Source organism: Heloderma suspectum, chromosome 2, assembly GCF_057233095.1.
Source record: "Heloderma suspectum isolate Gila_16-S chromosome 2, 16-S_ref, whole genome shotgun sequence".
Taxonomy (NCBI): domain Eukaryota; kingdom Metazoa; phylum Chordata; class Lepidosauria; order Squamata; family Helodermatidae; genus Heloderma; species Heloderma suspectum.
This window is the reverse complement of record NC_139459.1, coordinates 996,737-1,135,187: the sequence shown is the minus strand read 5'-3', so window position 1 is coordinate 1,135,187 and position 138,451 is coordinate 996,737. Positions and strand designations below refer to the sequence as shown.

At 56.2% G+C, this 138,451-nt stretch overlaps 2 protein-coding genes across 7 annotated transcripts; one reads left to right on the top strand and one right to left on the bottom strand.

The window, feature by feature from the left end:
- Positions 1–40,196: 40,196 nt before the first annotated feature.
- Positions 40,197–48,164, bottom strand: CREB3 (cAMP responsive element binding protein 3). The gene is made up of 10 exons (XM_084832747.1): positions 48,135–48,164; positions 47,078–47,218; positions 46,662–46,977; positions 45,593–45,702; positions 45,318–45,410; positions 44,702–44,808; positions 44,351–44,419; positions 43,895–43,979; positions 43,506–43,590; positions 40,197–42,271 (listed from the first exon to the last, which is right to left on the bottom strand). The coding sequence occupies exons 2-10, from the start codon at positions 47,216–47,218 to the stop codon at positions 41,889–41,891; spliced, it is 1,389 nt and encodes a 462-aa protein (XP_084688873.1). The 5' UTR covers positions 48,135–48,164; the 3' UTR covers positions 40,197–41,888.
- Positions 48,165–53,345: 5,181 nt separating this feature from the next.
- TLN1 (talin 1) lies at positions 53,346–123,277 on the top strand. 6 transcript variants are annotated; one of them, XM_084832720.1, is made up of 56 exons: positions 53,346–53,444; positions 82,084–82,247; positions 86,329–86,426; positions 86,786–86,915; positions 87,138–87,290; positions 87,403–87,545; positions 87,776–87,903; positions 88,167–88,227; positions 88,541–88,645; positions 88,838–88,993; positions 89,205–89,306; positions 89,695–89,771; positions 89,973–90,153; positions 90,665–90,778; positions 90,858–91,175; positions 91,482–91,580; positions 92,805–92,972; positions 93,227–93,521; positions 93,763–93,929; positions 94,380–94,508; positions 94,615–94,728; positions 95,248–95,361; positions 95,444–95,578; positions 95,992–96,120; positions 97,082–97,184; positions 97,416–97,624; positions 97,786–97,905; positions 98,767–98,964; positions 101,332–101,471; positions 101,687–101,780; positions 101,902–101,991; positions 102,439–102,561; positions 102,736–102,879; positions 103,248–103,409; positions 107,126–107,266; positions 107,499–107,680; positions 109,637–109,769; positions 110,244–110,345; positions 111,835–112,005; positions 112,213–112,362; positions 113,385–113,486; positions 113,674–113,793; positions 114,121–114,267; positions 114,440–114,606; positions 114,710–114,893; positions 114,995–115,120; positions 115,294–115,410; positions 115,498–115,683; positions 116,274–116,381; positions 117,691–117,796; positions 118,042–118,166; positions 119,378–119,503; positions 119,597–119,659; positions 120,257–120,439; positions 122,000–122,128; positions 122,335–123,277. In XM_084832720.1, the coding sequence occupies exons 2-56, from the start codon at positions 82,118–82,120 to the stop codon at positions 122,464–122,466; spliced, it is 7,629 nt and encodes a 2,542-aa protein (XP_084688846.1). In that variant the 5' UTR covers positions 53,346–53,444; positions 82,084–82,117; the 3' UTR covers positions 122,467–123,277. The 6 variants fall into 6 exon arrangements, with proteins under 6 accessions (XP_084688846.1, XP_084688849.1, XP_084688848.1 ...); XM_084832723.1 differs by lacking the exon at positions 53,346–53,444 and adding an exon at positions 54,340–54,364; XM_084832722.1 differs by lacking the exon at positions 53,346–53,444 and adding an exon at positions 55,699–55,784.
- Positions 123,278–138,451: the final 15,174 nt, after the last annotated feature.

Here is a 138,451-nt window from a genome sequence, read left to right as displayed (position 1 = left end):
TCACTCCTCATGGGGGTGGGGAGACACTGCAGTGACTGACTGAGTGTGCGCCCCCTCCCCCCTAGGACTTTGCAGGGGGAAACTGCTCTGTGCCCCTGGGCTGTGGAGTAGGCCAAAAAGACAACTTATGAGCTGGGAGCCCAAAAGCACAGCGAGGGCTCCTGATGGATGGTGCCACAGGAGACCGAAGCCTCCAAAGCTGGTCTCATGGCCTGCAGGCCTCCATCATCAGCCTTTGAGCCTTTGTGCGAGGAGGGGAGGGAGTGACGATTTCCAAAATGCAGGGGCTGCTCTGGCAGTCTGCGGACATGGCGGAAAACTGGAGTCTCCGACAGGGTGCCTCTCGGCACCAGTGTGCCTGCAGACGCCTCCCTTGGGGCCCACTGAGCTCCCTGCCCCCCCCCAACTCCCATTTTGTCTCTTGGGGTTTGTTGTACGTCGGCGGGGAGGCTGCCCTGCCACAGAGCAAAGGGTCGCCCTCCAGCACCATCTGTATTTGCATTCAAAAAGTGGTTTTGAGTTTTGAAGCTCAGACACCACCTCTGCCTTGTACTTGGGGTTCTTGAACAAGGTACTCTTCTTCCAGTCTTGTTGCAGAACCCAGAGTCAGAGAGACCACGGAGTGAAGGAAAAAGAGATTCTTTACTTAACGCGCGGGCTTAAGGCTGGAATCATTTCCAAAGAGCCAGAAGCCCCGAAATACATCAGCACATTGTTTTTATAGACATTGTGACACATAGGAAATGGCTCCTCCTCCCCCTCCCGCGTGGGGTTGCAGTCCTCAACATTTCTTCTCCCAGCACCATTGTTTATAATACAAGAACTGGGTTATAGGGTAGCCGTGATAAGGAGAGAACAGAAGAGAACAGCCGAGAACAAGATATACAATTGTATGACCTTTGACAAGATAAGGAATTCCTGTGTCTCGTCAGCTTACAACAATATATTCAAGGGAGAAAGAGCTCAGCAAGAACATGAAGCATGAGGCTACTTAGTCTGACCCCCGATGTGGCTGCTACATTCCCCCCTTAAATGCATAATTTCATTACAATAATAGCATTTCTGATAACCATACAAAGCTTTTTGTGACATACATATTACTTAGCCTCTTGTTGGGCTATTAGAGCGTAGAGGGCAGCAGTTTTATTAGCTGAGACATAAAACAGATAGGTTAAACAGCGCATAAGACAAGGAACGCAGAGACATAACAGAACTTTTATGAACAACACTGGTAGAATTAGGATGAACAATGCTTCAAGCGAGCTAAGATCTGGAAGCCAAGGGGTCAACTAATTTAGCTAACTGTTTTGTCTTATTGTTTTGTTAGCTACTATATTGTGCAGCTTGTTGATCTGTTCATCTACAGCATCGCCATTATCAGTTAAGTTAAAACAACAGAGCTTGGTGTGTCTCACAACTTAAATGATGAAGAAGGAAGAGGTAATCTATACCAGCTCTATTTTCTAGAACTGCACCTCTTAGATCACGCAACTACACTGGTGAGAGCCAGTGTAGTGTAGTGGTGAGAGTGACGGACTGGGAGCCGGGAGATCCGGGTTCTAGTCCCCACTTGGCCATGGAAGCTCACTGGGTGACTTTGGGCCAGTCACAGACTCTCAGCCCAACCTACCTCACAGGGTTGTTGTTGTGAGGATACAACGGTGAGGAGGAGGATAATGTAAGCCGCCTTGAGTTCCTTGCGAGAGGGAGAAAGGCGGGGTATAAATGCAATAAATAAATAAATAAATAAATTTAACAATAACAATGCTCGTGAGGTGGCATTTATGCTTTTGGCTAAGCTGCAAGCTAACCGGTTGATTTCCAGACCATCAGCCAAGGCTAAACCTGGAACTCCAACCAGTGACATTGCTAAGGCCAATTTTTCTGAGTCAGAATATAACTGCACATGACTATTACAATTTTTAGTTAGTTGGAGTGCTCAAGGCTGCCGTCGACGGATTTTCTCGGGCCACAGGGGAAGAATTGGCACCAGTTCAATTGGCAGCTGAGGCAACATGGGTGGTTATTAGACAAGTTGGCAGGAATGAATGACCAAGTGCGGGAACTACATGTCTAAAACCATCCATGAGGCAAAAGCATGTGGGCATCATTAAAAGATATGTTTTGAATTTTATTACAGTGGAAGGGGGCCAGGGATAGCTTTGTATTTTTTTGTAAAATTTTTGACAATTAAGCATTCGTGCACACATAGTATTTGTTTCAGCAACGATGGGGGTGCGTAGAGTGAACTCTGTAGGGGGTAGGATCTTTGCAACCACGCCCCAATTAGCATTTTGGGAATAAGTTAAACTTACACCATAAACTCTTAACATGGTATCTTTTTGAATTTTCCCAGGATGTCTACAGACAAGTATTAGGCAAGAGCTAATAAGCCTGTTTGCAGGTATATCTCTTGGCAAACAAAAATGTTTTACTCTCGTGATGTTAGCCAGGTGAAGCCAGGAATTATCAGCAAATCACTGGGACAAACTTCTCCTTCCAGGGGCAGACCCCCCCTTTTGCACCTTATTAAGGAAACACAATGCAACACTACTAACACTACAACACACATGTTTGATCTTCTTTGGGATCTGACCGTACGCCGGGCAGCTATTCACCTGGCAAGCTGCAGTAGGGTCTAGTCCCCTTCAATTCTCCAGTTGCAGGTCTGACCGTACGCAGGGGGACAGTCTCCTGGTGTGTCCACAGTAAGGTCTAGCCTGAGTCTTCTTACTGCTTTTTCAGAATGATTTTTAAAGGATTTTCAGGATTTCTGTTTACAGTCTACTCTCCCCCTCGCGCTCTCTTGACTCATGTCCAATGTATCCAGGGTTTAACTCCAGCTGCTTTCATAGCTGCGGGGGTGGAAAGTATGACAGTTCTCAGTCCTCTCCATCTGGGAGTCAAAGGGTTATTTTTCTCTCTTTAACTCATACTTTAACTCTTGGTTGGAAAGGATGAGCTTCTGTGATGGGAATTGGGGGCTTATTTTCTAAGACAAAGCGACGCTGGGCTTGAAGAACTTCGCCCAGTGTTTGGACTTCTTGTTTAAGGCTAACGTTTGCTTGCTCTTGATGCCGCTCCAGTGTCAATCATGAAGTCAATGTCACGGCCCCTTTCAAGCTGTCTCCCTCTTCGCTCATTCTGGCCCCTTTGGTTTTCTCTTTTGTATTTGAGTTATTTTATTTGGGCCACTAATGTCCATCTTGTCCACACTGGGCACACTGGTTCTTTTTTAAGAATCTTCTGCCTCTACCGGGTCTTCTTCTTTTCTTCTTTCATCCACGCCTTCTTGGGCCTCTGGGTTGAGGGTGGGGGGTGTACTGGTGATAGGCATTTGAAAGATGCTCCAAGTACACTCTGGGGCCTCGGTGGCACCTTGCAGCACTTTAGACACTTTGGTCATATTAACTGACTTCTTCATACCTGCCTTTACGGCTTTTAACAGCAGGGTTTGATACTGGGTGAGGCGCTCTAGCCCCACTTGTGTTTTGGGATTCCAGCGGGGGGGGGGGGTTACTTACAAGGAGACTTTATTGGGTAACTTACAGCACACAGGCGTACCTAATGGTTGGATCAGACAGCTTCTCTGAACCACGAGCTATTGGGCTAAATGGGTTTTATACCATACATGTTACCCATGAGGCAGCACAACACTAGCAAGCATTTTCAGCATAGGCTAGAAGTGTTTGGTTCTCAGGCACAGCTTCCTGTAAACAACTTCGCTTCCCAAAGTGCTTGATAACACTTTTATTCATTAGTATGGGAAGACAATTTTTTTCTCTTTCTTTTGCTTTCTTTTTCTTTGCTGATCTGCCTGTATTGCAGATCATGTTTCAAACTTTTTACATAAAACTTTCTGCTCCATGCACCAGCCTTGTCTCTTTATTTGTCTTTTTCAAGTTAAACTCACTTACTTAAACCTTTCTGCCTTACACTAGTCCCAATGACACACATTTGGGATAGGCTCTTCTTCTCCTTCTAGTTCCATTTTCTTCATCTTAAAGAACTATTACATTATTGTGGCTACTTTACCCCAGGTAATAAGCTCCAGGCACAATCAGCTGCTTTTAATTTACCCTGGGGGCAACTATGGCCATGCTTCTTTTCTACAAATGTTTTTTTTCTTTGCCTCTTGCCTTTTCTTTCTTCTTTTTTTTTTCTTCTCTATCTGTCGGCTACTTTCTCTATTCCTTCTTTTCTACTTGCTTCTGTCTTTTCTCCTTGTCATCCATCGGGAACCACACTTAGTATTATTTGGAGTTGCAACTAACACTAATCTGCAAATATCACATATATTTTATGATATCTAAGAAATCATAAAATATACACAACAAACTTTTTCTGCAATTTAACACAATGAATGGAAAACACTTTTTGCATGGTAAGGCATGATGGAGCAGGTCCAGCAATCATACTGCTCTTCTGGCTGAAAGCTCAGGGCCCATCAAAATCAAGGGACGGGCATACTCACACACGCAAAGAGTTCTAGGTCACCATTTTTGCATCGGCAACTCTATGCTGCATGAGTTCTAGCAGAAGGAAATCTAAAAGTCATAGATCAAACTCAGCCTGCTGTACACTGAGCTAACTACAAACACAGACACATGGTCCACAGCGATGAGAGTCCAAGTTTATCAAAAGCTTCACAGCACTGTCCATGGCAAGTCTTTGACAATTTAAAATTTTAGTTCATGTGCAGAGTGTCTCTAAAAAGCCGAGACAATGATGGAGGCAAACAGAGAAGGCTCTGGGCAATGAAGATGAGATGTTTCCAGCAAAGGCTCTCCACTTTTGCATCAGTTTAAAAAGGGGAAGTGTGGTCCTACACCCCTTCTGACAGACAAGGGCCTTTAACTTTTTAGCAAGGCCTCTGTCTAAACCGAGCGGCACAGCTCAGCTCTCTAGCCGTGACACTTTAACCTGGGCAACTCCTCTGTAAATTTTATTTTACTTTTGTCAGGTTCTCACAGACATTTTAAAAACTTACTCTTTTTTTTCTCTTCTAACCTGGTACACGAAAGCACTGAAATACTGAGTGCCGAAACTCAGGATGCTAGGGGGTGATGGGCATCGCCTTATACTTGCATTTTTCAGGCAGCCATTAATTTTTGGGGAGGCGGTGGAGTGATTTGCAGGACTTCAAAGGCAAGCTTCTCAGTTTGTATTTGTAAATTCCAAGCTCAAAACAGGACATGATGAGGGCAACAAATAACTCGGGTCAGCTTTCTTCGCTGGGGTCTCAAACAGGAAAACAGTCTTAATTTAAAGTTGTAACATCACTGACAGCATCAGCCAGCTAGCTACACAGATTTCACTGTTTTTTAAGACAGTTTACTCCAATAACTTCTTTTCTTCTCAATCAGGTTGGGTCTCCCAGCTTACACAGTTTATTGCATCTTCCAGGAGCATGGTAGTAGCGTGATTTTGGCTTGGCCAGGAACATGCTGTTTCACAAGTTTGTTGTGTATATTTTATGATTTCTTAAATATCATAAAATATATGTGATATTTGCAGATTAGTGTTAGTTGCAACTCCAAATAATACTAAGTGTGGTTCCCGATGGATGACAAGGAGAAAAGACAAAGACAAGTAGAGAAAGACAGAAGCAAGTAGAAAAGAAGGAATAGAGAAAGTAGAAGACAGATAGAGAAGGGAGAAAAAAAAGAAAAAAGAAAAGGCAAGAGGCAAAGAAAAAAAACATTTGTAGAAAAGAAGCATGGCCATAGTTGCCCCCAGGGTAAATTAAAAGCAGCTGATTGTGCCTGGAGCTTATTACCTGGGGTAAAGTAGCCACAATAATGTAATAGTTCTTTAAGATGAAGAAAATGTAACTAGAAGGAGAAGAAGAGCCTATCCCAAATGTGTGTCATTGGGACTAGTGTAAGGCAGAAAGGTTTAAGTAAGTGAGTTTAACTTGAAAAAGACAAATAAAGAGACAAGGCTGGTGCATGGAGCAGAAAGTTTTATGTAAAAAGTTTGAAACATGATCTGCAATACAGGCAGATCAGCAAAGAAAAAGAAAGAAAAAGAAAAAAATTGTCTTCCCATACTAATGAATAAAAGTGTTATCAAGCACTTTGGGAAGCGAAGTTGTTTACAGGAAGCTGTGCCTGAGAACCAAACACTTCTAGCCTATGCTGAAAATGCTTGCTAGTGTTGTGTTGCCTCATGGGTAACATGTATGGTATAAAACCCTTTTAGCCCAATAGCTCGTGGTTCAGAGAAACTGTCTGATCCAACCATTAGGTACGCCTGTGTGCTGTAAGTTACCCAATAAAATCTCCTTGTAAGTAACCCCCCCCCCTGCTGAAATCCCAAAACACAAGTGGGGCTAGAGCGCCTCACCCAGTATCAAACCCTGCTGTTAAAAGCCGTAAAGGCAGGTATGAAGAAGTCAGTTAATATGACCAAAGTGTCTAAAGTGCTGCAAGGTGCCACCGAGGCCCCAGAGCGTACTTGGAGAGTCTTTCAAATGCCTATCGCCAGTATACCCCCCTCCCTCAACCCAGAGGCCCAAGAAGACGTGGATGAAAGAAGAAAAGAAGAAGACCCGGTAGAGGCAGAAGATTCTTAAAAAAGAACCAGTGTGCCCAGTGTGGACAAGATGGACATTAGTGGCATGAATGCCCAAATAAAATAACTCAAATACAAAAGAGAAAAACAAAGGGGCCAGAATGGGCGAAGAGGGAGACAGCTTGAGAGCGGCCGTGACATTGACTTTGAGGGGCCATGAGATTGACTTCATAACTGACACTGGAGCAGCATCAAGAGCAAGCAAACGTTAGCCTTAAACAAGAAGTCCAAACACTGAGCAAAGTTCTTCAAGCCCAGCGTACGGTCAGATCCCAAAGAAGATCAAACATGCGTGTTGTAGTGTTAGTAGTGTTGCATTGTGTTTCCTTAATAAGGTGCAAAAGGGGGGGTCTGCCCCTGGAAGGAGAAGTTTGTCCCAGTGATTTGCTGATAATTCCTGGCTTCACTTGGCTAACATCACGAGAGTAAAACATTTTTGTTTGCCAAGAGATATACCTGCAAACAGGCTTATTAGCTCTTGCCTAATACCTGTCTGTAGACATCCTGGGAACATTCAAAAAGATACCATGTTAAGAGTTTATGGGGTAAGTTTAACTTATTCCCAAAATGCTAATTGGGGCGTGGTTGCAAAGATCCTACCCCCTACAGAGTTCACTCTATGCACCCCCATCGTTGCTGAAACAAATACTATGTGTGCACGAATGCTTAATTGTCAAAAATTTTCCAGAAAATATAAAGCTATCCCTGGGCCCCCCTTCCACTGTAATGAAATTCAAAACATATCTTTTAATGATGCCCACATACTTTTGCCTCATAAATGGTTTTAGACATGTGGTTCCCGCACTTGGTCATTCATTCCTGCCAACTTGTCTGATAACCACCCATGTTGCCTCAGCCGCCTGGTGCCAATTCTTCCCCCGTGGCCCGAGAAAATCCGTCGACGGCAGCCTCGAGCACTCCAACTAACTAAAAATTGTAATAGTCATGTGCAGTTATATTCTGACTCAGAAAAATTGGCCTTAGCAATGTCACTGGTTGGAGTTCCAGGTTTAGCCTTAGCTGATGGTCTGGAGATCAACCGGTTAGCTTGCAGCTTAGCCAAAAGCATAAATGCCACCTCACGAGCATTGTCATTGTTAAATAAAGAGTTGCGTGATCTAAGAGGTGCAGTTCTAGAAAATAGAGCTGGTATAGATTACCTCTTCCTTCTTCATCATTTAAGTTGTGAGACACACCAAAAGCTCTGTTGTTTTAACTTAACTGATAATGGCAATGCTGTAGATGAACAGATCAACAAGCTGCACAATATAGTAGCTAACAAAACAATAAGACAAAACAGTTAGCTAAATTAGTTGACCCCTTGGCTTCCAGATCTTAGCTGGCTTGAAGCATTGTTCATCCTAATTCTACCAGTGTTGTTCATAAAAGTTCTGTTATGTCTCTGCGTTCCTTGTCTTATGCGCTGTTTAACCAATCTGGTTTATGTCTCAGCTAGTAAAACTGCTGCCCTCTACGCTCTAATAGCCCAACAAGAGGCTAAGTAATATGTATGTCACAAAAAGCTTTGTATGGTTATCAGAAATGCTATTATTGTAATGAAATTATGCATTTAAGGGGGGAATGTAGCAGCCATATCGGGGGTCAGACTAAGTAGCCTCATGCAGTCTCATGCTTCATGTTCTTGCTGAGCTCTTTCTCCCTTGAATATATTGTTGTAAGCTGATGAGACACAGGAATTACTTATCTTGTCAAAGGTCATACAATGGTATATCTTGTTCTCTGCTGTTCTCTTCTGTTCTCTCCTTATCATGGCTACCCTATAACCCTGTTCTTGTATTGTGAACAATGGTGCTGGGAGAAGAAATGTTGAGGACTGCAACCCCACGCGGGAGGGGGAGGAGGAGCTGTTTCCTATGTGTGACAATATCTATAAAAACAATGTGCTGATGTAAATCGGGGCTTCGGGCTCTTTGGAAATGATTCCAGCCTTAAGCCCGCGCGTTAAGTAAAGAATCTCTTTTTCCTTCACTCCGTGGTCTCTCTGACTCTGGGTTCTGCAACATTCCCTGCTGATTGTTGTTTTTATTGTGTACTGTTCTTATTCTTTTATCATGGAATCTACCCAGATAACTTTTTGTTATTGGGAGGACTAAAACTAAAATAAAATAAGCCATCACCACTAGTAACCGTTAATAGCTTCATCTTCCATGAATTTGTCTAATCTCCTTTTAAAGCCAGCCAAACTGGTGATCATCATTACATTGATGGCCTTGTAGGCCCCTTCCAACCCTACTATTCTATTCTATGAAATTCCATAGCTGAACTCTGCGCTCTGTGAAGAAGCCCTTCCTTTTATCTGCCCTGAATCTCCCACCGGTCACCTTCATGGGATGACCTCACTGGGTTCTAGAATTATGAGAGAGGGAGAAAAAGGAATGAGGTCTGCAGATGTTTTGCAGAAATCACCTGTCAGACTATGTAGCCCTCCTCTTCCCCAGCTTTGTTTCTTTTTCAGTTTTGTTATTATCTCCTTTATCTTTTTTTGAGAAGCTTTTTTGGTTAAGCAACTCATGATGACTATCATGAATCCATCCAGCCACCCCACCCCCAATATACATAAATATCTCTCTGTGCATTATCTGAGAATAAAAGTGTTCAAACTGCTTGTGTTTGTTTCATATACTTTTTCACCTCTTTAGGTCACTAATTTCATTCCCAGACCCCTTGTTCATTACGCTGAGACAAGTCTGCTCCAAGCTCATAGAAACTTGTATTTGTACAGACCATGTCAGTGTTTATTTTTGATAGATCTAACAATTCCAGTTCCTTTTGTTTGCCAGTTAATTTTCCATAAATCCTTCAGCTACCCTTTAGCTTATGCACTGCTTCTAGTGTGGTGGAGCCTCCTAGCAATTTTGCACTGGCAACCTTGTTCATTGTTTAAATTGTGCTCAGTTTGTTACTCCAAAGCTGCCTCCTACCAGCTCTCTCTACTTCCCCAGAGCCCTTGGTCCTAAAGTAGAATTTCATTTTACCTGGGGAGGTGGTGGGCTCTCCCACACTGGAGGCGTTCAAGACGAGGCTGGACAGCCATCTGTCGGGGATGCTCTGACTTGGATTCCTGCACTGAGCAGGGGGTTGGACTGGATGGCCTTGTAGGCCCCTTCCAACCCCACTATTCTATGATTCCATGATCTCATGACATAAAGTTTTCTGTCAGCACCACGATTTGCTGCCTGATGTTGTTGTGGCCTCAACACATGGGCTGTGTGTCAATGCACTGTGTGGCTACAAAGGTGGTGCCGACGAGAGAGATTTGGATTCTGGGACCACGGGCTATACTTCCTGGAAGATGGGCTGTTGGCAAGGGACGGGTTGCACCTCACAAAGGATGGGAAGAATGTGTTTGGCCACAGCATGAAGAACTTCATCAGGAGGGCTTTAAACTGAATCCTTCGGGGAAAGGAGATGTAATGTTGGGGGTAACAATGGACATAGGTGCATGCACTGAAACGGAGAGAACAGCTCTGATAGCGCCCAATAATACTCTTCAGAAACATGTAGGAAGAAAGCCAGATTATGAAGCACATGGTCTTCGATGTCTATATACTAATGCCCAGAGTATGGGAAACAAACAGAACGAACTTGAACTCTTAATACAGGAGGGAAATTATGACTTGATAGGTATAACTGAGACTTGGTGGGATGACTCTCATGACTGGAATACAGCAATTGAAGGATATAACTTGTTCCAAAAGAACAGGAGGAACAGAAAGGGAGGTGGGGTTGCACTGTATGTGAAAAATACATATCTCTGCACAGAAATACAGGAGGAGGAGCTTGGGAGCCCCATCAAGAGCATCTGGGTTGAAATAAATGGAGCAAAGAATAAAAGGAACCTGGTGGTCGGAGTCTACTACCGGCCACCCAATCAAGGAGAAGACAAGGACGAAACTTTTGAAAAGCAAATAGCCAATGTTTCGAGGAAGCATGATGTAGTAGTAATGGGGGACTTCAATTTCCCCGATATTGGTTGGGAGACAAATTCTGCAAAACATGGCCCCTCCAGGAAATTCCTGACGTGTGGCGGATAACTTCCTCCTACAGAAAGTAGAGGAAGGAACTAGAGGATCGGCTATCCTTGACTTGATCCTAACCAACAGAGATGATTTAGTGGATAAAGTAGCAGTTACAGGAACTCTGGGGGAAAGTGACCATGTTGCACTTGAGTTCTTGGTTCTAAGGGAAGCAAAAGCCAAGTGTAGTCAAACGCGTACCCTGGAATTTAGGAAAGCTGATTTTCATAAACTCAGAACAATGATCAGTAAGGTCCCATGGCAAGCGACGCTAATGAGAAAAGGAGTCCAAGATGGGTGGGAGCTTTTAAAAAAGGAAATTCTCAAGGCACAATCACAAACAATTCCAACAAGAAGAAAAGATGGAAGACAACAGAAGAAGCTGATGTGGCTTCACAAAAAGCTTAGGGATGACCTGAAAACAAAAAAGGACACATTTAGGCAGTGGAAAGAAGGCCAAACAACAAAGGAAGCATACAGGCAGGTAGCACAGAATTGCAGGGATGGCGTCAGGAAGGCTAAAGCTGAGAATGAGCTGAGGTTAGCAAGGGATGCTAAAAACAACAAAAAGGCTTTCTTCAGCTACGTGCATAGTAAAAGGCAGAGGAAAGAAATGGTGGTTCAGCTGTTAAATAAGGATGGCAAAAGGATAACAGATGACAAAGAAAAGGCAGAGATGCTCAATTCCTACTTTGGCTCAGTCTTCTCCCAAAAGAGGGTCTATGACTCCCCTGGCAAAGGCGAAGTACAGGCTGAAGGGGCAGGATTGCAGCTTGAGATCGATAGGCATATGGTCAAGGAACACCTAATGACTTTGAATGAGTTCAAATCTCCAGGGCCAGATGAACTGCATCCTAGAGTCATAAAGGAACTGGCAGAAGAACTCTCAGAACCGCTGTCTATTCTCTTTGAGAAATCATGGAGGACGGGGGAAGTGCCAGATGACTGGAGGAGGGCTCATGTTGTCCCTCTCTTCAAAAAGGGTAAAAAGGAGGAACCTGGGAACTACAGGCCAGTCAGTCTGACATCAATCCCTGGGAAAATTCTGGAGCAGATGATAAAGCAATCCATCTGGAAGCACCTTGAAAACAATGCCATGATTACTAGAAGCCAACATGGATTTGTCAAAAACAAGTCCTGCCAGACAAATCTGATCTCATTTTTTGATCAAGTCACCTCCCTTGTGGACCGTGGGAATGCTGTAGACATCATATACCTCGACTTCAGCAAAGCTTTCGACAAAGTGCCCCATGATATCCTGATGAGCAAACGAGCTCAAAGTGGGCTAGATGAAAGAACGATCCGGTGATCCACAGTTGGCTACAGAATCGGACTCAAAGAGTGCTTATCAATGGGACCTTCTCAAGCTGGGGAGAGGTAACGAGTGGGGTACCGCAGGGCTCAGTCCTGGGCCCAGTGCTCTTCAACATTTGTATTAATGACTTGGAGGAGGTGGTGCAGGGAATGCTGATCAAATTTGCAGATGACACAAAATTGGGAGGGATAGCTAATACTTTGGAAGACAAAAACAAAATTCAAAGTCATCTTGATAGACTGGAGCACTGGGCAAAAAATAACAGAATGACATTTCATAGGGATAAATGCCAAGTTCTGCATCTCGGAAAAAGAAACCAAAGCCACAGTTACAAGATGGGGGATACGTGGCTCAACCACACTACAAGCGATAAGGGTCTTGGAATTGTTGTCGATCACAAGCTGAATATGAGCCAACAATATGATGTGGCTCCAAAAAAGGCCAATGCTCTTTTGGGCTGCATTCATAGAAGCATCACTTCCAAATCCCGGGAAGTACTAGTTCCCCTCTCCTAAGCACTGGCTAGGCCTCATCTGGAGTACTGTGTCCAGTTCTGGGCACCACACTTGAAAAAGGATGCAGACAAACTGGAGAGGGTTCAGAGGAGGGCAACAAAGATGATCAGGGGACTGGAAACAAAGCCCTATGAAGAGAGACTGAAAGAACTGGGCATGTTTAGCCTTGAGAAGAGAAGACTGAGGGGAGATATGATAGCACTCTTCAAGTACTTGAAAGGTTGTCACAGAGAAGAAGGCCAGGATCTCTTCTTGATCATCCCAGAGTGCAGGACACGGAATAATGGGCTCAAGTGACAGGAAGCCAGATTCCGACTGAACATCAGGAAAAACTTCCTGAGTGTCAGAGCAATATGGCAATGGAACCAATTACCTGGGGAGGTGGTGGGCTCTCCCACACTGGAGGCCTTCAAGACGAGGCTGGACAGCCATTTGTCAGGGATGCTCTGACTTGGATTCCTGCATTGAGCAGGGGGTTGGACTCGATGGCCTTGTAGGCCCCTTCCAACCCTACTACTATTCTATGATTCTATAACTGGGCATGTTTAGCCTTGAGAAGAGAAGACTGAGGGGATATATGATAGCGCTCTTCAAGTCCTTGAAAGGTTGTCCCAGAGAGAAAGGCCAGGATCTCCTCTCGATCATCCCAGAGTGCAGGACACGGAATCATGGGCTCAAGTTATAGGAAGCCAGATTCCGGCTGAACATCAGGAAAAACCTCCTGATTGTTAGAGCAATACGACAATGGAACCAATTGCCTAGGGAGGTGGTGGGCTCCCCCACACTGGAGGCATTCAAGACGAGGCCAGACAGCCATCTGTCAGGGATGCTCTGACTTGGATTCCTGCATTGAGCAGGAGGTTGGACTCGATGGCCTTGTAGGCCCCTTCCCATCCTACTATTCTATGGTTCTACGATTCTATGAACTCACCCTGGAAATGTATTGTCTGATTTGTCGTTCCTGACAGGAAAGAGACCACTTGTTCCCAGAAGGATTTCAGTATTGGGCACTCTTGCCACATATGTTTAAGTGACCCTCTTTCACCACACCCCCTCCAACAAGTCATAGATATGTTTCTACAGAAACGTGAGAGTTGGACAGGGCATAAATGCCATCTTTGTGTCACCTTCAGCAGATTTTCCTTTGTTGAAGCTGATATGGATCTATATGGAACAGAGGTCCAGATCTTTTTCCATTTCTCCTCTGGAATTTCTGCATCTAAATCTGATTCCCCTGCAAGTTTAGAACCACGTGGTATCCCGAATTTAGCAAAGGATGTGTTGTACAGGCATACATTCTCCCCGCCCTGGAACACCCCCCAGCCACGCCCCTTTCCCGCTGCTCCATGCTCCTCTTGCATGTGCAGTGAACAGGGCTGTTCCATACTGCCTCTGAGGCAGCGCGGAAGTGGGGGAGGTCGGTTCTCTGGGAACTAACCTCAGCGTGGGCTCCAAGGTCAGTTCCCGGGATACAAAATTCAAAGTGATCTTGATAGGCTGGAGCGCTGGGCAAAAAACAACAGAATGACCTTTAATAGGGATAAATGCCCAGTTCTGCACCTAGGAAAAAGAAACCAAATGCACAGTTACAAAATGCGCAATACTTGGCTCAACAACACTACAAGCGAGAAAGATCTTGGAACTGTTGTCGATCACAAGCTGAAGATGAGCCAACAATGTGATGTGGCTGCAAAAAAGGCCAATGCTCTTTTGGGCTGCATTCATAGAAGCATAGCTTCCAAATCCTGGGAAGTACTAGTTCCCCTCTCCTCAGCACTGGTTAGGCCTCATCTGGAGTCCTGTGTCCAGTTCTGGGCACCACTCTTGAAGAAGGATGCAGACAAACTGGAGAGGGTTCAGAGGAGGGCAACAAAGATGATCAGGGGACTGGAAACAAAGCACTTTGAAGAGAGACTGAAAGAACTGGGCATGCTTAGCCTTGAGAAGAGAAGACTGAGGGGAGATTAGTATTCTTCAAGTACTTGAAAGGTTCTCACAGAGAGGAAGGCCAGGATCTCTTCTTGATCATCCCAGAATGCAGGACATGGAATCATGGGCTCAAGTGACAGGAAGCCAGATTCCGGCTGAACATCAGGAAAAATCTCCTGACTGTTAGAGCAATATGACAATGGAGCCAATGACCTAGGGAGGCGGTGGGCTCTCCCACACTGGAGGCCTTCAAGACGAGGCCGGACAGCCACCTGCCAGGGATGCTCTGACTTAGATTCCTGCACTGAGCAGGGGGTTGGACTCGATGGCCTTGTAGGCCCTTCCAACCCTACTTTTTTATGATTCTATACTGGTGTATGTGGACGATCTGGTCCTGTGCTATGAGTGGGAAAGCGATGGCATGGAAAGTATGCTCAGACTGAAGCAGAACTTTGAAATCAAGGAGCTGGGTCCAGTAGTGCACTGAATATATGGGTCGAGAAGGGGGTGACGGGAGCTTCCTCCTTAGTCAAAGACAGAGGAACGAGGAGATGCTGCTGGAGCTCGGAATGGTGGAGGCGAAGGGGGCCAAGACTCCCGTGACCACGGATCGCCTGAAGGGGCAAGATGAAGACATCCCACCGCCACATGATCAGCAGCATCGGAGGGCCATTGGTGAGCTGCTCTTCATCACAACAGTGACCAGATGCTCCTGAGCAGGAGCGTGGCCCAGCCATCTCAGCGTGACTGGAATGCGGTGAAGTGTGTGATGCGCTACTTGAAAGGCGCCATGCATGCCAGCTCGAACTCAAAGGCGCCATGTGCCAGCTCAAACTCAAAGGCGCCATGCGCCAGCTCAAACTCAAAGGCGCCATGCATGCCAGCTCGAACTCAAAGGCGCCATGCGCCAGCTCAAACTCAAAGGCGCCATGCATGCCAGCTCAAACTCAAAGGCGCCATGCATGCCAGCTCAAACTCAAAGGCGCCATGCGCCAGCTCAAACTCAAAGGTGCCATGCGCCAGCTCGAACTCAAAGGCGCCATGCGCCAGCTCAAACTCAAAGGCGCCATGCATGCCAGCTCAAACTCAAAGGCGCCATGCATGCCAGCTCGAACTCAAAGGCGCCATGCACCAGCTCGAACTCAAAGGCGCCATGCATGCCAGCTCAAACTCAAAGGCGCCATGCATGCCAGCTCAAACTCAAAGGCGCCATGCATGCCAGCTCAAACTCAAAGGCGCCATGCGCCAGCTCGAACTCAAAGGCGCCATGCGCCAGCTCGAACTCAAAGGCGCCATGCATGCCAGCTCAAACTCAAAGGCGCCATGCATGCCAGCTCGAACTCAAAGGCGCCATGCGCCAGCTCGAACTCAAAGGCGCCATGCATGCCAGCTCAAACTCAAAGGCGCCATGCATGCCAGCTCAAACTCAAAGGCGCCATGCATGCCAGCTCGAACTCAAAGGCGCCATGCGCCAGCTCAAACTCAAAGGCGCCATGCGCCAGCTCAAACTCAAAGGCGCCATGCGCCAGCTCAAACTCAAAGGCGCCATGCGCCAGCTCAAACTCAAAGGCGCCATGCGCCAGCTCAAACTCAAAGGCGCCATGCATGCCAGCTCAAACTCAAAGGCGCCATGCACCAGCTCAAACTCAAAGGCGCCATGCATGCCAGCTCAAACTCAAAGGCGCCATGCATGCCAGCTCAAACTCAAAGGCGCCATGCATGCCAGCTCGAACTCAAAGGCGCCATGCGCCAGCTCAAACTCAAAGGCGCCATGCATGCCAGCTCGAACTCAAAGGCGCCATGCGCCAGCTCAAACTCAAAGGCGCCATGCATGCCAGCTCGAACTCAAAGGCGCCATGCGCCAGCTCGAACTCAAAGGCGCCATGCGCCAGCTCAAGCTGCCCAGCAGCACGCAGGGCTGATCGGGTTTGTGGCCACAGACTGGGGGGGCAACGAGCCAGGCTGCAAGTCCACATCAGCAAACTTGTTCATATTCATCGGTGGGCTCTCAGTGGAGCCAGTAAGCGGCAGGCAGCTGTGGCCATGTCAGGAGAAGCAGAGTACCTGGCAGCAGCCAGTGCATGTCAGGAAGTGGTTTGACTCAGGCGGTTATTCACTGACACGGGACACGCAAGCCACAGTGCCACATGAGGGCAATCGGGTGCCTGAAGCCGGCATCGAGCGAGGAACTGGGGCCACGGATGAAGCATGTTGATGTGAGGCATCACCACGTAAGCGACTTAGTAGAGCGAGAAGTGACTGAACTGAAGTATTGCCCGACTGAAGAAATGGTGGCAGATGTGCTGACAAAGCCTCTGCTGGGGGAGCTGCCCCGGCGCCACCTGAGGGGCATGGGATTAGTGCAGTGACCCATTGGCCTCGAGAAGAGGTGTTGGGGGGACTCGGGCCATGAGTCACTTAAACTGCGTGAGGTGGGAGGGGATCTCTGGGAGGTCATTCTAACTTTCCCTGTCTCCTCCCTCTACTCATCTTTCTTCTTCCTCCTGCAAGAGATGCTGACCAAGAGAGTGACCTCAGCCATCTTACCTTGAGATGCAAGTTTGTTATGTGTCCAGTAAAAGTCTGTTCTCAACCCACCAGTCGAGTGCATTTTGTCTACATCTGTGGCTACTCACTGGGGGCTGATTCAGATTTCAGGACTCACTCTGCCTGACATTGATCAATGACATGGATTATTGAAGAAGAGCAGGGGAAACGAAAAGGGTATGCTACTGGATTCCTGTGCAGGCTTACTCAGAAATAAGCTCTTTCTGAACAAAGAGGGGCATACAGTCAAGGCCAGAAATATTGGAACAAGGATAACTGTTTTGGCTGTTGGCCTCTGTACACCACCACATTGAAGTTGAAAGGAAACACACCCAGATGGGAGCAAAGTCGGGACTTTCAGCTGTAATTCAGGGGGTTTGACAAAAGTGGGGCAGTAACCATCCAGGAAGTACAGCCAGTGGCATACACACACACACCCATCGTAGGTGGCTCATAAGTAATGGAACAAACCAACATCCTTTCAACCTTAAGCATCGCCTTCAATACCTGGATGAAAATCCTTTGCAGTCAATGACTGCCTGAGGTCTGGAACCCATGGACATGACCCAATGCTGCGTTTCCTCCCTCGAGATGCTTTGTTGTTGTTCAGTCGTTCAGTCGTGTCCAGCTCTTCGTGACCCCACGGACCATAGCACACCAGGCCTTCCTGTCCTCCACTCTCTCCCAGAGTGTGCTCAAGTTCATGTTCATTGCATCGGTGATGCTATCTAGCCATCTCATCCTCTGCTGTCCCCTTCTCTTTTTGCCTTCAGTCTTTCCCAGCATCAGGCTGCTGCTTGTTTGTGGGTCTTTCTGCCTTCAGTCTTGTTTTCAGTAAGTGAGAAGCATGCTCTATTGGGTTGAGATCAGGTGACTGACTTGGCCATTGAAGAACATCCCACTTCTTTGCCTTGATAACCTCTTGGGTAGCTTCTGCTGTATCTTTTGGGTCACTATCCATCTGCAATATGAAGCGGTGTCCTATCAGTTTGGCAGCATTTTCTGAGCAGAAAGTATAGCCCTATACACCTCAGAATTCATCCTGCTGCTTTTACCAGCAGTCAAGTCATCAATAAACACCAGTGACCCAGTTCCATTGGCAGCCATACATGCCCATGCCTTAACACTGCCTCCACCATGTTTGACAGATGATGTGGTATGCTTTGGATCATGAGCTGTTCCTTTCCTTCTCCATACTTTTCTCTTCCCATCATTCTGGTACAAGTTAAGCTTGGTTTCATCAGTCCAAAGAATCTTATTCCAGAACTGGGCAGGCTTTTTTAGGTGTTTGCTGGCAAAGGCTAATCTGGCCTTTCTGTTCTTGAGCATTACCAGTGGTTTGCACCTTGTTGTGAGACCTCTGTATTTACATTCATAAAGCCGTCTCTTGAGTGTAGATGTTGACAATGACATGTCTACCTCCGCAAGAGCATTCTTGACCTGGCTAGATGTTGTGAAAGGGTTCCTCTTCACCATGAGCAGCATTCTGCGGTCATCCACTTTAGTTGTCTTCCGTGGTCTTCCAGGCCTTTTGCTGTTGCTGAGCTTGCCAGTTATTTCCTTCTTTTTCAGGATGTTCCAGATTGTTGTGTTGGCCACTCCCATTGTTTTCGCTCTCTGATGGGTTTATGTTGTTTCCTCGGCCTAATGATGGCCTCCTTCACTCGCATGGACACCTCTTTGGACCTCATGTTGGGAGTTCCAGTGAACAGCTACCAAATGCAAATGTAACACTCAGAACCACCTCCAGGCCTTTCATCTGCTTGATTGGTCATGGGGTACCCAGGAAACAGGCCACACCTGGCCATGCAGCTGCTTGTCAGCCTTTCGTTCCATTACTTCTGAGCCACCAACAATGGGTGTGTGTGTATGCCACTGGCTGTACTTCCTGGATGGTTACTGCCCCACTTTTGTCAAACCCCCTGAATTACAGCTGAAAGTCCTGACTTTGCTCCCATCTGGGTGTGTTTCCTTTCAACTTCAATGTGGTGGTCTACAGAGGCCAACTGCCAAAACAGTTATCCTTGTTCCAGTATTTCTGGCCCTGACTGTACCTATTCATTCACACATATGCACCCAGCTAATGACATGTGTGTTTCAGAATCTTCCCATCAGATGAAAATACTGCAGGGCTATTGCATCACTGTTTTGCCAGATCTAAGACTTGCAAGGAGCTATAGTAAAGTTCTGCAATGTTAAATGAAAAGCAGGGGGGGGGGTATTCTAACTTTGATATAATCAAAAAGGTTTCACCAATCTTCCTGAAAATCACATGGGCCAGACACAAATGTCTATTTTACATAACCTGAAATTTCAGGAAGATTGGTTAAAGACTGAGGGAGAAAGAGCAGTTAACAGAAAAAATAAAATAAATTCCCAGTCACATACTGTTGGCACTGAAAGCATGTGTTGGCAACTGTTTGTGCCTATCATTTGCCCAAAAGCTTGAGGCCTTATATGAAAACCGTATACGTTTTCCTATCCTCTTTCTATTGTAGTTGGTGGAATGGAATTTCTTTTTTTAAATTCAACTTACTTATTTTTAAAAGAATTTTTATTGGTATAATGAATCCCTATGAGATTTCATAACGCAGCACACTGAATGTTGAGGGCACAGGGAGGGGAATAGCTACCATGTAGAGAAAAAGCAGCAGCAGTGCATTGCCAAAGTGATTTAGTTCTTGATTTTACCCAACATAAGGCAGATCAAGGCAGGCAGCTGTCCTAAGGCTTTATTGGCCAAAGAGACGTAAAGTTGGGGGTAACAACGGACGAAGGCTCATGCACTGCAGTGGAGAGAACATCTCTAATAGCACCCAATAATAGCCTTCAGACACACGGAGGAAGAAAGCCAGACTAAGAAGCACATGGTCTTCAATGTCTACAAACTAATGCCAAGAGTATGGGAAACAAACAGAACGAACTTGAACTCTTAATACAGGAGGGAAATTATGACTTGATAGGTATAACTGAGACTTGGTGGGATGACTCTCATGACTGGAATACAGCAATTGAAGGATATAACTTGTTCAAAAAGAACAGGAGGAACAGAAAGGGAGGTGGGGTTGCACTGTATGTGAAAAATACATATCTCTGTACAGAAATGAGCTTGGTAGCCCCATCGAGAACATCATGATCAAAATAAATAGAGCAAAGAATAAAAGGAACCTGGTGGTCAGAGTCTACTACCAGCTACCCAGTTAAGGCGAAGATGAGGATGAAACTTTTGAAAAGCAAATTGCCAAGGTTTCAAGGAAGTATGATGTAGTAGTAATGGGGGACTTCAATTTCCCCGATATTTGTTGGGAGACGAAATCTGCAAAACATGGCCCCTCCAGGAAATTCCTGTCTAGTGTGGCGGATAACTTCCTCCTACAGAAAATAGAGGAAGGAACTAGAGGATTGGCTATCCTTGACTTGACCCTAACCAATAGAGATGACTGAGTGGGTAAAGTAGCAGTTACAGGAACTCTGGGGGAAAGCAACCATGTTATACTTGACTTCTTGGTTCTAAAGGAAGCAAAAGCTGAGTGTACTCAAACGCGTACCCTGGATTTTAGGAAAGCTGATTTTAATAAACTCGGCACAATGATCAGTAAGGTCCCATGGCAAGCGACGCTAACAAGAAAAGGAGTCCAAGATGGGTGGGAGCTTTTAAAAAAGGAAATTCTCAAGGCACAATTACAAACAATTCCAACAAGAAGAAAAGGTGGCAGACAACAGAAGAAGCCAATGTGGCTTCACAAAAAGCTTAGGGATGACCTGAAAACAAAAAAGGACACATATAGGAAGTGGAGAGAAGGCCAAGCAACAAAGGAAGAGTACAGGCAGGTAGCACAGAATTGCAGGGATGGCATCAGGAAGGCTAAAGCTGAGAATGAGCTGAAGTTTACGAGGGAGGCTAAAAGCAACAAAAAGGCTTTCTTCAGCTACATGCATAGTAAAAGTCTCAGTTGATCTGGCTGAGATGTTTGGGATCTTATGAGGTGGATAAGAACATGCACACCACCAATGTAGATGAAAGAAAAGGAGATTTATTGAGATAAAAGAAATAAGCAAAAGTAGAACCTCCCCAGAGAGTTGCACACTCTCTGAGGCTTAAGAGGTTGCACGCCTCCTAGGTACAAACTTAGTTACAAAGAAATCTTAAAGAGTTTCAGGCTCTCCTAAGCTAAAGAGGTTGCACGCCTCTTAGATAAGAGCCCCAAACCAACAATCCTCAAGACGTTGCACCCTTCTCTGAGGCTTAAGAGGTTGTACCCCTCTTAGGTAGGAGCTTAGTTACCCAAATGTGGTGCATTAAATGACTAAGTATACAGTTAGCCCCTATTTGTTGCTCAGCTCCAGATTGGTCCACGCCAGAAATGGCCCACTGAGGCAACGGTGATACAATGTCAGCCAGGCCCAAGCCTATTGTCATATATACTAAACCCAAATGGTTAAGTATGACAGAACAAAGATAACTGCTCCTTATCTAAGCCCCAGACAGTAAAATCCTTTCCCTGAATTTTACCCAACACATACCACAACGCTATCAAATACTTGGCCAGAGCACTTAATACGTGCCCCGCGGATCGAGGGTGCTGTTGGTATGTGCACATACAAATGATCCAGATGCAACCATGCCCCTCGCAGATTCACGAGTTTTATACCCTTTTCCCTCATTGGGGCTCATGAGACCAAAGAGGGGTTCAGTATGTTCTTTGCTGATAATACATCATGTTCCCAATTCCAGGATTGACATTTGTTGAAGACAGACTATCTCCTTCTGACTCCCCAACATTTAGAACCATAGAATAGTAGGGTTGGAAGGGGCCTACAAGGCCATCGAGTCCAGCCCCCTGCTCGATGCAGGAATCCAAGTCAGAGCATCCCTGACAGGTGGCTGTCCGGCCTCGTCTTCAACGCCTCCAGTGTGGGAGAGCCCACCACCTCCCTGGGGAATTGGTTCCATTGTCGTATTGCTCTATCAGTCAGGATTTTTTTCCTGATGTTCAGCCTGAATCTGGCTTCCTGTAACTTGAGCTTTCAAGTTACAGGAGGTAACCTTTCTCAAGGTTGTTTCTGTGGTCATAACATGCGGTCCTCCTCTTTCATTGGCCCATTTCCATCTTCTGTAACCGATACTTTGGCAATCTTCAGCACATACCAGAGCATCCTCAGCTGCCCTCCTGCAATAAAACCATTCATTCTCCATTCACACCTTGCCTTCCTGATCTGGGCTATTCACATGACATGGACTGGTTTAGAATATTGATCTTTTTACATTTCGTGGTGTTCTCAATGGACACTTAAATGTCTTGGGTTACAAAATACATTTCAGTATGTTTACAATTCAGGCTTGTATTCAGGGTCAAACTTTTCACACATTTGTTACATTGCAAAGAAAGCAAGAGTACACTGTGGTGCCTGAAGTCTACAAGGTTATCTACTAGGAGCATGTAGAGAAGTTATAGAGAGAAGCAATCTTTATTGACAAAAATCAAGTAAAGGTGGATTTAAGAAATAAGAGAAATTAATTAAAGCAATAATATAAGATATATACTTAAATATTGAAGGGAGGTAGATATAAGTAGATATTAGAAAGACAACTTGAAGAAAAATAGGAAAAATAAAATCACTGTGTCACCGCCCCCAGCCCCAACCCAAATCCAGCCTCGTTAAAGGCCCCCAGGCCTCCCTCCCCCACTACAAAGCCACACTGCACAGACTCTTGGAAGTACTTGGAAGGTTGTCCCAGAGAGGAAGCCCAGGATCTCTTCTTGATCATCCCACAGTGCAGGACACGGAATCATGGGCTCAAGTGCCAGGAAGCCAGATTCCGGCTGAACATCAGGAAAAACTTCCTGACTGTAAGAGCAATACGACAATGGAACCAATTACCTGGGGAGGTGGTGGGCTCTCCCACACTGGAGGCACTCGAGACGAGGCTGGACAGCCACCTGTCGGGGATGCTCTGACCTGGATTCCTGCATTGAGCAGGGGGTGGGACTTGATGGCCTTGTAGGCCCCTCCCAACCCTACTGTTCTATGATTCTATGACCACCACTGCTGGCCCCTGTGCCTGCTCCCTTCTGTCAGAGCCTCAGTGCAGGACACTGGCTCGCCCTCCTCCACACTCTCCCCTGCACTCACCCCCTCGGAGCCCAGCCCCCCAAGCTGTTCACACTTGCCCGTTGGTACCATGACTGCACACCACCCCCACTGCCTGCACATGAAGCCCCTCATCTGCCTGCCTCCACTGCATCAAGCTCCTCCTCTCAGGCAATCCCAAGCTGCCTGGGGCACAGCAGCTCCCTGAGTTTGAGGGGGGGCATCTGGCCTGAGCTCAGCCTCCACCAAGGCCTGGGCCACTCCACCTGCAATGGCGTCCCGCACAGTGTCCCACACGGCACATTCACAATGCTACAGGCCCTCGGACCTCCAGAGCACCAAGGGGACAAAGTGAGGCGGCAGGCAGGTCTTCAGCACCGCCACAATGGACAGCTCCCATGCACACCGCCTGGGACTAGCAGCCTCCTCATCCCAAAGCCACACACCCCACCGCCAGCCAGCCGGGGACAGTCAGGCATGGGACACACCCCGTGAGCGAGCTGGATGGGCACACAGCCTTGGAAGATGGGCTGCCACTGGCCAACACCCCAGCATACCTTCTGGGTTCACACAGACCCAGGAGAAAACCCATTTTGGCTATAGGCACATCTGAATGCTATCTTAGAACAGCAGAAGGGTCCTGATGCTGCATCAGGCCCAGGGTCCATCTAGCCTCCTACAGCGGCTCCTACAGTGGCCAACCAGCTGCCCACAAGCAGAACACAAGAGCAACAGCACCCTCCTGCCCATGTTCACCAGCAACTGGTGTACACAGGTATACTGCCTCTGATACTGGAGGTAGCATATAGCCATCAGGACTTGAACCATCAATGGTCTTCCCCTTGTGGAATTTGTCTAACCCCCTTTTAAAGCCATCCAAACAGGTGGCCATCACTACGTCTCCTGGAAGTGAATTCCACAGTTTAACTAGGTGTTGTGTGAATGACTTTTAGCTGTCCTGAATCGCCCACCGAGCAGCTTCATAGAATGATCCCTTTAGATTCTAGTATTATGAGAGAGGGAAAAAATGTCTCCCTAACCACTTTCTCCACACCAGGCATAATTTGGTACACTTTTCCATGTAGGGAGTTGCTGCAGCCCCTCGATAATTTTAGGGCGCTACAATTTCAGAGGTTGCCGACTGGAGCACGGAGAGGATCCTCCCCACTGTGCTATGCAGCATGGCGGGAGCACAGAGAGGATCCTCCCCTCTGTGCTATGCAGCGTGGCTGGAGCACGGAGAGGAACCTCCCCTCTGTGCTATGCAGCGTGGCTGGAGCACGGAGAGGATCCTCCCCTCTGTGCTATGCAGCGTGGCTGGAGCACAGAGAGGATCCTCCCCTCTGTGCTATGCAGAGTGGCTGGAGCACGGAGAGGAACCTCCCCTCTGTACTATGCAGCATAGCTGGAGCACGGAGAGGATACTCCCCTCTGTGATGCGCAGCGTGGCTGGAGCACGGAGAGGATCCTCCCCTCTGTGCTGCGCAGCGTGGCTGGAGCACGGAGAGGATCCTCCCCTCTGTGCTGCGCAGCGTGGCTGGAGCACGGAGGGGATCCTCCCCTCTCTGCTGCGCAGCGTGGCTGGAGCACGGAGGGGATCCTCCCCTCTGTGCAGCGCAGCGTGGCTGGAGCACGGAGGGGATCCTCCCCTCTGTGCAGCGCAGCGTGGCTGGAGCACAGAGGGGGTCCCGCCCTCGGTGCTCTGCAGGGTGGCTGGAGCATGGAGGGGGTCCCCCCTCAGTGCTGTGCAGGGTGGCTGGAGCACGGAGAGGGTCCCGCCCTCGGTGCTGTGCAGGGTGGCTGGAGCACGGAGGGGGTCCCCCCCTCGGTGCTGTGCAGGGTGGCTGGAGCACGGAGGGGGTCCCCCCCCTCGGTGCTGTGCAGGGTGGCTGGAGCACGGAGGGCGTCCCCCCCTCGGTGCTGTGCAGGGTGGCTGGAGCACGGAGGGCGTCCCCCCCTCGGTGCTGTGCAGGGTGGCTGGAGCACGGAGGGGGTCCCCCCCTCGGTGCTGTGCAGGGTGGCTGGAGCACGGAGGGGGTCCCCCCCTCGGTGCTGTGCAGGGTGGCTGGAGCACGGAGGGGGTCCCCCCCTCGGTGCTGTGCAGGGTGGCTGGAGCACGGAGGGGGTCCACCCCTCGGTGCTGGGCAGCATGGCTGGAACGCAGAGGGCATCCCCCCCTCGGTGCTCTGTAGCGCAGCTGGAACATGGAGGGCATCCCCCCTCGGTGCTCTGCAGCATGGCTGGAGCGCGGAGGGCATCCCCCCCTCGGTGCTCTGCAGGGTGGCTGGAGGACGGAGAGGATCCTCCCCTCTGTGCGATGCAGGGTGGCTGGAGCACGGAGAGGATCCTCTGCTCTGTGCTGTGCTATGCAGAGAGGCTGGAGCACGGAGAGGATCCTCCCCCCTGTGGTATGCAGAGTGGCTGGAGCACAGAGAGGATCCTCCCCTCTGTGCTCGGCAGTGTGGCTGGAGGATGGAGAGGGTCCTCCCCTCTGTGCTGTGCAGGGTGGCTGGAGCACGGAGAGGATCCTCCCCTCTGTGCTCTGCAGCGTGGCTGGAGCACGGAGAGGATCCTCCCCTCTGTGCTCTGCAGCGTTGCTGGAGCACGGAGAGGATCCTCCCCTCTGTACTCTGCAGCGTGGCTGGAGCACGGAGAGGATCCTCCCCTCTGTGCAGCGCAGCGTGGCTGGAGCACGGAGGGGATCCTCCCCTCTGTGCAGCGCAGCGTGGCTGGAGCACAGAGGGGGTCCCGCCCTCGGTGCTGTACAGGGTGGCTGGAGCATGGAGGGGGTCCCCCCTCAGTGCTGTGCAGGGTGGCTGGAGCACGGAGGGGGTCCTGCCCTCGGTGCTGTGCAGGGTGGCTGGAGCACGGAGGGGGTCCCGCCCTCGGTGCTGTACAGGGTGGCTGGAGCACGGAGGGGGTCCCCCCCTCGGTGCTGTGCAGGGTGGCTGGAGCACGGAGGGGGTCCCCCCCTCGGTGCTGTGCAGGGTGGCTGGAGCACGGAGGGGGTCCCCCCCTCGGTGCTGTGCAGGGTGGCTGGAGCACGGAGGGGGTCCCCCCCTCGGTGCTGTGCAGGGTGGCTGGAGCACGGAGGGGGTCCCCCCCTCGGTGCTGTGCAGGGTGGCTGGAGCACGGAGGGGGTCCCCCCCTCGGTGCTGTGCAGGGTGGCTGGAGCACGGAGGGGGTCCCCTCCTCAGTGCTCTGCAGGGTGGCTGGAGGACGGAGAGGATCCTCCCCTGTGTGCTATGCAGAGTGGCTGGAGCCCGGAGAGGATCCTCCCCTCTGTGCGATGCAGGGTGGCTGGAGCACGGAGAGGATCCTCCCCTCTGTGCTGTGCTATGCAGAGAGGCTGGAGCACGGAGAGGATCCTCCCCCCTGTGGTATGCAGAGTGGCTGGAGCACAGAGAGGATCCTCCCCTCTGTGCTCGGCAGAGTGGGTGGAGGATGGAGAGGGTCCTCCCCTCTGTGCTGTGCAGGGTGGCTGGAGCACGGAGAGGATCGTCCCCTCTGTGCTCTGTAGCGTGGCTGGAGCACGGAGAGGATCCTCCCCTCTGTGCTATGCAGAGTGGCTGGAGCATGGAGAGGATCCTCCCCTCTGTGCTGTGCAGGGTGGCTGGAGCACGGAGAGGATCCCCCCTCTGTGCCAAGCAGGGTGGCTGGAGGACGGAGAGGATCCTAGCCTCTGTGCTGTGCAGAGTTGCTGGAGTACGGAGAGGATCCTCCCCTATGTGCTATGCAGGGTTGCTGGGGCACAGATGGGATCCTCCCCTCTGTGCTATGCAGAGTGGCTGGAGTACGGAGAGGATCCTCTGCTCTATGCTGTGCTATGCAGAGTGGCTGGAGCACGGAGAGGATCCTCCCCCCTGCGGTATGCAGAGTGGCTGGAGCACGGAGAGGATCCTCTCCTCTGTACTGTGCTGGACAGGGTGGCTGGAGCAGGGAGAGGAACCTCCCCTCTGTGCTGTGCAGGGTGGCTGGAGCACGGAGAGGATCCTCCCCTCTGTGCTATGCAGAGTGGCTGGAGCACGGAGAGGATCCTCCCCTCTGTGCTATGCAGGGTGGCTGGAGCACGGAGAGGATCCCCCCTCTGTGCTATGCAGGGTGGCTGGAGGACAGAGAGGATCCCCCCTCTGTGCTATGCAGGGTGGCTGGAGGACAGAGAGGATCCCCCTCTGTGCTATGCAGGGTGGCTGGAGGACGGAGAGGATCCTCCCCTGTGTGCTATGCAGAGTGGCTGGAGCCCGGAGAGGATCCTCCCCTCTGTGCTATGCAGGGTGGCTTGGGCACGGAGGGGATCCTCCCCTCTGTGCTATGCAGGGTGGCTGGGGCACGGAGAGGATCCTCCCCTCTGTGCTATGCAGGGTGGCTGGAGCACGGAGAGGATCCTCCCCTCTGTGCTATGCAGAGTGGCTAGAGCACGGAGAGGATCCTCCCCTCTGTGCTATGCAGCGTGGCTGGAGCACGGAGAGGATCCTCCCCTCTGTGCTGTGCAGGGTGGCTGGAGCACGGAGAGGGTCCTCCCCTCTGTGCTGTGCAGGGTGGCTGGAGCACGGAGAGGATCCTCCCCTTTGTGCTGTGCAGGGTGGCTGGAGCCCGGAGAGGATCCTCCCCTCTGTGCTATGCAGAGTGGCTGGAGCACGGAGAGGATCCTCTGCTCTGTGCTGTGCTATGCAGAGTGGCTGGAGCACGGAGAGGATCCTCCCCCCTGTGGTATGCATGGTGGCTGGAGGACGGAGAGGATCCTCCCCTGTGTGCTATGCAGAGTGGCTGGAGCACGGAGAGGATCCTCCCCTCTGTGCTATGCAGGGTGGCTTGGGCATGGAGGGGATCCTCCCCTCTGTGCTATGCAGGGTGGCTGGGGCACGGAGAGGATCCTCCCCTCTGTGCTATGCAGGGTGGCTGGAGCACGGAGAGGATCCTCCCCTCTGTGCTATGCAGAGTGGCTAGAGCACGGAGAGGATCCTCCCCTCTGTGCTATACAGCGTGGCTGGAGCACGGAGAGGATCCTCCCCTCTGTGCTGTGCAGGGTGGCTGGAGCACGGAGAGGGTCCTCCCCTCTGTGCTGTGCAGGGTGGCTGGAGCACGGAGAGGATCCTCCCCTCTGTGCGATGCAGGGTGGCTGGAGCACGGAGAGGATCCTCTGCTCTGTGCTGTGCTATGCAGAGAGGCTGGAGCACGGAGAGGATCCTCCCCCCTGTGGTATGCAGAGTGGCTGGAGCACAGAGAGGATCCTCCCCTCTTTGCTCGGCAGAGTGGCTGGAGCACGGAGAGGATCCTCCCCTCTGTGCTGTGCAGGGTGGCTGGAGGACGGAGAGGATCCTCCCCTGTGTGCTATGCAGAGTGGCTAGAGCCCGGAGAGGATCCTCCCCTCTGTGCTATGCAGGGTGGCTTGGGCACGGAGGGGATCCTCCCCTCTGTGCTATGCAGGGTGGCTGGGGCACGGAGAGGATCCTCCCCTCTGTGCTATGCAGGGTGGCTGGAGCACGGAGAGGATCCTCCCCTCTGTGCTATGCAGAGTGGCTAGAGCACGGAGAGGATCCTCCCCTCTGTGCTATACAGCGTGGCTGGAGCACGGAGAGGATCCTCCCCTCTGTGCTGTGCAGGGTGGCTGGAGCACGGAGAGGGTCCTCCCCTCTGTGCTGTGCAGGGCGGCTGGAGCACGGAGAGGATCCTCCCCTCTGTGCTGTGCAGGGTGGCTGGAGCCCGGAGAGGATCCTCCCCTCTGTGCTATGCAGGGTGGCTGGAGCACGGAGGGGGTCCCCCCCTCGGTGCTGTGCAGGGTGGCTGGAGCACGGAGGGGGTCCCCCCCTCGGTGCTGTGCAGGGTGGCTGGAGCACGGAGGGGGTCCCCCCCCTCGGTGCTGGGCAGCGTGGCTGGAACGCAGAGGGCATCCCCCCCTCGGTGCTCTGCAGCATGGCTGGAGCGCGGAGGGCATCCCCCCCTCGGTGCTCTGCAGGGTGGCTGGAGGACGGAGAGGATCCTCCCCTCTGTGCGATGCAGGGTGGCTGGAGCACGGAGAGGATCCTCTGCTCTGTGCTGTGCTATGCAGAGAGGCTGGAGCACGGAGAGGATCCTCCCCCCTGTGGTATGCAGAGTGGCTGGAGCACAGAGAGGATCCTCCCCTCTGTGCTCGGCAGAGTGGCTGGAGCACGGAGAGGATCCTCCCCTCTGTGCTGTGCAGGGTGGCTGGAGGACGGAGAGGATCCTCCCCTCTGTGCTCGGCAGCGTGGCTGGAGGATGGAGAGGGTCCTCCCCTCTGTGCTGTGCAGGGTGGCTGGAGCACGGAGAGGATCGTCCCCTCTGTGCTCTGTAGCGTGGCTGGAGCACGGAGAGGATCCTCCCCTCTGTGCTATGCAGAGTGGCTGGAGCACGGAGAGGATCCTCCCCTCTGTGCTGTGCAGGGTGGCTGGAGCACGGAGAGGATCCCCCCTCTGTGCCAAGCAGGGTGGCTGGAGGACGGAGAGGATCCTAGCCTCTGTGCTGTGCAGAGTTGCTGGAGTACGGAGAGGATCCTCACCTATGTGCTATGCAGGGTTGCTGGGGCACAGATGGGATCCTCCCCTCTGTGCTATGCAGAGTGGCTGGAGTACGGAGAGGATCCTCTGCTCTATGCTGTGCTATGCAGAGTGGCTGGAGCACGGAGAGGATCCTCCCCCCTGCGGTATGCAGAGTGGCTGGAGCACGGAGAGGATCCTCTCCTCTGTACTGTGCTGTACAGGGTGGCTGGAGCAGGGAGAGGAACCTCCCCTCTGTGCTGTGCAGGGTGGCTGGAGCACGGAGAGGATCCTCTGCTCTGTGCTGTGCTATGCAGAGTGGCTGGAGCACGGAGAGGATCCTCCCCCCTGTGGTATGCAGGGTGGCTGGAGGACGGAGAGGATCTTCCCCTGTGTGCTATGCAGAGTGGCTGGAGCCTGGAGAGGATCCTCCCCTCTGTGCTATGCAGGGTGGCTTGGGCACGGAGGGGATCCTCCCCTCTGTGCTATGCAGGGTGGCTGGGGCACGGAGAGGATCCTCCCCTCTGTGCTATGCAGGGTGGCTGGAGCACGGAGAGGATCCTCCCCTCTGTGCTATGCAGAGTGGCTAGAGCACGGAGAGGATCCTCCCCTCTGTGCTATACAGCGTGGCTGGAGCACGGAGAGGATCCTCCCCTCTGTGCTGTGCAGGGTGGCTGGAGCACGGAGAGGGTCCTCCCCTCTGTGCTGTGCAGGGTGGCTGGAGCCCGGAGAGGATCCTCCCCTCTGTGCTGTGCAGGGTGGCTGGAGCACGGAGAGGATCCTCTGCTCTGTGCTGTGCTATGCAGAGTGGCTGGAGCACGGAGAGGATCCTCCCCCCTGTGGTATGCAGAGTGGCTGGAGCACGGAGAGGATCCTCCCCTCTGTGCTGTGCAGGGTGGCTGGAGCACGGAGAGGGTCCTCCCCTCTGTGCTGTGCAGCGTGGCTGGAGCACGGAGAGGGTCCTCCCCTTTGTGCTTTGCAGGGTGGCTGGAGCACGGAGAGGATCCTCTGCTCTGTGCTGTGCTATGCAGAGTGGCTGGAGCACGGAGAGGATTCTCCCCTCTGTGCTGTGCAGGGTGGCTGGAGCACGGAGAGGATCCTCTGCTCTATGCTGTGCTATGCAGAGTGGCTGGAGCACGGAGAGGATACTTCCCCCTGCGGTATGCAGAGTGGCTGGAGCACGGAGAGGATCCTCTCCTCTGTGGTGTGCTGTGCAGGGTGGCTGGAGCAGGGAGAGGAACCTCCCCTCTGTGCTGTGCAGGGTGGCTGTAGCACGGAGAGGATCCTCCCCTCTGTGCTATGCAGAGTGGCTGGAGCACGGAGAGGATCCTCCCCTCTGTGCTATGCAGAGTGGCTGGAGCACGGAGTGGATCCTCCCCTCTGTGCTATGCAGGGTGGCTGGAGCACGGAGAGGATCCCCCCTCTGTGCTATGCAGGGTGGCTGGAGGACGGAGAGGATCCTCCCCTGTGTGCTATGCAGAGTGGCTGGAGCCCGGAGAGGATCCTCCCCTCTGTGCTATGCAGGGTGGCTGGGGCACGGAGAGGATCCTCCCCTCTGTGCTATGCAGGGTGGCTGGAGCACGGAGAGGATCCTCCCCTCTGTGCTATGCAGAGTGGCTGGAGCACGGAGAGGATCCTCCCCTCTGTGCTATACAGGGTGGCTGGAGCACCGAGAGGATCCTCCCCTCTGTGCTATGCAGGGTGGCTGGAGGACGGAGAGGATCCTCTCCTCTGTGCTCTGCTGCTTGGCTGGAGCACGGAGAGGATCCTCTCCTCTGTGCTCTGCTGCTTGGCTGGAGCACGGAGAGGATCCTCTCCTCTGTGCTGTGCTGTGCAGGGTGGCTGGAGCATGGAGAGGATCCTCCCCTCTATGCTGTGCAGGGTGGCTGGAGCACGGAGAGGATCCTCTCCTCTGTGCTATGCAGCGTGGCTGGAGCACGGAGAGGATCCTCCCCTCTGTGCTGTGCAGAGTGGCTGGAGCACGGAGAGGATCCTCCCCTCTGTGCTGTGCTGTGCAGGGTGGCTGGAGCACGGAGAGGATCCTCCTCTCTGTGCTGTGCAGGGTGGCTGGAGCCCGGAGAGTATCCTCCCCTCTGTGCTGTGCAGGGTGGCTGGAGCACGGAGATGATCCCCCCTCTGTGCTATGCAGGGTGGCTGGAGGACGGAGAGGATCCTCCCCTCTGTGCTGTGCTATGCAGAGTGGCTGGAGCACGGAGAGGATCCTCTCCCCTGTGTTATGCAGAGTGGCTGGAGCACGGAGAGGATCCTCCCCCCTGTGGTATGCAGAGTGGCTGGAGCATGGAGAGGATCCTCTCCTCTGTGCAATGCAGGGTGGCTGGAGCACGGAGAGGATCCTCTGCTCTATGCTGTGCTATGCAGAGTGGCTGGAGCATGGAGAGGATCCTCTCCTCTGTGCTGTGCTGTGCAGGGTGGCTGGAGCATGGAGAGGAACCTCCCCTCTGTGCTGTGCAGGGTGGCTGGAGCACGGAGAGGATCCTCCCCTCTGTGTTGTGCAGAGTGGCTGGAGCACAGAGAGGAACCTCCCCTCTGTGCTATGCAAGGTGGCTGGAGCACGGAGAGGATCCCCCCTCTGTGCTATGCAGGGTGGCTGGAGGACGGAGAGGATCCCCCCTCTGTGCTATGCAGTGTGGCTGGAGGACGGAGAGGATCCTCCCCTGTGTGCTATGCAGAGTGGCTGGAGCACGGAGAGGATCCTCCCCTCTGTGCTATGCAGTGTGGCTGGAGGACGGAGAGGATCCTCCCCTGTGTGCTATGCAGAGTGGCTGGAGCACGGAGAGGATCCTCTCCTCTGTGCTGTGCTGTGCAGGGTGGCTGGAGGATGGAGAGGATCCTCCCCTCTGTTCTGTGCAGGGTGGCTGGAGCATGGAGAGGATCCTCCACTCTGTGCTGTGCCGGGTGGCTGGAGAACGGAGGGTATCCTCCCCTCTGTGCTCTGCAGCGTGGCTGGAGCACGGAGGGGATCCTCCCCTCTGTGGTCTGCAGCGTGGCCGGAGCACGGAGGGGATCCTCCCCTCTGTGGTCTGCAGCGTGCCTGGAGCACGGAGGGGATCCTCCCCTCTGTGCTCTGCAGCGTGGCTGGAGCACGGAGGGGATCCTCCCCTGTGTGCTATGCAGAGTGGCTGGAGCACGGAGAGGATCCTCCCCTCTGTGCTATGCAGGGTGGCTGTGGCACGGAGAGGATCCTCCCCTCTGTGCTCTGCAGCGTGGCTGGAGCAGGGAGGGGATCCTCCCCTCTGTGCTCTGCAGCGTGGCTGGAGCACGGAGAGGATCCTCCCCTCTGTGCTGTGCAGGGTGGCTGGAGCACGGAGAGGATCCTCCCCTCTGTGCTGTGCCGGGTGGCTGGAGAACGGAGAGGATCCTCCCCTCTGTGCTATGCAGGGTGGCTAGAGCACGGAGGGGATCCTCTCCTCTGTGCTGTGCTGTGCAGGGTGGCTGGAGTATGGAGAGGATCCTCCCCCCTGTGCTGTGCAGGGTGGCTGGAGCACGGAGAGGATCCTCCACTCTGTCCTGTGCCGGGTGGCTGGAGAACGGAGGGGATCCTCCCCTCTGTGCTCTGCAGCGTGGCTGGAGCACGGAGAGGATCCTCTGCTCTGTGCTGTGCTATGCAGAGTGGCTGGAGCACGGAGAGGATCCTCCCCCCTGTGGTATGCAGAGTGGCTGGAGCACGGAGAGGATCCTCCCCTCTGTGCTGTGCAGGGTGGCTGGAGCACGGAGAGGGTCCTCCCCTCTGTGCTGTGCAGCGTGGCTGGAGCACGGAGAGGGTCCTCCCCTCTGTGCTTTGCAGGGTGGCTGGAGCACGGAGAGGATCCTCTGCTCTGTGCTGTGCTATGCAGAGTGGCTGGAGCACGGAGAGGATTCTCCCCTCTGTGCTGTGCAGGGTGGCTGGAGCACGGAGAGGATCCTCTGCTCTATGCTGTGCTATGCAGAGTGGCTGGAGCACGGAGAGGATACTTCCCCCTGCGGTATGCAGAGTGGCTGGAGCACGGAGAGGATCCTCTCCTCTGTGGTGTGCTGTGCAGGGTGGCTGGAGCAGGGAGAGGAACCTCCCCTCTGTGCTGTGCAGGGTGGCTGTAGCACGGAGAGGATCCTCCCCTCTGTGCTATGCAGAGTGGCTGGAGCACGGAGAGGATCCTCCCCTCTGTGCTATGCAGAGTGGCTGGAGCACGGAGTGGATCCTCCCCTCTGTGCTATGCAGGGTGGCTGGAGCACGGAGAGGATCCCCCCTCTGTGCTATGCAGGGTGGCTGGAGGACGGAGAGGATCCTCCCCTGTGTGCTATGCAGAGTGGCTGGAGCCCGGAGAGGATCCTCCCCTCTGTGCTATGCAGGGTGGCTGGGGCACGGAGAGGATCCTCCCCTCTGTGCTATGCAGGGTGGCTGGAGCACGGAGAGGATCCTCCCCTCTGTGCTATGCAGAGTGGCTGGAGCACGGAGAGGATCCTCCCCTCTGTGCTATACAGGGTGGCTGGAGCACCGAGAGGATCCTCCCCTCTGTGCTATGCAGGGTGGCTGGAGGACGGAGAGGATCCTCTCCTCTGTGCTCTGCTGCTTGGCTGGAGCACGGAGAGGATCCTCTCCTCTGTGCTCTGCTGCTTGGCTGGAGCACGGAGAGGATCCTCTCCTCTGTGCTGTGCTGTGCAGGGTGGCTGGAGCATGGAGAGGATCCTCCCCTCTATGCTGTGCAGGGTGGCTGGAGCACGGAGAGGATCCTCTCCTCTGTGCTATGCAGCGTGGCTGGAGCACGGAGAGGATCCTCCCCTCTGTGCTGTGCAGAGTGGCTGGAGCACGGAGAGGATCCTCCCCTCTGTGCTGTGCTGTGCAGGGTGGCTGGAGCACGGAGAGGATCCTCCTCTCTGTGCTGTGCAGGGTGGCTGGAGCCCGGAGAGTATCCTCCCCTCTGTGCTGTGCAGGGTGGCTGGAGCACGGAGATGATCCCCCCTCTGTGCTATGCAGGGTGGCTGGAGGACGGAGAGGATCCTCCCCTCTGTGCTGTGCTATGCAGAGTGGCTGGAGCACGGAGAGGATCCTCTCCCCTGTGTTATGCAGAGTGGCTGGAGCACGGAGAGGATCCTCCCCCCTGTGGTATGCAGAGTGGCTGGAGCATGGAGAGGATCCTCTCCTCTGTGCAATGCAGGGTGGCTGGAGCACGGAGAGGATCCTCTGCTCTATGCTGTGCTATGCAGAGTGGCTGGAGCATGGAGAGGATCCTCTCCTCTGTGCTGTGCTGTGCAGGGTGGCTGGAGCATGGAGAGGAACCTCCCCTCTGTGCTGTGCAGGGTGGCTGGAGCACGGAGAGGATCCTCCCCTCTGTGTTGTGCAGAGTGGCTGGAGTACAGAGAGGAACCTCCCCTCTGTGCTATGCAAGGTGGCTGGAGCACGGAGAGGATCCCCCCTCTGTGCTATGCAGGGTGGCTGGAGGACGGAGAGGATCCCCCCTCTGTGCTATGCAGGGTGGCTGGAGGACGGAGAGGATCCCCCCTCTGTGCTATGCAGTGTGGCTGGAGGACGGAGAGGATCCTCCCCTCTGTGCTATGCAGTGTGGCTGGAGGACGGAGAGGATCCTCCCCTGTGTGCTATGCAGAGTGGCTGGAGCACGGAGAGGATCCTCTCCTCTGTGCTGTGCTGTGCAGGGTGGCTGGAGGATGGAGAGGATCCTCCCCTCTGTTCTGTGCAGGGTGGCTGGAGCACGGAGAGGATCCTCCACTCTGTGCTGTGCCGGGTGGCTGGAGAACGGAGGGTATCCTCCCCTCTGTGCTCTGCAGCGTGGCTGGAGCACGGAGGGGATCCTCCCCTCTGTGGTCTGCAGCGTGGCTGGAGCACGGAGGGGATCCTCCCCTCTGTGGTCTGCAGCGTGCCTGGAGCACGGAGGGGATCCTCCCCTCTGTGCTCTGCAGCGTGGCTGGAGCACGGAGGGGATCCTCCCCTGTGTGCTATGCAGAGTGGCTGGAGCACGGAGAGGATCCTCCCCTCTGTGCTATGCAGGGTGGCTGTGGCACGGAGAGGATCCTCCCCTCTGTGCTCTGCAGCGTGGCTGGAGCAGGGAGGGGATCCTCCCCTCTGTGCTCTGCAGCGTGGCTGGAGCACGGAGAGGATCCTCCCCTCTGTGCTGTGCAGGGTGGCTGGAGCACGGAGAGGATCCTCCCCTCTGTGCTGTGCCGGGTGGCTGGAGAACGGAGAGGATCCTCCCCTCTGTGCTATGCAGGGTGGCTAGAGCACGGAGGGGATCCTCTCCTCTGTGCTGTGCTGTGCAGGGTGGCTGGAGTATGGAGAGGATCCTCCCCCCTGTGCTGTGCAGGGTGGCTGGAGCACGGAGAGGATCCTCCACTCTGTCCTGTGCCGGGTGGCTGGAGAACGGAGGGGATCCTCCCCTCTGTGCTCTGCAGCGTGGCTGGAGCACGGAGGGGATCCTCCCCTCTGTGGTCTGCAGCGTGGCTGGAGCACGGAGGGGATCCTCCCCTCTGTGGTCTGCAGCGTGCCTGGAGCACGGAGGGGATCCTCCCCTCTGTGCTCTGCAGCGTGGCTGGAGCACGGAGGGGATCCTCCCCTCTGTGCTCTGCAGCGTGGCTGGAGCACGGAGCGGATCCTCCCCTCTGTGCTCTGCAGCGTGGCTGGAGCACGGATCGGATCCCCCCTCTGTGCTCTGCAGCGTGGCTGGAGCAGGGAGAGGATCCTCCCCTCTGTGCTCTGCAGCGTGGCTGGAGCAGGGAGGGGATCCTCCCCTCTGTGCTCTGCAGCGTGGCTGGAGCACGGAGAGGATCCTCCAGTCTGTGCTGTGCCGGGTGGCTGGAGAACGGAGGGTATCCTCCCCTCTGTGCTCTGCAGCGTGGCTGGAGCAGGGAGGGGATCCTCCCCTCTGTGGTCTGCAGCGTGGCTGGAGCAGGGAGGGGATCCTCCCCTCTGTGGTCTGCAGCGTGGCTGGAGCAGGGAGGGGATCCTCCCCTCTGTGGTCTGCAGCGTGGCTGGAGCACGGAGGGGATCCTCCCCTCTGTGGTCTGCAGCGTGGCTGGAGCACGGAGCGGATCCTCCCCTCTGTGGTCTGCAGCGTGGCTGGAGCATGGAGCGGATCCTCCCCTCTGTGCTCTGCAGCGTGGCTGGAGCACGGAGAGGATCCTCCCCTCTGTGCTCTGCAGCGTGGCTGGAGCAGGGAGAGGATCCTCCCCTCTGTGTTCTGCAGCATGGCTGGAGCAGGGAGAGGATCCTCCCCTCTGTGCTCTGCAGCGTGGCTGGAGCACAGAGAGGATCCTCCCCTCTGTGCTCTGCAGCGTGGCTGGATCAAGGAGAGGATCCTCCCCTCTGTGGTCTGCAGCGTGGCTGGAGCAGGGAGGGGATCCTCCCCTCTGTGGTCTGCAGCGTGGCTGGAGCAGGGAGGGGATCCTCCCCTCTGTGGTCTGCAGCGTGGCTGGAGCAGGGAGGGGATCCTCCCCTCTGTGGTCTGCAGCGTGGCTGGAGCACGGAGGGGATCCTCCCCTCTGTGGTCTGCAGCGTGGCTGGAGCACGGAGCGGATCCTCCCCTCTGTGCTCTGCAGCGTGGCTGGAGCAGGGAGAGGATCCTCCCCTCTGTGCTCTGCAGCGTGGCTGGAGCAGGGAGAGGATCCTCCCCTCTGTGCTCTGCAGCGTGGCTGGAGCAGGGAGAGGATCCTCCCCTCTGTGCTCTGCAGCGTGGCTGGAGCACAGAGAGGATCCTCCCCTCTGTGCTCTGCAGCGTGGCTGGATCAAGGAGAGGATCCTCCCCTCTGTGCTCTGCAGGGTGGCTGGAGCACAGAGAGGATCCTCCCCCCTGTGCTATGCAGGGTGGCTGGAGCACGGAGAGGACCCTCCCCTCTGTGCTGTGCAGGGTGGCTGGAGCACGGAGAGGACCCTCCCCTCTGTGCTATGCAGGGTGGCTGGAGCACGGAGAGGATCCTCCCCTCTGTGCTCTGCAGCGTGGCTGGAGCACGGAGAGGATCCTCCCCTCTGTGCTCTGCAGCGTGGCTGGAGCACGGAGAGGATCCTCTCCTCTGTGCTCCAGCTGCTGTGCATTTTGGCTAGATGGGCGATTTCGCCAGTCTAGCTGCAGCCTCGAGGAGGGGGAGGGAAGCCTGGAGAACAGATAGGAAGCTGTGTGAAGCAGCTTCCGTGATCTCCTCTCCTCCAGGGACTGCTCCCTTTCCCCCATCTCCATGCTTTGTTTCTGAGAGCAGAGATGCAGCCCGCACCGAGAGAACTGCGCGGGCTATGAGGGGAGGGGGAGGGGACGGGGAGCTGGTTCCAGGGCTGTGAGGTCAGCGCTGTTTCCGACTGTGTTTCCCAGAAGCTGAACAACTGCATGTCACCTCATACACTGTCTAGGAGGCATAGGATTGCTCTCTTAGTTGCTCTTTTCTGCACTTTTTCCAACTCTTCAATATCCTTTTTTATGTGCAGTGACAAGAAATATGCACATTATTCTAATTCTGGTTGCACCATAGATCTGTATAAAGGCAATATGAGATCAGCCATTTTATTTTCAATTCCTATTTCTATCCCATGCTGCAAAGTGTCTCCCACTACCACCACTCTTCTCTTCTTGTTGTAGGCCTGGGTTTCATCGCCTCTGTTTGACTGACCTTCAGCCTCTTGCTCGCTCTCATGTGGGGTCCCTTGTAATTCTTCCTCTGCAGGCTGTCCTCCAGTCTCATCCTCAAGGACCTGGAAACGGATGAATAGCTCCACTGGAGCAGAGTGGCTTCATCTGCTCCTGTCACCCTTTTCCAAGGAGTATCCTCTACTGCATTTTTCCTCCCCGCAGCAGTTCCCTTTTCTGCCTCAGCCTGCTGTTGTTCTTTTAGCTTCTGTACTTCGCGTTGCTGTATTTCCACCATTCTAAGAACTCTTTGTCTGCTCTTATTCCCTGGAGGGTTGACACTTGCCGCTCCAGTCCTCTTATCTTTTCTTCCAACAGTGGAATCGACTTGCACTTGTTGCACGTGTAGGCCATGTTGACCTCAGGCAAGAAAACAAACATTGCACACACCCTGCAGGTCACCACCACTGGAGAGTCTTGTCCTTCCGTAGTCTCTATTCTCTTTATGTTTCTAGCTTTCTGTTGGTCCTGGGATAGCCTGTGCTTTGTTCTCTATTCATTGGAGGTTACAATGGAGTCCCACTGATATGGAAGTGTGTGTTCCAAGAAAAAAAAATGAAAACAAAATTTGCTAGGGTCCTCCCCTGCCAAAATCCTGTTTGCTCCCCCCCCCCCTCATTCGCTCACTCTGATCACTCGCTCTCTGGGAGCTTGCTTCCTTGTATATCCCCTAGACCAGCTGGAGCAGCTTCCTCTGCTCTGCTCAGCTAGGAGGCAGGAAACAGACTTGAGCTCCCTGCCCTTTAGAAAAGGCTGTTTTGCCACAGATCATGGTTTTATTCTATCACATTTGGAAGAAAAATATTTTGTTTGTAGGCACAGTGGGTGCTGGCAAAAGGCCAGGGAGAGATCAGTCTACCCCCCCCATCACATCGCGGGTGGGGATGGAAGACACCACCCCTACTCAAAGGCAGGCCCAGAGAGTGGAGCCACTGCAGCACAGGGACAGCAGGGACCCCAAGCGGCAGCTGTCCTGGGAAGGCCCAGAGAGAAAAAAGACCCATGATGGAAACAGCCCACAGAGCACCACTCCACTTGGCAGGACAGACCCTGTGGACACCTGTGGGTGGACACCTGTGGGTGGACACCTGTGGGTGGACACCTGTGGGTGGGCCCCAGTGCAGCCAGCAGAGGCCACCTGTGTCCCTGACGGGCCCCCCAGCAGCTGCTCTGGTGCCTCCCCCAGAAGAGCTGAATTTCCTCCCCCACATCTCCATTTGCCCCCCCCCACATGCCCTTTGGCGGCTGGAGGGCCCCCCTCACCTCCAGGGGCCCCTTCACCACCCTCCCTCCTGCGCCTCCTTGGGCCCTCCCTCCGCTGCTGTGTGGGACTCTGCTGCCCTTTCCTCTCAGGTGCAAGGGGAGCCAACAGAGTGGCCCCAAGCGCAGATCCAGCCTGGCCCAAGGAGCCACAGAGGTGCTCTTCAGGCAGCCCGTGTGCCCCACCCCCGCCACCAGCAGCCGGCCCAAGCCGCATCAGACGACAACGGGTGGCCCCGGGCGGAGGCCCTGCAGTGCTGAACCACGTGGAGGAGGCCCTCTCTCCCAGAGCACCAGGCCAGAGGGGCTCTCTGCAAACCCCCCAGGCAGGCTTGAGGGAGAGGAGGAGAAAGGTGACCAGGAGCTGAATAAGGGGGAGAGGCCCTCAAGAGGCAGGCTCTCTGCCCACCCCATCCCCCATGTCAAAGACTGTGGGCTACACAGAGAACAGGCCAGCCCTTCCTCTGGGGAGAAATCGGTGCTCATGGGATATGACCCCTGCCCCACCACTCTCCCTGGGCTCTCTCCCTTCCCTGAGGAGAGGGAAACAAAGCAGAATGCCGGCTTGGTGAGAGACTCCAGATGCCCCTTCTGGGCAGGCCGAACGGAGGATGTGGCTGCCCCCAGAGGCCTCGGCAGACCTGCAAGGGGATGGGAAACTCGCCTCCGCCCATCACTGAGACAGCTCACCAGCAAGGACCCCCAGTGTGAGCAGCAAGGAGCCTTGGAGACTGATGGGGAGAAAGACCACGGAAGGGAAGGGATGGCAGAGATGGCCTGGTGCCCAGGACATGACAGGACAGGGCCAGGGAGGGGAAATTCCATCAAGCCCTTTATTATTTACATTGACATTGCAGTGAAAGGAATAAAAAGCCCATGGCTGACAGTAGCCAGATCAGAGGCTCCCTGCTGCCACACGCAATGGCCATGCAGGAGCTCCCCGCATGTGCCTTGTCCCAGAGCAGCCACTGCCGGTGAAGAGGTGCCTCGCCCAGCTCTGGGCCACAGGAGAGCACTACCCAGGGCTGTGCTGGTCACCTCTGAAGCGCAGGTGCTCATCCTGGCAATGCCTGCAGCCACACCCCCCAGGAGAGGCCCAAAGTGCCAGCAGCAGCAGTCAGTCCATGTTGAGAAGCCGGGTCTGGCAGGTTTTTATCTCTACCAGGACAACTTTTATAAAGCAAACAGATCTTAATTGTCTGTTCAACAGCTGGCCGCCCCCAAATACTTTGCATTACCACAGGGATGGCTTAAAATTATATGTTACCACTGAGAAAATTCACCGTACAAATTGCAGCTAGGTTTGGAGGGAATGTGCAAATCGGGTGGGGGGGCAGATGACATCAGCGTCCCTGCTTGCTACACCTCTGGCACTGCCCTGCTCAGTTCCTCAGGTGAAAGAGCCCCGCAGCCATCCTTGGGAGATCATGGAAGCCCATCCCTTGGCCAGCAGACCAGCAGCATCAACTCCTGCCCCAGGGAAGGAGAACCCCCTCTTCCATTGCCCCTCCCCCACAGTCCTCAGGCCCTGGGCACCATGACCAAGACGCGAAGTGACACGAGACCCCTCCAAGACCCAAAGGCAGGAATGGGGAACGCGTGGCCCTCCACGTGTCACTGGACTGCACCTCCCATGGGCCCCCGTCAGCACAGCCAAGTGTGCCCCCCCAGACAAGCTATGGAATGTAGTGTCTGACAGGAGGAGGGCTGGGAGACAGCTGTGGGAGGAACTGGCCAAGGAGGAAAGCCTCCTCTGCGGACCTCGCACCTCTCCTCTGCCCACGCGAGGCATCCAGAGCAGGCAGGCACAGAGGAAGCCAGGCAGACTCAGGGCCTTTTACAGGTGGAGGAAGAGGAGATTCGGGAAAGGTGGACGGGGCCGCCTGCACCAGATGGAAATGAAGACCCCGGATGGGGCCTTAGACCCGGCCTGCAGCTCACGGTGCTTGCCCCTGCGCAGAGATCCCATCAGAGCTCAGCTGGGGGCAGCACAGGAGCGAGCAAGCAAGCCATGCCGCTGACGTGGGGCCACCACACAGGCCCACACCTGACCACGGAGGCTGACGCATGACGGCATGGCAGGCCCCACCACTGTCCCACAGCCACCCCCCACAGGAAGCCAGGGGAGCCTTTTCAAACAGAGCACCAGCCCCGGCTCAGTTTGGGTCTGAGCGGAACCCGAGAGGTGTCGCAGCCCTCTGCCCGGGGTGCTGCTGATGGGGCAGAGGTGTCTGATGGGGCAGGGGTTTGAAACAACCTCCAAGCTTCCCAATGGGTCTCGGGCAGCCTTCCCAACCTGATGTGTTGGACTACAACTCCCGCCATGCCCAGCCAGCACGACCCAAGGCAATGCTTTGGGTTCCCCGCCAGAGACGGCTCCTGCTGCCCCAGCGGAGCCCAGCAAGCAGAGTACTTCCATGTCTTTGTGTGCCAAAGAAAGTGTCTGTCATCTGCCCAGCCACCCACGTGCTGCTGGCAAACTGCTCCGGAGGCCTCGGAGCTCACATCTCATCAGAGTGGCGAGGCTGGATGACCACACTGGTGGTATGGTCCACCCAGCCACGCTTCTGGTCAACAGAGACAGGGGTGAGAGCCATCTCCTGCCCTGGGGGCCGCTGCCGTAGCCCCTCCAGCTGGGGAGAAGAGAAGTTGCTGCTGCGGCGGCTGCTGCTGGCAGAGGGTGGCTGGGCCTGTGGGCGGCTCCCGTGGCCCTCCAGAGACTGGTTGAGGCTTCCCATCGGCAGCAGAGCTTCCCTGGGCACCGTCTTCTCCGAGAGCAGCAGGGGCCCTGCAGGGATGCTCCCTGTTGCTTCTGTAGGCTGGGGCATGTTGGCCAGGACCTGGGCACCGCTGCTCTGGTACTCCCGTAGCCTCCGGGACAGCACTAGGAGGCAAAGGTCAATTGAGAGATCGCAGGAGGACCTCGGCATCCCCCAGCCCCATACTGGCGGGGAAAACGGTCCCTCCACTCGGCTGCTCAACCATGCTGGCCTCCTCTTGGGCTCTCTCTCCCCCTTGTTTGCAGAAAAGAGTTTTCCAAGCCTCAGTCCCAGGGGTTTGAAACAACATCCAAGCTTCCCAATGGGTCTGCCCCACCCGATTGCCCCCTTCAGCTTCCTCAGCGTTCCCCCGTTCGCAGGTAAATGCAATGAGGTTGGATGGTTTTCTAGGACATTTTCCACTCATGCTTCTGTTCAGTTTGACAGTGCTGCTGTTGACACTGTTCCAGAGCAGTTCAGCACCACATTTGTCTCCATGCTGTGTGCTGCTTGTTATTAGGATCAGGGCTCCGGCTCTTTTCTCTACATGATCTTACAGGAGATGTGGGAAACCTCGGGGGAGGGGGAGATCCAGCCTGCCAAGCTTCTTCTCCAGGTTCTGTCCCCTCTCACTGCCCCGAGGAGAGAAAGGGCTCCTCTCTGGCCAGCAGCAGATCCAAGAGAAGCCCTTTTCCTTGCTCAGGGCTAAGCAAGGGGGCCTCTCTCAGTGCCAGGCTGGGAAAATCTCCCCCCTCCCCCTGATCTGCATGGATAAGCTGTGGAGGTGTGAATGCATGGGGAGAATGTGCAGAGCGTGAGAGAAAATGTGCGTGTGGGGGGGGCATGCCTGCTGTTGCCCCACCTACACTCGGTGGTGGCCCTGCCCGCTGCTGTCACATGGCCACTGACATGGAGGCCCTTGGGCCCCAAACAGTTTCCTGCACCTACCCTGGAAGTGAGGAACCCCCATTTCCTCACACAAATGTGCCATACCAGTGGACCCCATGGCCGTGGCCCACAGGGTCTTATTTATTTTTAAATTTTATGTATTTATTACATTTACAGCCCGCCATTTTTCCTCTTTAAGAAACCCAAGGCGGCATACATAATCCTCCTGCTCTCCGTTTTATCCTCGCAACGCCAACCCTGTGAGGTGGGCTGGGCTGAGAGTCTGTGACTGGCCCAAAGTCACCCAGTGAGCTTCCGTGGCCGAGTGGGGACTAGAACCCAGATCTCCTGGCTCCCAGTCCAACACTCTAGCCGCTACACCACACTGGCTCCCTATTCATCTTCCCCCTCTGCAGAATCTGCAGGTGGCACCCATCCCACTCCTACAGACAAGCGGATCTCAGGACTCACCTCTCTGGAGCTCCAGCTGTCGCTCACGGCCTCCAAAGGGATACAAACTGGGCGAGAGGATCAGGCAGCACGACAAGAGCAGGACCTGGGGGGACAAGAGGTGACCAACCTCACCAAAGCCCCAGGCAAGTGGGCTGCGGTCCCAGGGCAGCCCAGGCCCCAGCAGCGGGGAGGCCCGGCTCAAGGGCCCACAGCAGCCTCCCATCCAGCATCTGGAGATCAGAGCCAGCCAGCCAGCCAGCGGCAGACCGTTCCCTCAGCCTGCCCCAAAGAGGCAAAGTGCTGGGCCTGGGCAGCTGGCATCAGTGGCATTCTCTGGAGGACGCAGCGGCCAGAAGACACGCGCATGCAGACCCCCTACCGCGGGGCTGCCGGTGTGGGGCACTCACCATGACGCAGGTGCTGGCCGTGGCGGTCTTGGTGGACGACTGCTGGACCAGGGCTTGCAGCTTCCGCAGCTGCTCCAGCAATGACCTGCAGGAGATGGGACTGGTGGTGAGTGCCACAGAACCCCAAAGCCCACTGCCTGTGCCCATGGCCAGCGTTGCCCCTCCCTGCAAGGCCCCTGCAGGAGGCCTCCGGCCCCAGGTGGAGTGGGGGGATCAGAGTTCCAGCGAGACGCTGCGGGCGTCTTCAGCCAGGTGCTCTGCAAGGGGGATTCCCAGCCCAGGCTGTGTGACCTTCCGGTCCTGGGGCACGTTGCCCGCGTGGCTCCAGAGGCACACACAAGCATTTAGCATCCCTAGAGCGCTCGGCCAAGTGGCTGGAGCCGCTGTTGGGCCGCCCTGAGCCTCTGGGGATGCTTCCAAGGGTCAGAGCCCCTCCCATGCCCCCCCCCGACTCACAGGTTCTGCTTCTGCAGCAGCTGCACTTTCCTCTGAAGCTGGCTGTTCTGGGCCGTGCAGGCCACCACTCTGCGGGAGCCAGAGAAGAGGGCAGGACTCAGGAGGGGAGCTGCAGCCAGGCTGGGCCAGAGGCAGCCAGGCTGATGCAACACGCCCCTCGAGCATTCAGGGGGCAGGCGAGGGGGCAGCAGGGGCAGCAGTGCGAGGGCCGCTGTGCGGGCCTTGGGCAGAAGACGGGGACGCCTCGGGCGCTCTGAGGGGAGGCACAGCAGCACCGGGCTCCCCATCCCGCCCCCTGCAGGGCCAACAACAGGCACACCCACTGGCACCAGCCTCTGGGGCCCTCCCCACCTGCTCTCCAGGCTGTCCACGTAGACCTTCTTCCTCCGGCGACTGTCCTGGGCAGACTGCTTGTTGCGGATCTTCCGGCGGACTCTCTTCAGGACCCGCTCCTCAGCCTGTGGCAGAAATCCCTGGACTGAGGCTTCTGGGGTTGCGGCAGTTCAGCCGAGAGCTGGACCTGCTTGCCGAGCCTGCAGCGAGGTCAGCCATGGCCCCCCAGCCCAGCCAAATGAAGAGGAAGTCTGTCCCCCCCAGCTCAGCACAGGAGCCTAACACCTGCCCTGCGGCAGTTACACTGTGAGGAGCAGGATCTAGCTGGAAAAGCTCACTCTAAATGGCTGCTTCTTCTGGAATCAGGCATCTAGTCCTCAGCATTGCAGAGGAAAACGGAGGGCCACATCCGGAAAGGCTCCTCACCTGGCAGGAGCTGCCTCATGGAGGCCTTTCTCTAGCAGCGGGGGCTGAGCAGCAGAGGCTGAGCAACAGAGTCCAGGTCAGGGCCCGCCTAGCGTCCAGTGGACCCCTCCCCTTCCCTCTTGCCTCTGTCCACCCTGCACAGGAGCACCAGGAAGCAGGGGTGGGGGGAGGAAGGGCAGGGAGAGACAGGAAAGCAAGGAGAACTCACCTTGGTCAGGGGCAGGTGGGAGGGAACTGAAACCCCCTCTTTCTCCAGAAGCCTCTTCTCTTCATCAGTCAGGATCAAGGGAGGCAAATCAAACTGGACAAGCCAGAGAAGGGCCCATGTGAGTTGATGAGGTTGGATTGGGGTGCAGGGCTGCACCCCAAAAGGCTGAGTGAGAGGCGAACAAAGGGGCCCACATGGCAGGCCCCGCAGAGTCAGAGCTACCCAAGGGCCCCGGACGGGGAGTGGTGGAAGAGGGAGAGGCCCCCGCCCCATACCTGTAGGCCCACTCCTGCCAGGGCATCGTCAATGGACACTGCGACAGGGAGGCCAGAACCGTGAGTGCTGCAGCTGGACCCCTCCGAGGTCTCCGAATCCCCCCACACCTCTGGAAGAGAGGAGGTCATGGCGTCAGGGCCGGACGGGCCAAGGGCCCTCCCCCGCTGCCCGGGAAAAGCCTCCCAGGCTCCACATGCTGCGCCCCGGCCATAGGCAGACGCAGGCACAGTGCGCAAGTTCGGCCAAGCTGCTGGCCCTGCCTCCGTGACGCACCTCAGTCATGCTGCAACGAGCACATCCCCTGGCCCAAACCAAGCAGCACCCCTCCGAGGCACCCCGGGGAGCAGACTCCAAGCACACCGACCTCTGCCGCCCTGCGGCAACCCCACACAGAGGGGTGGTGCCACCTCACAGGGAAGAGAAGCCTCGCCAAGCCCACCCAGAGCAGCACGCAAATGTCCCAGGGGGCCACCCCACGGAGTTGTGCAAGGCTGTTGCCGTTCTGGCAGCACCATTTTCAGGGCCTTTCCCCAACAACCCTGAGCCCGAAATGCCCCCTTCGCCCAGCTGCCGCGCACCGGGGTCAGTGCCTGGATGGAACACTGCGCCACGATGCTGTGGCCCGGGTGCGCGTCAGCACTTCACACTTGCTGTTTTGTTGCTCGTTCCCCCACTTGGAAAAGGCGGTTTTGGAACTCCCTGCAGTCCGCCGGGGTTTTCACAGCCCTGAATAACTTGGCCCCTTCACTGCTCAGCCCAAGCTCTGGTCCTGGTACAGATCCTTGGGGGCCGCTTTCTTCTTTCCCTCCACAGTGAGAACGGGGCAATTATCCCCTTTAGACAGTTATTGATCCTTAATAGACCTCTCTGCTCATCCCGTGACGGCCAAGCTTGCTCAGGGGGCTTTGGTGAGGGGTGAACGAACGCATGCACACCCTACTCCCCTGCCCCCCATGGCCACCAGCACAGCAAAATCTCAGCCAAATGGCTGCTGCTTGGCCTGGCCCAGCTCAGCCCCCATCAGGACAGCTTCAGACACCCCCCACCCGACCAATGCCCAGCACTCACCCAGATCAATGGCAACCTCCCCCTCGCACATCTCAGAGCAGCACCTGCTCTTCTCCAGCAGGGGAGCTTCAGGGCCTGGCAGCTCCGGGTGCAAGGAGTGCAAGGAGTAGTTGTGATCTGTCTGGATGCTTTCAGAACTGGGGGGGCTGCATGTGGGGGGCACGCCCCAGCTGTGGGGGCTGCAGGAGAGGTTCGGATCTTCGGCAAGACTGCAGTTGCTGGGTGGAGGGGAGGGGTCCCGCGAGCTGCTCGACTCCTCCAGGAAGGGGCTCAGGAGGCACCGGAGGAAGTCGTCCACCTCCTCCTCGCCCAAGGCCTGCAAGGACAGCGGGCTAGGGAGCCAGGCAGAGGGCCGCCCACCCACAACCCCCCTTCTCCGCACAGCTCTGTCCTGCGCAAGGCCGGCCAGGACTCACCTCTGTCTCCGGCAGGCCCCAGCCCTCCTCCAGCAGGGAGGCCCCTTTCCCGGGGAGGCCCGCCGCGGGAGCATCGTCCCTCAGGAGGAAGTCGAGGAGGTCCTCCTCCGCCAGGGCAGCCATTTCCTCCGGGCACAGCATCTGCGGGGGAGCGGGGGGTCACCACGGGGTGCCGCCAGGCCATCCCCGCAGGCGCCCCCAACCGCCCCCGCGCCCCGGGCGCTCCGCCGGGGGGGGGAGGGGGAGAGGGCGCGCCTGCTGGAGAGCGGCGTGCCGGCGGGGCGGGCAGCGCTTCTGCGGGCGGGGCGGGGCGGGGCGGGGGCGCCGCGCCTTCGCGGTCGCCGGAAGGGCGAGCGACGCGCAGGGAAGCCTGCTTCCTCGGCCGGGGAACGCCCCCGACGGAGACGCCCCCGGGCTGCCCGGGAGGGCGGGCTTGCTCCCGGCCGAGGAGCCCCTAGGCCAGCGGCCGACGAATGCGGGGCTGCCCCCGACGGGGACGCCTCGGCGCCGCTCCTGCCCGCGGGGCCGGGGAAGGAGGGCGTCCCGCGGCTCCGGGGAACGCGGAGCCCGCGGGCGGGTGGCTCGGGAGGGGCGCGTGGGCGGTGGCGGCCTCCTGCTCTCCTCGCGGCGTTCCGGGCGGGCAGGGCTGCACCAGCTGCTTGGCGAGGGCGGCGAAGAGCCGGTCCCGCGGAAAGCCCGAGGCAGAGGGCCGTCTTCCGCCTGCACGGCTCCGGCGGGGCCCGGCCATCAGCGCGCGGCGCTCCGAGGGGCGTTGCGCCGGCCAGGGAGGCGCCGCCCCTCCCGCCCTCGGAGGATGCTCCGCGCCTCCGCAGCCCCGGTCCCGCCGGAGCCGCCTCCTTTCTTCCCCGACGCCCGCCGTCGGCCAGGCCGAGCGACACGCGCCGTGCCCGCGTCCACACAACGGACTTCTGGCCGGCGCGCCCGGCACAACCCGCACAGAGGGAAGGAGGCAGCCAGCCAGAAGCGTGGGGGCGCAGGACGCCTGGGTCCCCGGGCGAGGAGGGCGTCGGACGGCTGGGGCCCCCGAGCGGCTTACCTGCTCTCTGCTTTGGGCACCTCCGTCTCCTTCCAACGCAGCAAAGGTGACGTCACTCAAACCCCGGAACCCCTTAACCCCGCCCCACCTGTCCGCTGATTGGTGCATCCGGCAGAGTCTGCCACCGTATTGGCTAGTGCGCGTGTCACTTGCAGCCGGGAAATCCCCTCCGTTGAGCCTGGAAGGCGGGGCTTGCACCATTTTTGACGTCAAGGGAGCGGTCCAGGGCGGCGGTGGGGGCTCCTCTTCCTCGTTCGCGCTCTGCGTTTGGAGAGTCGCCGCCACCGCCGCCAGGGCGGCCCAAGGAGTAGCTGCTGCCCCAGGCCAGCTACAGGGTCCCCGAGCGAGGACGGTGCCTTGCTTTCTCCCAGCCCGGCTTGCCTAGGCGTGCGGACGGGGCGCATCTCTCGCTGGAACAGTAGGAAGCCGGAGAAGGACCCTTGGGGAAGTTCCCCTGGCCTGGCCAGGGCCCCACTGTCAGTGGCAGGTGCCCCCTGAAAGCACCAACGCGGACTCAGGAGGCTAGTATCCACCCCCTCCCCCATCTACCTGACATCCCTGTCCTGCTCTTCCTGGGTGTTCAGATACATGGTCTGCATAGTTCTTACAAGAACCTTGTGAGGCTGGCCGCTGTTATTTCATCTGGATAGAGAAGACATTTCTCTGTCATTTCATCCAGTCCCAGGGCATGGTCAGAAGGCACATGAGGCAGCCGCTTTCCTGAAGCTAAGCCGGTTTGGGTTTGGTCAGTTTCCATGATGGAAGAAAGGTGGGATATAAATGTAATTTTTTTAAAAAACAGCCTGCTGTAATTATCCATGCTCTGGTAACCTTCAGGTTGGATGCTTGCAGTGCATCATAGTCTCCCCTTGAAGATTTCTCCATTCCAGCAAAGCACCATTGCAAAGTTGGGATCTTTCCAGTCCTCCAGACTCCTTAGGCCCTTCCTCCCCAAGTGCCAGCGCTTGCCTTGAAAGCCCTGCATGGCTTGCTTCCTGGGCACCTTCTTCTGCGTGGGCCTACCCAAACACTGAGGCTATCTTCAGAGACCTTAACCAAGTGCCGCCCGCACACCCATACCCACACTGGTAGCTACAGAGGAAGGGGGCCTGCAGCTCAGTGGCAGAGCCCTCCTTTCCATGCAGCAGCTCCCGGGTTCAAGTCCGTGGCAGCATCCCCAGGGAGGGCTGGGAAATTCCTGCCTGAAACCCTGGGAGGAGCGCTGCTGCTGCCAGCCTGCACAGCAGACCCACCTTCCCAACCCAGCACCCCCCACCACAGTCAAAGACATCTCAGGCATAGACAGTCCTGAGCGCTCCATGCCAGTGGTCTGCCTCACAGAGGGCAGCTATGCTTCCCACGCTCTCTGTGGTCAGAGCAGGGTGAGGCTTGGGGGTCATGGAGCCCTGTCCGCGGAATGCTCTTCCCAGGGAAGCTGCCTGGTGCCGAACCTCCAGTGCCTTTAGCACCAGGGGAAGAAGCCATTTCCATTTCTCCAGGCCTTCCAACATACCATCTAAACTGGTTCTAATGTTGGAGAACATGGATAGGGAGACATTTTTCTCCCTCTCTTGTAATACTAGAGCCCAAAGGGGTCAATCCCATGAAGCTGATGGGTGGGAGATTCAGGACAGAGAAAAGGAAGTCCTTCTACACACAGCGCATGATTAAACTATGGAATTCGCTAGCACAGGATGTAGTGATGGCCACCAACTTGGATAGCTTTAAAAGGGGGTTGGGCAAATTCCTGGAGGAGAAGGATATCCATGGTTACTAGTCCTGATGGTTATGTGGGTGCCTCTGGACACCAGTTGCTGGGAAGATAGGGAGGAGGGTGCTGTTGCACTCATGTCCTGCTTCTGAGTTTCCCATGGGCAGCTGGATGAGATGGACCCTTCGTGTGATCCAGCGTCGCTCTTCTTATGTTCCTAAGCAAAAGGTCCGGCCAGGCCGTAAGGAGCCAACAGTCCAAATCCCCAGAGTGGAAGGGAAGATGGAGGCAGCGGGGGAAAAACAGGTGGTAGTGGAGGGGGTTTATATGGCTTGGCACTTGCTGGTTGGTTCCCGGATAACAGCATATCCTATGGCCATGTAGCCACTGTCTAGTAGCCATAGGATTGCTTCCTCCGTGTGGTCACACTATAGATTTGTATAAGGGCAGTATGATATTGGCAGTTTTATTTTCAATTCCTTTTCTAATTATGCCTAACATGGAGTTTGCCTTTTTTACAGTGGCTGCGCGCTGGGTCGACATTTTCATCGAGCCGTCCACCCAATCCCAAGATTGCCTTCTTGGTCACCACCACTAGCTCAGATCCCATCAGATTTTTTGTCTCAACATACATCACTTTACATTTGCTTACACTGAATCTCATTTGCCATTTGGATGCCCATTCTCCCAATGTGGAGAGATCCTTTTGGAGCACCTTACAATCCCTTTTTGTTTTATCCACCTGAAATGATTTGGTGTCACTGGCAAATTTGGCCACTTCAGTGCTCACTCCTAATTTGACATCATTTGTGAACTCGTCTAGACATACCATAGTCCAGACATACCCAGGAGACCTTTTGGAGTGGTGATTAGAGCATGACAATGGCACAGAAAAGCCTTTCATGAAACCGAGCACGGCCTTGACACGTAACTGTGTCATGGTGGCCTGCTTTGGCTGACCAGTTGTGCTATGTATCTCAGAGATGGAGGAAGTGAGATACTAGAGGAAAGCAGAAGGGAAACTGAGCTTAGCTGGCCACAGCTTTCTGCCTGATGCATGGTTTGTACATGTCCCTTTGAAGTATGTGGCTCACGGTTTGTTTAGGTCTTAAGTGAGTGCAGCAGATTTGTATGTTTTGAGCAGTATTGTTGTTATTGTAACATTTGTATGATGTGTCTGTTTGCAATCAACTGCTGCGTATGCTGAATAGACCAGTTTCTAGTGCAGTGCCTGTGGTTCATAATTGCACGTGTATAGAGGAACACGCCATGGGATGCAGCTGTATTATTATGGCATATGCTTAGTGGAAACCATTTGCACAGGTCTTTTCCTGGAGAAAAAGCAACAGAGTCTTGTGGCGTGTTAAAGGCTAACACAATTATACTAGCATAAGCTTTCGTGGGCATTGCACATTTCATCAGGGAAGACTTCCTGGAGGGGACAAGACTAGTTCATTCATGGACCCTTAGAATCATAGAATCATAGAATAGTAGGGTTGGAAGGGGCCTACAAGGCCATCGAGTCCAACCCCCTGCTCAATGCAGGAATCCAAGTCAGAGCATCCCTGACAAATGGCTGTCCAGCCTCGTCTTGAAGGCCTCCAGTGTGGGAGAGCCCACCACCTCCCCAGGTAATTGGTTCCATTGCCGTATTGCTCTGACACTCAGGAAGTTTTTCCTGATGTTCAGTCGGAATCTGGCTTCCTGTAACTTGAGCCCATTATTCCGTGTCCTGCACTCTGGGATGATCAAGAAGAGATCCTGGCCTTCTTCTCTGTGACAACCTTTCAAGTACTTGAAGAGCGCTATCATATCTCCCCTCAGTCTTCTCTTCTCAAGGCTAAACATGCCCAGTTCTTTCAGTCTCTCTTCATAGGGCTTTGTTTCCAGTCCCCTGATCATCTTTGTTGCCCTCCTTTGAACCCTCTCCAGCTTGTCTGCATCCTTCTTAAAGTGTGGTGCCCAGAACTGGACACAGTACTCCAGATGAGGCCTAACCAGTGCTGAGTAGAGGGGAACTAGTACTTCCCGGGATTTGGAAGCGATGCTTCTATGAATGCAGCCCAAAATAGCATTTGCCTTTTTTGCAGCCACATCACATTGTTGGCTCATATTCAGCTTGTGATCGACGACAATTCCAAGATCCTTCTCGCTCGTAGTGTGGTTGAGCCACGTATCCCCCATCTTGTAACTGTGCATTTGGTTTCTTTTTCCTAGGTGCAGAACTTGGCATTTGTCCCTATTAAATGCCATTCCTTGGTCTGATCCAGCATGGCTCTTCTTATGCCTTAATCACTTCTAGAGTGGATTACTGTAATGCACTGTGGGTGGGAGTCCCCTGGACTGCAAAGAGGTCAAATCAGTCCATCCTAAAGGAAATCAACCCTGCCTGCTCATTGGAAGGACAGATACCGAAGCTGAAGCTCAAATATTTTGGCCACCTAATGCGAAGAGAAAACTCTCTGGAAAAGACCTTGATGCTGGGAAAAATTGAGGACAAAAGGAGAAGGGGACGGCAGAGGATGAGATGGCTAGATAGCATCACCGATGCAATGAACATGAACTTGAGCACACTCCGGGAGAGAGCGCAGGACAGGAAGGCCTGGCGTGCTATGGTCCGTGGGGTCACGAAGAGTCGGACACGACTTAACGACTGAACAAGTGTGGGTGGGGCTGCCCTTGAAGGCTGTGGAGACCTCAACTGCTTCCAGATATTTATTTATTACATTTATATCCCACCTTTTTTCCTCCAAGGAACTCGAGGTGGCATACATAATCCTCCTCCTCCATTTTATCCTCACAACAACAACCCTGTGAGGTGGGTTGGGCTGAGAGTCTGTGACTGGCCCAAAGTCACCCAGTGAGCTTCCATGGCCAAGTGGGGAGTAGAACCCGGATCTCCCGACTCCCAGTCCAGCACTCTAGCCACTACACCACACTGGCTCCCGACTCCCAGTCCATGCTGTCTAGCCACAGACAGATGCGACTGCCTGACTTGTGCCTGGGTTTGGCCGGTTCTGTTCCAACTTCCGGTACATCTTTCTGTGCAAGGAGCAGCCCGAGGTCCCGGTGTACTTGGCGAGAGCCTGCCTGGCTTGGCGCAGGGCACTGCAGCGAGGGAGCCCCTCCTCGCTGGCTCCCGTCACGCTTGGCTACCCCAGGGCCTTTGGGATGCACTTTGATCTTGGGAGACCTCATTGACCCGCGGCTCCTTGGCGTGGGAAAAAATTCCCGTCCCCGCACATACTTCTCTGCTCAAACGTATCCCCGCCCCTCCCCCCCCGGGGGTCGGGATACAGCCGAGATGCCTGCGTGCCCAAAAGCAAGATGGCGCCTCCGGCCTCCCCTTCCGCCACTGAATCCGGCATCACGGCAGGGGAAGGGTTGGCGCCCCTACCTAATATGGCCGCCACGGAAAGTGGCTCCGTCGATGGGGAGAAGAGCCGGACGCCCACACCCAACATGGCCGGCGGAGCGCCCCGCACCTTCCGGGCATGCGCGGAGAATTCCCCTCTAGGGCGCGGGAGGAGGTCGCGTCGCCCCTCCCCGCCCCTCCGAATCGAGTTCCGTCCCGGAGCTGGAGCCGCCGCGTCCCCCAGGTAGGACGCCCCGCGCCTGCCGCCGCGGCCCCCTCCCCTCCCCGGGGGCCCGTCCGGAGCTGCCCGGGCCGCGCCTCTGGGGGCGCCGCAGCCTGCCCGGGCCGGGCGACGGTGCCCCCGCGGCCTCCGCGCGGGCGGCGGCGAGGCCAGCAGCGGCATGCGCGCCCGCCGCCTGCCCGCGCTGCGCTGCGCTGCGCTGCCCCGCCCCTCGGGACGCGGCGGGCGGCGCGGAGCGTGTCCCGCGCGGACGGCTGGCCCCGCCGCGCCGCGCCCGGGGCGCGGTGCCTTGCTGGCGCCGCCGCGCAGCCTCGGGGCGGGCGGGCGGCGTGGCCGGGGCGCGCGTCCGCTCCGGGCGGGACGGAGGGGCCGCGGCGGCGCCCCTGCCCCTGCCCGCGGGAGGGGCTGCGCGCGGGAGGCGTCTCCCCGCCGCGGGCCGCCGGCTGGGCGCCTCCGCCGCCGGACGGGCTGCCGCGGCTGCGCCCGCCGCTCCCCGCACGCGCGGGCCGCGTGCGCAGGAGCAGGCGCGCCCCGCGGCGGGGCTCTCCGTGCTCGGCCGCGGGCGCGCCGGGCCCGCCCTCGACGGCCTGCCACGAGCCGCGTCTGCCCGCTGCGGGCGGCGCTGGCGGAGGGCGCGCGGCGGCTCGCGGGGCCCTTGGCAGGAAGCGAGGCGCTCGCTGCTGCTTCCCCCGCAGCCTCCGGCGCGCCTCCTGCCGCCCAGCAGCCCCCGAGGCTCGGCCCCAGCCCTGCTTCCGGGGGACCTCCGAGGCGGCGGCCGCGCCTGGCACCTTGGCTGCCCCTGAGCACCAGGCATTTCGCGGCCTGAGGCAAAGGGTGGAGTGGGCCCCGCAGTTGGGCCCTGCTTCAAGCCTGGCAGGGGGGCACGAGTGCCCTCCTCCATCGCCGCGCTTGAGCACAGCAAGGTAGTCCTCGGGGCGGCGTGCGGGGGGGCTAGGCAGGCTCTTTCCTCCAACACCTCGGTGCTCCCCCCTGCCCCCAGCATTGGCAGCCTGAGACAGCAGCCTGTCTAGCCAGCCAGCCCTGTTGCCCCAACTCCATTGGCATCACTTTCTGCCTTACCCACCTTGCAGACTTTCAGGGTCACCAGCAGACTGGCTGTCCTGCAGTTGGAGTCCTGTGGAAGTGATGTGGATTTTGCGGAAAAGTGCTTGCCTTTGATGGGCTTAGCGCAAAAAGGGCACGTGGGGGCCGACCCAGTTTCCCTGTGAATTCTCCCAAGTTCTGCTCAGCTGGAAACTTGGAAGAAAATCTGCTACCTTTCAGGTCAAGTTTGGAGGCTGGATTTCCAGGTCATGTTGTGCTTGTGCTTGCTTGGCACCTTTGCATTGCAGGCTCAGATTTTAGAGCAAGGCTGTCGCGCATGCCAGGTTCTGTAAAATGCTGGGCTTTGGAGCCCTCCTGCACCTCCAGATTTACTGCTGGATTTGGGGTGCTTCAGAGCTTACATTTGAATGCAGGAAATCACTCAGCTTACCTGCCTGTTAAGTGAAATGATTTTAGAACTGGCTGGCTTGCGTGCCTGACTTACTGTCCCTGCAGATGACACTTTATGGCACTGTGGGGAGGAGGAAGGAGGGAGCTGCTACCGTAAGAAGAACTGCGAACTGAATGTTTGCATTTGTGAGAGGGAGAAAGAAGAGGGTCTTCATTATTTATTGAGCTTTGAATGCAGAGATACAGGCTGAGTTTCTGGAACCATTTCTTTTTTAAAGGTCTTGATATTTGCTAACCCCGAATTGGGTGTTCCTTGTGTAAGAAACACTCTAAAATTACCAAGGCAAGTAGAGCTAAACTTTCCACCCCCACAACCCCAAACCTGGCATGAATGGCAAATGAAACAGAACAGCAGACAGTTTGCGATATTTGCTTTTCCAGGCATCCTGATTGTGGGGCGTATATTTTGCTTGTTTTTTTAATCCAGTAATTGAGTTTCAGTAAATTTGATTATTGGTGTATTGAAGTGATTTTCCTTTCCTGCTTTGTTCTCTGCCTGGGGCAGCGGAATTAAACCCCCACCTCCTCTGCCTCCTCCTTGCGCCCTCCAGCCAGAGTCTGCTGCTCCTCTAAGGGGGACCCTCCTGGGTGCCGTAATGCAGTGGCTGGCTGGGGCTGATCCCAGGACAAGGAGGGTGGTTGTGCCCACCAGGAGGCCTCTGGGGCTAGAGGAGGTGGCCAGGCCTCTCCCACTCCCTGGGACGATCCTCCCACTCCCTGCTGATGGGCTTATGCCGTGAAGGAGCAGCCTGGTTCCAGAGGATGCAGCACGCATGTCTGGCTCACCCATAGTCTTGCTGCATGGAGCAGTGGACCTGCCACACCTTGGTGAGCACGCTGAACTCGGACTACGGTCGCGGTGAGGTCGGCGTCGCTGTGCCATGGACTCCGTGTGCACGTTCAGCCACTGTGCAGGAGGAGCGTCAGCGGCCTCCCTGCGATGTGCTGTGGAGCCCTCTGTGCTCTCAGTGGGACAAGAGTGTTGGCACAGGGGCATGCGGGGCACCCGTGTTTCCTGGGCCTCCAGTCAAGGGGCCCTGGCCACCCTCACGCCAGCCCAGGAAACACAGGAATGCAGGGCACCCCGCTTGGCAAGGGCAAGGAGCTGTCTGTGTCTGTGAGAGTGTGTGGAGGGGCTGGCTGGGAAGAGGCGCTGTGGAGCACCTCAGGGGCTGCGCCCTTGAGGGAGCAAAGCACTTCTCCCTGACAGGACAAGGGGCGCTTCGGGCTTGGTCTTAGACCTGCTTTAGGGTGTTAATGTGTGTGGGGGTCGTGCTGTACTCGCCTAACGTCCACATTTCCTGTAGAAAGACGACTTGTGTCTGTAAAATACCCTTGATAAGGATGGTTTTCCTCTGTTTGGGTCCTGGTCTTACAGCTTAGTCAGTTCCCAGTGTCAAATGTTGCATTTCAGTTTCAGCTTCTCCCATCTGCAGCCTCTTCCGTTTCCTTGGTCCTCTGCTGGCTGGAGGAGGCTTAGAGGCCTGGACGGTGGCTGGCTGCAAAGTCCATATTTGGTAGCAGTCATTGTTTACTCCTCAGCTGGGAGGGAGGGAGGTGGGGCACACTTTCGGCTGCACAGTTCCCTCTTGTTGCTGGAATGTGTTGCTTGCTTGCAAGAGCTGGGATGGGTCTGGGAAGCACAGAAAACCAAGGTCAGCCATCCTGCAGGAATCAGGCTGGAGCCCTGGGGCAGGAGACCTCCTGCATCCTGTGGGCATATGTCTGTGGGAGCTGCCCCACTTCTTTTGTGGTGGAGGGGGCAAGGGAAGGCCAGCATTAAGCCTTCTCCTCTCCCCATCTCCCGCTCCTCCTGTCGAACTTAAAAACGGATGGATGTTACAGGCCCATGGCAAATAATATGCGAGGGCCAAGTATACAATGGGTTGATCACTTCTAGAATTCCTTGGGGTGGGGGGAGAAGGCAGTGCGGACCCGGGCATGATGGCTTATCGCCTTGGAACTCCTTTTTTCCCTTTGCTGGCTGCCCCCCCGTCCCCCCTCCTTTCAGCGTCAGGGGTAGTTTGTTAGCCGCCTGGAGCATCTTGGAGAGAATTTGGAAAGATGGGATATAAATTGTTGTTGTTAAGTCATGTCCGACTCTTCGTGACCCCACGGACCATAGCACGCCAGGCCTTCCTGTCCTGCGCTCTCTCCCGGAGCGTGCTCAAGTTCATATTCATTGCATCGGTGATGCTATCTAGCCATCTCATCCTCTGCCGTCCCCTTCTCCTTTTGCCCTCAATCTTTCCCAGCATCAGGGTCTTTTCCAGAGAGTTTTCTCATTAGGTGGCCAAAATATTTGAGCTTCAGCTTCAGTATCTGTCCTTCCAATGAGCACTCAGGGTTGATTTCCTTTAGGATGGACTGATTTGACCTCCTTGCAGTAAAGGGGACTCGTAAGAGTCTTCTCCAGCACCACAGTTCGAAAGCATCAATTCTTCGGTGCTCAGCCTTCCTTATAGTCCAGCTCTCACAGCCATACGTTACTACTGGGAAAACCATAGCTTTGATTAGACGGACCTTTGTCGGCAAGGTGATGTCTCTGCTTCTTACTATGCTGTCTAGGTTTGCCATAGCTTTCCTCCCAAGGAGCAAGCGTCTTTTAATTTCATGGCTACAGTCACCGTCTGCAGTGATCTTGGAGCCCAAGAAAGTAAAATCTGTCACTGCTTCCATTTCTTCCCCTTCTATATGCCAGGAAGTGATGGGGCCAGATGCCATGATCTTTGTTTTTTTAATGTTGAGTTTCAAACCAGCTTTTGTACTCTCCACTTTCACCCTCAACAAGAGGCTCTTTAGATCCTCTTCGCTTTCTGCCATTAGGGTAGTATCGTCTGCATATCTGAGGTTGTTGATAATTCTCCCAGCAATCTTAATTCCAACCTGTGGTTCATCCAACCCGGCGTTTCTTATGATGTACTCTGCATATAAATTAAATAAGCGGGGCAGCAATATACAGCCTTGTCGTACTCCTTTCCCAATTTTGAACCAATCGGTTGTTCCATGTCCGGTTCTTACTGTTGCTTCTTGTCCCTTGTACAGGTTTCTCAGGAGACAGATAAGGTGGTCTGGTACCCCCATCTCTTTCAGAATTTGCCACAGTTTGTTGTGATCCACACAATCAAAGGCTTTAGTGTAGTCAATGAAGCAGAAATGGACGTTTTTCTGGAATTCTCTTGCTTTCTCCATGATCCAGCAAATGTTGGCGATTTGATCTCTAGTTCCTCTGCCTCTTCGAAACCCCGCTTGTACTTCCGGTAGTTCTCGGTTCACATGCTGCTGAAGCCTAGCTTGTAGGATTTTGAGCATCACCTTGCTGGCATGTGAAATGAGTGCAACTGTGTGGTAGTTTGAACGCTCTTTGGCATTGCCCTTCTTTGGAATTGGAATGTCAACTGACCTTTTCCAGTCTTGTGGCCACTGCTGAGTGTTCCAAATTCGTTGGCATACTGAGTGCAGCACTTTCACAGCATCATCTTTTAGGATTTTAAATAGCTCAGCTGGAATACTGTCATCTCCGCTAGCTTTGTTGTTACTAATGCTTCCTAAGGCCCACTTGACTTCACTCTCGAGGATGTCCGGCTCAAGTTCAGTGACCGCACTCTCCTGGCTATCAGGGACATTCAGATCTTTCCTGTATAGTTCTTCTGTGTATTCTTGCCACCTCTTCTTAATCTCATCTGCTCCTATTAGGTCCCTGCCTTCTTTGTCCTTTATCATGCGCGTCTTTGCACAAAACATTCCCTTGAGATCTCCGATTTTCTTGAAAAGATCTCTAGTCTTTCCCATTCTGTTGTTTTCCTCGATTTCTTTGCATTGTTCATTTAAGAAGGCCTTCTTGTCTCTCCTTGCTATTCTCTGGAACTCTGCATTCAGTTGGATATATCTTTGCCTTTCTCCCTTGCTTTTTGCTTCCCTTCTTTCCTCAGCTACTTGTGAAGCTTCATCAGACAGCCACTTTGCTTTCTTGCATTTCTTTTTCTTTGGGATGGATTTCATTGCTGCCTCCTGAACAATGTTACGGACCTCCGTCCATAGTTCCTCAGGCACTCTGTCTATCAGGTCTAATCCCTTAAATCTATTCCTCACCTCCACTGTATATTCATAAGGGATATGATTGAGGTCATACCTGAATGGTTTAGTGGTTTTCCCTACATTCTTCAATTTAAGCCGAAATTTTGCGATAAGAAGCTCATTATCTGAGCCACAGTCAGCTCCAGGTCTTGTTTTGACTGACTGTATAGAGCTTCTCCGTCTTTGGCTGCAAAGGACATAATCAACCTGATTTCGATATTGACCATCTGGTGATGTCCATGTGTAGAGTCGCCTCTTGTGCTGTTGGAAAAGCGTGTTTGCTATAATCAGTGTGTTCTCTTGGCAAAACTCTATTAGCCTTTGTCCTGTTTCATTTTGTACACCAAGGCCATGCTTGCCTGTTATCCCGGTGATTTCTTGACTTCCTACTTTAGCATTCCAATCCCCTATGATGAAGAGGACATCTTTTTTGGGTGTTAGTTCTAGAAGGTGTTGTAGGTCTTCATAGAACTGATCAACCTCAGCTTCTTCGGCCTCAGTGGTTGGGGCATAGACTTGAATTACTGTGATGTTTAATGGTTTGCCTTGGATTCGTACTGAGATCATTCTGTCATTTTTGAGATTGTACCCCAGTGCTGCTTTTCCCACCCTTTTATTGACTATGAATGCTACTCCATTTCTTCTAAGGGATTCTTGCTCACAGTAGTAGATATAATGGTCACCTGAATTAAATTGGCCCATGCCTGTCCATTTTAGTTCGCTGATTCCCAAGATGACGATGTTCAATCTTGCTATCTCATGTTTGACCACCTGCAGCTTACCTTGATTCATTGATCTTACATTCCAGGTTCCTAAACAATATTGTTCTTTACAGCATCGGACTTTCATTTTCACCACCAGTACTCAGACATCCACAGCTGAGTGTCCTTTTGGCTTTGGCCCAGCCACTTCACTCTTTCTGGCGCTACTTGGAAATTCCCTCTGCTCTTCCCCAGTAGTATATTGGACACCTTCTGACCGGAGGGGCTCATCTTCCGGCGTCATCTCTTTTAGTCTTGTGATACGTTCCATGGGGTTTTCTTGGCAAGAATACTGGAGTGGGTTGCCATTTCCTTCTCCAGTGGACCACCTTTTGTCAGAACTCTCCACCATGACCTGTCCGTCTTGGGTGGCCCTGCACGGCATAGCTTATGGCTTCACTGAGTTACGCAAGCCCCTTCGCCACAACAAGGCAGTGATCCATGAAGGGGCCCCTTCCTGTATGTGTCCTGTTTTGTTTTCAGGTCATCTCTAAACTTTTTGAGAAGCCATATTGGCTTCTTCTGTTGTCTTCCACCTTTTATTCTTGTTGGAATTGTTTGTAATTGTGCCTTGAGAATTTCCTTTTTAAAAAAACTCCCACCCATCTTGGACTCCTTTTCTCGCTAGAGTCGCTCACCATGGGACCTTTCTGATCATTGTTCCAAGTTTATTAAAATGGGCTTTCTTAAAATCCAGGGTACGTTTTTGGCTACACTCGGCTTTTGCTTCCCTTAGAACCAAGAACTCAAATATAACATGGTCACTTTCCCCCAGAGTTCCCATAACTGCTCCTTTATCCACGAAGTCATCTCTGTTGGTTAGGATCAAGTCAAGGATAGCTAGTCCTCTAGTTCCTTCCTCCACTTTCTGTAGGAAGAAGTTATCAGCAACACAACTCAGGAATTTCTTGGAGGGGCCACGTTTTGCAGAATTTGTCTCCCAACAGATATTGGGGAAATTGAAGTCCCCCATTACTACTACGTCATGCTTCCTTAAAACATTGGCTATTTGCTTTTCAAAAGTTTAATCCACTTCCCCCGTCCTCCATGGTTTCTCAAAGAGAATAGACAGCGGTTCTGAGAGTTCTTCTGCCAGTTCTTTATTACTCTTGGATGCAGCAAGCCAAGCATTTTGGTGGGGCTCTCTAGGCACTTTAGCCTAGAGGGTTAGCTCCTCTTGTTTCACAATGGCAGGCAAGTTCTGACCCGAGGTCGAGGCCTTGGTGATCCACTGTTGAGTGATGCAAGGGATGGGGGGGGCAGTGAGGCTGATGTGTTTCCTTGACTCAGTTTCCTGTTGCACAAAGCTCCCCCCGCCCTTCCTTGTATATTTCTAGCCCCGTTTTGTGAAGGGTGACTGTGGTTCATTGCAGTTGCTGAGAGTTCTGCATCACCTTGTTACTTTGAGACATTTTGGCTTCCGCAAGTTGGTGTGACAGTGTGGCAACAGGACTCACCACCTTTTCTCAGCTAATCGTAATGACACAGGACTGACATAAGAAAGCTTCTCTTTGCACAGCACATAACTCCCTTCAGAACTCACCTTCAACATTATTTGAACGTTATTCAAATGAACATTGTTTCAACATTATTATTTATTAAACGTATGCATTGCTTCCCACCACAAAGAGCAGTCTCAGAGTGCCTTAGACACACAAATATAGAAAGCCATAATTAATATAACAGAAACGAATCAGTATAAACCATAATCAGCACCGATACAAACAAAAATCTAAAAACAATACAAAAATTACCCATAATAGCTAAATAGAACCCCTATGTTCAGAGGCAGTGTGGGGCATCTGTGGCGTTGCCTCCATGCCCTGCTGCCTGTGGGCTTCTTGTCCATCTGGCTGGCCAGTGTTGGGAGCAGACTGCAGGGCTAGACAGATCTGCGTTGGCCTCATCCAGAAGAGCGGCTGTTATGTTCTTTCTGGGTTCCCTCTCAGCATTCGTACTGCAGTTTCAAATGTCTTCTAAGACAGGGGCCCCCAACCTTTTTGGGTCCTTGGGCACTTCTGGGAATTTGAGAAACTGCTGTGGGCACCACCACAAAATGCCTAATCAATGGATCACCACTTTGGCGTCTGTCTTATCTGTGGATCTTAGCCGAGTCTTATTCAGCGAAAGCTCTTGTTTTGTGTTTGTTAGACACCGCAACATCTCTTCAATAAGGGATTGTCTAATTTAGCTAAATGCTGGCGGTGTAATACAGCAACTGCTTCTTTTAAACATATGTTTTGGCAATGTCCAGTAGTTCTTTTGCGGGGGAGGTTATTACACAGGTAAATTTTGTACTGGAACAGTCTTTAATGTTCACTGATGTACAGGCTCTTTTAAATTATTTGCCTACCTCATGGAAATTAACGAATGGTCAGTGCTAAAAGACTGATATTACAACACTGGAAAGATAAACACTCAGCTCCTATAGTGCGATGGATTGAGGACCTTACAATACTTTCTATATTTGAACAGGTGGCATATAGATTTGGATATTTGGTCCATTTTTGTTGACGTCTGTGTGTAATTGCTAGAAAGTTATACGCATTTCATACAAATCCATGTACATATATTTTAAAAAAGGGAAAAATCAAAAAGAGAGAAAAACATTTTTTGAGGGGGTGCCCATGGGCACCATGTTGGGGACCCCTTCATGGGCTCCATTCGAGGTGCCTGTGGGCATCATGGTGCCCGTGGGTGCCACATTGGGGACTCCTGTTCTAGGATGTCATCTGATTTTTTTTTCTCAGTAACTCAAGCAACGCGACTTAAGAAAGGGTCGCCTCTTTGCCCAGGCCTGTGGATCCAGCAAGATTGTGACTGCTGCACGTCTTGCATAAAAAAAGCCAAACCGTCTCTTGGCTGCGTCTTAACAGCACAAAAAGCAATGCTGCAAGAACAAAAGTACAGCAAGTCATTGGTCCGGGTTGCATGTCACAGCTGCCCAGGGTTTAAGCACACCTTAGGATGGCTGGGAATGAGTGAGCGTAGTGGTGGCTGGCTGGCTGGCCACTCCCATTGCAATAAATAACTCAGGGATGCTCCTGGATTCTGCCAGAAGTGCTACATCCTTGGGTGGTCTATCATGATGTCCAAACCTGGAACTCCGGGTTGTTGCGGGACGAAAAACCCAAGAGTTTGAACCTGTGGTTCGTCCCCCAGCAACCCAGAGTTCTGGGTTTGGACATCACAATAACCCAGGGACTGAGTGTTTATCACAGTGGGTGGGTGGGCTGGAACCAGCATTCATGATCACACCCGCTTCGTTTTTAACAACCCATGGTTAACAAACGGTGGTTGTTGGCAATGTGTGGACTGGATCATTCCCATTGCTGCTGCCCATCACTCCCAGTGTGGCCCACCGAAAGCTGCTCTTCCAACTATGCATGGAAAGTGCCAATCAGTAGGCAGAAAGGTCATGAGCACAGAGCAGCCGTGCTTTAATGCCTTCCTTTCCCTACCCCTTTGCACCATGGCCCTGGAGATTTCTGGTGGAATCTAGGCTACTCCTCCACAGCCCCATGCAGTCAGAAGTGGGCAGCAGGAGCTCGGCCTGCTCCTGGGACACAGCTGGTTCCAGCCCTGCTTCAGCCCCATCCCCTTTCTCCACCACTAGGATTTGTAGCACAGCTGATGGCTGTGGCCAGTCACATCCTGCCAGTGGAGAGGATGTGGCTGTCCGCTATGCAAAGCACCTTGCATAGGAAGTGGCCTTATCCAGTTTCTGACCATGGTCCAGACAGCTTGGTGTCGCCTGCTCCCCTGGCAGCAGCGGCCTGGACAGAGGTTTTTCCCCATTAGCTGCTACTTCATCCATTTAGCTGGAGAGATTTATTTTTAAACATTTCTAGGCCATCCTTAATGCTGACAGGTTCCTGTGTGGTGTATGATAAAATTACAACAAAAAAGAACAGTTTAGAGCTTTAATAACAAGACTAAAAGGCAGCAAGCCCATAAAACTGGTGATGGGTAGACTTGCCCTGAGTGAATTCATTATTTCCTTACATGTTGGTCTGTAGCAGCAAAAGCAGCAAAGAGACTTCTGGCTCCTTAAAAGTCCAGCAGTCTTTTTCTGGCATAAGCTTTTGTGGGCTGGAGTCCACTTATTAGGGCTGTCCTCGGCTGGCAGGTGTACGCACCTGGGTCAGCTGGGAAGGAACTTGTGCTGGGTGTGGGAACATAACAAAGCCTTGTCTAGCCACCAGCTTCTCCTCCCTGTGACACAACTGCATTGTTTGTTTGCTCTACACTTATCTTGCCTTTCTGCCAAGGTGTTCAGGTCCATTTATAATTTAAAATACAAGTTACAAACGGCCCGCCAATCATTCTTTGTCCACTCAGGGTCTTGGCACGAGGTCCCTGGCCTGGTCCTCACCTCTCCTGCTATACTTAGATGCTGTGTGTCCATGTCATGTGCTCTTTTTTGAACCCTGTATCACTTTCACCGATGTCCCTCATCGCCAAGGCAGATTCCACACTGGGGATCATTAGGGAAGGAACCCAGTATCAAAATGCCCTTATGCAAATCTATGGTGTGACCATACTTGGAATGCTGTGTACAGTCCTGGTCAGTGCACCTCAAATGGGTATTGTAGAATGGGAAGCGGGCAACCCCAGTGATCGAGGGGCTGGAGCAACTCCCGTATGAGGAAAGGTGACAACATCTGGGACTGTTCAGCTTAGGGGGGCATGATGGGGTACACAATTATGCATGGTGGAGAGAGAGAGGGTACGGAGAGCCCAGTAGGATAATCCATTGAAGTTGATTGATGGGGGATTCGGGACAGAGCAAAGGAAGTCCTTCTTCATGCAGTGCATAGTCAAACCATGGACTTCACTTGCACAAAATGCAGCGATGACCACCGGTTTGGATGGTTTTAAGAGGGGATTGGCCAAATTCCTGGAGGAGGAGGCTGTCTGTGGCCACTAGTCCTGATGGCTCTGTGCTCCCTCCAGTGTTGGAGGTGGGGTGCCAGTTTCTTGGTAGTGTGAGTGGCAGGTGCAGTTGCCCTTGCATGCTGCTTGTTGGCTCCCCATGGGGGCATCTGGCTGGTCACTTGGGAGAAGGGGTGCTGGACGAGATGGGCACCCTTTGGTCTGATTCAGCACAACTCTTCTTAATGTTTCTACAGAAAGCTGGAAAACCAGTTTCACAGTTGGTGAAAATGAAAGCGGGTGAATGGCTCCAGCTCTGCTGTAGTTTCAGTGGCCTTCCTGTGAACGGCTGTTACGACACCACACCGAGCAGGCATGTCCTTTCCGTGTCCCTTTCGCCAGTGGCACAGTGGAGCATTGCGCCATATGGCTGCAATCCTGAGCATGTTTTCCTGTGAGGATGTCCCGGTGGGCCCCCAGAGAGGCATGTGGGGAGGAGGGGCGTCTTGGCGGATGTGATTCCTTTGCTGTCGTCGGATATCTTCCTGCGAGATTTAGTGGCCTGGTTGCCTCTTGGTATTGCATTTTTTTCTTTCCTTGAGCAGGCCTGAGTTGGGCCTTGCTTTTGTGTGCCTGGGAGGCATTAAAAAAGAGTCTTGCCTCTGAATTTGGTAAAGATTCTGTGGGCCTAGGAGACAGTTGGGTTTTCCTGAATAATAAATGCACAGTTGTTACTCAGTTTTTGTCAGAACTCTGGATATCTTCCCTGAAGGATGTGCTTCTCTTGCCAGGAAGCTGCATTTCCCACGACTCATAGTGCAGTATTCTGTCTCTGGGGAAAAGGGATCTCCCCCCGCCCCCCAGCGAATGAGCATGGTGTAGGCCGTCTGGAGCACCCCGCGGCGTGACTGGCGAGGAGCCCCGCCAGCTCCCTGCTCCTTACCCTTCTGCCATTTCAACCCTTTGCTGACTGCTCCTTCCCATTCTGCCTTTGGGAGCGCAGAATGGATTACATATATATTGTTTGTTTTTGTTCCTCCACGTGGAAACGGCCGTGGCTTACTTGAGAGCACCTGTGGCCTTGGGCGGTGGTGGGGAGTCATGCTGTGCTGTCCCAGCCTGACGTTCCTTTCCCGGCGCTCTCTGGCATGCACGCAGGGCAAGCGCGCTTGGCGACAGGTGTGTTCTGGGGGGGGGGGGGAGTGTGTGTGCCCTTTTTGCCCAGCCCTGACCCAGCTGTCCCGCATGCCCCTTGCTGATCTGCAGAGCTGCGGGTTCCTAGAGGCTCCTCCCCGGCCGGTACCTGAGCCTGACAGGCAGGGGCTGTGGCTCTGTGGCAGAGCCCTGCTTTGCATGCAGGAGGTCCCCGGTTCATCCCTGGCAGCATCTTCAGGCAGGGGCTGGGAAAGTCCCCCGCCTGAAGCCCCAGAGAGCTGTTGCTGCCAGTCTGAGTCGACAATATTGGGCCGAAGTGGGTCTGACCCTGTGCAAGCAGCTTCCTGCGCTCCGCTGTGCCGCTGACTCCGGCAGCTCACGCGGTGTCTGCACCTGTTCTGAGAGGAACTTATTGGATGTGCTCTCAGCGCCCTGGCCCTGAGCTGATGGGGATGGGTGGATTTGTACTTGTGCTGCGTTTTCTCTGCAGAGCTATAAATACCGTAGCCAGAGCAGGGTGTGCGACTCCTGCCTGCCTTCTAAAAAGCGCACAGGGCTGCTTGCTGAGCTGAGCGCTAACCACGCTCCTTTGCACAACCTCCGGTCAGGAACGGCCATGCAGCCCCCCCCCCCCCCCCCCCCCCCCCGGGCAGGCAAGGTGTGACGACTTCGTGCAGACTTTTAAAATCCACTGGGAGCTCTGGAGCTTGTATGAAAACACACATTATGATACAGATAACTGAAACTCAGAAGGTTTCCCTTAAAACTGCTGAACCAAGAAAATACCAGAATGTGGTTTTCAAGGCTGATCTGCTTCCTCTGTAGACTCTTCTCCCCTGGCCAACTCCTAGGGGGCAATGTAGTTCTCTGAATACTTAGGGGGGATGACAGCCCCCCCACACACACACACTTTGGTCAGCTGAGCCTGAACCAAACTAGAAATGTTGGAGACCCTTAAGCACACCCCCTGCGTCTTTCTGTTTCTTTTTAAAAGCAGCTGCAAGGAGGGGAGAAGCTGACTGGATCAGGACCACAGCACTGTTGTTTTTCTCCATGCCATTTGCCTGGTGTCAGTCCCCTGCCCCTGCCAAGCTCTTTGCACCTTTGAGAAAACAGCTTTGGGGGAATGATTTATATTGGGAGATCAACACTGGGAAGGGGAGAGTCAGCCCCCTCCCTCTGGTACTGATCATAGAATCATAGAATAGTAGGGTTGGAAGGGGCCTACAAGGCCATCGAGTCCAACCCCCTGCTCAGTGCAGGAATCCAAGTCAGAGCATCCCTGACAAATGGCTGTCCAGCCTCGTCTTAAAGGCCTCCAGTGTGGGAGAGCCCACCACCTCCCCAGGTAATTGGTTCCATTGCCGTATTGCTCTGACACTCAGGAAGTTTTTCCTGATGTTCAGCCGGAATCTGGCTTCCTGTAACTTGAGCCCATTATTCCGTGTCCTGCACTCTGGGATGATCAAGAAGAGATCCTGGCCTTCTTCTCTGTGACAACCTTTCAAGTACTTGAAGAGTGCTATCATATCTCCCCTCAGTCTTCTCTTCTCAAGGCTAAACATGCCCAGTTCTTTCAGTCTCTCTTCATAGGGCTTTGTTTCTTTGGCTTTGTTTGATCGAGAACACACTTCCCCTGTCTGCTTTGAAACTTCTTGTCTAGTTTGGTCTTCAAGTTCCCTGTACCAGCCAAAGGGACCCCTCTCTTCATCACCACACCAGGCTGCAGAGCATCTTTGACCTGCTGTGTTTATATTGTCTATTAAGAGCATTTATATCCCCCCTTGCATTCAAAAAGACTCTCTTGGTGGCTGGCAGCCAAAGTTAAAAGCAAAAATGACATCTCAAAAACAGTTTTTACTTAAAAGGCAGGAGCCCCAGAGATTGAACAAGGGAAATGGGCTGTGGGGGCCTCCCATCTGATGGACCTGTGGTGACTGCTCTGCTCTCCCTGTGGGTGGGTCCATCGTCATCCTCCCCCCTTCCCTGCCTCTCCGCTGAGCCTTCTCTGGGCTCTGCTGGCTACGGGTTCCAGCTGGTGGCTTTGCAGCCTCTGCTTTCTGTGCCTCAGGAGTTCCCGAGGCCCCTTGCCTGTCGAAGGCCTGCATCCCTGGGCGACTCCTTGGGCAGCCTGGAGCACCCTTCTCCCCTGGCTGCCTGGACCGCCAGCAGCAGGAACGCCTTTCCTGCTGTCTGGGGGGCTTGGAGCCTCCACCAAGTGCCCCTCCGGCCTCAAGCTGTGGGCGAGGCCTTCTGTGCTTCCCCCGCTGCACCTCGCAGTGCCTGCTGGCTGAGCAGCAGGGCATGGCTCTTCCTGTCTTTCCACTCCCCCTGTGTGCGGAAGCCATGCTGCGTGAGCATGAGGGTCTGCACGTAAGAGGCATTTGAGGCACCCCACCAGCACCTTCTGAAAAAGTGACCTCGAAAAAGTGGCCGCTCTTGTTATCCCCACATTGCATGGAGACTCCTGGCTAAGGACCCCAGGGGGCCCATGGCTGCAGGGCGAGGGGACGCGCGCAGGACCTCATGGCTCACAACATGCTGGATCGCTGCACAGCGCCCAGGCGGGCTCAGGCTGATCTCCCCCACTGCCTTCACCTGCTGCTGCTGCTTGGGAGCGGTGCAACCAGCCTTGGCCAGAGCGGAGGATATGCACGTGTGCCTGTCTGGCAAGGAGCCCGCTCTCGTCCGTCCCCCAGAGACTGCTGTCTGCTTGCCCACTGGAAGATGCGGCCACGACCGGGGAGCCGTGGGGGAGCTCCCGAGGGTTCTGCTGCTTTAGCCTCCTGGGCACATGGCCTCGGCTTCTAGCTTGTGCCTCAGCTGCTGTAGAAGATGAACGGTGTGCTGTCCTGCTGACACCTCGAAGTCTGGATGGTGGCCAAAAGAAGTTGCAACGGCTGGGATGGGGGCAAGCTGGCTGGCAGCCTGGATTAGCTCAGGCAGCTTTGACAAAGGACGAGGCAAATGCGGGGCAGATGAAAACTTCCTGCAAGTGGTAGCTGGACACAGTAGGTCAGCATGGAGCCCCCTGGCCAGGGGCACAACGCCTCTTGAGCCACAAGTGCTGAGAACGTAGGGGTGTCCTGCTGGTGGGCTTCCCCGGGGCATCTGGTTGCCAGGGTGGGAAACAGGATGCTGCTGTCCTGGGTGGGCCATGGACTTGATCCAGCCAGGCAGTCCTCCTCCCTGTCACCCTCCACCACCCCAGTGTGCTTCTCTGCAAGTGGCCAAAGGTGCGGGAAGCTAAACGCGCTGCTGAGACAAGCAGAGGAGATTGACTCCTGCTGGTTGGGCTGTGGGTTGGCTTCCTTCTTCTCCCACGTGGTCTAGGCGACCCCAGCATCATAGAATCATAGAATAGTAGGGTTGGAAGGGGCCTACAAGGCCATCGAGTCCAACCCCCTGCTCAATGCAGGAATCCAAGTCAGAGCATCCCTGACAGATGGCTGTCCAGCTTCGTCTTGAATGCCCCCAGTGTGGGAGAGCCCACCACCTCCCTAGGGAATTGGTTCCATTGTCGTATTGCTCTAACACTCAGGACGTTTCTCCCGATGTTCGCCGGAATCTGGCTTCCTGTGACTTGACCCATGATTCCGTGTCCTGCACTCTGGGATGATCGAGAAGAGATCCTGGCCTTCCTCTCTCGGACAACCTTTCAAGTATAGAATCATAGAATAGTAGGGTTGGAAGGGGCCTACAAGGCCATCGAGTCCAACCCCCAAAGTACTTGAAGAGTGCTATCATATCTCCCCTCAGTCTTCTCTTCTCAAGGCGAAACATGCCCCGTTCCTTCAGTTTCTCTTCATAGCGCTTTGTTTCCAGTCCCATGATCATCTTGGTTGCCTTCCTCTAAACCCTATCCAGTTTGTCTGCATCCTTCTTCAAGTGTGGTGCCTGGAACTGGACACAGTACTCCAGATGAGGCCCAACCAGTGCTGAGTAGAGGGGAACTAGTACTTCCCAGGATTTGGAAGCTATGCTTCTATTAATGCAGCCCCAAATAGCATTTGCTTTTTTTGCAGCCACATCCCATTGTTGGCTCATATTCAGCTTGTGATCGACAACAATTCCAAGATCCTTCTCTCTTGTAGTGTTGTTGCCAAGTGATGATACTACTTTGAATGAGTTCAGTTCTCCAGGGCCAGATGAACTGCATCCTAGACTAATAAAGGAACTGGCAGAAGAACTCTCAGAACTGCTGTCTATTCTCTTTGAGAAGTCATGGAGGACGGGGGAAGTGCCAGATGACTGGAGGAGGGCTAACGTTGTCCCTATCTTCGAAAAGGGTAAAAAGGAGGAACCTGGGAACTACAGACCAGTCAATCTGACATCAATCCCTGGGAAAATTCTGGAGCAGATGATAAAGCAATCCATCTGGAAGCACCTTGACAACAATGCCGTGATTACTCGACGCCAACATGGATTTGTCAAGAACAAGTCCTGCCGGACAAATCTGATCTCATTTTTTGATCAAGTCACCTCCCTTGTGGACCATGGGCATGCTGTAGACATCACATACCTCGACTTCAGCAAAGCTTTCAACAAAGTGCCCCATGATATCCTGATGAGCAAACTAGCTCAAAGTGGGCTAGATGAAACAACGATCCGGTGGATCCACAGTTGGCTACAAAATCGGACTCAAAGAGTGCTTATCAATGGGACCTTCTCAAACTGGGGAGAGGGAACGAGTGGAGTACCGCAGGGCTCAGTCCTGGGCCCAGTGCTCTTTCACATTGGTATTAATGACTTGGAGGAGGAGGTGCAGGGAATGCTGATCAGATTTGCAGATGACACAAAATTGGGCGGGATAGCTAATACTGTGGAAGTATTCAAAGTGATCTGGATAGATTGGAGCGCTGGACAGAAAACAACAGAATTACATTTAATAGGGATAAAGGCCAAGTTCTGCAACTAGGAAAAAGAAACCAAAGGCACAGCTACAAGATAGGGGATACGTGGCTCAACAGCACTACAAGTGAGAAGGATCTTGGAATTGTTGTCGATCACAAGCTGAATATGAGCCAACAATGGGATGTGGCTGCAAAAAAGGCCAATGCTCTTTTGGGCTGCATTCATAGAAGCATAGCTTCCAAATCCCGGGAAGTCCTAGTTCCCCTTTACTCAGCACTGGTTAGGCCTCATCTGGAGTACTGTGTCCAGTTCCGGGCACCACACTTGAGGAAGGATGCAGACAAACTGGAGAGGGTTCAGAGGAGGGCAACAAAGATGATCAGGGGACTGGAAACAAAGCCCTATGAAGAGAGACTGAAAGAACTGGGCATGTTTAGCCTTGAGAAGAGAAGACTGAGGGGAGATATGATAGCACTCTTCAAGTACTTGAAAGGTGGTCACAGAGAAGAAGGCCGGGATCTCTTCTTGATCATCCCAGAGTGCAGGACACGGAAGAATGGGCTCAAGTGACAGGAAGCCAGATTCCGGCTGAACATCAGGAAAAACCTCCTGACTGTAAGAGCAATACGACAATGGAACCAATTACCTGGGGAGGTGGTGGGCTGTCCCACAGTAGAGGCCTTCAAGACGAGGCTGGACAGCCATCTGTCAGGAATGCTCTGACTTGGATTCCTGCATTGAGCAAGGGGTTGGACTCGATGGCCTTGTAGGCCCCTTCCAACCCTACTATTCTATGATTCTATGACTCACTTGGCACAGGAAGAGGGTGGTGGGAGTTGCCTTTGTGCAGACCCTCGTTGGAGAAGGTGCTTGTTTGGCGTGTGCAGGATATCTGAGTAAAGGCCTAAGTTCTCCAAGACATTTCTTCAGGCTAGATGCTAAGCACAACCGGGCCTGGGTGTGTGGAGAAAAGCCAGGGCTTAATAAGTGTACACTTCCAAAGTCTAAACAGATTTCAGTTGCAGCACCAAGGATTGGGAGGGAGATGTAAAGTTGGGGGTAACAATGGACAGAAGCTCATGTACCGCAGCGGAGGGAACAGCTCTAATAGTGCCCAATAATAGTCTTCAGACACATGTAGGAAGAAAGCCAGACTGTGAAGCACGTGGTCTTCGATGTCTATATACTAATGCCCAGATTATAGGAAACAAACAGTAAACCTGAACTCTTCATACGGAAGGAAATTATGACTTGATCGGTGTAACTGAGACTTGGTGGGATGACTCTCATGACTGGAGTACAGCAACTGGAGGATATAACTTGTTCAAAAAGAACAGGAGGAACAGAAAGGGAGGTGGGGTTGCACTGTATGTGAAAAATACATCTCTGCACAGAAATACAGGAGGATGAGCTTGGTAGCTCCATCGAGAGCATCTAGATCAAAATAAATGGAGCAAAGAATAAAAGGAACCTGATGGTCGGAGTCTACTACTGGCCATCCAGTCAAGGAGAAGACAAGGATGAAATTTTGAAAAGCAAATTGCCAGTATTTCAAGGAAGCATGATGTAGTAGTAATGGGGGGCTTCAATTTCCCCAAAATTTGTTGGGAGACAAATTCTGCAAAACATGGCCCCTGCAAGCGATTCCTGACTTGTGTTCCTGATAACCAGCATCTCTTCTTGATCATCCCAGAATGCAGGACATGGAATAATGGGCTCAAGTGACAGGAAGCCAGATTCCGGCTGAACATCAGGAAAAACTTCCTGACTGTTAGAGCCATAGGACAATGAAACCGATTACCTAGGGAGCTAGTGGGCTCTCCTACACTGGAGGCATTCAAGATGAAGCTGGACAGCCATCTGTCGGGGATGCTCTGACTTGGGTTCCTGCATTAAGCAGGGGGTTGTACTCAATTGTCTTGTAGGCCCCTTCCAACCCTACTATTGTATGATTCTATGATAATTTCTTCCTACAGAAAGTAGAGCTAGGAACTAGAGGATCAGCTATCCTTGACTTGATCCTAACCAACAGAGATGACTTAGTGGATAAAGTAGCAGTTAGAGGAACTCTGGGGGAAAGCGGCCATGTTGTACTTGAGTTCTTGGTTCTAAAGGAAGCAAAAGCCGGGTGTAGCCAAATGCGTACCTGGATTTTAGGAAAGCCAATCTTAATAAACTCAGAAAAAGATAAGTAAGGTCCCATGGCAAGCGACTGTAATGAGAAAAGGAGTCCAAGATGGGTGGGAGCTTTTAAAAAAGGAAATTCTAAAGCACAAACAATTCCAACAAGAAAAAAAGGTGGAAGAAAAGAGAAAAGCCAATGTGGCTTCACAAAAAGCTTCAGATGACCTGAAAACAAAAAGGACACATATAGGAAGTGGAAGGAAGGCCAAGCAACAAAGGAAGAGTACAGGCAGGTAGCACAGAATTGCAGGGATGGCGTCAGGAAGGCTAAAGCTGAGAACGAGTTGAGGTTAGCGAGGGATGCTACAAACCACAAAAAGGCTTTCTTCAGATACATGCATAGTAAAAGACAAGAGGAAAGAAATGGTGGTTCAGCTATTAAATAAAGATGGCAAAATGATAACAGATGACAAGGAAAAGGCAGAAGTGCTGAATTCCTACTTTGGCTCAGTCTTCTCCTGAAAGGGGGTCTGTGACCCCCCTGGAAAAGACGAAGTACAGGCTGAAGGGGCAGGATTGCAGCTTGAGATCGATAGGCATATGGTCAAGGAACACCTCATTCCTTTGAATGAGTTCAAATCTCCAGGGCCAGATGAACTGCACCCTAGAGTAATAAAGGAACTGGCAGAAGAGTTCTCGGAACCACTGTCTGTTCTCTTTGAGAAATCATGGAGGACCTGGGAAGTGCCAGATGACTGGAGGAGGGCTAATGTTGTCCCTATCTTCAAAAAGGGCAAAAAGGGGGAACCTGGGAACTACATATCAGTCAGTCTGACATCAGTCCCTAGGAAAATTCTGGAGCAGATGTTAAAGCAATCCATCTGGAAGCACCTTGAAAACAATGCAGTGATTACTCGAAGCCAACATGGATTTGTCAAGAACAAATCCTGCCAGATGAATCTGATCTCATTTTTGAATTATGTAACCTCCCTTGTGGACTGTGGGAATGCTGTGGACATCATATTCCTCGACTTCAGCAAAGCTTTCGACAAAGTGCCCCATGGTATCCTGATGAGCAAACGAGCTCAAAGTGGGCTAGAGGAAACAACTATGAATAGAAGCGTAGCTTCCAAATCCCGAGAAGTACTAGTTCCCCTCTACTCAGCACCGGTTAGCCCTCATCTGGAGTACCCCTCTCCTCAGCACTGGCTAGGCCTCATCTGTAGTACTGTGTCCAGTTCTGGGCACCACACTTGAAGAAGGGGCCTACAAGGCCATCGAGTCCAACCTCTGCTCAATGGAGAAAAGCCAGAGCAACCAATAGCCCCTCCCAGGAACTGGTTCCATTATCAAACTGCTCTTACCATCAAGATGGTTATCCTGATCTTCAACCAAAAAAGAAACTACCAACAACTTAAACCCATTAGAGCTAGAGGGCAGCTGAGAACAAAACTTTGCCCTTTTCTCTGTGACAGCCCTTTAGGTCTTTGATTTATCCATCAAAGACCTAAATCCATCTGACCATCTTCTTTGCTCTCCTCCAAACCTGTTCCAGTTTTCTACATCCTTCTTAAAGTGCAGCCCCCAGAACTGGACACAGAACTCCAGATGAGGTCTGACTAGTGCAGAATAAAGTGGAACTATTACTATCTGTGGCTTGGAAACCATAGTTCTATTAATGCAGCCTAAATCACATTAGCCTTTTTTGCAGCTGCATTACACTGTGGTGCACAAAGATTCTACTACCAGGTTGAACACTAACAAAATATAACAAAAGAACATGTAAGTAGCCAAGTTGGTCCATTAGGAAAAACCTAAAAGCCACAGTACAGTAATAGTTTTACTAAGACCAACTAAAGGGTCAAAAAATACTGAACAAAATGTGTGAGTCCCCTAGAACCCTTCTTCAGGAGGGTGTTAAGCAAAATAGGCCAGGGAGGAAGGCATGTTCTGGGGACTTGGATCCCATAAAGACAGGACTGAAGTTTTGGAAGGTTACTTCCAGGGGCTCTGGTGACTAGGTAATATTGCCTACTTTGACTTCTAATGTCTCTTCTGATGTACCACCTAAAATTGATCTCTGGTTTTGCTTATATAAAAACCAGGTCGCTGTTCCTCTTTACTCCTGATCTCTGCCTCACAAGAGATCCATGTCTTCTGATCAGGGCAGGAGACAGATCCAAATAATTACAAGATTTTGTAATTTTAAAAAATGGGGGAACATCCACTATTATTCCTCTCTCCCAGCAATAACAGAATCATAGAATAGTAGGGTTGGAAGGGGCTTATAAGACCATCGGGTACACTCTGGGATGATCAAGAAGAGATCCTGGCCTTCCTCTCTGTGACAACCTTTCAAGGACTTGAACAGCGCTATCAGATCTCCCCTCAGTCTTCTCTTCTCAAGGCTAAACAGGCCCAGTTCTTTCAGTCTCTCTTCATAGGGCTTTGTTTCCAGTCTCCTGATCATCTTTGTTGCCCTCCTCTGAACCCTCTCCAGTTTGTCTGCATCCTTCTTCAAGTGTGGTGCCCAGAACTGGACACAGTACTACAGATGAGGCCTAGCCAGTGCTGAGGAGAGGGGAACTATTACTTCCTGGGATTTGGAAGTGATGCTTCTATGAATGCAGCCCAAAAGAGCATTGGCCTTTTTTGCAGCCACATCACATTGTTGGCTCATATTCAGCTTGTGATTGTGCGAGATGTCAGCTGGCTGCCTGTGTCGTGGAGTAAATCTGCTCCTTGCCTGGCTGGTAGACTCCAGGGGGAGGTGCGGGGGTATACAATGCCACTGGGCCAAGAGTAATGTAGGAGCTTGGGAGAAGTTGATGGTGAAGAAGTGTGCGTGCGCGCATTGCAACCGTGTGAGTGGGGTGCGCATTCTGCATGTGTGGGCTTATGATGCATTTCCCCATTTCTGTGACGGGGAGAATGCTTGTGTGCTCTTTGGGGGTGTAGTCATGCCAATGCCCCTCCACGTGTGCACACAGGTGCATCCCCCCCGCACCATTCTTCTGTCATTCCTCAAGCTGGACTGTGGAGTTGGAGACATTTTGTTCCTTGTCGGATGTGCTTTGCCAGCCAATGGGAAGCCAGTGGGGCCTCTGCACACACTGCGAGCAGAAGCATTGCGGAGCTCTTCAAGAATGCGGCCCTGGAATGTCTCTGTAGCCGGCAGACATCAGAGAGGGGAGGAGTGGCGTGCCGCCGCCAGGGCAGTGGCCACATATAGCCACCGCTGCTGCTGGGCCTGGCCCCCCACAGCCAGAGCAGAGAGGAGCTGCAGCCGGCCCTTACTGGCCCTCGGCTGCCCCGGCCTTTGGTTCCCAGGCTGGGTTGGAAAGGGAGCCTCAGAAAGAGCGCTGGGCGATTGGGGGCAGGAGGCGTGAGGCTCCTGGACAAAGTCGCCTTTGCCCTCCCTTGCAGTGAAGCCCCCCGAGCTCTTGCGGGGGCCCCTATAGCTTGCGTGGGGTGGGGTGGGTGGGGTCTGCGCTCTCCCTTCTCTGCTGGGCTGAGCTTCAGGGAGCCATCTCCCGGCATGGCTAACGAAGGCCTGCGAGGCAGCAACAGACAACAGCTTTAAGAGCATAAAACCGTAGCAGCAGATGCAACGGGGCGCTGGGGTGGCAGATCAAACATCACCTAAGGGGCCACGCAGGAATAACTTTGGAGCTGGGCAGGTTGGCGTTCGAGCTGGCAGTTCTTAAGGCTGTAGAGGTTTGGACCAGTACCTTGAATTGGGCCCGTAAATGTGGATGGTTTAAGACTGGCCCGATGTGGCCCTTCTGCCTGGTCCTGCTTTGTAGCTGAGCTGCTGCATTTTGTGCAAACTGCAGTTTCCGAGCCGCCTTCAAGGGCAGCCTGTTGTACAACACAGTGCAGTAATCCAGGTGGGCCGTTACCAGGACGTGGATGACTGTGGCCGCCCTGTCGTTTCCAGAAGAGGCTGTGCTGGCTCAGCAGACTTAGCTGGTGGAAGGTGTTGCGTGCCGCCCGGTTTCCGAGGACAGGGCCTGGGTCCAGGGCTACGAACCTTTCTGCTCTAAATGAATTCAGGGCAGGTGAATAGTATCCTAGGGCACTAAAGGAACTTGTCGATGTAATTTCAGGGCCTTTGTCTTGTCTGTCATTTTTTAAAATTTTTGGTGAAGTGCCTTGAGACTGGAGGGGGACGAATGTCCCCATCTTCAGAAGGGGCGGAGGGGAGAGGATCTAGGCAATTACCGGCTGGTCCTCTGGACATCAGTACCTGGAAAGGTTCTAGAACAGATCATTAAGAGGTCAGTCGGTGAGCATTTAGAAACAGACACGTGGTCACATGGAGCCGGCAAGAACGGGTCATGCTGGACTAACCTTACTTCCTTCTGGGAGATAGAATAACTAGCTTGGTAGGTCAGAGGAGTGTTGTGCATATAGCATATCCTGATTTCAGCAAGGCTTTAGACAAGGTCCCCCACAGTATTCTCGTTGGCAGGCTGCTAAAATGTGGGTTAGATCATGCTACTGTTAGGAGGCTTTGTAGCTGGATGATGGACAGTACCCAAAGAACCATTCTCATCGAGGGCTCCTCGTCCACCTTGGGGGGGGGGGGGACAAGGGAGTTGCTGCAGGGTTCTGTGCCCAGTATAGGGGGGAAGCTCATCACATCAGCAGGTGACACCAAGCTGCATAGGGTAGCCAGTATGTTTCCGGTCGGAACTCAAGGTGCTGGTGGTGACATTGGAAGCCCTAAGCGGCTCAGAACCTTGATCCGAGGGAGTGCTTCCCCCTGTATATGTCTGCCCAAGGACTGAGGTCTGTTGGAGGAGCCCTCCTCTGTGTCCTGCCAGTGCGAGACACACGCTATGATGGGACATGGGAAAGGGCTTTTTCTGCGGTGGCACCCTGGTTGTGGAGTGCCCTCACCTTGGAGGCCGGATTGGTGCAGACACTGGTTTCATCTTGGCATCAAGTTAAAACATGGCTTTTTGCCAAAGCCTTTGAGTGCTAATTGGATTCCCTGAATTTGCACACTGTTTTAACTATTTTATTGTTTTAGATTTTAAATTGTTATAAGCTAGCTTAATGATTTAATATATTTTTAGCTATTTAAATTATGTATTGTTTTACACTGTTTAAATTGATTTTATCTGTACACTACCCTGAGATCTTAATGATATAGGGCAGGATACAAATGTTTTAAATAAATCAATAATTCCTTAGAAGGCAGAAACGGGATTCAACATGATCTTGACAGGATGGAGAATGGGGCAAAAACTAACAATGAATTTCAGCAGCTTGGTAGGCCACAATCTAGACATGAGTCAGCAATGTGGTGCAGCAGCTGAAAAGGCCAATGCAGTTCTAGGCTGCATCATCACAAGTCTAGTGTCCAGATGGCGAGAAGTGATAGTTCTGCTCTGTTATGCTCACCGGAGGTCCCCTGGAGTACTGTGTCTGGTTCTGGGGACCTCCGGTGAGCATAAGGTGCTGCCCTTTAAGGAGGATCTTGAGAAACTAGAGCGAGTCCAGAGAGCGGGGCAGCCAGGAAGGTGAGGGGGCCTAGAGACCAAGTCCTGTGAGGAGAGGCTGAAGGAGTTGATCATGTTTCTCCTGGAGAAGAGACGACCAAGAGGTGACATGATAGCCGTCTTCCAGGTATTTAGAGGGCTGTCAAGATGGAGCAAATTTGTTTTCTGTGGGCCTGAATGAACAGGTTGAAATGACAAGAAAGGGGATTTTGACCAGAGAACTTTTAGGCAGTACGGACTGTTGGACCATGGAGCCTGCGAAGGTGGTGGGCCCTTCCTGGCTGGAGGTCTTCACCCAAAGGTTTGGAGGTGGTTGTGCCCGAGCCCAGCTGGGAGCAGGGCTCATCCTGCCCTGCTAGGAGGCATCTTCTTGCAACTGTGGAAAGGCCCAGGCTGGCCAGACATAGGTAGTCCTCAGGCTGCCTTGGCCAGGAGCCCGCCTTCCCGCCTGCCCTCCCAGCACTGGAGCTCTTGGGAAGCCTCAGCTCAAAGCAGCAGCTGCGGGGAATGTGCGGGGGGGCGTGTCTCCGGAGAGGAAGCAGCCCTGGCTGCTCCCAGGTCAGGGCAAGAGGAAGCAGGCGGGCGTTTCTGGGAAGGAGATCGTAGGGAGCCCCAGCCGGCTGTGTGCACAGCCAGGCGGTGGCAGAAGCCGTGTGTGGCTCTGGAGGGCGTGGAGCGACCTGCCCGCCCAACGCTTGAGGGCTCTGGGCGGGCAGCGTTCTTCGGCAGCAAGAGCGTGCCCACCGGCCTCGGGCAGGAGCCCCAGATCAGCCGCAGCCAGGTAGGAGGCCGGGGGGGGGTGCCAGGTGCCCGTGAGGCTGCGGGCAAGGCTGGCCGGTCTCTCAGGGTGAGGGGCGGGCATGTGGTGTTCAGAGTGAGGTGCTCTGGCTGGTTCTGTGGGAGGGGCAAGGCAGCGAAATGGAGAGCACGCTGGCACGCACCCCGGGGTGCTTGGACAGTTGGCCCATGGTACTTCTCCGGGAGGAGGAGCATGGCCGCCAGCCTCGGGCAGGAGCCCCAGATGGACCGTAGCCTGCCAAGTGGTGCAGCGCCCTGTGTGCTGTGCGTGCCTGTCCAGGTCACAGCCTGCACGGGGCAGAGGGGGTCTTTGTGCAGCGCCGGAGCGTGGAGCACCTGGTGATGCCTGGAGGGAGCCGGCGGAAGCTCGCGGCTGCTGGCTCTGGGAAGGTGCGGAGCAGCCAGGGCATCCTGCCAGGCCTGGCATCAGCCCACGGCCCTGGTCTCGTCAAGCTGCAAGTGAGCGAGCGCCTGTTCAGAGCTGCTCCTTCACGGGGGGGGGGGGGGGAATGGCTGCCGCCAGCTGAGAGCCAGCTGAGCTGCTGATGGAGAACAGAGAGGGGCCGTTGCCTGTGAAGAGCCCAGAGGGCGCCCCACAGTGGCCCATCCCACCCAGCAGGCACGCAACACACAGTGCCTGATTGCAGCCAATAGGAGCAGTTCGTGGGAGCCAGAGCACGGCAGCTGGATAAGATGAGGGGTGTGGGGGAGAGTTTTGCTGTAAAAAGCGATGCCCGCGCAGTTTTCCAGGCTTTCCCTTGATCCCTGGTCTCCTCGAGGCGCCATCCCTAGCTTCTGGTCTGACAAGCCCAACCAGGAGGTCTGCAGTCCCTCCTTCTCAGCAAGCTGCCCACCCACCGGTCTGTGTCCGAGCTGGGAGATGAAGCTGCGCCTTTCCAGTGTGTCTGTTTCCTAGATGTGTGTCCTGCCCTTCAGCATCGAACTATTCTATCCCTTCACCCCTCCCAAAGCGCTCCTTTGCCGATGGAGATGGGCGCAAGGGCGGCCTCTTGGTCCAGGGGCAGGCTCTGGCTGGGGTCTTTCTCCGGGTCTTAGCACACAGACAGCTGGGCTGATGGAGAAGATCAGATCAGGAGTGGGCGGGGCTTAACATCCCCCCCCCCCCCGGACTGAGCCGGGGCAGGGCCGCCTGATCCCTGCCAGGTGAGTCAAAGACACACCAAGGGATTCCGAGTGCCCTGACTCTGTGAGCTCACAGGGCCAGTACCCCCTCCCTCGACTCACCCAGATGTCGGCCAGCAAACAGGGAAGGACAGGGTCTCTGAGGCCACCTGGTCCAGCCCCGTCCAAGGGAGGAGGATCCAAACAGCAGATCAGCCCAAGAAAAGTGGAGAGCTCCGCCTCAACCTGATCCCATCCCAGGAGAGTAGGGGGATTCCTTTGAAGAAGTGAGGGGCGGATTTGCTATGAGCAAGTGAACCAGGGAGCAGTTCCCAGGAAGGGCTCCTGTGGCTTCCCTCTTGTGGTTTCCCTGTCATCATCATCAGATGACTGTATCACTTGCTCCTTTTTGCCATGGGGGCTTATCAGCCCAGGCTCCCTGCAGACGGGCTTCCTCTTGTGGACGGGGCTGTCATGGTTGAATGACAGTGCTGATCTTCTCTTGCCAGCCTCAGTGGGCTCCTCCCTGGCCAGCCCTGGAGCTCTGGTGATGCCTGCATCCCACGCACTGCCTGATCCTCATAGCTGCCGTGGCGCCTGTCCCATTGCTCTCAGGAAGCAGTAAATACTCCAAAAGGGCCCCTCTCCCTGTGCTTATCTGCGAGGCTCAAGGGGCAAAAGAAGCAGAACTTCCAGCGTGGCTGTAGGGTAAGGTGGGGCTCCAGCAGGCTGGAATTGGGTGGTGCCTTGGGTGGGGTAGTGGAGGCAGTGCCCCGGTTCCTGGCGCTGCTGCACTTCCTTGCTCCCACCCCCCCACTTCTCCGCCAAACAGCTTGGAGCAACTAACATCAGGGTCTCACGTGTCTGCCCTCCCTCCCTCCCAAGCCCAATGGGCCAATCCTACTGCTAGCATTTGTTAAGCACCTTCCTAATTGAAGTAAATAAAGCTAACTGAGTGGCCCATCTAAGAGTAATACGTTAAATGGTGACATGGGACATGCACTGGAACCCCCCTGCCCACCCACACAGACACGCATGCACACAGGCCCACAGATGGCTGGAAACACTTGTGGCAAATGCAGCCGCCCCAGCGCCTCCAGCTGTGGGAAACTAGCTCCACTTTAACCAGCTCCACTTTTTTAGCCTGAGCCTCGTGTTTGTTCCTACTCCGTGAGCTTTGTGTCGGCACTAGGAGCTTTCGGCCGAGCAGAGCTGGGATAGAATGCCACACTGGAGGCATTCGAGACGAGGCTGGACAGCCACCTGTCAGGGATGCTCTGACTTGGATGCCTGCACTGAGCAGGTTGGACTCGGTGGTCTTACAGGCCCCTTCCAACCCTACTCTTCTATGATTCTGTAGTTGTAAAGCCTAGTGGCAGTGCAAAGGCGAGCCTGGTTTGCAGTGGCCCCTGTTGGGAGAATATTTGTGTGTTTGTTTATTTGTTTATTGCATTTATATAACCGCCTCCCCCCCCCCTTGTGAGGAACCCACGGTGGCTTACATACTGCTCTCTATTTTCTCCTCACAGCAACCCTGAGAGTTAGTGTCAGGCCCACAGTCATCCAGTTTGCTTCATGGCCCAGTAGGGACTAGAACCCAGTCTCCCCACTCCCAGTCCAATGCTCTGACCGCTACACCACACTGACTCTCAATAACATGCTGGAGGGAGGTGGGGTTCCATTCCCAGAGGTGGTGAGGGATGGAAGCCCCCCAGATCATGTGATGGAAGAGTGGGGTTTTGTGCTCTTGTGTGAACACTCACTTGTATGTCCTCTTAGCTTCCAGGGCTGGAGGGGTTGCCCATGCCATGCTCCCACCCCTCAGCAATGACCAGGTGTCTCCTTTCGCAGGTGAAGCCAAAGAGGGGACTCCGCAGCCGCCACGATGGTCGCCCTGTCACTCAAGATAAGCATCGGCAATGTGGTGAAGACGATGCAGTTCGAGCCCTCTACCATGGTGTACGATGCCTGCCGAATCATCCGGGAGCGAGTGCCGGAGGCGCAGGTGGGCCAGCGTAAGTTCTGTGGGTGGGGAGACGGCACATATGCATGTGGTCCCTAGGGCCAGGGCAGCGTTTCAGTCTTTTCCCTTGGATGAGAGAAGACAGGTCCTTTGCTCCCTTTTTGTGCATGTGCATGCTCCCCCCCACACACACACACTTTGGAAAAGATTGTGCAGGGGGGCTCTTGCCTACCCTTGTGACTGACCCTGGACCATCATCTACATGTGATGTGAATGTGTGCAGATATAATTGATCAGTTGATCAATCCATAATATGTTTTTTAGTTGATAAATGGACTAAGATTTCTTTAATCAGGCGTCAGCCCTAGATATTTGGATTTTGGATGTGTAATCAAAAGAGGCCTGGAACTCTGTCATGCTCTCAGCATGGGGAAAGGCAACCCGGGCAGGGAGTGCGCGGGGACTTTGGTGGGTGTAGCCATGCCCACTGATGTCATCCAGCCTGTGGAGGGCCTCGGGGGGGCAGTTGGGCCCTCCGCCCAAATTATGTTCTGCACCCCCAGTTCACATCCAGAACCTGAAATCCAGGTCAGAAGAGTGGCTGGCTTCCAACCTGCAGTTCCAAGGCACATGGTGACAGCAGAGCGACCAGAGACACTCTTGATCAGCTGTTACTCGCAGGCAGAAATTAGTCTGAAGGCAAAGGGAGGCGTGGGCTGGGGAGAGAGCTGAGCCTGCGCTCCCTGTCTGTCCCGAAAGGCCTCAGAAGCCAGCCTGTGGCACCACCAGGGATGTTGGAGGAATGCATTTTGAGGTGGAGCTCGGCGAGCTCTCGCTGGCTCAGGCCCCCAGGCTCTGACCCAACCAGCTGCTGGCTGGCTCACTCAGCCTGGCTGCTGTGGCAGTGGCGGTGGGACAGGAGGAGGATGCGTGGGGAGCACCGCTCCCCTCTTGTCCTCCCTTCTGCACACAGCAAGGTCTCTGTGCACAAGTCCTTTGTTCTCCCTCCCGGGATCGGGAGGGAGAATGAAAGACTTGCAAACGCAGCGACCTCGTGCTGCGCAACTGGCTTTTTCTCCTCCTCCCACGACAGGGAAAAGGAGCCAGGTGCACACAGTGGCAGAGTTTTTTTGCGCAAAATGGTGGCGGGGACTCACGCCACCGCCATTTAGTGCAAAAAACCTTGGTAAAGTTCCTGCATTTGGGGAACTTTACCATGGCTCAGCCCACCTATGAAAGCCAAGTGGAATCCATCATGGGGATCCAGCGGGCCCCAAAAGGGCCATATTTCCCTGTGACAGACAACCCTAGGTGCCACTAGGTGATACTGCCATTGGTCAGTCCTGGTTCTCCTGGAGCTGTCCTGTGGATATTAGATCTTTGCATTTCCCAGGTGGACGGCAGAAGATCTGATATACACTGATTTATTGTTCGCTGCTCTGGAATCTGTTTAGATATCGAGCGGTATATAAATGTTGTCAGTAAATAAAATGAATAAGCAACAAGCTTGTTGCCTAAAAAAGAAGCATGCACTGGCAGATTAAGATGGGGATTCTAGCAGGAAGCGTTTGGACGGTGGTTTAGTTGTCACATCAAAGAAGGCCACGAATCCTGTGGGTCATCGTAAGAGCACCAGAGCATCCCTGAAGCTGGGCTGGACTAAAGGGGATCCAGCATCTTCTCCCTGCTTCCCACAGAGGGCACCCAGATGCCTCCAGAAGGCTGTTTCCACCACCAGCATCCGCAGGGCCTCAAGACAGTGGCCCCCTTCCACAGCTGCTGCCCAGCATCTGATATTCAGTGGCTGAAAGCCTCTGCTTTCTCAGGCCGAGCTCCTTCCTCAGGATCTTCTCTAGCAGAACATCGCCAACCCTGTGCAAGAGGGGAGGCATCAGCAGAATTGTCAAAGGACAGCAGATCTCCAGGGGAAAATCCCCAAACCCTAAGGCGGGTGGGAACTCAAACTAGGAGTGTTGAGAGTCCATTGGAGAAGGAAACGAGGGGAGGGGCAATGGGATGGGCTGGCTGGAAGTGACCACTAGTGAGGAGGCTGTGAGGTCAGCTGGCGGGAGAGGCTAGTGGAGAAGGGGGGAGGCGTGCCACTTCACTGCTTCATTTCCTTCCTTCTCATCACTTGGAGCAGGGGTGGGGAGCCTGCAGCTCCTGACCTCCGGGGCCCCGTCCCAGCCCCCCTTTTCCGGCAGCCACCGACCATTTGGTGGTTTCTCAGCTTTGGGGCGACTTTTCCCAGTTCTGAAAGGCGGAGATGCCTCTGCGAAGGCTGTGTGGCTGGCAGCAAAGCCTTCAAGCTGCGACACGCCGGCATTGTGTGCGCGCGTGTCGTTCCGCCGGCCCTTCTGCTGTTGGGCCCACCCCTTCTGCCTTCGGCTCCACACGCCACTGGAGTGCGGCCCCTGAGAACGTCTCCAGAATGGAACCCGGCCCGCGGGCTGAGAGAAGCTCCCCACCCCCGACTCACAGGGATGAGTCCAGAGGATGGAGACAGAGGCACATAGATCTAAAAAGGGCAGAGGGAAGGACTGATTTGTTAGTAGTCAAAGAACCCCAAGGTGCTGTAGAATGCCAGATCGAAAACATTTCAACCCACAGAGCTTAAAAGCAGAGCAATACAATGAGGAACAAGAGCGGTAGTCGCCTCCTAAGCAGTCACGGAAAGCTAGGCCAGATAAAAACGTCTTCCCTGCTCACCGAAAGGCAAGCCATGAGGGGGCCAATCTACTCCTCTGGGAAGGGAATTCCACAGACAGGGTGCCGCCCCTGAGAAGGCCCTGTCCTGTGTTCCTACCAACCTAACCTTGTAGAGCAGGGCCGCCGATGATGTTTGAAAGATACAGGCAGGCTCATATGGAAGCAAGCAGCCCTTCAGATATTCAGGGCCCGAGTATTTTATTGTCTGGCTAGATCACTTCCTGGTTCACACTATTTTTAAATGGCCCCAAGGCTAAAAGTGAGAGTTGCCCATAGAAATCAATGGAGAAATCCAAGTGTTTAATTTAATTGGACATGTCAGCAGAGAGAAGAGTTCCTGCTCTTTATAACTCAGTTCTTACTTAGTGTGAGACATTTAAAATGGGTTTTTAATGCATTGAGCAGGGGGTGGACTAGATGGCCTCAAATCCCCTCCAACTCTATGATTCCATGATCAGTTAATTGTCCCCATATTGCCCATTGGAAGAAAATGACTTATGACAGCCCTGCAGTGTAGTTCACATTGAATAGTGCAGGTCAGGCTGTGAGTAGTTTACAACAACCCGGCACTATTGTCCAAAGGTATTAGATCCCTGTGGCAGGTTGGGGGCTGTGCTGAGCGAGAGTAGCTTCCGGCAGCCCTGCAGTGGAGCCCACTGTTAATGTCACAGGTCAGAGGTGAGGCCGAATTGGATTCTTAGTCAAGATTCCGCCACACCTCTCAGGTTGCAGCCGAGGTATGGTGCAGTGGCAAGGGTGGTGGACTGGGCCTGAGGAGACCCGGGTTTGAGTCCCCGCTTGCTGTGAAGCTCAGTGGGTGACCCTGGGCTAATCACTGACTCTCCGCCTCACCTACCTCACAGGGTTGTTGTGAGGCTAAACTAGGGAGGGGGAGGAGGACCATGTGAGCCGCCTGGGGCCCTTGAGAGAGGAAAACAGTCAGGATGTCAATGTGAGAATAAGAACGTCAGTCGACTTAAATTGCCCCCGCAGGCCGAATCGAGCAGTGAGCCTCTTCCTGGCAGCCCCGTGAACTGACCTGGGCAGAGGAGGGGTCCCTCGCGGCTGTTCTTCGGCTCAAAGCAGGGCATTTCTGCAAGGACACAGGCCCGGGGGCAGCACTGCTTCCCGTGCGGGGAACCCAGACACTGAAAGGTGCCTGTGTCGTCAGCTCTCCTGGGCAAAAACGAGGGCACGGCACTTCTCGGGTGGGGGGGGGGTCCTCCTGAAGCATCGATTCAGGCCCGTGTGCAGGTGAAGAGGGCTGGAGTGTGTCTCGGGGGTGGGGGGGCATTTGAAGGGGCCAGTCCTGCGGGGCGGTGGAAGAGTAAGGCCATAATGGGTCTCAGGCTCTGCATCCAGTTGCGGCCGCTGGGAGGCCCCTTAGGCCTCTGCTGGGAGAGTCTCTCTCTGCTCTTTTGCAGCCAATGACTTTGGCCTCTTTTTGTCCGATGAAGACCCCAAGAAGGGCATCTGGCTGGAAGCAGGGAAGGCTCTGGACTACTACATGCTCCGCAATGGGGTATGTCCCTCCCTCTTTGCCTCCCTCAGGCTCTCCTGCGGGATCCAGGCTTCATCGGAAGAAACGCAGGGCCGCTCTGGCCTGTGCGTGTGTTCACGCAGTGGCCAGCCAGCTGTCCCAGTGGGAGGCCCACAAGCAGGACATGAGCACGCACCTCGGTGCGCGCACTCATGTTCCCCAGCAGCTGGTGTTGAGAGGCACACTGCCCCCGGCGCTGGAGGTAATGCGTGCCGTCTTGGCTAGTAGCTCTTGGTAGCCTCACCTCGTGATCATTCTGCCCCCACCCCCAGACCTGTGGTTGGCCCCCGGCTGGTGCTGAACCCTGGCCCGGGCCTTCTCTGCCCCCCCCAACTTCTCAGGACACCATGGAATACAAGAAGAAGCAGCGGCCTCTGAAGATCCGCATGCTGGACGGGACCGTCAAGACCGTCATGGTGGACGACTCCAAGACGGTCACGGACATCCTCATGACCATCTGCGCCAGGATCGGTGAGGAGCGCTGAAGCGCTTGTGCAGGGGGCGGGACGGAGGGAGGGGCCCTCTCTCCTTCAGCTTTTTGCCCTGAAAGCCAGGAGGGGCCGCTGCTGCCACCATCTTGGCGGGGCAGAGGGCCAGGGCTGGCTGCCGCTGCGGTGGGGGCTCTGGACCTGCCGCCACTTCCCGCTCCCCTCCCTGCCCCCTTCACCAAGGCTGCTTCTGGCCACCCTGCAGGCATCACCAACCACGATGAGTATTCCCTGGTGCGAGAGATCGTGGAAGAGAAGAAAGAGGAGCAGACTGGCACCCTCAGGAAGGACAAGACGCTCCTGCGGGACGAGAAGAAGATGGAGAAGCTGAAGCAGAAGCTGCACACGGACGATGAGCGTGAGTGGGGCAGGAGGGCTCCATGGCCCAGGGAAAGGCGCTGGCCAGCCTGCGGAGGGGCGGCTCCCGCCTCCCCTGCCCTGCCACCCACTGAACACTTCTCCTCTGGCAGTGAACTGGCTGGATCACGGGCGCACTCTGCGGGAGCAGGGCATCGACGACAGTGAGACGCTGCTCCTCCGGCGGAAGTTCTTCTACTCGGACCAGAATGTGGATTCGCGCGATCCTGTGCAGCTCAACCTCCTCTACGTTCAGGTCTTTCCCCCACCCCCAGCATTACCCTCATTTCTCCTGGTTGTAGCATGACTCTCCGCCCACCTGGCTAGAAGGCTGCAGAGGTGCCTGGAATGTCTGGCCTGGGTGGGTGGCTGCTGGGTGGAGACAGGGGTCTTTTCTCCCCCCGCCCCCAGATCATGGCTGGGGCGGTAAGGGCTCGCTAAGGAGAGGTGGGTGCCAACTTGCTTTGCTCCCGCCCCCCTTGATAGGCCCGTGACGACATCCTGAATGGCTCCCACCCTGTCTCCTTCGATAAGGCCTGCGAGTTTGCCGGGTTCCAGTGTCAGATCCAGTTTGGTTCCCACAATGAACAGAAGCACAAGCCGGGATTCCTGGAGTGAGTCTGTCCCCGCTGCAGAGTGGCCACCAGGGAGGCCCTAATCTTTGCCGTGTTGCATTGGGGTGTGTTGGTGGGCAGGGGGCTGCACTGGGTCCTGGGGGGCCCTGATTGTGGCAGTTCCCCATTCCTCAGGGCTGGGCTGCCCCATCCCGTCCTACCTCCAAGGAGCGCAGGCTGGGTGGAACGAGGTCCACCCCGCGTGTTGGCTTCCTGCTGTGTGACCCCAGCCCCTCAGTCCTCTCCTCCTTCCCCTTTTGCAGTCTGAAGGATTTTCTGCCCAAAGAATACATCAAGCAGAAGGGTGAGCGCAAGATTTTCACGGTGAGTGGAAGGGAGGGAGGTGGCATCTGCTCTTCCCGGAATCTTGGGATGTTCAGGCTGGGCCGTGTCCCCCCCAAACTGCCAGGAGCCTCTCTTTAGCCCAGTGCAGCATGGGCGTGTCTAAGGGCCGGTTCACGTATTCCGTTAATATATAGGCAGCTGACCGGGCCCTTTCCTGGGTAGGGGTGGTGGTGCGGCAGCACCTCAGCAGGGAGAAGAAGGGCGGGGACTGAGCGGAGGCGGGCTGGGGTGGTGGTGGCTCAGGGCTGGGGGGCTGGGCGCAAAGGTCACGGGCCATTTTCTCCGCTCTCAGGCCCACAAGAACTGTGGCAGCATGAGCGAAATTGAGGCCAAGGCACGCTACGTCAAACTCGCCCGCTCCCTCAAGACGTATGGCGTCTCCTTCTTCCTGGTCAAGGTGAGACTGAGCGCCGGCCTCGTGGCTGCCCATTCGTGGGCCTCTCGTGGGCGGCCCTCGGGAGGGGGTGCTGCACACCTGAGGCCGGTGCTCTGCCTGAGGCCGAGTGGGCCGTTGTTGCAGAGCCAGGGCCCAGGAGTGGAGGCTGGACTGGGCCTGTGCTGAACCTCCCCCCCCCCCCCCGGCCTGCAGGAGAAGATGAAAGGGAAGAACAAGCTGGTGCCACGCCTCCTGGGCATCACCAAGGAGTGTGTGATGCGTGTGGACGAGAAGACCAAGGAGGTCATCCAGGAGTGGAACCTCACCAACATCAAGCGCTGGGCGGCCTCCCCCAAGAGCTTCACGCTGGTAATGCCCCTCCCCGGAGCGGGCCGGGCCGCCCCCACTCTCTGCTGCCCTCCACCCTACCCAGGCACCTTGCCCGGATGCCCCACCTCCTGCCCCGGGGCCTCGCGACGGAAGAGGGTCGGGGCTGCTCCCTGGAGGAGCGCGCGGGGGGAGGGTCTGGCGGCTCTGGCACAGCATGCCCCCCCACTCTGCTGCTCTTGCTTTGTTGCAGGACTTCGGGGATTACCAGGATGGCTACTACTCAGTGCAAACCACAGAAGGGGAGCAAATTGCCCAGCTCATTGCCGGCTACATTGATATCATCCTGAAGAAGGTAAGTTTGCACCGGGGGGGGCGCTGGGGAAGGGCAGCATGTTGCGTGCGGGACTGAGGGCTGCTATGGCAGCTGCCCCTTGTGGCCAGGTGGGCAAGGCCAGTGCTGAGGAAGGAAGGAAGGCCCCCTGCTGCCCCCCAGACAGACCATTTTCCTCACCCAGCAGGACAGCTTCCATCTGTCCTTGGACCTGTGCCAGGGCCCTCGTGCTCTGCCACCACCCACGGCACCCCTCCTCTGTGGCTTTATGCTATGGCCGGGGGCAGGCAGAAAGTGGGGGTGTTGGGAGGCCCCTCCCCTGGTGCTCTGTGGCAAAAGGGTCTTGGCCCTGCGGAACCACCTCTGAATAGTGGAGTAACTGCCTGCCCCCCCCCCCTCTCGCCTGCAGAAGAAGAGCAAAGACCACTTTGGCTTGGAGGGGGACGAGGAATCCACCATGCTTGAGGACTCGGTTTCCCCCAAGAAGTAAGGCCGGTGGAGCCGCAGGGAGGGAGGCCTCTGGGGGGCGCGTCCCCCGCGTTCCCAGAGGCGGCCCAGGCCTGTTGCAGGGCACTGGGGGCCGTGCAGGCCGGCAGGCCTGGCCTTTGTCAGGGGTGTGGCAGAGGAGTGGGCGGGAGAGCGCGCTCGGTGCTGCGGGGACACTCCTCCTCTCTGTGTGCCTTGTAGGTCAACCGTCATGCAGCAGCAGTTCAACCAGGTGAACAAGCCAGAGCACGGTTCAGTGGCTCTCCCGGCCATCATACGGCCTGGCGCAGGGGGCCCCGAGAACTTCCAGATGGGCACCATGCCCCAGGCCCAGCAGCAGGTCACAAGCGGCCAGATGCACCGTGGGCACATGCCCCCTCTGGTAAGAAGCCTCCACGCACGTGCGCTTGTGGGGGAAAAACGCCAAGGTGTGCATCGCTCTCCCTGAAGTAGAGCTGCTAGTGAGGACCATGGAGTCTCCCTCTGCCACCACCTCTTTCCTGCTTCCCTCCCTTCCATATTTTATATTGTTTTATGCTGCACTCTGTGGTTTTAATTTTTGTGAAACGCCCAGAGAGCTTCGAGGCATAGAAATAAAATCAGTACATGAATAAAATACTCTGGGCCTTTTGGCACCTGCGGCCACTGGTCGGTAGCACGTGTGTGGAGCCTGTCTGGTGGAAGCTCCAGGCTTCCGTCCCCTTTGGCCTCTCCTGCTCGCAGGGTGCTTGTGTGCTCCGGCCCAGGCGGTGCGAGCACTCACGGCGCCCCCCCAGGGCCTTCCCACCCCAGGCCGCGCTTGCGGCCTCTGGGATCAGGGCTGTGGCCACCACCACCACCCCGTGGACCGGACCCCTCTGCCTCCACGTGATGCATCTCCTCTTGTGCTGCAGACGTCAGCCCAGCAGGCCCTGACAGGCACCATCAACTCGAGCATGCAGGCAGTGCACGCAGCCCAGTCCAACCTGGACGACTTTGAGACACTGCCTCCTCTGGGGCAGGACGCGGTGAGTGTGGCAGAGGTGCCCTCCCAGGACGGGCCTGCCCTCTTCCTCCATGTGCTGCGCTGACTCCCTTCCCCCGCAGGCCTCCAAGGCCTGGCGCAAGAACAAGATGGATGAGTCCAAGCACGAGATCCACTCCCAAGTGGACGCCATCACCGCTGGCACCGCCTCCGTGGTCAACCTGACGGCGGGTGACCCTGCCGAGACAGACTACACAGCCGTGGGCTGCGCTGTGACCACCATCTCCTCCAACCTGACGGAGATGTCGAAAGGCGTCAAGCTGCTGGCGGCGCTCATGGAGGATGAGGGCGGCAATGGGCGGCAGCTCCTGCAAGCGGCCAAGAACCTGGCCGGGGCCGTCTCGGAGCTGCTGAAGACGGCACAGCCCTCCAGCGCTGAGGTGAGCGGCGGGCGAGGACAGGCCAGGGCGGAGGGGGGCCCTTCTCGAGGGTGAAGGTGGATGAGGCCGGGGCAGGCGACGGGGGACGGGCTGAGGGCCTGTCCACCCCGTCCCTGTCTGAGGGGCTTCCTGGAGGTGTCAGTTTTGGAAGGAACCCCGTGGATGAGCCAGACAGGCTCCTGCGGGTGAATGCCTGAAGCCTCCTTGGCAGAGGCCTTCCCGGACTCTGAAGGAAGGGGAGTTCTGGCTTTACACGGGCCTCGGGGCCTGGCCTGGCCTGGCCTGACCCCGGCCCTTTCTCTCCAGCCTCGGCAGAACCTTTTGCAAGCTGCAGGTGCGGTGGGGCAGACGAGCGGGGAGCTGCTGCAGCAGATCGGGGAGAGCGACACCGACCCCCATTTCCAGGTGAGATGCGGCACCCCCTGCCAGGCCTGGGGCGGCAGCCTGGGCCAGCAGGAATCTTCGTGACAAGCAGGAGCCCAAGAAGAGTCTGGTGTGGCAGCAGCGTGGCTGGCAGCCCGTCCATCCGTCCATCCATCCATCCATCCATCCATCCACCCACAAGCATGGGACTGGGCAGGGGTGGAGGCGGGGGGTGGGACTTCGGCCTAGTAATATCTCTTGTGTTGTGGATTCCTGTGCAGATTGTGGAGAGCCAGTGCCCCCGGACCCTGTCCCCTCCCGACCCCAAGACGGTAAAGGGGCCTGACTCGGGCAGGGCCTCTCTCCCTGCGTGGTGGCTGCCAATTGGGGCTCCTTGCTGGCCAGCGGGGCGCGCGGCAAGGCTTCTCTCCAAAGTCGGCCCCATGCCGGGCTCCTGCTGCTGCTGCTGGGCTCCGCGCTGCTCGGCCCCCGCCCCCACATCAAGCGCATGAGCTGGATCTGAGCTGGAGTCCCTGAGGGGAGCAGCGATGGTGGGGTGCTGGCCTGGGCAGGACCCCATGGCCTTCGACACGTGGGCTGGCTGCCTGAGCAGCCACGGAGTCCTTGCGGCATAGGCAGCGCCCGAGGGGCCGCTGCCACAGCCCTTCTCCCTGCTCCCCTGCAGCCCCGTCCGGAGGCCCTCTTCGCAGGGAGAGCCGCCTGCTGCCAGCGCCAGGCCAGAGGCGGGGCAGCCTGGTTTAACCGGCACCGACGGCACCTCCGGGTCTTCGCCATGTGCGCCTGCTCAGTGCAGGTGTCGGGGAGACCCTCCCGATGGCAAGCCTGCGGAGCGCCTGCCGGCAGCAGTGGCAGCAGCAGGGACTGGCCGCGCCCTCTCCCGCTGCCTGCCCGCGTTGGATGCTATGGGAGCTGGGTCTTGGTGATGGGCTTGGGCCTGGTGGCACCCTCTGGGCCTGTGATTGAGGCCGGAGGCGGTGGTGGCTTGGTGGCGGGGGAGTGCTTCCCAGTGGGCGGGCATGCAGGTGGCTCCGGGCGGGTGGACCTGGGCGCAGGAGCATCGCGGGTCTGGTGGGAGGAGACCTGGAGCCGGGGGGGCGGAGTGTGGTGGGAGCCCGGCTGGGTGGCTCTCCGGGGGGCCTGCATGCGCAGCGGTGCGCCAGGGAGCCCGGGAGCCACAACGGGCCTTTGCCGAACATTTCCGGGGAAGAAGGTGGTTGCTGTGCCCTGATGCCCCCCGCCCCCCAGGACATGCTGATGCAGCTGGCCAAAGCGGTGGCCAGCGCGGCGGCTGCCTTGGTCTTGAAGGCCAAGAATGTGGCCCAGAAGACGGAGGACTCTGTGCTGCAGGCCCAGGTGATCGCGGCAGCCACGCAGTGCGCGCTCTCCACCTCCCAGCTGGTGGCCTGCACCAAGGTGAGCGAGGGGCAGCACGTCCCCAGACCAGGGCCCCTGCTGGCAGCTGTGGGCCTCGGCGCGCCGCCTCCATTCGGGGCCGGGAGCGCCCGTTGGGGGAGCACGAGGTGGCGGCGGGCGGCGCCTGAATCATGTAGGCTCGCCTGGTGGCCATGACTGGGCGGGGATGTGTGTGAGCGGCTCCCTCTGCTGGGCTTGACCAGGAGGGGGCAGCCAGGGCCAGCTGTGACCCAGTGTCTCCTTCCCCCGGGCAGGTGGTAGCTCCAACTATCAGCTCACCCGTGTGCCAGGAGCAGTTGGTTGAGGCCGGCAAGCTAGTGGCCAAGTCCGTGGAGAGCTGTGTGGATGCCTCTCAGGCAGCCACGGCCGACGAGCAGCTGCTGAAGCAAGTGGGGGTGGCCGCCACGGCTGTGACCCAGGCCCTCAACGACCTGCTGGAGCACATCAAGCGGCACGCGACAGGCGGGCAGCCCGTCGGGCGCTATGACCAGGCCACCGACACCATCCTCAACGTCACCGAGAACATCTTCAGCTCCATGGGGGATGCTGGTGAGGGGCAGGGGCGGCAGTGGTACTTGGGCCGAGCGGGGGGGGGGGGGGGGGCGGACTGCAGCGGCCGAGGGGCAGTTGCTCCCGGCATGCTGCTGGCCGGTCCCTGCTAGCCATGGAGCCAAGAAGTCGGGAAGCGCTGCCAACGCGGGGCAGTCGAAGGTGCCTGGGAGTCGGCCAGCAGCGCTGAGCCTTGCGCAGAGTGGGCCTCACGGTGCGGGCCCTTCTTGTTCCCCCCCAGGGGAAATGGTGCGCCAGGCTCGGATCCTGGCCCAGGCAACCTCTGACCTGGTGAACGCCATCAAGGCTGATGCCGAAGGGGAGACGGACCTGGAAAACTCACGCAAGCTGCTGAGCGCAGCCAAGATCCTGGCAGACGCCACGGCCAGGATGGTGGAGGCAGCAAAGGTATGGCGGGGGGCTGTGTGACCGTGGCAGACATGCCAGGCCCTTCCTCCTGGCCGGTGCGCGGAGGCCAGCCCCAGCCCCGTTGGCTTGGGGCTGGAGGGAGAAAGCGGCTCCCGCGTCCTTGGCCAGCAACGCTGAGCGCCTGGCCCTCCTCCTTCCCACCCTCCCGTGTGGGGAGGCAGGCCAGTGTTGGAGGCAGGCCTGGTCTCTCTCCTTGGCCCTCTGGGGACGCGTTTGCAGGGCGGTCCTCTGGCCAGGTCCGTGCCCCATTGGCCTGTGGGTAGCAGGAGCCCATTTCTCCTCGGGATGCGGCTGGGCGCCTTTCTGCCAGGGGCCATGGGAGCCACGTGGGGAGCAGAGCGGAGTGGAGCAGGACTGGGGGGGTGAATTGAGGGCACCACACGGGGGGGGCGTGCTGAATCTGACAGGATCCGTGCTCCGTTCCGCCAGGGGGCTGCTGCCCATCCGGACAGCGAGGAGCAGCAGCAGCGCCTGCGGGAGGCAGCCGAGGGGCTCCGGATGGCCACCAACGCTGCAGCCCAGAATGCCATCAAGAAGAAGCTCGTCCATCGGCTGGAGGTCTGTGTCGGGGGGCGTGGGGGTGCCAGCGAGCAGCTGAGGCTGCCTCTGCCGCGGGGGTGTGAGGAGGTAGCCCCTGGCCTGACCGGCACCCTCTCATCCCCAGCATGCAGCCAAGCAGGCAGCGGCCGCTGCCACGCAGACAATCGCCGCCGCCCAGCACGCAGCCGCGGCCCACAAGAACCCCGCCGCCCAGCAGCAGCTCGTGCAGAGCTGCAAGGTGAGCAGGCGCACGCTGGGCGTGTGGGCGGCCCTGGGAGAGGTCGCCGTGGCTGCCCTCCCACTCTGGGGCCAGCAGGCTGCCCAGCACAGTCGCCCTGCGCCTGTCCGGGCGCCTTGTCTGCCGGAGGGGTCGCACCTGGGCGCGAGGTCGGAGACTGGGCGTCCCAGTCCCCTTTGCGCGGCTCGGAGATGGAGCCCTCCTTGCTCGCGCCTGCCGGGGTGGGTGAAGGGCCTGCTGAATGCTAGGGGCCAGGTGGGAGGCAGGGCGGAAGAGGGCCGGGCCGTCTGGGGTGGCCGGCGGGGAGGTGTCCTGGCAGGGAAGCTGAGGTGGGCAGGCCCACGCGCCTCGGCTTCTTGAGAGCGGGGAAGGTTCCCTCAGCGGCACCCCTGTGGCCTTCCTCCAAGCCCCGGACATCCTGAGTGGAGATGGGCGGGGCCTGCCGCGATTCCTGAACGGGGTCCGGGGCCACACAGTGCGGCCGGAGGCATCCCCTGACTGCCCCCTCCCTGCTTGCAGGTGGTGGCCGACCAGGTCCCGATGCTGGTGCAGGGCGTCCGCGGGAGCCAGGCACAGCCTGACAGCCCTAGTGCCCAGCTGGCGCTCATCGCTGCCAGCCAGAACTTCCTGCAGGTGAGCAGGGCCCTGGGTCGGGCAGGCCCCCCACCGCTGGGTGCCCGCTGTGCCCTCACTCCTCTCCCTTTGCCCCCCACAGCCTGGAGGGAAGATGGTGGCTGCTGCCAAGGCTGCAGTGCCCACCGTCTCGGACCAGGCCTCTGCCATGCAGCTTGGCCAGTGCGCCAAGAACCTGGCCGCAGCTCTTGCTGATCTCCGCACAGCGGCTCAGAAGGTGAGGCAGGAGGCGCGCGAGGAGAGCTGGCCAGCCAGGGAGGTGGCTCTTGCGGCCAGCGGCCTCTTTTCAGCTGCGACCAGCCAGATGCCCACGAGCAGCCAGGGCCTCTCCCTGTGGATGGTGCCCTTAGCAATGGATGTTCCCAGGTGGACTGCTGCTGATGATGGAGGTTCCACACAGACAGTATGGCTCTGGTCTGCACTGGCAGAGCCCCCCGCCCCTTTCAGATTCATCAGGGCCAGCAGCTCGTGTCACATTTTTAACAGCAAATGCTAGGGGTTCATGTGATGTGCCGTGAAGGACTTCCTAATTTTTGGCTGCCTTGTTGGTAGACAGAGGGGGCGATGGCAGTGTTGGCTGGCCGACCCGGGATAAGATGCTCTCTCTCTCCCTCTCTCCTGTCCTGACAGGCACAAGAAGCTTGTGGGCCCCTGGAGATCGATTCAGCCCTCAGTTTGGTGCAGAGCCTGGAGAGGGACTTGCAGGAAGCCAAGCTGGCTGCCCGGGAGGGCAAGCTGAAGCCCCTTCCAGGGGAGACGGTGCGCGGAGAGGAGGGGGAGGGGGCTGCCGGTGGGAGACCCTTGGGGCACAAATGCCAGGTGGTGTTGGGAAGAATGCCTGGGGGGGTGAGCAGTCCCATGGCAAGGTGCTAGAAGAACCCCTTGAAGGCCCCTGTTGTGTGGTGAGAGTCCTCCTGGACTCTGTGCTGGGGGGGGGGATGTCTGGTGGCAGGAGTGCTTTTGACAGCTGCAGCCCCATCTGGAGAATCTGGGCTGCGCCTCAGTTGTCCCCGTGGTGGTGGTGTTCAGGCTGCCTGACTGCAACTGCTGCTGTCCATGTGGGGCTGACTTCACAGGTCGCTCAGGACCTTCAGCTGGTGCGGAATGCAGCTGCCTGGCCACGGCCACGGCTGGGGGCAGCCTGCCTGCGCATTCGTTGTGCTGGCGGCCAGTGCATGTCTGAGCCCCGCTTAAAGTGCTGACTTTGACCTATGAAGCCTCGAAGGCTTTGGGGCCAAGTTCCGTGAGTGACGGCCTTCTCCCGTGCCAGCCTGCACGCACTTTCAGACTGGCCGGGGAAGCCCTTCTCACTTGCCCACCTCAGAGGGCAGTCAGGTTGGTGGGCACGAGGGAGCAGGTCCTTTCTGCAGTGGCCACGCATGGCCCCCTCAGGCCTGTCAACCCGTCGTTCCCGGCGTCCGGGAAAAGACCCCTGTATTTCTCTCCGCCTTCCCTTGAGTTGTGTTTTTTACAGGACTGTGGATGGTTCTGGCTGCAGTGTTGTGGGGGTTTTAGTGTTTTGGAGGTGGGATTCATCCTGTGAGCCTCCTTGAGAGGTTTTTATTCCTTAGCAGACACCCTGGAAAGATTTTAAATAAATATCCACTAAGATGTTTGCGGGATGGGTGGGGCAAATGGCAGCGTGCGAGGGGAGGGGCTAGAGAGCTCACCTGCACTGGGAGGGCCCCCCTAACTCTCCGTCCGTCTGTCTGTCTGGCAGATGGAGAAATGTGCCCAGGACCTGGGGAGCAGCACCAAAGCCGTCAGCTCGGCCATCGCCCAGCTCCTGGGAGAGGTGGCCCAGGGCAATGAGAACTACACAGGTATGAGGTGGGCTGCTCCCTAGCGTGGCGACACTGCTCCTGCCTCCCAGAGCCAAGTGGGGTTTGCCCTCCTGCCCACAGCCCCCCCCCCCCCCATTGTCCTTGCCCTATGTTTGTGAAACAGAAGGCATCCTTTTCCAGGCTCCTGAGGGAAGACAGCCAGGGTCAGGGCTGGGCCGTTGCTTCTCCAAGCCCAGCATGCAGCCAGACCCCCTTCTTTCCCCACCCCAGGGATTGCAGCCCGGGACGTGGCGCATGCGCTGCGCTCCCTGAGCCAGGCTGCGCGAGGGGTTGCTGCCAACACAGACGAGCCCCAGGTGCGAGCGGCCCTGCTGGAGTGTGCAGGAGACGTCATGGACAAGGCCAGCAACCTCATTGAGGAGGCCCGCAAGGCGGTGGCCAAGCCTGGCGACCCCGAGAGCCAGCAGCGCTTGGCCCAGGTGAGCCCCAGCAGGGCTCCGGGATGTGGGAGAGCCTCTCGTCCAGCCCAGGGCCTGTGGCCGTCTGTCGCCCTCTCCCCAGAGGGGGTGGGCTGGGGGTGGGCGTGGCGGGGCCTTTCCAGGAAGGGGCGTGCTGAGCCTCTGTGCCGTCTCTCTGGCAGGTGGCCAAGGCCGTTTCACAAGCCCTCAGCCGCTGTGTAAACTGCCTGCCCGGGCAGCGGGACGTGGACGCTGCCATCCGCACCGTGGGCGAGGCCAGCAAGAGGCTTCTGGCTGAGTCCGTGAGTGTCTCGGGGGAAGGGGGCGTGGAGGAGAGCACAAAGGCAGGTGCCTGGCTTGGCACAGGCCGCTGTGTGTGGGGGGGTGTCAGAGCTGCAAGCCAGCTGCAGGTCGGATTGCAGGGGGAGGCCAAGGGGACTCTACCTGCTCCAGAGCTGTGAGGCGATCTGCTGCTGCTGGTCCTGTGGGCTTCAGCTCCCACCCCTGGAACGCGCGCCAGCCCTCCAGGTCCCCCGCCCCCTGCCCGTGCCGCCCACGCCTCCATGGTGGCTGGAGTCCAGCAGGCGTGCAGAGGTGGTCCAGGGGGCCTCTGCCTTGGCCATCCCACCCGAGGCTCCTTGAGCAGGAGCCGCCGCCACCACCGGACCACGTCTCTGTCCCCAGATTTTCAGCCCCGCGTTGGGGCTGCTGGCCTGGGGGTGTCAAGTGGCGATGAGGGAGGGTCCTTGGTCATCATTTTCTTGTGGGCCTTTGTTGGGGTCGAGAGACCGACAGGTGTAGCCCAGAGCGGCCAGCGTGCTGGGCCCTGGTGCTGCCTCCGCCAGAGCGCAGGGAGCCTCCCGGCTGCCTCTCCAGGACCGGGCCGCCAGACGCGTCCCACCCGCTCCCCTCCCCTCCCGTCCTGCTGCATGTGGGCAAGTCACCATTCCCCGGCTTTTATCCCCGCTCCAAGTGGAGGGCTTCGAACCGGCAGGGGCGGTGTGGGAGGCAGCAGGGCAGAGCCCAAGCAGGAGGGCTGGAGGGTGCTGCCGGCAGATTGCCCGGCAAAGGCCAGTAGCCCCAGCTGCCCCAGGCCCCCCAGTGCAGCTGGGAGTGGCACGTCTGTGGGTCGCCTGAAGCCAGCTCTCCCTTTCTGCCCCCAGTTCCCGCCCAGCGCCAAGAACTTCCAGGAAGCCCAGAGCCACCTGAACCAGGCCGCGGCTGGCCTCAACCAGTCTGCCAACGAGCTGGTACAGGCCTCCCGGGGCACCCCCCAAGACCTGGCCAAGGCCTCCGGCAAGTTTGGCCACGACTTCAACGAGTTCCTGCAGGCTGGCGTGGAGATGGCTGGCCAGTCCCCGGTAAGGGCCGTTTGCTGGCAGAGTGGGGGGTGGCGGGATCTGCCTGTGGGGCAGAATGGCTGGAGGCTTTTCTGTTGGGAGGATCTCTTGTGAGGGGAGGAGGCGGGCGTAGCCTAAGCAAGCGTTTCCTGGGGAGGGGCAGAGGGAGCTCCTGCAGCGGCCTTGCCAGGGCTAGTCTAGCCTCTGTGCGTCGGAAAGCTCTCTGGGGGAACCAACGGCCAGGGAGCCTGGGAAGCTGGAAGCGTGCCGGGGACTCCGGCGCGGAAGCCCGGACCCTCCTGGCCAAGTGAGCAGGGATGTGTAGCTCTGCAGGGCCGTGGGAGGCCTCCCTCTGGACTGGTCAGCCGGCCAGCTGAGCCACTGCTTTGGCCATTGTGCCCTTGGTCTCGCGCTCAGGGAGCCTGGGCTGGAGAAGGCGCCCATAGTGTGTGGATGGGGCTGCCGCGCCCGATTTCCCTGGTGCGTCCTAGGTGCGGCAGGAGCGATGGGGCCTTCCGGCGGTGAGATGGTGTCTGGGGCAGGGGCTCCCCACCCTTCACGCTCAGGACCCGCTGCTGTGGCAATGGGCTCACTAGCAGTGCTGGATTTGGGAACTGGAGCGTGTCTGAGAAGGGGCTCAATTTTCTAGTGTAACGAAGAGAACAAAGGCAGGCACCAAATTAACGTACTAGGAGAAATAAACAGATGCAAAGGCTAGCTGGCGGAGGAGCCATGGCCAAGGTCAAGAGCACACCTTGGCATGCAGGAGGACTTCTTTGAGAGTGGCTGTGTACGTAGCCCACTCCATCCGAAGGCTTTTGAGCAGAAAGACACACAGGTGTAAAGCTTGACATGCAAGTGTGTGTGTGTGTCCGGGGGGGGGGGGTGAAATGGCCCCAAAGAAATGCTGTTCCCTTTGCTGGTGAGCTTAAGTGGAGCAGGGGAGAGCTCTTCCTCTTCCAGCTGGTTAAGGCAACCTATTTGCAGTCCAGAGCTGTCCAGGGGCTCTGGAGTACAGCTTGGCTGCAGGTGGGCTGGAGTCTCTCCCAGTCAGAGAGGGGCTTATCACAGGCAGAAGTCAGGAAAGGCGCCAGCTCTTTGTTCAGAGGCCTGGTGAGTCCAGCGGCAAAGGGACTTTGCAGAGAGGCCAGCCTTCCCTGGTTTAAGAGATCGAAACCTAGCTGGGGGGTCTTACAGGTGATCATTTCTGGCCTGCCCATCATCACTGGGGCATCCAGCCCCCTGATCATTTTGGTAGCTCTTTTTGCACCTTTCCAGCTCTGCAACGTCCTTTTTGAGATGGGATAACCAGAACTACACACTGCATTCCAAGGGTGGTTCAACTGTGGATTTGTGTGCAAGCATTATAATGCAGCTGCCAGTATCATACTGCCCATGTGCAAGCACAGTTGTGCAAGCATAGCTGGAGGGCCAGATACAGTGCTTGCCACTGCGCCTTACAAAGGATATTGTAGAGCTGGAGAAGGTGCAGACAAGGGCAGCTAAAATGATTGAGGGGCTGGAGCATCGCCCCTATGAGGGAAGGTTGCAGCAGCTGGGATTGCTTAGCTTGGGTAAAGGCAAGAGACATGATAGAGACGCACAGGATTATGCCTGGCATGGAGAAAGTGTAGAGGGAGACCTTTTTCCCTCTCTCTCACAATACTAGAGCCCAGAGGGGTCATCTCAATGAAGCGATTGGTGGGAGATTCAGGACAGATAAAAGGAAGGGCTTCTTCACGCAGCACGTAGTTGAACTATGGAATTTTCTACCACAAGATGTAGTGATGGCCACCAATTTGGATGGCTTTAAAAGGGGGGTGGACAAATCCCTAGCAGAGAAGGCTATCGATGGCAACTAATCCTGATGGATATGTGCTGCCTCCAGTATCAGAGGTAGGATGCCTAGGTACACCAGTTGCTGGGGAACATGGGCAGGAGGGTGCTGTTGCACTCGTGTCCTGCTTGAGGGCTTCCAGTGGGGACGCCACTGAATGCAGATACCATCAGGGAAATCTGCACAAAAGGGGGAGGAATTCCAAGACAAAGGGAGGCTGATCACCAGCTCCTTCCACATCAAGCTTGTCATCCCCCCCGCACTTTTTTTTAGTAAGCTGAGTGGAAAGGACCCTATTTAACTGGTCAGGAAATCTTATTTTCTACAGAAGTTAGAATCCCAAAACAAGAGACTTCATCACGCCGCACTGCAAATGGATGCTGACATGGGTGTGGGCAGCTTGATGGATGGTTGGCGTGGCTGTGACTGGCTGACAGCAGTAAGACAGCCACTGCCTGCTGCGGGGAGGGGGGCTGAGGGGGAGTGTGAGGCCAGGCAGGTGGCCTGGGTCAAGGCCAATGGCCAAGTGACCCTTTCTGCCGCCTCCACAGTCCAAGGAAGCCCAGGCCCAGGTGGTCTCCAATCTGAAGAGCATCTCCATGTCCTCCAGCAAGCTGTTGCTGGCAGCCAAGGCACTTTCCGCTGACCCCGCGGCTCCCAACCTCAAGAACCAGTTGGCGGCAGCTGCCCGGTAGGGCTTCCTCCAAGGCTGGAGTGGGGGGGGGGTGGCAACTCGCACCCAAGGGCTGTGTGAGATACGTAGGGGGGCAGCTTTTCTTGGGCTGGGCGAGGCCTACACCAGTCCTCTGGGGTGAGGATGCTGTGACCTCTGCCTCCCAGTGCCTGCCGAACAGGGGCCTCTGCTTCTGTCGGGCCAGGGCCAATGTGCCACCTCTGCCTTCGCAGGGCTGTGACTGACAGCATCAATCAGCTGATCACGATGTGCACCCAGCAAGCGCCAGGCCAGAAGGAGTGTGGCAATGCCCTGCGGGAGCTGGAGGTGAGCTGCCGGGGGGGTGGGGGTGGGGGGAGTGTGCTTTGCCAGGGCGGGGGCAAAGGGTAGGGGTGCGAGGCGGAGTGTGCATGACATGGAGCTGCCCTCTTCCTCTCCCCATCCCCAGACAGTGCGGGAGCTCCTGGAGAACCCCACCCAGGCGGTCAATGACATGTCCTACTTCAGCTGCCTGGACAGCGTCATGGAGAACTCCAAGGTGGGCTGACTGGGGAAATGGGGCATGGCCTGCTCAGGTGCAGCAATGGACACCGACCGGAGCTCTTTCAAAAGGGGGTCGGGCAGACTCATGGAGGATGAGGCGGTCATGGGCTGCTAGTCACGATGGCCCCCTATTGCCTCCTGGATCAGCAAGGACAGTATGCCTCCCAGTGCCGGTTGCTGGGGAGCAGGGGGGTGCTGAAGTGTGCTCATCTCCTGCTTGCGGGCTTGCTGGGGGCCCTTGGGTTGGCCACTGTGGGAGCAGGATGCTGGGCCAGAGAAGCCCCTTGGGCCTGACCCAGCACGGGGCTCTTCCGAAGCGCTGAGGAGCGGGTGGTGGCATGGCGCTGCCGCCCTCGCCCCGGCCTGGGAGGCAGACGTTGGGCTGCCAGCTTCCTCCGAGGCTGCTGCTCCCCTCTGGAGGCTGTCTCTCTGTCTCCTGCAGGTCCTGGGGGAGGCCATGGCCGGCATATCCCAGAACGCCAAGAACAGCAAGCTGCCAGAGTTCGGCGAGTCCATCAGCACCGCCTCCAAGGCCCTCTGTGGCTTCACCGAAGCAGCTGCCCAGGTAGGGCCCCCACACACTCCCCCGCTCCAGCATGGGGATCCAGCTCCTCGCTCCGGGAGCAGGGAGCGGGGTGTTGCTGCCCCAGAAGCCATTGCCCATCCCAGCCTGGCCTCCCCCGGCCCCGGCCACCTTTGGCCTGCTCTCATCTGTTCTCTGCTCTGCTGTTGCTCGCAGGCAGCCTACCTGGTCGGTGTCTCAGATCCCAACAGCCAAGCTGGCCAGCAAGGCCTGGTGGACCCCACCCAGTTTGCGAGAGCCAACCAGGCCATCCAGATGGCCTGTCAGAACCTTATTGACCCAGCTTGCACCCAGGCCCAGGTAATGGACACTCCTTGGCATGGGCCCCCAAGCTGGGAATGGCCAGGGTGGCACTTCTTCCAGGGCAGGAGAGCAGAAGCCACCCACAGGAGGCTGGGGGAGGCGGGAGCCAGAGGAGGCAGCACTCGGGCACCTTGCCGGGAGCCCTTCCAGCCCGTGTGGGTCGAGAGGATCGGCTGCAGCCCAGCAGCAGCCAGGCTCAGGCAGGCGGGCTGCCCAGCAGAAGCGGGCAAAAGGCTTCCTGGTCTAGGAGGGCAGAGCAGCGGCTGCATGCTCTCTGTTGCGAAGAGGCCAGAGGAGAGGCAGGCGGCCCGGGAAGTCTCCTCAGGCCATGGGCGAAGGCGGATGAGCCCCCTTGCCTCCCACAGGTCCTGTCGGCTGCCACCATCGTGGCCAAGCACACATCTGCCCTCTGCAACACCTGTCGCTTGGCTTCGTCCCGCACCGCCAACCCGGTGGCCAAGCGCCAGTTTGTCCAGTCTGCCAAGGAGGTGGCCAACAGCACCGCTAACCTCGTCAAAACCATTAAGGTACCCAGGCTGGGTCTGAAAGCGCGGGGGGCTGGGGGGGGGGCGTGAGACCACAGCTAGTCTGGGGGGCGGCATTCCTTAGGAAAGGGCAGGTCAAGAACCCCCCGTGCCTACTCTGGGGCGAGTCTGCATCCACCAGCTCCCTGCTCTTAAGCCGGGAAAGCTGCACAGCCTGGCCTCCCACGCAGAGCACACACCGGAAGCATGGAGACCAGGCAGCTGGCGCGCAGGGCGCGGGCCTAGGAGCCAGTGAGCCTGAGAGTCAGGAATGCAGGGACTCACTTCAGGTCCTGCATGGTGGAACCACGCGGCTGGCCTCACACCCTTTGAGCGAGGAAAGGAGATAATTAGACTGAGAACTTAACACGCTTCCTTCAGTATCCCAAAACAGGTCTTGCCAATATGCAGATACCTTCACAAATAATTAACTAGTTAAAAGCTTGATGATTAACGAACCGTAAATGTTTTAATGGGTGTCAGCCCTGATAATTACTCTGCACTGCCCCAGAGGGAGTTGCAGGCCATTTGGTCACTAAGACAGCGGGCGTAGCCGAAGACCAGGCGCCTCTGAAGTCCGAGAAGGTGCAGGGAGCCGTTCTCACACACACACACACACACACACACCCCGGCAGCAAAACTTTCATATGTATATTGGTTAAGAAGACAGAATTCGGCGTGGGAAACCGAAAGGGAGCTAAACCTTGAGCACCTCAGCACAATCCTGTCAGGCTGGCCAAAGCACCCTTGGGTGCCCTTTGGCAGAAGTCTTGTCCTTCTGTGCAGCCTGGAGGTTCTCCTGCCAAGACCTGTCAGAGTGGGAAACGGATGGCTCATGGCCACCTCTGTTTTGAAGACGCCCCCGCCTCGGTGGGGAGGAAGGGCAGCGTTTCGCCTCAGGGCTGGCTTTCCCCTTGGGGCTCGTAGACTCCTTTGGCACACGGCTCCTGTGTCCTGTGCCTCAGAGGCAAGCACACTCCCTCAGCCCGGGAGCAACAGCAGCTGTGCAAATCCAGGCACCCAAGAGCTATTGGCGCCTCTGGAACGGGGCCTGGCGACTGGCTCCTGGGCTGCTGCTGAGATTCCCAAACCAGCTCCACCACCAGTGGGATTTCTAGAAAATCTTACGGACTCCAAAATGCAGTGCAAACATTTTTTGCACTCATGGGCAACACGATTTCTTAAATCTAACAAAGGAACAAACAGGAAAGTTGCATATCATTTCTTCTCCTGAGTTGGTCCATTAGAAAAAATACAAAAGCCCCCATAGTTTTTGACGCCCCTAATGTGGCTTTCGGACGTCAAAATAAAGTTTCTGAATTCTGGGAATAGTTTGGCTGGTGGATTCTTGTGGCAGCAGAGCCATTGGCTCGACAGTCACTGAAGTGTTTGACAAAGAACAGATTCAAACGGAGGGCCATCTCCGTTGAAATTGTTGTCGATCACAAGCTGAATATAAGCCAACAATGTGATGTAGCTGCAAAAAAGGCCAATGCTATTTTGGGCTGTATTCATAGAAGCATAGCTTCCAAATCCCAGGAAGTACTAGTCCCCCTCTACTCAGCACTGGTTAGGCCTCATCTGGAGTACTGTGTCCAGTTCTGGGCACCATATTTTAAGAAGGATGCAGACAAACCAGAGAGGGTTCAGAGGAGGGCAACAAAGATCAGGGGACTGGAAACAAAGCCCTATGAGGACAGACTGAAAGAACTGGGCCTGTTTAGCCTTGAGAAGAGAAGGCTGAGGGGAGATATGATAGCGCTCTTCAAGTACTTCAAGGGGGTTGGACTCGATGGCCTTGTAGGCCCCTTCCAACCCTACTATTCTATGATTCTATGATTCTATACTTGAAAGGTTGTCAGGAAGGCCAGGCTGTCTTCTCGATCATCCCAGAGTGCAGGACACGGAATCATGGGCTCAAGTGACAGGAAGCCAGATTCCGGCTGAACATCAGGAAAAACTTCCTGACTGTTAGAGCAATACGACAATGGGACCGATTCCCTAGGGAGGTGGTGGGCTCTCCCACACTGGAGGTGTTCAAGGCGAGGCTGAACAGCCATCTGTCAGGGATGCTCTGACTTGGTTTCCTGCATTGAGCAGGGGGTTGGACTCATAGAATCATAGAATTGTAGGGTTGGAAGGGGCCTACAAGGCCATCGAGTCCAACCCCCTGCTCAAGGCCTGGTGGACCCCACCCAGTTTATGACAGCCAACCAAGCCATCCAGATGGCCTGTCAGAACCTTATCGACCCAGCTTGCACCCAGGCCCAGGTAATGGACAGTCCTTGGCATAGGCCCCCAAGTTGGGAATGGCTGGGGTGGCACTTCTTCCAGGGCAGGAGAGCAGAAGCCCCCCACGGGAGGCTGGGGGAGGCGGGAGCCAGAGGAGGCAGCACTCAGGCACCTTGCTGGGAGCCCTTCCAGCCTGTGTGGGTCGAGAGGATCGGCTGCAGCCCAGCAGCAGCCAGGCTCAGGCAGGTGGGCTGCCCAGCAGAAGCGGGCAAAAGGCTTCCTGGTCTAGGAGGGCAGAGCAGCGGCTGCACGCCCTCTGTTGCGAAGAGGCCAGAGGAGAGGCAGGGGGGATCCTATCTCCCCTCAGTCTTCTCTTCTCAAGGCTAAACATGCCCAGTTCTTTCAGTCTCTCTTCATAGGGCTTTGTTTCCAGTCCCCTGATCATCTTTGTTTCCCTCCTCTGAACCCTCTCCAGTTTGTCTGCATCCTTCCTAAAGTGGGGTGCCCAGAACTGGACACAGTACTCCAGATGAGGCTCCAGATTAGGCCTAACCAGTGCAGATCCTTCCTGCTTGTAGTATTGTTGAGCCACGTATCCCCCATCTTGTAACTGTGCATTTGGTATCTTTTTCCGAGGTGCAGATCTTGGCATTTCTCCCTATTAAAGGTCATTCTGTTGTTTTCTGCCCAGCGCTCCAGTCTATCCAGATCACTTTGAATTTTGTTTCTGTCTTCCAAAGTATTAGCTATCCCGCCCATTTTGGTGTCATCTGCAAATTTGATCAGCATTCCCTGCCCCTCCTCTTCCAAGTCATTAATACAGATGTGGAAGAGCACTGGGCCCAGGACTGAGCCCTGCGGCACCCCACTCGTTACCTCCCCCCAGTTTGAGAAGGTCCCATTGATGAGCACTCTTGGAGTCCGATTCTGTAGCCAACTGTGGATCCACTGGATCGTTGTTTCATCTCGCCCACTTTGAGCTCATTAGGATATCACGGGGCACTTTGTCGAAAGCTTTGCTGAAGTCGAAGTATATGATGTCTATAGCATTCCCACAGTCCGCAAGGGAGGTGACTTGATCAAAAAATGAGATCAGATTCGTCTGGCAGGACTTGTTCTTGACATGTCCATGTTGGCGTCGCGTAATCACTGCAGTGATGACTCGATGGCCTTGTAGGACCCTTCCAATCCTACTATTCTATGATTCTATGATCTCACAACAGAAGAGAGCACGCTGACTGTAGATGGAAGGTGATGGGTGCTAAGGGGCGCTCCTGCCACAGTGAGCTGTTTTTTCCCATCAGCTTGGTTGGACTGGCTGGTTCAGAACATGGCTGCTGTGCTGCTCGTAGCAGCGCAGACTATCATCTTTGTGTTACTAGATGAGCTGGGATGGACCCCTGCCTCAGTTGGACGTTTGGGCAATGGCCTGTGGGGTTCAATAGGGGGAGGGGGGCTAAAAGCAGGCGGCGTGTGTCTCCCTCCAGGCACTGGATGGGGCTTTCACACCGGAGAACCGCGAGCGCTGCCGCGAAGCCACGGCCCCCCTGATTGAGGCGGTGGACAACCTGACGGCATTCGCCTCCAACCCGGAGTTTGCGACTGTTCCTGCGCAGATCAGCCTAGAGGCAAGTGTGTGGAATGTGTGTGGTGGAGGCGGGGGGGGGGATACCGGGGTCCAGGGGGTCCTTCAGAGGGGAGGGCGCGTGCTGGTGTTTTTGGAAATAGAGGGCAGCCTTCTTCTGGGGATGAGGGTGCCTTCCAGAGCCCTGGCTCTCCCCCCCACACACACACACTTGCCTGTGCCCCCGCCCCTGCCCCACCCCGCCCCCCCTGACCAACCTGCTGCTCCCCTTGCAGGGCCGCAGGGCCATGGAGCCCATTGTCTCTTCTGCCAAGACCATGCTGGAGAGCTCCGCTGGCCTCATCCAGACCGCTCGCTCTCTGGCCGTCAACCCCAAGGACCCGCCCAAGTGGTCCGTGCTGGCTGGGCACTCACGCACCGTCTCCGACTCCATCAAGAAGCTCATCACCAACATGAGGTGGGCCGGGGCCCCTCAGCCCTCCCGGAGCACCCGCGTCCTGCTCGGCTGCGCTCGGCTGGTGGTGGCTCTGGGCCTCGTGGAGCCCAGCCAGGGTCAGGGGTGGCGCCGCCCTTGGCGGCACTGCGGGTGGCCCAGCGGAGGGGGCCCCGGGTGGGCCGTCTGTCCCGGCCAGCTCGCCCAAGTCAGCCTCCGGCCCGCCGCTCTCCTGGCCCCAGGGACGGACTGCCGAGGCAGGAGCGCAGACGTCCCGGCCCAGGGCAGCTGCCTGCGACTCTGGCTCTACCCTAGCAGCGGTCCAGGCCCGTCGCCTCTGCCCTGCGCAGCTCCCCCAGCCCGGTCTGCCGCCTTCCCAGCTGCTAATGCGCCGCAGCGGAGCACGGCGCGGCAGGCAGGCCTCGTGCCTGCTGTGGCGCTCTGCATCCCAACAACACACCTGCCTTCCTGGCGAAAGCTTCCAGGCAGGCCACAGCACCGCGGCAGCAAAATGCAGTAAAGGGCAAATAGCAGGAATGGTCCTGGAGCACTAACAGTGCCCTGGCACAGCAGAACTGGTGGCCGTGGACAGCCTACTCCCCCACGAGTTTGTCCAGCCCCCTTTAAAGCCATCCAAGCTGGTGGCCATCACTACAACTTGTAGTGAATTTCATAGTCTGACCCTGCGCTGCGGGAAGAAGCCCTTCCTTTTCTCTGCCCTGAATCTCCCACCTGTCAGCTTCATGGGATGGCCCCTTGGGGTTCTAGCATTGTGAGAGAGGGAGAAAAATGCCTCCCCATCCATGTTCTCCACACCAGGCGAAATTTTGTACACCCCTCTCATGTCTCTCCTTACCCTCCTATTCCCGCAAGCTGCAGCGAGCTTTCAAGTCATAGCCAGCTCTCTGCATGGGCCCCAGAAACGGGTTGGAAGCCGGTGTGACCCTTGTGACAGGGGGGTCGCTTGTTCCCAGTAGCAGGCTCTGGTCAGCATTCCGGACCAGCTGAGGCTTCTGGTCAGTCTTTGAAGGCAGCCCCACCTAGAATGCATTGCAGTAGTCTGCGCATGACGCAAAGGAGGCATGTGTCACCCTGGCTGGATCCGAGTTTCCCAGGCACAGGCGCAGCTAATGTCCCACCCTGAATTAGACCAAGGCACTCTTGGCCACACTCCTTGCCTGAGCACCCGGTCTCACTGCTGGATCCAGGCGCTTCCCCAAGTTAAGGAAATAACCCAAGGCCGGTTTGGTTGAACAGCCAGAAATTTATTAAAGCACATCATGGCCGTGGGAGAGACAGACAGAACTGCATCTCTCCCAAATAAAAGAAACAGGATGCATTTATTCAGACTGAAAGTTGGAAAACAAAGAAAACACACTGCGCACGCTCAGAAACCAGTTAGTGCTCTGCAACAGTCTCAACAGCGCAGCGGCCTTCTTATCTTTAGGGATGAGTTGCTTTGGTGGATAGGAGTTCCTGCTTATGAGCAAGGTACGATCACCTTCTCATGGCCAGACACACACCTTCTCTTCCAGTCCCATCGGGCACCTTGCCTGAACCAAACTTGCAAGGCCTAGTCAGGCCTACCTTCGCACCCGGAGTGCCATCCCGAGTTTTCATGGGGGTGGGGGGCAGCTGCAGCATGCAACGCTCCTTCCCAGACGTCTCTGCCCAGGAGCACTTCTGTCTTTTTGAGATTGAAGCTGGTTTGAAAGCAGCAGGCAACCCCGGGAAGCCAGGAGAGTGGCTGGGTGCGATTTCCCAGGGCTTGGGGGTCCTGCACTGCTCCGGGCCCTTCCCTGTGACTAGCCCACAGAGAATGAACTAGGCGGAACGAGAGAGTGGATGCCCAGTTTATCTCTGCAGAGCTGGAGGGGTTGCCTTCCTGCCTCGCGTGGCCCGTGCCTGGAGGCTGCTCTGTGTGTGTGCACGTGCGCATTCTTGGGGTGTGCGCCCTGCTTACGGAGGCCGTTTCCTTAGAGACAAGGCTCCTGGCCAGCGGGAATGCGACGAGGCCATTGAGCTGCTGACCAAATGCATCCGGGACGTGGACCAGGCCTCCTTGGCCGCCATCAGCCAGCAGCTGGCCCCCCGCGAGGGTATCTCCCAGGAGGTGAGGAAGGGGCGCCAGGCCATCGGGGCGGGCAACTCGGGCGCCTGCTGGCGTCTCACACTTCTGTGTCATTGAAATGCGAAGGCTAGTGCTGCGCAGGATCCTTGTCCACGGTGGACAGGCACCCATGCCTGGCTATCCTGTGGCAGCTCCTTTGCTGAGTCTGTGGCAGCTTCCCAGCCTGAGCACCGCAGAGGGTCCCTGTGCATGGGAGGGCACGCTGGGCGTCCCCCAGGCATCCATTTCTCCTGGGGGGAGAGGGAGGGCGGCAGAAGGCTGCCGTTAGGAGGACGGCGGCTCACAAGCACTCACCTGCTCCAGTCCAGAGGAGAAGCCAGCTGCAGGGCACCGGTTCTTAGCCGCCGCTGCCACTGCCAGGGATCCCCCGCCCCCAGTTGTAGCGGCCGGCCGGCTCCCTGCTGCCTCTCTGGGCCAGGCCTGCCGGGACCTCACCCTCCTCCCTCCTCTGCCCAGGGCTTGCACAACCAGATGCTCACGGCCGTCCAGGAGATCAGCAACCTCATTGAGCCGGTGGCTGGTGCAGCGCGAGCGGAGGCCTCCCAGCTGGGGCACAAGGTAAGGGGGCAGCAGCCGGAGGAGATGCAAGAGAAGGATGCGGTTGCGGTCCTTTCACAAGGGACGTGGGAAGTTGCCTCAAAGAGGTAGGCGCTGGGCAAAGAAATGGAGCAGCACCTCTCTGACATCCTGTTCCTTTGTCCGGCGTGGACAGCTGTTGGCCACCAAGCCAGTGGGCTCAAGTGGCAAGCAGCACTGTCCACAGTGGGTCAGGCTGGAGCCCCGAAGCAGCCTTTGGGAGAGGAGAGGAGGGAGCAAGTGAGAGTTTAGCTAGGCAGCGCAGCGAGATGCTCGGGGGTGGAGGAGCGGGCCGAGGCTGGGCCTTCACGGGGCCTGGTGGGCAGGCGTTGGTGCTCAGGGCCAGCTGCCTGAGTCGGGTGCCAAGGCTGGCACTGCCATCTGGGTGGCACCCAGGAGGCTCGGCACTCAGGAAGCCCAGCTGCTGGAGCGCCCTGGCTGCTGGGGGTCCTGCTTGGGATGGCTCCTCACCAGCCGCCAAGGCTCAGCTCCAGGTTGAGGAGGCTGAGCTGGCCCCAGCTTGCCTCGTCCAGAGGAGGAGATGCTCCTCACGTTCACAAGGGGTGTGGTTGCTCAGGGAGGCTGGAAGGCCCATTTCCTCCCCAGAAAGCACCAGCCAGGTGGGCAGCCACTGCCGCCCCCCCCCCCCCCCGGTCCCTGCTTTGGATAGCCACATTCCACCAGAGTGGGAGGGGCAATGCAGACCCTGGGGGTGGAACGGTCCCTCTGGCAGCCCTGCCCTTTGGTCAGTGCTGGCTGGGCCCTAGAGGCATCCTCTGTCCCTGCCCAGCCACCCAGAGTTATAGGTGGCTCAATCCCTGCGGAACGCTGGCCTCCATTTCAAGGGAAGTTGGGGCTGGACAGCAGGTCGCTCTGCTGGAAGCGAGTCACCACGGTCCGTCGGAGCAAACCAGGAAATTCATATTGCAACACAGAAGAGCGGTGCCATTTTTAAAATGTGTGAAAACCAAGTCTGTGCAAAATGGGACAAGCGCGCACACGATTTGGGGCCATGGCGGATGGCTGCTGCGCCTTGAGTGAAAGGGCAGCCAAGCATCCTTCCGCTGGCACAAGGCTGCAGAACCGGAGTGTGCTGGTTCCCTGAGTGGAACGGCCAAATCGTCCATTCCTGGCTGTTCCCCCAGGCAGCCCCTCCCCGGCTCGCTTCAGCCCTCCCTCCGTTCCCGGACTTCTTCTGAACCAGTTCCTGGACTCTTTCTGAACTCTTCTGCCAAGGCCTTCCTAGCGGCAATGAAAGGCACCCAAGGGCCGAGGGAGGGCAAGGGGGAAGGAGCGCCCTTGCAGCAGCGGGCAGCAGGTGGCCCCGCCCCGCCCCCATGCGCAGGTCCCCCTTGCAGGGCCTCCAGGCGTTTGCTGTGGCTCTGTCTGCCGGGAGCCGGAGGAGGGCCCCCCCCGAGCCAGCCCGGCCGTGCGCCAGGCCAGGACTGAGGCTCTGCGTCTCCCCCTCCAGGTGTCGCAGCTGGCTCAGTATTTCGAGCCGCTGGTGCTGGCAGCCGTGGGTGCGGCCTCCAAGATGCTCAACCACCAGCAGCAGATGAATCTCCTGGACCAGACCAAGACCCTGGCCGAGTCTGCTCTCCAGATGCTCTACACGGCCAAGGAGGCCGGGGGCAACCCCAAGGTGCCCACGGGACGGCGGGTTTGCACGGAGGCACCGGGCGGCGTGGCCGGGCACCGGGCTCCCAGTGCCGGGGCCTTGTCCTGCGTCCAGCAGGCGGGGAGAAGGCCTGCCCCTGCAGTGTGCGCCCACACAGCGCGACGGGAGCCTGCTCTCGGCTGGCCCCTTCTCCTGCTCTCGCCAGCGGGTGAGACATGCTTCTCCCCACAGCAGGCGGCCCACACGCAGGAGGCCCTGGAGGAGGCTGTGCAGATGATGAAGGAGGCCGTCGAGGACCTCACGGCCACCCTCAACGAAGCCGCCAGCGCTGCAGGGGTGGTGGGCGGCATGGTGGACTCCATCACGCAAGCCATCAACCAGGTGAGGGGGGGCGCTGCGTGGATGCCGACGCCTCCTGTGGCACAGCCCCGCCACCAGCAGGTGCTTGGCCCTCCACCCGCCTATTATGCCCCCCCCGTGTCCCACACCAGGGTACAGCTGCCCACGGCCCATGTGGAGCAAGAGGAGGAAGCCGGCTGCACCTGAGGCGGGGGCTAAAGAGATGCAGAAGCCGGACTTTGCCCCCCACTGGCAGCAGTGCCAGCTGGGCGGAATGGCTCCCTGTGGCTCCATGGGAGGGGCCAGGAAGGTGTCCCGGATGGGAGTGCCCAGTGCACAGATGCAGGATCCCCCGGCGCTTTCGCTGTTTGTGGGGTTGGCTGATGTCCTGAAAGACGGCCGGGGATTTCCCCGCCACGGCTGACCCAGGCTGGCCTGCCGCGGCCAAAGGCAGCGTCTCCCTCTCTGTGCCTCGGTGGGAGCGCACAGGCTGGCCCCTGGGAAGCTCCCACCTCTGCTCCGTGCTCCTAGGCATGGGAGGGGCAGAACTGCACAGCACGGGTTGGCAGCCCCGGCGCTCGGCAGCCCTGGGTCCACTGGCCACGCAGAGTGAACTCGCCTCGAGAAGAAGCAAGAGGTGGCGGGGAGGGCGCGAGACACCCGGCCTGTGCCCCTCGCGTCCAGCCTCTCCTCGCGGCGGTGCCAGTCACTGAGCTCACGTTGCTTTCCTGGCCTTCCCTCCCGGCGTCCCGAGGAAGGAGAGGCTCCTGGCTGCTTCTTGGGGGAGGGGCCAGCAGGCAGCTGGAGAGGTGGCGGTGCCCGTGGGCATGGGGAGCGGGAGGACAGCCGGCGGGCTGGCTCTGGGCAGCACAGGGTCCCTGCTGCTTCCAGGGTGGCGCTGAGATCCTTGGGTGCAGAGACGCGCCAGCCAGCCTGGCCCCTCGACCTGCCCCTTGCCATCGGCTGGGAGGGAACTGGGGCCGGGGGGGGGGGGGGGGGCGGAGGCTGGGCCAGAGGCCGTGGTGGTCTGCGGAATGAACCTTCCAACCTGCCTTCCCGTGCAGCTAGATGAGGGCCCAGTGGGAGAACCTGAGGGCACTTTTGTGGATTACCAGACAACCATGGTGAAGACGGCCAAGGCGATCGCCGTGACTGTCCAGGAGATGGTGAGGCGGGGCAGGGAGAGATGTGAGCGGGGGCAGCCTTGTTGGGGGAAGGCCTTGAGGCAAAGGCAGCCTCTCCAAACGGGTCTGGGCCAGGCTCCTCCACAGCACCCCACTGTCACCCTAATTTGGGGGGCCCCGGGGGCCCCTCCCTGCTCTCCTTAAGTGCCCCTTCCTCCCCACGTTGCAGGTCACCAAGTCCACCACCAATCCAGATGAGCTGGGCACATTGGCCAACCAGCTGACCAGTGACTACGGGCAGCTGGCCCTCCAGGCCAAGCCTGCCGCCCTGACTGCTGAGAATGAGGAGGTGAGGAGCCGGGGCCGGCCAGGGCCTCCTGCTGGGGCGCTGCGGCGGCGCGGCAGCGGGGAGGGGCTTCCTGCGGGGTTGCCGGTGCTGGGGGGCTTGGCTGAGGGCTCTGTGGCATGAACCAGGAGGCGCAAACGCCCAGCCGCTTTTGCTGGCTCCTCGAGAGGTGGAGACGCCCCGCCGCGGATCTGCTGACAGGGTGTTGGTCTCCTCAGACCCCTGAAGGGAAGGGGGGGGCCACTGATGCCTGGGGTGGGGGCAGAAAGAGCCCACGTGGGGTGGCAGTGTTCCAGCGGGCTCCCGCGGCTTCTCTTCCCCACCCTCCAGATTGGCTCCCACATCAAGAACCGTGTGCAGGATCTGGGCCACGGCTGTGCCGCGCTGGTGACCAAGGCCGGAGCCCTCCAGTGTAGCCCCAGTGACGCCTACACCAAGAAGGAGCTGATCGAGTGTGCCCGCAGAGTCTCCGAGAAGGTACCTTCCAGGGGCACGGGGGCCTCTGCCGCCTCCTCCTCCTCCTCCTCCTCCTCCTCCTCCTCTCCTGCTTGCCTCTTGCTCGTGTGAATGCATGTGCCTGAGCACGCCCTGGGATGCTGTCGGGCCTGGGCGCAGAGGGCTAGAGGCCAGGTGTGCTTTCTGCCCACAGGTGTCTCATGTGCTGGCAGCCCTCCAGGCTGGCAACCGTGGCACCCAGGCCTGCATCACGGCGGCCAGCGCAGTCTCTGGCATCATCGCTGACCTGGACACCACCATCATGTTTGCCACTGCTGGGACCCTCAACCGTGAGAATGCAGAGACCTTTGCTGATCACAGGTACCCCCCCCCCCCGGGGTCCAGCAGGCCCTCAGTGGCCCTCAGCAGGCCACGGGCTGCTTTCCCTCCCACGCCTGGGCTCTGAATCACCCTTCTTTGGCAGGGAGGGCATCCTGAAGACAGCCAAGGCGCTGGTAGAGGACACCAAGGTGCTGGTGCAGAACGCCACGGCCAGCCAGGAGAAGTTAGCCCAAGCAGCCCAGTCATCCGTCGCGACCATCACGCGTCTGGCCGAGGTGGTGAAGCTAGGGGCGGCCAGCCTGGGCTCCGAGGACCCCGAGACCCAGGTCAGGGCAGCCGCTCAGGGCGGGCACATCACCCCTCCCTGGATCTGGTTCCATTCTGCCCTCTGGGTCTCTCCTCTCAACCCAGGTTCTCTTGCACTTAGGTGGTTCTGATCAACGCGGTGAAGGATGTGGCCAAAGCTCTCGGGGACCTGATCAGCGCCACGAAGGCTGCTGCGGGCAAGTCTGGGGATGACCCGGCTGTCTACCAGCTGAAGAACTCTGCCAAGGTAGGCAGGGGCGCACAGCCAGTCCTGAGCCCTGTGAGGGGCAAGGCCAGGGCCCCACTGAGGCAGGGGAAGGCGGCACAGGGCAGGAGGGGAACGCGCTTCCTCCAGGCAGTCCGCTGCCCGGCCCCATCCACTCGCAAGGCTGAGAATCTCTCTGGCTGCCCGGTTGGCAGGTGATGGTCACCAACGTCACTTCGCTGCTGAAGACGGTGAAGGCCGTGGAGGACGAGGCCACGAAGGGGACGCGTGCGCTGGAGGCCACCATTGAGCACATCCGCCAGGAGCTGGCCGTGAGTGTGGCCGCTGCCGGGCCCGGGGGCTGTCATGCCGGCGCACGTGCTCCCCACCCCACCTGACCCTGCCTCCGTCTCCTGCAGGTGTTCTGCTCCCAGGTGCCCCCTGCCAAGACATCAACGCCAGAGGACTTCATCCGCATGACAAAAGGCATCACCATGGCCACCGCCAAGGCTGTGGCAGCCGGCAACTCGTGCCGGCAGGAGGACGTGATCGCCACAGCCAACCTGAGCCGCCGGGCCATTGCAGACATGTTGCGTTCTTGCAAGGTGTGGGGGCAGCCGTGGGGGGAGAGCAGCAGGAGGGTTGCACCCACAAGGCCCACAGCGGCAGGCTGTAGGGGCCTTGCTGAGGTGGGAATTGTGGGCCCCTCTTGCTTGTGTAGGGGAGGGGAGGTCAGATTTCCACAGCCCCATGGGCTGCTGTGGTGGCATCCCGCGGGCAGGGCATCCCAGTCGGGGCATCCCAGCTTGGCAGCTGCCCATGAGCAAGGCTGCCCCCTGGGCCCCGGTGGGCTATCTGCCCAGAAGCCTCGCTCTGTTCTCCACAGGCGGGCAGCTCCGGCAGAGTCACTTCTGGCGTGGATGTGAGGGGCACACCCCCTGCTAGCCGCGGGCTGGTTTCCTCGAGGGCAGGAGCACAAGAGCCTGCAAACAGGCTTGGCCAAAGCCTTGAATTGCCACGGGCCCTGCAGACCTCGGAACCCCTGGCAGAACTTGGCCTGGCCTGCTTTCGGCTGGGCCTCTTCCGTGCCCTGTTGCCCCAACGCATGGGCTGTCTCCGTTCCCTTCCCTTCCCATTGGGCTGGTGCGCGGACCTGTCCTGCTGGGCAGAGCTTTCTCACAGGTGCGATTTCCAGGAAGCTGCCTACCACCCCGAGGTGAGCGGCGAAGTCCGGCACCGAGCTCTGCGCTTTGGCAAGGAGTGTGCCGGCGGCTACCTGGAGCTTCTGGAGCACGTGCTGGTGGTAAGTGCTGCCCCCTCCACGGTCCTGTGTGGTGCTGGATGCTGGGCCCGGACTCCTACCCCCTCTGCCACCGCCGCCTCGCCTCCTTCCCCCCTTCTCACCTGTCTCTCCTTTCCTCCTCTCCGCGGGGCAGCCGGTGAGTACGGAGTGCACTGCATGAGAGAGTGTGCCACGGGGCCTGTGTGCACGGGGAGAGGGGGGAGGAGATCCCACCCAGGGGCATGGGAAGGCAGGAGGAAGCCAGCCCCGTGGGCCCCCCACCCCTCAATGGTGCCAGGCAGTGGGCCAGCCAACACGCTCCTCTGCATGGACGGACGGCCACGTTAATTAACCCTGGGCCCTTTGGAAGGGCTGCCCTTTGGAAGGGCTGCCCTTTGTGCTGTGCCGTGCCCACTGGCTTCTGGGATGTTGTTGCTAATATTGCTGGAAGCAGGTTCCAGCTGCATTGTGGCTAACCTCTCACCTGGCGGGTGTTCTGGGTTCAAATCCCCTGGGCTGACACCTCTGTCTGCCACTGTTTTAGCAGCCTTCCCTGGAGGGGTCGCAGAGGGGCAGGAGGCGAGGGCTGGAGTAGCCCAAGGTCAGGGTAAAGCGCGTGCTTGGCACATGGACCCTTCCAGGTTCAGTGATTAGTTCGCAGGCCTGAAGGAGCCGGCCTGGAGAAGCCCCCTGGGAGCTGCTGGCTCTGAGAATGCCGCAAGTAGAGCCCCCAGGTGACATGGGCCAGGGACCTGGCTGGTCACCCGGAGGGGGAGGTCCTCCAGCACCAGAAGTGAGAACTGAGGGGCGCTTGCAGGCCCTCTGCTCTGACCCATGGCCCTGAGGCCAGCCGGCCAACCACACTATGCCTAGAGCAGCTTGCCTCCCCTCCACGGCAGCTAGCCTGCCCCGGGAAGGCTGTTACAGGCCTTCTGCAGCAGGCCAGCTGCCCCACTGTCGGAGAGAAGGGTCCTTCCTGCTTGCCTCACGCCGCCTCTCCTCGCTGCCTCTCCCTCCTGTGCAGCCTCTTAATCCCCTTCAGCCTCTCCTCCTTGGCCTCCCTGCAGCTTTCTTCCTTCCAGCACGTCCCGAGCGGCTGATGTGCTGCTTGAACAACCGGAGCACCAGCCCTCTGCGGTGGTCCCAGGGTCATCTGAAGGTGGGCGGCCAGCCAGCCACTGGGCAATGGCCCAGCGGAACACTTCCTCATCCGGCCTCCCTCCACCCTTCCCAGCCTACCGCTGGGCCTGGGCGGTGCCAGGTCAGAGTGCCCAGGGCCTTTACACATGCCCGGGCAGCCCAGGGACTCACCCCCTTCTGCTGTTACCAGGTCCTCCAGAAGCCAAGCCATGACCTGAAGCAGCAGCTGGCTGCCTACTCCAAGCGGGTGGCCGGCTCTGTCACCGAGCTCATCCAGGCAGCCGAGGCCATGAAAGGTAGGGGGAGAGGTGCCGTTGCACCGTGTGTGTATAAATCCTGCTTCTTCAGTCCAGAGAGACCCATCAGGGCAGCGAGCGTTTGGATGTGGGGATGGGCATGCTTGAGATCATAACCGTTGGAGAGCATGAAGCTGGCCAGAAATGGCCAGAGAGCGTCTGGCGGGCCTTGCGGGGCGGTGGCTGCCGTGAGAAGGCGGGGGGGGAGGAAGCGCGGCTTTCTCACAGCTCTTCCGCCCCTCTAGGAACGGAGTGGGTGGATCCTGAGGACCCCACCGTCATCGCGGAGAACGAATTGCTGGGTGCCGCAGCCGCGATCGAAGCCGCTGCCAAGAAGCTGGAGCAGCTGAAGCCCCGGGCCAAGCCCAAGGTGGGTCCCTGCTCCTTCCCCCTCTGCCTGCCTGCCTCTGATCCAGGGCTTTGGTCCCCTTCCTCCACCTCAGCAAGGGCAAGGGCTGCTGGGGGCCATCGTGGCCCTTGCCGCGCTGCTAAGGAAGAGAGAGCGGGGAAGGCAGCAGAAAGGGCTCGGGGAGCCCGCCTCCGTTCCCCTCTTGTGCACGCACGCACGGAACCCACTGTTCCACAAGGCCATCCTGGATGGCGTGGATGTGTCTCAGAGCTGCCCCAGGTGGCCTTTGCAGGATCCTGCCCGGCCCTCCCTTGGCCCCGCTGTGCTGCTGCTCCCCAGGCTGGGGTCCAGAGAGATTTCTAGAGAGCTTCCTATCTAGTTGCTCCCTCCTCTTTTTAAAAAAACTAAAACTTCCCCGCAGGGTTTCCAGATTCAGCTCCATCACACAGAGCCGTGTCAGAAGCCAATCAGCACTTTAATAAATTATCTGGTTTATTTACAAGAGAAAAGAAATACAGACAGAAGATGTTAAAGCTGTAGCCAAAATTATGTAAATTAGCCCAGAGCTCTATAGTTTCTTTAATTAGCACCCAATAGCCGACTGAGTAAAGAACCTTGATTTCCTCAATGATCTGTCTTGAACTGGTATTAATCAGTTATGTTCAGTTCATTTGCATACTGCCAGAACCACAGAAGTGCCCTTTTTAATCAGCAAAACTGCCATTCCTTGGTAAAGGGAAAAAACACTGTTCGTGTGTGCAGAATCCCCGCTTCTCCTGTCCAGAGGGACCCATCAAAGCGACAAGCTTTTTCTTTTTTATTCTTTATTACAGTAAGACACTGGAACCAAAATACGTGCGTGCGCACGCCCTCGGGGGGGCAATATATGCAGGCCAGCTGTTCACTCTCGGGCCTGCCCGCTGATCAGATAAAGCCTTGCTGGAGACTGTGGGCTCTGGAGGTGCTTTAGAAATATGGCCACAGTGCCAGGAACAAGAATATCAGAAGAGCCCTGAAGCTGGATCAGACCCAAGGCCCATTGGGGCCACGTTTTGTCCCCACAGGGGCTGACCAGTTGCCCCGGTGGGAGGCCCTTGAGCAGGAGACGGTGCAGCAGCGCCCTCCACACACACCCTGCTCATGTTCCCCGGCGGCTGGCCTTCGGAGGCACCCGCGAGGCCCTTGCCTTGCCTTGCCTGACGCTGCCTCTGCACCCCTGTGTCCCCCAACAGCAGGCGGACGAGAGCCTGAACTTCGAGGAGCAGATTTTGGAGGCAGCCAAGTCCATTGCTGCAGCGACCAGCGCCCTGGTGAAAGCGGCCTCGGCGGCCCAGAGAGAACTGGTGGCCCAGGGGAAGGTGAGCTGTGGGGCGGGGCAGGGCGGGGGGCGCAGAGTGGTCCGGTCTCTCGGTAGCCTGCTGGCTTCACTCACCCCTCCCCCTCCCCGTCAGGTGGGCGCCATCCCAGCCAACGCCCTGGATGACGGACAGTGGTCCCAAGGCCTCATTTCGGCCGTGAGTATGAAGGTCTCCAAACGGGGGGGGGGGGGTCTTCCTTTGAGCTGTGAGCACCCCTTCCCTGCTGTGCCTCCTCCCTCTCTGGGGCTCTCCTGAAGAGCGGCCCCCCAGCTGCAGCGGGACTACTGGCAGAATGACCTTGAGCCCCCATTTTTAACAGGGGGGGAGGGGGGATTCAGCCGCAGCTCCTGGAACCGCACCAAGGAAAGGGCTCCCTGGAGCGGCCTCACACAGCCAGGCACCCCCTGCTCCGGCGAGCGTGGAGTTGCCTGCCTGCCCTTTGTGTCTGGCAGCGCAAGACCCACGATCCATCGTGGGTGGAGCTGCACCCCCGTGCACAGGGCCGGTGCTCTGTGCCTGAGCTGCCCGGCCCCCCCAAGGAGAAGGCGCAGCCCAGGCTCCACCCTGGAGGGGCCCCCATGCAGCTAGCTCTCTCACCCCCCACCGGCGGGGGGAGGCACCCAAGAGCGACAGCTGGCCCTGGGGCCCATCCATCCCAGCAGGCCTCTGGGGACACCCCACAGGCCCCCCTCCGCACCAGCCACCTGCCCAAGCCCCCTGCCCCTGACGCGCGCGCTCTCCTCCCTGCGCAAGGCCCGGATGGTCGCTGCTGCCACCAACAACCTGTGCGAGGCTGCCAACGCTGCGGTGCAGGGCCACGCCAGCGAGGAGAAGCTCATCTCCTCAGCCAAGCAGGTGGCGGCCTCCACGGCCCAGCTGCTGGTGGCCTGCAAGGTCAAGGCGGACCAGGACTCAGAGGCCATGAAGCGCCTGCAGGTGAGCAGCTGCTTCTGGGGTCCTCCGGGGTGCCCCGGGCTCTGGCCTCGCCCTGTCGAGGCTCCCGGGAGCGCTGGGGGGGCTGCCCAGGCTACGGCCCGGCAGGTGGGGCAGCAGGGCCTTTGGGGGCCCAGGGCGGTGCTCTGGGGCTGGGCAGTCCCCAGCTCCACCCGGTGGGAGGAAGCCGTGCAGACCGCGGGGGGGGGGGGGGCTGCCGCAGAGGAGGCTGTTTGCACCGGGCCTGGAGAGGCGAGTCCAGCCGCCTCCCCCGCCTCATTCTGCAGCCAGATTTGCGTCTGGAAGGCCCCGTGCCGGCCTCCTCCTGGCCTGGAGCACAGGGTGGCTCTGCAGGGGGCCCCGCCAGCTCCCTGCTAAGGGCCCCAGCACTGACCGGCAGCATGTTGGGGAGGCAGAGCGCTGGCCGCAGCAGGAGGCTGCCTGGAGCAGGGGGCGCGGGAGACGGCGTCAGCCCCGCGACGGAGCGTTCGCGGCTGCAGAGGACGCACCCGGGGCCTGTGGGCTGGTGGGGCGGCCGGTGGAGAGCGGCCTGTGTCTCGGGGGCGGCTGGGCTGTGCCCTCGGCGGGTGGGCCACGGGGACAGGCGCGCTGAGCCGGCTCTTCCTCCGGCCTTGGCCCCTCCCTCCCTCGCCTCGCCGCCGTGTCCTCCACCGCCCTTGAGCTGCCGCTGCTGCCGCCCCACAAAGGACTCTCCTCCCTGACTCGTTCCGGGCTCCCCGGCGCGCCTGCCCAGGGCCCTTCTGGACTCTGGTTCTGCTCATGGGACAGCCCTCTCGGCCGCTGCGCGCCTCAGTTCCCAGGCGTCGCCAGCACAGGCGTGAAGGCCGCGGCACACCCCGAGTTGCGGTCAGGCGGCGGCGGCCCTTGGCCAGTCCCTTGCGGTGGCCAGGGCCCGCTCATGCTCTGGGGCCATGGGCTCAGGCAGGCTGCTTCTGTGGGTAGAGTCCTCAGCCGTGCAGAGATGCAAATGGTTGGGGGGGGCCACGTTGTGGTCTTGGGGCAACGGCGGGCCGGGCCGGGCTGCTCACCTGGCAGGTGCGCCAGGACAGATGTCTTGCTGTGGGGCGTTAATTAAGCCCAGCAGATGACGCGCAGCTCCGCTCTGCTCTCCTCCGCCTGCCAAGGGCTGGCTTGGCACCCCAGGGGTGTGGCGGGCATGGCTTTGTCCTGGCCACAGGAAAGTGAGGGGATCCGCCCTGTTAGCCAGCCGCCCTTCATCCACACTCCTCCTCCTTGGCAGAGACACGCCCCCCCGCCGCAAGGGTCCCATTTCCCTCTCCCAAAGAGTCTGCTTTCCTTGGGTTGGCTTCAGGAGGTGCACCGAAGCCCCCCTCCCGGTGGGGGGGGCGATCATGATGGTTTTCTTCCTGTGAGGCTGCAGGACTCGGGGATTACAGCTCATCTGAGCATCCCGGGGGGCCTCTCTGGTGAAGTTACTCGGTGGCCGGCTGAAGAGCGTGCGTGGCTGTGAAGGGTGGGGCTGCAGCACCCACCCAGCCCTTCCCCACTGAGTGCCCTCTCTCCCGCTCTCCCCACGCCCAGGCTGCTGGCAATGCCGTGAAGAGGGCGTCGGACAACCTGGTGAAGGCCGCGCAGAAAGCGGCCGCCTTCCAGGACCACGAGAACGAGACGGTGGTGGTGAAGGAGAAGATGGTCGGCGGGATTGCTCAGGTGAGGACCCTGGCAGCGCCCCTCGGGCGAGGGAGGGCCAGGGAGCGGCTGCGGGGGGCTGTGCTTGCTGGAGCGCTCTGGCTGCCTTCCAGGAAGCTCCTCCCGCCACCCATTGACCACAGAGCGAGGAGCGGGCCCTCGGGAGCTAGGCAGAGCCCTGGGCTGCTCCCCTCGCCCCCAGCAGCGCTTTCTCCTCCCCGCCTCAGATCATTGCTGCCCAAGAAGAGATGCTGCGCAAGGAGCGGGAGCTGGAGGAGGCGCGCAAGAAGCTGGCCATGATCCGGCAGCAGCAGTACAAGTTCCTGCCATCGGAGCTGCGGGACGAAGGGCAGAACTGAGCCGCCGCTGCCCCTGCCTCTGCCGCTGCTCCCCTATTTAACACCTACCCTCCCTGAGCAAGGACTGCGGGGCCTTCTCCCGCCCGGGCATGCTGCGCACACCGCGAGCCTGCCCTGCTGCTGCACCGGCCACGTCCGCTCACGCGCAAGCCGCGCCCACGCCACGCCCCGGGCTGCCTGGGGAGCTGCTCGGCCCTTTCCTCCCAGGGACCCCCGCGTGCCTTGGCCCTCGCGTGGCCCACTTCCGGGCTGGTGCTCCTGCCAGAGGGCGGCAGCCTGGCCTGGCTGTGCAGTGGGGCCCGTCTCAGCCAGCCCCCTTGGCCTCCGCACCAACCACGTCTTCGCCTCAAGCTGGGCTGGCCCACGGCCTACCTCCCAGGCTGGTGCGGGTGCTCCCTGTTCACAGCTCCTGGCAGAGGAGGGCCGACACGGAGGCAGCCCTGCCGCCACGGCCCTGCTGCTGCCGCCGCTGCTCTTTATTCCCAAGTGCCTGCCTCTGTGGGCCCAGAACAGTCACCCCCTCCCACCCCTTGGTTCTGGCACCCACTCCCCCCCCACAAAAAACCCTTATCCCAGCATCACCCAGCAGCAGCAGTCCTTCTCTGTGCTGCAAGCCCCCCCAATCCCTGTGCTTGGTCCCGTTTTTGAGACCCCCCCCCCACTTGCTGAGGCTTCTCACCTTTTGTAATTTTGATACATCAGTAAGCTGCCTGTGTAAATTCTGTCAGGGATTCTGGGGGAGGGAGGGAGGGAAGGATGAATGGATCGGATCAGCACCCGAGGATGCCTTGAATAAACTAGTTTCCCTGCAACTTCTGTGTCTCAGGTGGTGGAACGGTAGAGCCACCCCCCTCCCCCAGCTCTTTGGGTCTGTCCTGCCGCCACGTGTGGGGCTGGTTGGGTGCAGCACCCTGCCCCACACAATGGGCTAAGCTGTGGGGTGGGAAGGAGGCTCTGCCCAAAGGTGCTTCCCAGAGCTCTGCACTTGCCCTCCAGCTCGCGCTCTGCCCCGCTCAGACAACGGGCCTCTTCGTCCTTTGCCAGCCACATGCGGATCTTGGTGGCGGCAGCATCCTCAGCTGGGCCGGACCAGAGCCAGCTCTGCTGCTGTCCTGATGGCTCCCCTGCCAAAGGTGTCTCCAGCAGCCACGTCCTTGCCACAGTGGAGTGTTTGCCTGTCATGCCCTGGCCAAAGAGAGGCCTGGCCACTTGGCCCACCGACCGCCCAGGAAGGTTCGCAGCCCATCTCCCCCTGGAGCGCCCTCCTGTCCAAGCCCCCGAGCCCACGGCGTGACCGCATGTTGCTGTCCCACTGGCCAGCAGGCAGGCCACAAGGGAGCTATCGCTCTGCGGCCGGCGAGAGGGAGGACGCCGCCCCGTGGCCCTTGCTCTCCATTCCAAAGGGGAGCGGAGAGAACTGTGACGAGACATGATTTCTCAGGCTGCTGGGAAGGCGCCTGGGCTTGCCTGGTCCTCCGGCCTCGCCCAGGCAGCTGAGTGGCCAAGTGGGAGTCGGAACGTGGCTGTGGCCCTCGCCCGGCCAGCTGTGTGGCTTCTGCGCGGCTTTCCCTCCCTCGGTCTCTCTGGCAAGCCTTTGGCAGCAGGCGCCAGTCCGTGGCGCCTCAGCGCATCTGTGCTCAAGAGGCCAGCTGGAGCCTCTGCCCCCAGACGCTCCCAAGGCCCCCTTGCGCCACCTGCTCCCCCAGGGGTCGGTGTGGTTCCTGGCTCTTGCCACATCTGCTGTGCTCTTGAGACTAGTTCATGACTATTAGGGGAGCCCTCTTGGTAGCGGGCAAACTTCTCTAGCACGGAAAGAATGCCAGGCACGGCGTGGCATGGAGCCACGCACTCGCGAGGAGGGAGGCAAGCCTTGCAGGGGCTGCAGCCTGGTTCCCCAGCAGAATGGCGGAGGGGGGGTCCTGGGCAACTGAGCCCCAACCCATCGCCTGGGCTCATGATCTACCGCTGCTCCCGCCCCGGCATCAGAGTAGCCCCTTCCCCCAGGGGACACTCTCTCCTGCACCAGGACCCAGCAGCCCCTCTGCTTCCCGGAAGGGCTGGAAGCAAGCTTGCTCCGTGCCCACGGGGGCCCCGTTGCTGGCACAGCCAGCTGCTGCTTCTGTGCTGCCCAGCCCGTGGCGCAGATGCTGAGGTGCGCTGCTGCCCCCTCCCAGGCGTGGGGCAGCAGAGCAGAGGCTGCTGCTGGGGTGTTTTGCCAGGGGAGGGTCCTAGGTCCGGTCCCTTCCAGCTTGTCCAGGCAGAGCTGGGAAGGAGCGTTCTCTGTGCGAGCCCTGGAGGAGGGGCCATTGCTGCCAGTCGGGGGGCGAGGCGAGGCGACCTGAGGGTCTGGCGCAGCAGAAGGCAGCTCCCTCTGTCCGGACGACTGGGCGCTTCGCTCTCGGGTGGAGCAGACGTGGCTTGTGCCCCCAGCAAGGCTCACAGCATCCAGACCATACCTGCCTCTTGCTGGAGCCGCACCCCCCCCCCCCCGCAGCCCCTGCACTGTGTGTCCAGGCAGGCCAGCTCCAGAATGCACAGAGCACGTCAGGGGCCAGCCGCCACTGGGCCAAGCCCCGCCCGACCTGAGGCGCCTCTCAGCCGGACACTGCGTCCATCTCCTCTTCGGAGGGAGCTTGCTTCTGCCCCCAGCTGCCCAGCAGGGGCCTGTTGGGAGGTGGGGCGAGGCACCCCCGAGCGTCTCCCGGTGGGCATGGGCCTGTGTGCGCCTGCGCGCCAGTGCGAGGCTACGTGTTTGGGCTGTGGAGGTTCCCCTAATCCCCAGCTGCCTCCAATGAGCCCAGAGCCAGAAATAGCCCCCAGGGGCTGAGCTGGCCGGGTGACAAGGAAGGCACCCTCCCCACCCCACACCTGTTCCTGGCCCATCACTCCGAGGAGAGCCGGAGAGCGCAGGAGGCCAAAGAGCCCCTTGCCCGGGAGCTGCTGGCCAGGAGGGCCCCTGCCCCGCTCAGCTTGCTGCCCCCACCCCCCACTGCAGCAGGGAAGGCGCTGGAGTTTGAGGTGCTGCTGACGTCCTTTGTGCTGCTTAACAGCGTGGCAAAATGAGATGCTCTCGCTGTGGGAAGATGCCTCCCCCAGTTTTCGGGGGGGCTGGCCCAGTGGGGCTGGCTGTGCAATTGACGAGTTTGTGGGTCAGATGGGGGGGCAGGGTAGACAGCTTCCTCTCTTTAAAAAATCCTTCTGCCAGGTGCTGACTTTTGGGGTTGTAGCTTGGATCGCATTTTGTGGATTATGGGCTTCCCTCCATACTTTTATGCATCCCTAGCCACACTGGGCAGAAGAGCAGAATATAGCATTTAAGAATGCATTTATGGCTCGGGGGTTAGTTTGAATGACATTTCAGGAGTGTGACAGTGCCTACGATAGCAAAGAGATTCAGGATCCCTTCCAGCTGCGCAACTCTTGGCTTTACCGAGACAGAGCTTGATGATCTTGGAGTGAGAATTCCTTGCGCTGGCCTGCAGCGGGGGGGGGGGCGGTCTCCAGGCTACCGAGTGTTCAGGATTAGCCAGGCCATCAATCCTCGGTTCAGTTAAGCCTGGTCGTGGCTGTTGGAAGGGATGATTCATTGGCTTCCTTCTGTATGACTCTGTTTCTAAAAGGCGCCATTGCTGGGGGCGGGGGGCTCTCGCGTTGGGCTGTCAGAGGGTGGAGGAAGATTCCAAGTCGGCCAATTAACCCGGCAGTGCAAGCTGAGGGGCAGCCCGGCAGCAGCAGCAGCGCCATCTGTTCTGGAGATCCATGCTGCCCCAGGGCCTGCGCACCACATGCAGCTGCAGAGCACAGCGGTTGGCCCGGAGATCTGCCACAGGCATCTTGGGAGGCTAGCAGGGCCGTTGGCCACCTCCTGCCGGCCCCAGTACAGCCCAAAGAGAGGAGTGCGTGACCACAGCATGGCAGACGTCTGCAATACACGATGCGCCTCGTTTAGAGGCCGGCCTTGGAATACGTTGCGCTACCATTCTCATCAGCTGCCCCTGAGCAGACTTGGCCTCCCAGCACCTTCTGCTAGCAGTGGAAAGCCTGTCCCAGCTGTACCCACAGCAACGTTAAAGAAAGGCTGACTTCCGCCTCGGTACCTGGGAAGACGAAGTCCTTGCCAGCTGTGATATCCTCTCACATTGGTCTCTTGCCCACCACCATACCACCAAACTAACTCTGCGTAGGTTTTAAAAAAATCAAGTTGAACCCCAATGGGCCCTATTGAGAAGGCTTGTCATCTCACTGCCCAGTTTCCTAAAGAGTCAGTGCTAAACCCAGATAACCCCTGAGCCTTGCAGGCTTAGAGGTGAGGTGTGTCCAGGCCAGAACTTTGTAGTGACTCAAGGGAAAACTGAATAATTTTAAGCAAGGCAAAAGCAGGGCACAAATTCAGGTGTATATGAAAATGAAAGAAGTTCAGTGCCCCTACTATGCTGTCTTCGCTTAGGTCCTAAATAAGAGGTCAACATAGTTTCAGAATGGCTGGGCAGTAACAATGCCTGGCTTCCCACAGAGAAGGAGAGAAGCTGCCCTTCCTCCTTGTCTCCAGAGGAAGGGTGCACAGGTCGGCTCCCCTGGAAAGAGGCCACCCTTTCATGCAAAGAGGCTTCTCTGAGATTTGTGGCACCATGTCATCTTGAGCCTTTGGCTTTACATTTCAAATGTTTCTATGGAAAGCAATAAAGACACAGGACAGTAAGGAATGAAGCCAGAAAGGGCTTCTGACTAGACTGCTCTGGCACCTTTGTTTGAGTGACGCTGCTGGCTTCCCCAAGGTGGTATATAAATGTTGGTAGGAATAATAATAATGAAAATAGCTGCACCATGCAGTGCAGAGCCTACACTGAGCAGGGGGTTGGACTAGATAACCCCCAAGACCCCTTCCCCTTCTGTTATTCCAACTGCAGTCAGCAGCCTTAGGAGGCCTAGAGAACCACCCTGTCCTTGAGATGCACCCGCTAGGCAGAGATCAGTTTGCGACTCCTTCTGCTGCACCAGCGCTATGTGGTATGCCCTGGTGCACCATTACTGTTCTGGGGGTGCTACGTAGCACCCATGTGACCCACAGACTTAAGCAAAGTGGGAGCAAGGAGAATCACAAGGAAGTGATTTACCTGGGGAGGTGGTGGGCTTTCCCACACTGGAGGCATTCAAGACGAGGCTGGACAGCCACCTGTCAGGGATGCTCTGATTCTTGCATTGAGCAGGGGGTTGGACTCGATAGCCTTGTAGGCCCCTTCCAACCTTCCTATGATTCTAAGTGGGGGTCCACAGGGTTCTGTATTGGGACCAATGCTTTTCAGCTTGTTCAGAAATTATCTGGAATTAGGAGAGAGCAGTGAGCTGCTCAAATTTGCTGACAACAAATTATTTAGGTTGGCTCCAAAAGGATCTCTCCAAACTGGGAGAATGGGCATCCAAATGGCAAATGTGGCTCAATGTCAGTAAGTGTAAAGTGGTGCGCATCGGGGCAAAAAAATCCCAACTTCAAGTATAGCCTGATGGGATCTGAGCTAGCAGTGACCAACCAAGAGAGAGATCTTGGGGTTGTGGTGGATGAAGATGTCAACCCAGCGTGCAGCTGCTGCAAAAAGAAAATGCAAACTGTATGTTAGGCATAATTAGAAAAGGAATTGAGAATAAAACTGACAATATCTTACTGCTCCTATACAAATCTATGGTGTGGCCCCACTTGGAATACTGTGTACAGTTCTGGTCAGCACACCTCAAAAAGGATATTGGACAGCTAGAAAAGGTGCAGAAAAGGGCAACTAAAATGATCAAGGGGCTGGAGCAGCTCCCCTATGAGAGAAAGTTACAACAGCTGGGATTGTTTAGCTTGCAAAAAAAGAGGGTAAGGAGAGACATGACAGAGGTGTACAAAAGTATGCATGGTGTGGAGAAAGTGGATAGGGGGACCTTTTTCTCCCTCTCTCATAATACTAGAATCCAAAGGGGTCATCCTATGAAGCTGAATGGTGGGGGATTCAGGACATAAAAGGAAGTCCTTCACACAGCGCATAGTCAAAATACGGATTTCACTTCCAAAAGATGTAGTGATGGCCACCAATTTGGATGGCTTTAAAAGGGGGGTTTGACAAATTCACTGGCTACTAGTCCTGATGGCTATGTGCTACCTCCAGTACTAAAGGCAATATACCTGTGTACACCATTTCCTGGGGAACATGGGTGGGAGAGTGCTGTTGCACTCATGTCCTGCTTGTTTCCCACAGGCAGCTGATTGGCCACTGTGTGAACAGAATGCTGCACTAGGCGGACCCTTGCCCTGATCCAGCATGGCTGTTCTTATGTTCTTATGACTGAAAGAACTGAAAAGACTGAAAGAACTGGGCATGTTTAGCCTTGAGAAGAGAAGGCTGAGGGGAAACATGATAGCGCTCTTCAAGTACTTGAACAGTTGTCACAGAGAGGAAGGCCAGGATCTCTTCTCGATCATCCCAGGGTGCAGGACGTGGAAGAATGGGCTCAAGTGACAGGAAGCCAGATTCCGGCTGAACATCAGGAAAAACCTCCTGACTGTTAGAGCAATACGACAATGGAACCAATTGCCTGGGGAGGTGGGGGGCTCTCCCACACCGGAGGCCTTCAAGACGAGGCTGGACAGCCATCTGTCGGGGATGCTCTGACTTGGATTCCTGCACTGAGCAGGGGGTTGGACCTGATGGCCTTGTAGGCCTCTTCCAACCCTCCTATGATTCTGTGAGGAGCCCATGGCTCTCAGAACAACTGCTGGGCATTCTCACACAAGTCTTCCTGCCTGCAATTAGGGGGAAATTGTGGAATTTCTTAATAACCCTCCTTTGTGCCAGAGGATCATCCTCTGTGGTGGACAATGATCGCTAAGAATGCTGTTTGTGCTAAGAGCCCCCTTCAGCCACAGGCCCCCAGTTGCAGCTCTCCCCGTCCCTTCCATCGCTGCCAGCCCTGTGGAGAGGACCATTCCAGCCATGCTGGCCAGTGCTGCAGGGGTCCTCCATGGAGCTGTAGCTCTTTGGAAAGTGGCAGAGGCATCCACCTTGGGGAGGCTTGATCCCAAGGGACTGGCTGGGAAGTGCCCCCCCACATGCAGCACTGCAACCAGCCCCCCTTGAGGGGCTCTGCCGTGCCCCGCTTGTGCCCACCCCCAGTGGGCTGACCTGCCTGGCCCACCTTCCGATCCGCTTGGGTCAACTGATACTGTGTTGGCTCGTTTGGCTATTGTGTCACTGGAATGCTGTTATCTGTGACAGAATTATTTTACGACAGTCCTTTATGGATATGGTATATTTATGTTATTGCTTTCATTGCTTCAACTGCAGAATGTGCCTGCTATTGTTGTGAGCTGCTTAGAGCACCAATTGCTTTGTGGAAGCGCGCCATATAAATATTAACCCGATTCCACATTCCAACCAGTCACTGAGAGGACGTTGGGCTGCCAGGGCTCCCCCCCCCCATGCCTGCTCCCGACAGATGGAGGTGGGCTCTGTGCTGGGGGGGTGTCCAAGCATGCACCCCACTGCTGGTGCCCCAGTGCGAAGATCTCTAAGAGGTGGCGACTGGCGGGGGCCCGGGGGCAGGTTCCGCCTCAAGGAGAACAACGCGGTGTCTGCTGTGGGGAGGAGGATGGTGGCGGCAACCTCAGAGAGGTCCACTTGGCTTCCCGCTGGCCATGTCTGCTGCGGTGGGCTGCTAGGCAGTGGCCCTGGCATGGGCGACTTTCTTGCCTGCCTCTGCACATGCTGGAAGGCTGGCTGTGGGGGGAAGGAGCATGGGCAGCCGCCACAGCAGGCCAGGCAGCCCGAGCAGGAGTCGGCGGCGAGCACCTGAGAAGCGGTGCCAGGCTGGTCGCTGCCCAGCTGGCCTTCCGTCCTGCACATCCTGTGCCCTGGCTGTGCCCCGAGCTCTGCGCTGCCGGCTGCGCCAGCTGGGAAGGCCACGCCGTTGCAGAGATTGTGCTCCCCCAGCGCAGGCCCGACTGCCCTGCAGGCACGGTGTGCTCCGCTCTTCGTGCCTCGCTGTGCCCCTGCAAGGCCAAGGGGCCCGGCAGTTCCGGCCTGCAGGGGCGCCAGGAAGAGCCCCAGCGGGGCAGTGCTCGCCTGCGCCTCCACTGCCCCATGGTGGGGGCTGCCTGGGTGGGGGTGGGCATGGAGGGGCTTTCTGCACAATGCATACTTGCCTTGTGTGTCCTCCTGGGGGGAGGGCAGTGGTGCCCCCTGTGTGGTGAACCCGGGAGGGCTGGCAACCCAGAACATGCGTTTCCCGCCTTGCAGGGCTGGGTGCGGCAGGCACCCTGTGGCCAGAGGTGTCTGAGCGCCCCTCGTACCCGCTCCTCTTCATGGGGACTTGCAGCCGGGGGGGGGGGGTGAATGGAGGAAGCGCACGAGCCAGGCCTTGGGGCGCGGCCCCCCGCCACATGGCCTGAGCGACCTCTGGGGAGTGCTCGTGCTCTCTGAGCCAGAGGAGCCCCAGCGACAAAGCGTCCGCAGACGAATTAGGTAAATGTGCGAGGGAAAGATAATTGGAATGACTTAATTATCTATTAACAATTTAAAATTGATAAATACCAGCTGAAGCCAGAACAACGGCACAGCTAAATTGCAGGGGGAGAGAGCTAAATATCAGGGGGGAATCCAGCAAGAACTTACAGGCCTTGCAGCCTTGCATTAACAAAGACCACTGAGTGATCGAAAAGAACCTCAGCTGCATGTTTTAAATTAACCCCAAGCTTAGAAAGAGGGAATAAGAGCCTGCTTAAAGCAGGCTAGCTTCAGATTAGGCTCAGGCTTTAGGTCTTAAAGAGCAGTTCACTAAAAACAAAAAAAAAGAAAGATATAAGGATTCAGCATATCATTTAAGTTTTAACAAAGTAAATCGGTGAAAGAGACTACTTAAAGCAGTAAAAAGTGCAGGCTAGCTTCAGATTGGGCTCAGTTTAGGCTGGGGCCTTAGGCCTTAAAGAGCAGTTCACTAAATAAAGCAAGTTTAAGGATTCAGCATATCATTTAAGTTTTAAAAAATACACAGAAAAGGTTCCAGACCTTGCAAGCCACAGCCTTCCCAAATCATCTACCCATTGTCTGCTGTTCCCTCCAACAACCCATTTAACAGAGGATCTCCCCTCAATAGGTCTCCCATTCACTATTGTTAATAGTCCTCCTTCCTAAATAGGAATCACCATTCCCTGCGGGGCCAACTGACCTACATTCCCAGCCACTGAAAGCCAGTGCTGATCAGGAGTTCACACACAGCCTCCCTTGCTTTTCAAATTAGGCCCTCCAATCCGATTCACTGCAGCAGCATCTGGGCCTACCTATATAAGGGGGCATGCTTGCGAGGGAGCCAGTTCTCTGAGCACGAGGAGCCCCAGTGATGAAGCATCTCAGCTCCAGTGAGAAAGTGTCAGCAAGCAAGCAAGTTAAGCAACTGTGTGAGTTTAGCAACAGGACAAGGAAGACAGGGCAGTCGACTCATTCCTCCCTATTCTGTACTCACAGTAAGTAACTGTAAATACATAACTATAAATAATTTCCCCACCTTCTCGTAGTAAACAACTAAGTTTTCCAGGGAAAACACACCCGAATTAAAACACAAACAAACAGTTACGATGGTAGAAAGCCAGCAGAGGGGTGGGGGTTATACAGCGTATTGCACTGAGTGCTGCATGTATGACTATCTACCTGCTGGACGGAAGTCGTGGGGGTGTGCTTGGTGTAATGAGTTCCTGGGTCTCAGGAAACAAGTTCATTCCCTCAAGGCCAAGGTTGCTGCCCTGGGGAAGCTAAGACAGGCAGAGAGGTTAGTGGATGAGACCTTCAGGGACCTATTAGCTGTTTCCCACTCTCAAGGAGACAGCTCTGCTGTCATGGAAAATGAGAGTCTCAGGGAAGGAAGGCATCATTCTGAGGAAGAGGGAAATGATCCCTTGGAAGATGAACAAATATCCTCTCGCACCAAGAATGTGCCTCCGGGGGGAGGGGACTTGTGGTAATGGGTGATTCGATCATTAGACAGATTGACAGCTGGGTTTGTGATGGGTAGGTAAACCGCATGGTGAATTGCCTGCCCGGTGCGAAGGTTGTGGATATCATGTGACATCTAGATAGCCTGGTAGATAGTGCTGGGATGGAGTCAGCAGTCATGGCCCATGTTGGTACCAATGATGTGGGGAAATGTAGTCGTGAGGTCCTGGAAGCCACATTTAGGTCACTAGGTAGGAAGTTGAAATCCAGGACCATCAAGGTGGCTTTCTCTGAAATGCGACATGTTCCACGCGCAGGGCCAGCTAGACAGGCGAAGCTGAGAAATCTCAATGTGTGGTGCAGAGAGGAGGAGTTCAGATTGGTTAGGCACTGGGGGACATTTTGGGACAAGCCAGGCCTGTACAAGAGGGACGGACGCCACTTGAACCAAAATGGAACCAGACTGCTGGTGCTAAACATAAAAAGGGTGGCAGAGCAGCTTTTAAACTAAACCCTGGGAGAAAGCTGACAGGAGTTGGGAAGCATCCGGTTCAGCTTAAATCATCCACAAGGGATGAAGATGAAAATGGTTTTGATTGCCCAAATGTAGAAGGGGAGGAAATAGGCCAGGAGCACATGGTAGAACATGATAGCCAATCAAAGGGGCCAATGTCCCATAGCAAAAGATGCACATGCTGGAGGCATCTGGGAAAGGATATCATGTATAGGTATTTCTATGCAAATGCTAGAAGCCTTCGAGCCAAAATGGGAGAGTTGGAGTGCTTGATTTTAAAGGAAAACCTGGATATAGTGGGCATTACAGAAACCTGGTGGAGCAGAGAGAACCAGCGGGATACGGTCGTCTCTGGATAGAAACTCTACCAGAAGGACAATAAAGGGTGTTCTGGAGGAAGCGTTGCTCTGTGCGTCAAAGAGGGCATGTTGTCAAGCAGACTAGAAAAGCTAAAAGGGGCAGACTCCTCCACAGAAGTGCTGCAGGTGACAATACTGGGCTCCAAAACTCATTTAGTACTAAGAACATGCTATTGACCAGAATGCTCAGGGTGACCTTGAGATGGAAAATGAAATCAGGGAGGCCTCCAAACACGGAAGTGATGTAATGATGGGCGACTTCAATTACCCCCACATCAATTGGACAAATGCATGTTCCAGCCACAAGAGTTAAATTTCAAAGCTAATACTTCGGAAGACAGAAACAAAATTCAAAGTGATCTGGATAGACTGGAGCGCTGGGCAGAAAACAACAGAATGACATTGAATAGGGAGAAATGCCAAGTTCTGCACCTAGGAAAAAGAAACCAAATGCACACTTACAAGATGGGGAATACGTGGCTCAACCACACTACAAGCGAGAAGCATCTTGGAATTGTTGTCGATCACAAGCTGAATATGAGCCAACAATGTGATGTGGCTGCAAAAAAGGCCAATGCTCTTTTGGGCTGCATTCATAGAAGCATCGCTTCCAAATCCCGGGAAGTACTAGTTCCCCTCTCCTAAGCACTGGCTAGGCCTCATCTGGAGTACTGTGTCCAGTTCTGGGCACCACACTTGAAGAAGGATGCAGACAAACTGGAGAGGGTTCAGAGGAGGGCAACAAAGATGATCTGGGGCCTGGAAACAAAGCCCTATGAGGAGAGACTGAAAGAACTGGGCATGTTTAGCCTTGAGAAGAGAAGACTGAGGGGAGATAGGATAGCGCTCTTCAAGTACTTGAAAGGTTCTCACAGAGAGGAAGGCCAGGATCTCTTCTTGATCATCCCAGAGTGCAGGACACGGAATCATGGGCTCAAGTGACAGGAAGCCAGATTCCGGCTGAACATCAGGAAAAACCTCCTGACTGTGAGAGCAATACGACAATGGAACCAATTGCCTGGGGAGGTGGTGGGCTGTCCCACACTGGAGGCCTTCAAGACGAGGCTGGACAGCCATTTGTCAGGGATGCTCTGACTTGGATTCCTGCACTGAGCAGGGGGTTGGACTTGATGGCCTTGTAGGCCCCTTCCAACCCTACTATTCTATGGTTCTATGATTCTCAATGCCCTAAACAATTGTGCCCTAGAACAGTTGGTAATGGAACTGACCAGAGGCGAGGAACCTTGGATTTAATCCTAAGTGGTGTCGTACTTCATCAATGGAGCTAAAGGAATGCTAAAAGAAGATAAGGAGATCGCAGGGAAGCTGAGTGAATTATTTTCATCCATCTTCACTGCAGAAGATATAGGACAGAGACCTGTGCTTGAACTGAGGTTTTCAGGAAGGGAGTTTGAGGAATGGAGGCATCAACAGTGGTGACAAAAGATGAAGTTCTCAACCATATTGATAAATTGAAAGCAAATAAATCACCGCGCCCAGATGGTATCCATCCGAGAGTTCTCAAAGAACTCAAATATGAAATTGCTGATCTTCTAACCAAAATACGAAACATGTCCCTAAGATCAGCCTCTATGCTGGAGGACTGGAAGATGTCCAATGTAACACCAGTTTTCCAAAACGGATTCAGGGGGATCTGGAAAATCACAGGCCAGTTAGCTTAACGTCTGTTCCAGGTAAATTGCTTGAAGGCATTATTAAAGATAAAATTACTAAGGATATAGAAGGACAAGCCTGCTGAAACAGAATCAACATGGCTTCTGCAAAGGCAAGTCCTGTCTCACTAACCTTGTAGAGTTCTTTGAGAGTGTCAATAAACATGTAGCCAGGGGTGATCCAGTAGATATTGTTTACTTGGAGTTCCAAAAGGCTTTTGACAAAGTCCCTCTCCAAAGATTCCTGAGCAAACTTAGCAGTCATGGAATAAGAGGGCAGGTCCTCTTATGGATCAGTAACTGGTTAAAGAACAGAAAGGAGAGTAGGAATAATTGGCAAATTATCCTAATGAAGGGAAGTAAATAGTGGGGTCCCACAGGGATCTGTATTAGGACCAATGCTTTTCAACCTCTTCATAGGAGGCTGTTTCCCACCTCCTAGCTGAGCAGAGCAGAGCAGAGGAAGCTGTTCCAGCTTGTCTAGGGGCTATACAAGCAAGCAAGCAAGCTCCCAAAGAGCGCGTGATCTGGGTGAGCGAACAGGGGGAGCAAACAGGAGTTTGGCAGGGGAGATCAAGGGGGAGGCTCCTAACAAACATTTTTTAAAATTTATTTTTCTTGTAACACACACTTCCATACCAGTGGGAATCATAGAATCATAGAATAGTAAGGTTGGAAGGGGCCTACAGGCCATCAAGTCCAACCCCCTGCTCAGTGCAGGAATCCAAGTCAGAGCATCCCTGACAGGTGGCCGTCCAGCCTCGTCTTGAAGGCCTCCAGTGTGGGAGAGCCCACCACCTCCCCAGGTAATTGGTTCCATTGTCGTATTGCTCTTACAGTCAGGAAGTTTTTCCTGATGTTCAGCCGGAATCTGGCTTCCTGTCACTTGAGCCCATTATTCCGTGTCCTGCACTCTGGGATGATCAAGAAGAGATCCTGGCCTTCCTCTCTGTGACAACCTTTCAAGTACTTGAAGAGTGCTATCATATCTCCCCTCAGTCTTCTCCTCTCAAGGCTAAACATGCCCAGTTCTTTCAGTCTCTCTTCATAGGGCTTTGTTTCCAGTCCCCTGATCATCTTTGTTGCCCTCCTCTGAACCCTCTCCAGTTTGTCTGCATCCTTCTTCAAGTGTGGTGCCCAGAACTGGACACAGTACTCCAGATGAGGCCTAACCAGTGCTGAGGAGAGGGGAACTAGTACTTCTCGGGATTTGGAAGCGATGCTTCTATGAATGCAGCCCAAAAGAGCACTGGCCTTTTTTGCAGCCACATCACATTGTTGGCTCATATTCAGCTTGTGATCGACAACAATTCCAAGATCCTTCTCGCTTGTAGTGTGGTTGAGCCACGTATCCCCTATCTTGTAGCTGTGCCTTTGGTTTCTTTTTCCTAGTTGCAGAACTTGGCATTTGTCCCTATTAAATGTCATTCTGTTGTTTTCTGCCCAGCGCTCCAGTCTATCCAGATCACTTTGAATTTTGTTTCTGTCTTCCAAAGAATTAGCTATCCCTCCCAATTTGGTGTCATCTGCAAATCTGATCAGCATTCCCTGCACCTCCTCCTCCATGTCATTCATAAAACTGTGGAAGAGCACTGGGCCCAGGACTGAGCCCTGCGCTACCCCACTCGTTACCTCTCCCCAGTTGGAGAAGGTCCCATTGATAAGCACTCTTTGAGTCCAATTCTGTAGCCAACTGTGGATCCACCGGATCGTTGTTTCATCTAGCCCACTTTGAGCTAGTTTGCTCATCAGGATATCATGGGGCACTTTGTCGAAAGCTTTGCTGAAGTCGAGATATATGATGTCTACAGCGTTCCCACGGTCTACAAGGGAGGTGACTTGATCAAAAAATGAGATCAGATTTGTCTGGCAGGACTTGCTTTTGACAAATCCATGTTGGCTTCGAGTAATCACGGCATTGTTGTCAAGGTGCTTCCAGATGGATTGCTTTATGATCTGCTCCAGAATTTTCCCAGGGATTGATGTCAGACTGACTGGTCTGTAGTTCCCAGGTTCCTCCTGTTTACCCTTTTTGAAGATAGGGACAACGTTAGCCCTCCTCCCGTCATCTGGCACTTCCCCGTCCTCCATGATTTCTCAAAGAGAATAGACAGCGGTTCTGAGAGTTCTTCTGCCAGTTCCTTCATGACTCTAGGATGCAGTTCGTCTGGCCCTGGAGATTTGAACTCATTCAAAGTAATGAGGTGTTCCTTGACCATATGCCTGTCGATCTCAAACTGCAATCCTGCCCCTTCAGCCTGTACTTCGCCTTTGCCAGGGGGGTCATAGACCCTCTTTTCGGAGAAGACTGAGCCAAAGTAGGAATTGAGCACCTCTGCCTTTTCTTTGTCATCTGTTATCATTTTGCCATCCTTATTTAATAGCTGAACCACCATTTCTTTCCTCTGCCTTTTACTATGCACATAGCTGAAGAAAGCCTTTTTGTTGTTTTTAACATCCTTTGCTAACCTCAGCTCGTTCTCAGCTTTAGCCTTCCTGACGCCATCCCTGCAATTCTGGGCTACCTGCCTGCACTCTTCCTTTGTTACTTGGCCTTCTTTCCACTTCCTATATGTGTCCTTTTTTGTTTTCAGGTCATCCCTAAGCTTTTTGTGAAGCCACATTGGCTTCTTCTGTTGTCTTCCACCTTTTCTTCTTGTTGGAATTACTTGTGATTGTGCCTTGAGAATTTCCTTTTTTAAAAGCTCCCACCCATCTTGGACTCCTTTTCTCGGTAGCATCGCTTGCCTTGGGACCTTACTGATCATTGTTCTGAGTTTATGAAAATCAGCTTTCCTAAAATCCAGGGTACGCGTTTGAGTACACTCGGCTTTTGCTTCCCTTAGAACCAAGAACTCAAGTACAACATGGTCGCTTTCCCCCAGAGTTCCTGTAACTGCTACTTTATCCACTAAGTCATCTCTGTTGGTTAGGATCAAGTCAAGGATAGCCGATCCTCTAGTTCCTTCCTCTACTTTCTGTAGGAGGAAGTTATCCGCCACACAAGTCAGGAATTTCCTGGAGGGGCCATGTTTTGCAGAAACTATTCTATATTTTGCAGAAACTCTCTATTCTGAATCTTTAAAAAAAAAACCTTTTTCTTTTTTTGTTTGACATACATCTCAAGGGGGTGCAAGTCTTGAGCAGTAGACGAGCCCGCCTCCCTTTTTTTGTGAGAACACATCTTTTTAAGGGTCACTGCCGATTTTATTAAATCTTCTGCCCAACACTTCAATTCTTCAGTTTCTTTTATTAATGCTGATTGAGGTGTAAGAGGGGAACCTCCCGATCCCGTAGAGACGGAAGTCTCGGCAGACAATATCTGGGAGTTGAGGACCGTAGCTGAAATCGGCCAATTACTGCCGGTGGGGCTTGAAACTGATGGCGACAGTCCTAAGTCAAAGCGAGGGGCAATGCCTCTGCAGGGGGATGGCAGGGGCTCAGGAGCCACAGGATCTGGATCTCGACGGGGCGGTCTCA

Excerpts from the sequence above, each read along its gene's own strand:
- TLN1 (XM_084832720.1), top strand. The coding sequence starts at position 82,118 with ATGGTCGCCCTGTCACTCAAGATAAGCATCGGCAATGTGGTGAAGACG. Across the intron at positions 91,581-92,804 it reads ACACCGACCCCCATTTCCAG|GACATGCTGATGCAGCTGGC; the intron begins GTGAGATGCGGC and ends CCCGCCCCCCAG. Across the intron at positions 113,794-114,120 it reads TGACTGCTGAGAATGAGGAG|ATTGGCTCCCACATCAAGAA; the intron begins GTGAGGAGCCGG and ends CCCACCCTCCAG.
- CREB3 (XM_084832747.1), bottom strand. The coding sequence starts at position 47,218 with ATGCTGTGCCCGGAGGAAATGGCTGCCCTGGCGGAGGAGGACCTCCTC. Across the intron at positions 45,411-45,592 it reads TGGCAGGAGTGGGCCTACAG|TTTGATTTGCCTCCCTTGAT; the intron begins GTATGGGGCGGG and ends TGGCTTGTCCAG. Across the intron at positions 43,980-44,350 it reads CTGCTGCAGAAGCAGAACCT|GTCATTGCTGGAGCAGCTGC; the intron begins GTGAGTCGGGGG and ends CATCTCCTGCAG.